This window comes from Hyperolius riggenbachi, chromosome 8 (genome assembly GCF_040937935.1).
Source record: "Hyperolius riggenbachi isolate aHypRig1 chromosome 8, aHypRig1.pri, whole genome shotgun sequence".
NCBI classification, from domain to species: domain Eukaryota; kingdom Metazoa; phylum Chordata; class Amphibia; order Anura; family Hyperoliidae; genus Hyperolius; species Hyperolius riggenbachi.
In genome coordinates this window covers 84,653,331-84,780,346 of record NC_090653.1, presented here as the reverse complement: position 1 = coordinate 84,780,346, position 127,016 = coordinate 84,653,331, and the positions used below count along the sequence as shown (strand labels likewise).

Genomic DNA, 127,016 nt, shown 5'->3' with positions numbered 1-127,016 from the left:
ATCTCTGATAGACAGAAGCGACGAATGGGGAAAACAGTCAGAGGCAACCCACAGACCAGCACCATACACCTACAACATCATCTTGCTGCAGATGGAGTCACTGTGCATCGTTCAACCATTCGGTGCACTTTACACAAGGAGATGCTGTATGTGAGAGTGATGCAGAGGAAGTCTTTTCTCCACCCACAGCACAAACAGAGCCGCTTGAGGCATGCTAAAGCACATTTAGACAAGCCAGCTTCATTTTGGAAACTAAAATAACACAGCATTTCAAGAAAAACACCTGCTACCTACAGTAGAATATGATGGTGGTTCAATCATGCGTAGGGGCTGTGTGGCCAGTGCAGGACTGGGAATCTTGTCAAAGTTGAGGGGCGCATGGATTCCACTCAGTATAAGTAGATTCTGGAGGCCAATGTCCAGGAATCAGCAATAAAGCTGAAGCTGCGCCGGAGCTGGATCTTTCAACAAGACAATGACCCTAAACACTGTTCAAAATTCACTAAGGCATTTATGCAGAGGAACAAGTACAACATTCTGGAATGCCCATCTTAGTCCCAAGACATGAATATAATTGAAAATCTGTGGTGTGAGACATGAATATAATTAAAAATCTGTGGTGTGAGTTAAAGAGAGCTGTCCATGCTCAGAAGCCGTCAAACCTGAATGAACTAGAGATGTTTTATAAAGAGTTACAGACCAAAATAACTTCAACCAGAATCCAGACTCTCATTGGAACCTACAGGAAGTGTTTAGATGCTGTAATTTCTGCAAAAGGAGGATCTACTAAACATTGATTTCATTTCTTTTTGTGGTGCCCAAATTTATGCACCTGCCTAATTTTGTTTAAATAATTATTGCACACTTTCCGTAAATCCAATAAACTTCATTTCACTTCTCAAATATCACTGTGTGTGTCTCCTATATGATATATTTAATTAACATTTTTCATTGTAACAATCAACAATTTATACAGAACAATCATGACAATTAACAAGACTGGCCAAACTTTCGCATCCCACTGTATACTGTATCTACATCCTCTGTGACTTCACCAAAGCCACCAAAGCCAATAAGTCCAATACCCCCCCGCCTGCCCATGCATAAACGAACACTGCAGTAGCCAACTGCAGTGATCGGTCATCTTTGACCCCCCGTGACCGGATCACTAATAAAATAATAAAAAGCAGCTGCAAGCAGTCTCTCTCACCTTGCCTTGTTACTGCGATCTTCCTGCAGCTGGAGTCTCCATTCACCGCTCTGCACTCAGCCACCTGATGCTGAACATCCTGGTCACGGAGGCAAGGTGACAGAGGCAAGATGACAGAGGCTGCTTGCAGCTGCTTTTTATTAGCGATCTGGCCATGGAGGGGGCTGCCTGGGTGAGGAGGGGCACATCTGGCTATCCATACTTGGGGTGCGAGGACTCCTGGAGGGGGTAGGGGGAAATGTGCAAGTGGTAGGGGGTTATATAAATATGGGAACACATCTGGTCATTTTGAGGGGGAACTTTGTACTGGTGGCACATCTGGCTATAATGGGGGGGAGGGGGGCGCGCTAATTTTGGGGGCATGCGCTAATCCTGGGCGCACATCTGGCTATAATGGGGGAACACATACCTGGGGACAAATTTGGCTATAATGAGGGGCACTAATCTTGGGGGTGCATCTATCTATCTATACTGGGGGACAACAAATACTTGTTGTACACATCTGGCTATACGGAGGGCCTGATATTTGGCACACATCTGGCTATACTGGGGTGGATGATACTGGGGAATGCAGTATCTATACTGGGGGATGCAGTGGCGTAGCTAAGGTGCTGTGGGTCCCAATGCAAGTTTTACACTGGGGCCCCCCATGCACCCTATACATAACAATTGATATGGCGCTCCTAATCCTGCCAATAGCAGCTACATTGTCAGAGGTGCAAGAAGGGGATGGAAAACAGTTTGTTAATGATTACTACTATTCAAAGTATCTATAGAAGTGATTATTATGAGCACAGGACCAATAGGGAGCTAATACTGCAGTTGACAGAGGGCCCTGCGGAGCCCCTCTGGCCCAAGGGCCCCAATGCAACCCCTATTGCTACACCCCTGGGGGGGCATAATACTGGTGGCATGGTTTTTATCTACTGTAGCACTTTGTATTTTTAAACTGTAATTGGTAAAAACTGAGAAATAATGCATGTTTTCATTTTTCCTCTCTTTTTCCCATTAAAATGTATAGAAAACATTTTTTCTTCTTGGGACAAAATACCCCTAATGAAAGTCTAGTATGTCTTGAAAAAAACGATATATGTATCATGTAGGTGTCATGAGTATGGATACAGTTATTGCTGATTTAACAGGGACATAGCTAAACCTTTAAAACTGCTCTGGTCCATAAGAGGAAAACAAGGTCTGGATGCAAAGTGGTTAAAAGAAAAAAATATATCAGACTCCATATCCCTCTTTCTTCAGGTGTCCATTAAAGAGAATCTATGAGAAAAAAAAGTGCCCAATTCGGGTACTTACCTTGGTAGGAGGAAGCTTCTGGATCCTCCAAATTCTTTCTCCGCCCCCATCCATCTCGCTGTCCCAGCACAAGCCCGTCAACAAGGGCTTATCAACATAGCTTGGACAAACTGTGCAGGTGCGGGATGACTTGCACTAGCAGGGAGCCTAATCAGCTCAGCTTTTTCCACTGAGCCCAATCAACAGCTCTGTGCTGCTGCGCAGGTGCAAGCCATCTTGCGCCTGTGCAGTGCGGCCATGCATGGAATCATACAGGAGATCAACAATGAGCTTCGTGGGTCATGGTTTTGGAACATTGAGGGATATGGGGATGGGGGAAGCTTCCTCTTATCGAGGTAAGTACCCAAACTGTGCACTTTTTTTTCTCACAGGTTTTCTTTAAAGATTTTCTTAGCCTGCATAGTAATATCACACATTCATTAAGTATTTGGCAGCTATAGCCACATTGCTGTAAGCCCCAGGCAAGCACCACACAATAAAGTTTCATATAAATTATTTCAATTAGAGATGGACACCATTAACCCTTTCTTCAGTCGTGCAGGTTGGATGGCTAGGTGGAAAGGTCAGCAGGTTTGTAACCCTTAATAGAGTTGTCCCGAATGGTTTCGGCCACAAACTTATTCACGCGAACATCGGTGCATCGAAACGCAAACTTTATTGTGAGTTCGACCCCCTCCTATACTACATCATTGGGCTAAACTTTGACCCTCTACATCACAGTCAGCAGACACATGAATGCCAATCAGGCTGCACTCCCTCCTGGAGCCCCCCCCCCTTATATAAGGCAGCTGCGTCAGCCATTATATCACTCGGTGTGGCTGCAGTAATTAGAGAAAGGAGAGGAACCTGCTGTAGACAAAAGGAAAGCTTAGTTAGGCTGTTGTTAGGCTTGTTAGCTTGCTCCTTGCTGATACTTATTGCTAAAAAGCACTTGAGACTTGCATATACAGCCCTGTCAGTCAGTCGCAGCTGGCCCTTGCTAGTTGCTAATTCCTTCTGTGCCACTGCCAGGCCCAGCACATTTAGTGCCTACCTTTTCACTGCACGTGTGTGACAGCTGTAAATTTGTAATACCAGTCCAAACGTGAATACCTGTTCACGGTACCTGTGTGTGACAGCTGCACATTGTATTGATACCAGTCACTGCATACCTGTTCAGTGCACCTACGTGACAGCACGCAATGTTATATTATATACCAGTCACTGCATACCTGTTCATGGTACCTGTGTGTGTGACATCTGCACATTGTATTGATACCAGTCACTGCAAACCTGTTCAGTGCACCTACGTGACAGCACGCAGTGTTATATTATATACCAGTCACTGCATACCTGTTCACGGTACCTGTATGTGTGACAGCTGCACATTGTATTGATACCAGTCACTGCAAACCTGTTCAGTGCACCTACGTGACAGCACGCAGTGTTATATTATATACCAGTCACTGCATACCTGTTCACGGTACCTGTATGTGTGACAGCTGCACATTGTATTGATACCAGTCACTGCATACCTGTTCAGTGCACCTACGTGACAGCACGCAGTGTTATATTATATACCAGTCACTGCATACCTGTTCACGGTACCTGTATGTGTGACAGCTGCACATTGTATTGATACCAGTCACTGCATACCTGTTCAGTGCATCTACGTGACAGCACGCAGTGTTATATTATATACCAGTCACTGCATACCTGTTCACGGTACCTGTATGTGTGACATCTGCACATTGTATTGATACCAGTCACTGCGAACCTTTTCAGTGCACCTGCATGACAGCACACAGGGTTATATTATATACCAGTCACTGCATACCTGTTCACGGTACCTGTATGTGTGACAGCTGCCCATTTGTAATACCAGTCACTGCATACCTGTTCACGATACCTGTATGTGTGACAGCTGCACATTGTATTGATACCAGTCACTGCATACCTGTTCAGTGCACCTACGTGACAGCACGCAGTGTTATATTATATACCAGTTACTGCATACCTGTCCACTGCACCTGTGTGTGTGACAGCTGCACATTTGTAATACCTGCTTACCTGTTCACTGCACCTGTGTAACCGCACATTGTTGTACCAGCAGTCACCTTTTCACTGCACCTGTGTAACCACACATTGTTGTACCAGCAGTCACTGCAACCTTTTCACTGCACCTGTGTAACCACACATTGTTGTACCAGCAGTCACTGCAACCTGTTCACTGCACCTATGTAACCACACAGTGTTGTACCAGCAGTCACTGCAACCTGTTCACTGCACCTATGTAACCACACATTGTTGTACCAGCAGTCACCTTTTCACTGCACCTGTGTAGCCGCACATTGTTTTAGTCAAGTCAGTGCATACCTTTCACTTCATCCCCCCCAATATGGACAAAACAACAGGCAGAGGCAGAGCCAGAGCCAGAGGCAGGCCACCCAGCAGGTCTGTTCAAGGTCGAGGTGGCGTGATTTCGTGCGGCCCTGGGCCAAAGTACAGTGTTCAGAAGGCACTTGCCATTAACTCCCAAGATTGCCAGGACGTAGTTGACTATTTAACACAGAACACCTCATCTTCCTCAGCTTCTGCACGGAACCGTGACATATCTTCCTCCACAGCCACCACTGCTACTACTAGCACCACATCTGGCCCATTTGACACTTTGCAGGAGTTATTTGGTGGGAAATTAACTGATTCACAGCCACCTCATATGTCTGAGTTAGGCGCCAGTATGGACGCAAGGTGTGAGGATGATGAAGTACCTGTTGTTGGTGTAGTTTTGGAGGTGTCTGATACAAGCGAAGCTTTGGAGGATGATTATGATGATGATACTGCCATGGATGCCACGTGGCATCCTAATAGACGAGATGACCAGGGAAACAGTTCAAAGGGGGAGTCATAGAGGAGTAGGAGGAGACGAGTTGCTGAAAGAAGCAGGGGGAGCTCATCATCATAAACAGCTGGTGGCAGTGTCCGGCAGCATGTATTGCCACCTATGGACAGCCGGCCAACATGCTCTTGAAGGTCAGCTGCTGACGCCACCACCAAAGTGCCATCATTCCAGGGCTCAGCGGTGTGGAGGTTTTTTTGTGTGCCTGCCTCAGATGAGAGCAATGCCTTCTGTGCTATCTGCGATCAAAGATTGAGTGGTGGAAAGACCAAGTCCCGCGTAGAGACAACTGCCTTACGAAGGCACATGAGAAGACCACCTAAAGAAAAGCAGCAAACAAAGGCAAAGCCACCCTCCACCTCCTCTTCCTCCTTCAGGTGCAGCATCTTCTTCAGCCGTTTTATCGCTTGCACCTTCACAGCCACCCTCCTCCACTCCGCTAGCAGCGGCCGCTATGATAATTTTTCTGGTGGGTGTACATGCCTGCCTAATTTTTCTGGCTGCATTGCGGCTGCAACAACAAAACAAAAGGCATGTCCATGTGTCGATTCCCCTTCGTGTTCGTTACCTTGCCGCAGTGAAGGGGATTTCTTATCACAATGAAGCAATGGCCGGCTAAATGAGTATGTTGGGGTTGGGGGGGCACACCTGACCCAAGAAGATAGATAATAAGGTTGTTGCTTCATTGTGGACAGACCAAATTCGATCAGCTGGACACTCAGTCACTGTTGTTCTGTCATTCAGCTACCTCAGCCCGACCATATGGGCTTGAAAACCACCATGGCCTGCACTCTCACCATGGTGCGCACAAGTCAGGGCCGGGACGAGGCAGAGGCAGGACAGGCTGCAGCCTCTGAGCGCTTCCCCTAGAGGGCGCATTCCTCTGCAGTCTTTCTGCCGCCCCATTACTTTGCCCTCTCCCCTCCTGCTCTGCAATATTCCCTGCCACTAATCTCCCTGGGTCCCCTGATATCCTTCTGTCTGGCACAGAGCGCTCCTTCCTGCCTGAGCTGTATGTAACAGCCGCGCTGTCATCAAAGAGATGACAGGCAGGACTGTGTGTATTGGGTTGCTAGGCAACAGCAGGAAGCCGACTTCTGCAGGAACGGAACTGGTGTTGGCTTCCTGCAGAGTTGCCCGTCACTGTGGACAAAACTTGTTCCTATGTGAGTGTGCCATGTATGTAGCTGGACTCTGTGGGGAGGGACAGGGACCCCCTGCTGCTTGCATTCAGACAGCAGTGAACGCCGGTCCCTTATTGATGACTGGGACAGGCAGACAGACTACACAGCTGTTATCACTTGGAGGCCTGGGAACTGAGAAGAAGCAGGTATGGTGGGGGGAAGGGGGCCTTTGCCTATGTGACTAGATGATGTGATGTGTTCTCAGTAGTCAGCAGTGCCCTCATGTGAAGTAGATGAAGCATTTCACTGCAGGTGTGTATGTACAGTGTGTGTGTGTATATATATGTACAGTGTGTGTATATGTACAGCATACCTCCCAACATTTTGAGATGAGAAAGAGGGACACTTAAGCCACGCCCCTGCCACACCCCTGATCACGCCCCCGCCACACCCCTAGTCATGCATACCATAAAGATTTCCTAAGAAAAATATGTGGTTTTATAATTCAAACCACACTGGTCCTTTCTATCCTGGTTCATTTTCCTTCATATTAACATTTTAAAATTAGTAATATATCAATTTAAAGTATCTCCCCAGTATATGCAGCCAGGTGTATAGGTCTCCCCAGTATATGCAGCCAGGTGTATAGGTCTCCCCAGTATAGGCAGGTGTATAGGTCTCCCCAGTATATGTAGCCAGGTGTATAGGTGTCCCCAGTATATGCAGCCAGGTGTATAGGTGTCCCCAGTATATGCAGCCAGATGTATAGGTGTCCTCAGTATATGTAGCCAGGTGTATAGGTGTCCCCAGTATATGCAGCCAGGTGTATAGGTGTCCCCAGTATATGTAGCCAGCTGTATAGGTGTCCCCAGTATATGTAGCCAGGTGTATATGTGCCCAGTATATGTAGCCAGAGGTATATGTCCCCAGTATATGTAGCCAGGTGTATATGTGCCCAGTATATGTAGCCAGGTGTATAGGTGTCCCCAGTATATGTAGCCAGCTGTATAGGTGTCCCCAGTATATGTAGCCAGGTGTATATGTGCCCAGTATATGTAGCCAGGTGTATATGTGCCCAGTATATGTAGCCAGGTGTATATGTGCCCAGTATATGTAGCCAGAGGTATATGTCCCCAGTATATGTAGCCAGGTGTATAGGTGCCCCCAGTATATGTAGCCAGGTGTTTAGGTGTCCCCAGTATATGTAGCCAGGTGTATAGGTGTCCCCAGTATATGTAGCCAGGTGTATAGGTGCCCCCAGGAAGGGAAGCAGCCAGTGAAAGGGAGCTGGTGGCAAAGCGGCGGAGAAGGGGGGGAAGTCTCCCCCCCCCCTTACCTCACCTTGGGGCTCCTTTTCCTGGCTCTCCCTTCCGGATTAATGTGTCTCCTCCTGGTGCAGCGGCTGACAGCGGGCGGGGAGGACTTACCGCTGTTACGCAGACGCCAGCAGAGGGAGCTGTGATCTGTGCGCCGCTAGTCTGGTCTTGAGTAGACCAGACTTGCGGCGCACAGATCACAGCTCTCTCCAGCGGCTGCGTAACAGCAGGAAGTCCACTCCGCCCGCTATCAGCCGTTGCGTCATCGGAGGAGACGCATAAATCCGGAAGGGAGAGCCAGGAAAGAGAGCCCTAAGGTGAGGGAAGGGGGGGAGACTTCCCCTCCTTCTCCGCCGCTTTGCCACCAGCTCCCTTTCACTGGCTGCCTCCCTTCCTGCCCCAATAGTGAGTCCGCTCCTGCATCTGACCCCCCAGCCAGCCGGGACACTGGGGGGTCATAGCGGGATAGCGGGAGAGCCCTCCCAAATTGGGTCAGTCCCGACGAAAACGGGACGGTTGGGGACTATGGTAGAGTGTGTGTGTATGTACAGTGTGTGTGTGTCTGTATGTATGTACAGTATATGTGTGTGTGTGTGTGTATTTACAGTGTGTGTGTATGTATGTACAGTGTGTGTGTGTGTACAGTGTGTGTGTATGTACAGTGTGTGTGTGTGTATATATACAGTGTGTGTATATGTACAGTGTGTGTGTGTGTGTGTGTGCGTGCGTGCGTGCGTGTGTGTGTGTGTACAGTGTGTGTATGTACAGTGTGTGTATGTACAGTGTGTGTGTCTGTATGTATGTACAGTGTGTGTGTGTGTATTTACAGTGTGTGTGTATGTATGATGTATGTACAGTGTGTGTGTATGTACAGTGTGTGTGTGTGTGTGTGTGTGCGTGCGTGCGTGCGTGCGTGCGTGTGTGTGTGTACAGTGTGTGTATGTACAGTGTGTGTATGTACAGTGTGTGTGTCTGTATGTATGTACAGTGTGTGTGTGTGTATTTACAGTGTGTGTGTATGTATGATGTATGTACAGTGTGTGTGTATGTACAGTGTGTGTGTGTACAGTGTGTGTATGTACAGTGTGTGTATGTACAGTGTGTGTGTGTGTGTGTGTGTGTGTGTGTGTGTGTGTGTGTGTGTGTGTGTGTGTGTGTGTATATGTACAGTGTGCGTGTGTGTGTATGTATGTACAGTGTGTGTGTGTATGTACAGTGTGTGTGTGTCTGTATGTATGTACAGTGTGTGTGTGTGTATTTACAGTGTGTGTGTATGTATGTACAGTGTGTGTGTGTGTATATATGTACAGTGTGTGTGTGTATGTACAGTGTGTGTATGTACAGCGTGTGTGTATGTACAGTGTGTGTGTGTATGTACAGTGTGTGTGTATGTACAGTGTGTGTGTATATACAGTGCGTATATACAGTGTGTGTGTGTGTGTGTGTGTGTGTGTGTGTGTGTGTGTGTGTGTGTGTGTGTGTGTGTGTGTGTGTGTGTGTGTAGAATGATTTTATTACGACTGTAGCTATTCTCGCTGCTTCAACTACCACAGCTAACAAAACTCCACCAAGGCTTTTCTATTGTCTCTCACGTACAGAGTTCCTCTGCAGCTATTATGTGTCCCTGGTGCCCAAATTACTGGCTACGGGCAGTAATTAAACAGAATTTAATAGAATGTAAAAAGGGCACCTATAGTTGCCCAAATTACCTGCTTTGGGGGGGGGGGGGGGGGCGCACTTTGAAATCTCTGCCTCTGGTGCTGGGAAGCCTTGTCCCGGCCCTGGCACCAGTCCAGCTCGGTCGTCACTACACAAAAACAGCTGTTTGCGGTGCGTTACACAGTGAGTTTAGTCTGTCAGTGTGAAGCAGTACACTAATTACACTACCTGATTGATGTATACACATGCAAGATGTTTTAAAGCACTTTAGGCCTCCAATTTAGCATGCAATGTGATTTCTGCCCTTAAAACGCTGCTGTGCGTAAAATCTGGATTTTTCCCTGGGACTTTTGGCATGTATCCCACTCCACCATGCCTACCTACAGGTGTTAAGACCCCGTGAAACATATTTTCCATCACTTTAGTGGCCACAATTAATGTTTGTAGTTTTGAAGGTTCGCCTGCCCATTGAAGTCTATGGCGGTTCGAAAGTTTGCATGTTTGCAAACCTTTTTCACATGTTCGAGTACGAGGTTCGCGAACTAAAATCCATGGTTTGCGACAACTCTAACCCTTAACCATGAACCACAGCCAGCCCACAAAGCTTTTAACCATTCCCCATCTTGCACCACATTCTAGGCCCAACAATGAGACCAAAAGGATTCTTCCCCAACTCTTGGTCTTCTAAAAGAGGTGTAGTGTAAGAGGTGTAGGTAGTAACAGACTGAAAGCTTATTGTTAGAGATGGCTTGAACCTCAGATTTTGGGTCCGCGGAACAAGGACGCGAACTTCTGCAAAAGTCCAATGACCGGCGAACTCAGCGAACCGCAATACACTTCAATGGGCAGGTGGACCCAGATGCAATGACCAGCTACAGACCTGTCTCTAACCTTCCCTTTCTGGCTAAGCTAATTGAAAAAGCTGTATACCTCTAGCTAGAAGCCCAAATTCTACAAAACAACAGTTGTGACCCATTCCAGCCTGGCTTCAGGAAACATCACAGCACTGAAACTGCCCTCATCCAAATATGCAACCACCTGCTCATGGCAAGAGACAGAGGAGAGTGCTCCATCCTGATACTGCTAGACCTTTCTGCAGCCTTTGATACAGTTGACCATGACATCTTGATAAGCATACAGGAATACTGTGGCATTGATGGCATAGTTCTTCAGTGGTTCCAATCCTTCTTGCGTGGCAGAACCCAAAAAGTGTCTATAGGGCCCTTCCTGTCCACTTCTGTACCACTTAAGTGTGGGGTGCCCCAGGGCTCAATCCGTTCTCCCCTGCTTTTCATGATTTACATGTTACCGCTTGGAAAACGAATCCAAAAACATGGCTTGACATACCACTGCTATGCTGATGACACCCAACTATATCTTTCCTATAAACGCCTGCTTAGGCGAACTACAGCAATGGATGATTGACAACTGGCTGAAACTAAATGCAGACAAAACTGAAGTCCTTCTGATCGGAGGGCAGCGCATGACAAAAAACACCTTAACTTGCAGTCTTCACCACTGAGAATAGGAGGCATGGATCTACACATGGATCATGTGCATAGCCTGGGAGTTATAATTGATGGGGATTTAAACTTCAGAACTCACATCTCTGCTGTGGTGAAATCATCCTATTTTCACCTGAAGAACATTGCAAAAATCAAGCACCTCATCCCCCCCAGAGGATCTACCAACCTTAGTTCATGCCTTCATTACATCCCACCTGGACTACTGCTATGCTCTCTACACTGGCCTTCCAAAAAAGGACTTGTACCGCCTACAGCTGATACAGAATACTGTGGCCAGACTGTTAACCAACCAACCCCGTCACTGCCACATAACGCCAGTCCTGCACTCCCTTCATTGGCTACCAATAAAATGGAGGGTCCTATTCAAGATCGGCCTACTGACATTTAAATCACTAAATAATCTGGGCCCTGGATACATGGCCAAACTTTCGCATCCCACTGTATACTATATCAACATCCTCTGTGACTTCACCAAAGCCACCAAAGCCAATAAGTCCCTACACCCCCCCCCCCCCTGTGGCAGGCGCAGCACTATGTAGTGCCTTGTGCGCTGTGGCATTAGAAGAATTATGCCATCTCTGTCTCTTTAGTCTAAGCAGACTGTCTATTACTCTGTAATTCCTCTAACACCGTTCTATGGAAGCAGTAGGTTTAAAGAGCACACCAAATACTTTAGAATAACTTCTTTAATAACTTCAACTTTTCTTCATATAACACTGCAACATGTGCAGCAGAAAGTCCATGTACAAAATGTGGTGGATACAAATCACAAAAGGTGGTTTAACAGTTGAATCTTGTCAGATAACATAAGATTGTCAGATAATATAAGATGGTGGATGGATTTGACTCTCTGTGCTTGAATCTGTACTCAGGATCTGATTGGATCTATACTCTGATGATGAATCTGCATTTGATCTTGTATTTGTGCTCTGAATTTGATATTCAACTTGTATTTGAATTTATACTCTGAAGATGAATTTGCATCTTATTCAATTTGGATTTGATTTGGTGGAACTGCAAGTAAACACATAACAACAGATTCACTATATAGGCCTACTCTCACACTACTAAACAATAAGGGAACATAGATATGGTAAGTGTATTAAATACCTATTTGGCCTTCTGTACTTCCATAAAACTTCTCTGGAACTCTGGTCTCTTCTCTCTCTGATGAGCAATGACTCTAGAATGATCTAGCTAGGGAGTTTCCCACACAGGCTCAGTGTGTAACTAGCTAGGATTGGTTGAGGCTCTGGTGCAGTGTGAGGCTGGCTGTGATTGGCTCATCTATGTGATGACTCTTAAAGGCATATTTCCCCCTGTTGCCTTTGATAACACAATGCAAATATATTCTGTTATATAACATTCAGAAACATACATTTCAGCAATAACTCTGCTGTTTGGCTTAACCTTATGAACATGTGAACTGTACTGAGGTTACTGGCAGGTTTTGGTGTATATTTATATAAACTATAATGGCAACCTAGGACAGGTCTTAGCTGGCCAGCTACACTCTCACCAAAATTACCTATAATTCTATGTTCTCAGTAGTAGGATTTGAACATGAATTTGTGGAATTTTCTATCAGGTTCTCAACTCTCAAGTGTCTCTTGTTACTCTCAAGCAGGACAACTAACTTTTGTATTGGACGTTCCAACTTGAGTGGAGTTGTGAGACGTCTTCCTTTTTTGTCAAGTTTTGAGTCTCCTATTTGTAACAAAGCTCTTCTTACTAGCCCGTCTTTGTCCTTTTGAACTTCTAGGACTTTGGCCAACTTCCATTGGCTTCTAGGTAAGTCGTCTTCTTTTACTAACACTATGTCATCAACTTGGACATTTCTTCTGGGTGTTTGCCATTTACTTCTTAGCATGAGATGAGCTAAGTACTCTTTGTTCCATCTTTTCCAAAACTGTTCTGATAGATATTGAACTCTTCGCCATCTTTTTCTGGCATATAGATCCTCTTTGGTGAATTTGCCAGGTGGTGGCTGTATGTAATCAGACTTGAGGTGAAGTAGATGATTGGGAGTTAAAGGTTCCAAACTTGTTTGGTCGTTGATGTTGTCGACTGTAAGTGGACGACTGTTAACAATGGACATTACTTTATAGAATAGTGTCCTAAGTGAAGCATCATCTATTCTTCCGGCGTTCCTTTTCAACACTGAACTTAGCACGTTTCTTACAGTTCTGATTTGCCTCTCCCAAACTCCTCCTGTATGGCTTGCATTTGGAGCATTCATGTGAAAATCGCACTGTTTCTCTAACAAGTACTCAGTTACCTTTTCTTTATCAATCTCTTTTAGAGCCTTGTTCAATTCGTTCTTTGCTCCAACAAAATTAGATCCTTGGTCAGATCTAAGCTCTCTGACAGTACCTCTAATGGCTATGAAACATCTTAAGGCGTTGATGAATGCGTCAGTTGACATATCTTCCAACATTTCCAGGTGAATTGCTCTGGAGCTTAGACATGTAAATATTAGTCCATATCTCTTGTACTCTTTGCGGTTCTGTTTGGTGATAAATGGACCAAAACAATCCATTCCAGTATAAAGAAATGGTGGTGATGGGTTTACACGATCAGCCGGTAGATCAGCCATTCTTCGTTCTTCTGTAGGTCTACGTGTCTTTCTACAGGTTACACATTTACTTATGTACTTCGCTATGACTTTGCTTCCTTTCACTATCCAGTAACCACCTTCTCTCAAACAACTTTGGGTAGAGCTTCTTCCTTGATGTAAGGACTTGTTGTGGTAATGATCAATAATCAATCTTGTGAAGGTAGAATTTTTAGGAAGAATTGCTGGATGCTTAACTCTGCTTGGCAACGATGCATTTTCCAATCTCCCTCCCACCTTCAGTATACCATCCTGCAAAACAAGATTAAGCTTGTACAATGGGTGGTTGTTTGGAAGCCTTTTTGGTTCTTGACTAAGTCTCTTCAGTTCTTCACTGTAGAATCTCTGTTGAATGAGTCTTATGACTGTTTCTTCAGCTTTCATTTTTTCCTCTACATTCAAGGATTCTTTCTTTCTGATTCCTTTTGCCAAGCGTTGAATTCGAGCTACTACGTTTATGACTGTATTCCACTTTGAACATCTGGCTAGTCTTTCAAGCATGTCACCTTGACACTTGGCAGCAGTGCTCAATGTTTGAACAACCTTTACTTCTGGATCACCAATACACAGTTCTGTATAACCTTCACTGGGTATGATTTCCTCTTCCCAAAGGAACTCTGGACCGGTGAACCAGTTTGAATTCTTCAATTCTGTTACATTCAGGCCTCTTGAAGCATGATCTGCTGGGTTATGCTTTGTGTCAACATAATGCCAATGTTTTGGATTTGTTGTTTCTCGAATTTTCTGAACTCTGTTGGCAACAAAGATGTGGAATCTTCGAGCTTCATTGTTTATGTATCCTAGGACAACTTGTGAGTCTGTCCAAAAATACTCTTCATCTATTTTCATTTCCAATTCTTCTTTCAGAAACTGGCTTACTGATGCTGAAACAACAGCTGCTGTCAGTTCAAGTCTTGGTATTGTCTGAATACTGTTAGGTGCGACTCTGGCTTTTCCCATAACCAGGGCACAATGTACCTTTTCTTCTCCTATCACTCTGATATAGGAGCACTGACCATAACCATGACTACTGGCATCAGAAAAGTGATGAAGTTCTATCTTCCTGTACTTTCCGAAATTGGGAGGTACAACACATCTGGGTATTCGAACTTCTTTCAAATTTTGCAAGTCTCTTATCCAACTCTCCCACCTTGGCCTCAAACTTTCCGGTATGAGTTCATCCCATCCCAACTTCTGTCGGCACAACTCTTGCAGTATTTCTTTTGCTCTGAGGATTACTGGTGCCAAGAATCCCAATGGATCATATATTGAAGCCACAGCAGAAAGAATGGTTCGTCTGGTTGGAACTTTCTCTTCTATAGATACTTCAAAGAAGAAATTGTCGTTTTCTACATTCCATCCCAATCCGAGTACATTCTGAACTGGAAGATGATCATAATTAAGATCTACATTCTTCATTGTTGATGCACGTTCAGAGTCGCTTATGGATTCCAGTACCTCTCTGTTGTTCGAGATGAATTTGTGAAGGCGTAGGTTTCCCCTTGCGCACAACTCTTGGCTTTCTTTCACCAATTGGATTGCAGATTCTGTGGACTCTAGACTTATAAGACCATCATCTACATAAAAGTTTTTCTTCAGAAAATTTGCTGCTGATGGACAATCCTTTTCATTCTGATTGGCCAGATACTTCATACCATAATTGGCGCAACCTGGAGATGATGCTGCTCCAAACAAGTGTACTTTCATCCTGTATTCCACTGGCTCTGTATCTGTATCTCCATTCTCCCACCACAGAAACCTCAAGAAGTCCCTATCTTCATTCTTCACATGAAACTGGTGGAACATCTTTTCAACGTCACACATGACTGCTACGGGATACTTTCTGAATCTACAGAGTACTCCAGGCAGGGTGTTTGTAAGATCTGGTCCTTTCAGTAAATGATCATTCAATGAAACATCATTGTACTTTGCCGAGCAATCGAAAACGACTCTGATCTTATCGGGTTTCTTTGGGTGATAGACACCATGATGTGGGATGTACCACACTTCTCCTTCTTTAGGCTGACTATCAACTTTCTCTGCATGTCCATCTTTGATGACGTCTTTCATGAATTTCACATAATCATCCTTGAATTTTGGATCTCTTCCCAACCTTTTCTTTAAGCCTTTCAATCTTGCTAGGGCAAGATCTCTGTTATTTGGCAGACAAGGTCGTTCTCTAAAGGGTAGGGACATTTCAAGATGACCTTGTTGATTTTGGTGAATATCATCTTCTAGAGTGTGTACAAACTTTATGTCCTCTTGGGATACACTCTTTTCACTGGAACTTACATCAGCAAAGTCGGATTCTAGAATCTTGATTACTTCCGCTGGACTTACAGTTGGTAACTCTTGGACAGATATTCGATGACACAATCCTGTCGCCTGTCTTGAGTTTGCAATCTGCTGTTTTCCTCCAACAACACCCCATCCTAGATCAGTTTGAACTGCGTAGGGTTCACCCTTTCCTCCTGTGATTACCTTTCGTGGCACCAAGGCTTCGGGACAGTCGTAACCTATCAACAGTCCTACACCAAACTCCTTCAGCGGGGACATTTCATGAGATATGACAGACAGGTGCTCCCATTTGTTGGCTGTTTCACAGGTAGGTATGCGATCTCGATCTAGAGGTATGTCATCTTTTGTATAAGCTGGAAGTAGATCTATTATGCAGTTTGAATGAAGTCCTCTAACTCTTAGTCCTTTGACCCTTTGACTGTTCACCAGTGTGTCTCTTCCCGTCATTGTGGTGAGTTTGAGTTTCACTGGTTCTGTAGCCACTTGTAATTTCTTGCAGATTTCTTGATCAATGAAGGTGACATCACTTTGGGCATCCAGTAGCGCATAGGCGTATACTTTCTTGTTCCTCTTTTTAGGATTTGAAATGCACACTGGTACAACCATTGACGTGCCATTGAGTTCTCCTTCCCTCACTCTGCAAGATAATACAGATACTTTCTTTTCTTCCTCAGTTTCTTTGAGCATTAAGGATTTCTCTTTCTTTGGACGCTCTTCATGCAGTGGTGTAGGATGGTGTCCTTTACAAATGCTGCATGTGGCCCTTTTCCTGCAATCCTTAGTAACATGGCCTTTTCTTAGACATCCAAAACACAGTTGGTTGTCAAGTACAAACTTCTTCTTTTCATCTGCAGACTTTTCCTTCAATCGTTGGCACTTATGTATGGAGTGGTTCTCTCCACAGAACATGCACTTGAAGGTGGTCTGAAGATTTGACGGCTCTGACTCTTTACTATTTCCAGTAGTGACTTTGTACTTGCTCTCATAGGTATCTTGACCTTTAGTAGCTGTATTGGTTGCAAAGCTAGTTGCTCTTGCGCATCTTGTCTCTCTTGCAGGCCTTGTCTCTCTTGCAGGCCTTTCTTCAAACGATTTTAAGACGTACGATGCTGTTACTGGATTACATGCTATCCTTGCTTCCTCATTGACAAAATCAGAGAACTCTTTGAAACTTGGGAACAGGGCACTCTGGGAGATTAATTGACGTTCCTGCTCATTACACAGAGGGGAAATACATCCCACATTGATTCACCTTGCCAGCAGTATAGATGTCAGCATTACTGATAGGTTTAAGAATGTAAATCAGTAACATTTTACAATGGACAAACCTTGACTAAATTGTTTATAAATAAATATTGTAAAAAAAATCCATGTTATTCATTAGGTTATATTCAGTAAATATCGGTGTGGTGGTGTTTCTTCATCTACAGTACATGTCACTGGCTGTCTAGTTCATTTAGGTACACAAATGTACAAGTCAGTCTCTGCCAAGCTGAGGTAAAGCCACAGCCAGTGTTCTTAGTTGAACTTTAGTGGCAGTTCTCCAGATAATTCTTGAGAAATAATCAGGGTGAAATAAAATTCAGGAAGTGGTTTCCATTGTTTTTATTTCCCAAACATAGGATCTGTCAACATGCCCGTTACTCTGTTTTGGTCTATTCAGTGAAACAAAATGATTTGGGCTCTTATGTGAACTGTCTTAATTAGCGTACAGGGTCAATTTACTCTTAAAGAGGAAGTGTAGTGAAAATAACATAATAAATACAATTGCCTATTTGATACAATATTAAGTTATAGATTATTTAGTCAGTGTTTGCCCATTATAAAAATGTTCCCCATTCTGATTTAAAATCTGAAATGTATCACTGGTGGTGACATCTTTAGTTCTGCCAGGTGATCTGTGTGGAATGTTCATTACTGAAAGTTTTATGCACAGAAGGAGATATTGCTTGCTTGGTAGTTGGAAAAGGCTGTTATTTCCCACAATCCAAAGTGGTTCAAAATATTACACTGTGGATGGGTTTCACCACAATATCAGCCATACAGACCCCCTGATGAGCTATTCAAGAAATGGTAAAGAATATGGGAAAAGGAGTATCTGATTGGGATGAAATTCAATCCTTGGTTAAAGTTCCTCTTTAACCCTTTCCGCACTGGCTGCCTAACAGCTGGTGGCAGTGTCCGGCGCCAGCCAACATGCCCTTCAATGTCAGCTGCTGATGCCACTATAGTGGCATCACCCCAGGGGAGTTCAGCGGTTTTGACAATTTTTAGTGTGTCTGCCATAGATCAGAGCAATGCCATCTGTTCTCTCTCCCTTCAAAAATTGAGCCGAGGAAAGGCCCACACCCACGTAGGGACAACTGCCTTACAAAGGCACATGCAGAAAAGGCACAAACTGCAATGGGAAGAGCACCTGAGCAAAAGCAGCACACAAAAGCAAAGCCACCCTCCTTCTCCTCTTCCTCCTTCAGGTGCAGCATCTTCAGCCGCTTTCTCCCTTGCACCTTCACAGCCACCCTCCTCCACTCCACCTCTGCCCTTGAGCGGTTCCTCCTCCGCTGCCCACAGCAGACAGGTGTCCGTGAAGGAAATCTTTGAGTGGAAGAAGCCAATTTCTGCCAGTCACCCCCTTGCCTGGCGTCTGACAGCTGGCTTGGCAGAACTGTTAGCTCGCCAGCCGTTACCATACCAGCTGGAGGACTCTGAGGCCTTCTGTAAATTTGTGGCCATTGGGACACCACAGTGGAAGATACCAAGCCGCAATTATTTCTCTAAAAAAGCGATACCCAAAATGTACCGTAAAGTTGAGAGGCAAGTGGTGTCATCTCTGGCACGCAGTGTTGGGTCAAGGGTTCACCTGACCACGGATGCCTGGTCTGCCAAGCACGGTCAGGGCAGGTACATTACTTACACAGCCCATTAGGTCAACCTGGTGACCACTGACAAGCAGGGAGTACGTGGCTGTGCAGCGGACCAACTTGTGACCTCCACGGCTTGCAGGCCGGCCTCTTGCCACCTCCTCTCCTTCTCCTCCTACTCCTCCTGCTACATCCTCTTCGCTATCTCGTCCTTGGCAGTGGCAGTTCATTTCTACTGGTGCTGCGATCTCCTCTCCAGCTACACAGCCCCATCTCCCCAGGGCCTATGCTGCATGCCAGGTATGACGGTGTCACGCCATCTTAGACATGTCTTGCCTCAAAGCGGAGAGTCATACTGGAGCAGCTATCCTGGCTGCTCTGAACAAACAGGCGGATCAGTGGCTGACCCCGCACCAGCTGGAGATCGGCAACGTGGTGTGTGACAACGGCAGCAATCTCATTTCTGCTTTGTATTTGGGAAAGCTGACACATGTACCCTGCATGGTACATGTGCTGAATCTAGTCATTCAAAGATTTGTGTCAAAGTATCCAGGCTTAGAGGACGTCCTGAAGCAGGCCAGGAAGTTGTGTGGGCATTTCAGGCGGTCTTACACGGCCATGGCACGCTTTGCGGACATTCAGCAGAGAAACAACTTGCCGGTGAGACGCTTGATATGTGATAGCCCGACTCGCTGGAATTCGACCCTGGTCATGTTTTCTCGCCTGCTAGAACAGGAGAAAGCCGTCACCCATTACCTGTACAATTACAGTAAAAGGACACAATCTGGGAAGATGGGGATGTTCTGGCCCAACAACTGGACACTGATGCGAAATGCATGCAGGCTCATGCGGCCGTTTGAGGAGGTGACCAACCTGGTGAGTCGCAGTGAAGGCACTATCAGCGACTTGATCCCGTACGCTTACTTCCTGGAGCGTGCTGTGCGTAGAGTGGTGGATCAAGCTGTGGAGGAGCGTGAACAGGAACAGTTATGGGAGGAACAGTTGTGGGAGCAATTTTCATCAGAAACAGATGTTTCCTCAACACCTGAGGGGTGAGGAGGAGGAAGAGTCATGTGGGGAAGAGGAGTCAGACTCGGATGATGAGGAATGTGTTTCTTTGGAGGAGGAGGAGGCGGCGGCAGAAGAACAACCGCAGCAGGCGTCGCAGGGGGCTTGTGCTGCTCGATGTTCCCGTGGTATTGTTCGTGGCTGGGGGAGGAGGAGTACTTACCTGACGTCACTGAGGAAGAGCAAGAGGAGATGGATAGTACGTCTGGATCCAACTTTGTGCAGATGGTGTCTTTTATGCTGTCCAGCCTGTTGAGGGACCCCCGTCTAAAAAAACTCAAGGGGAATGAGCTGTACTGGGTGGCCACGCTACTAGACCCTCGGTATAGGCACAAAGTGGCAGACATGTTACCAACTCACCTGAAGGCAGAAAGAATGCAGCACATGCAGAACAAGCTGGCAACTATGCTTTACAATGTGTTTAAGGGTGATGTCAAAGCACAACGCAATAAAGGTACCACTACCAGTAATCCTCCTCCCATGTCCATGCAGGCAAGGACAGGATGCTCCAGCGATCTTATGGTGGTGTCGGACATGCGGATACTCTTTAGCCCAACTGCTCGCCTTAGCCCTTTCTGATCCACCCTCCACCAATGCCTGGGCCAGCAGGTAGCCGACTACCTGGCCTTAAGTGTGGATGTAGACACTGTGAGCAGCGATGAACCCTTGGACTACCGGGTGCGCAGGCTTGACCTGTAGCCAGAGCTGTCCCAATTTGCCATCCAACTTCTCTCTTGCCCTGCCTCAAGCGTCCTGTCAGAAAGGACCTTCAGCGCAGCTGGAGGCATTGTCACTGAGAAGAGAAGTCGCCTAAGTCACAAAAAGTGTTCAGTACCTCACCTTTATCAAAATGAACGAGGAATGGATCCCAGAGGGCTACTGCCCGCCCGAAGACTAAGTCAGTCCCCACACACAGCATCTCTGCCTGCATGTCGTGTGACTGGCTGCCTGCCCCAAGACTAAGTCGCTCCCCACACAGCATCTCTGCCTGCAGGCCGCTTGACTGCCTTCTCCGCCACCACCTACAGGGTCCAGGACACCAGGCGGATTCCTGCTAGCAGCGGCCACTATAATAATTTTTCTGGTGCGTATACATGCCTGCCTAATTTTTCTGGTGCGTATACATGCCTGCCTAATTTTTCTGGCTGCACTGCTGCAGCTGCAACAACAAAACAAAAGGCATGTACATGTGCCCATTCCCCTTCGTAATCATTACCTTGCCACGGTGAAGGGGCTTACGTATCACAATGAAGCAATGACCGCCGGCTATATGAGTGTCTCGGGCACACCAAAGATAATAAGGTCCTTGGACAGACCAAATTTGATCAGCTGGCGAGTCACTGTTCTTTCATTCAGCTACCTCAGCCCGGCGACCATATGGGCTGGAAAGCCGCCATCACCTGCACTCTCATCATGGTGAGCACCAGTCCAGCACGGCCGTCACTACACAAACAGCTGTTTGCAGTCACTGCATAACTTTCACTGCATCTTTGACTGCACGTTGTATTATACCTGGCAGTCAGTGCATACCTTTCACTTGAATGGATGGTAGACTTGCCCTCCATAACAGATTCTCGTTACAGGTAGTAAAGTCGATCAGTGTCATATACAGCAGGGCCTCAAAAGTCCTCCTGTATTGTTATTTGTGGTCACTACCTCGGGACGTGCATGCCATGCCTGCTGCCTTCCTTGGATGTGATTCTTAGGCTCCCACTCCGGACCGGAATCGAACCCTGATTCCCTGGCCATTGACCGTGGTCACTCACAATGGCAGACTTGCCCTCCATAAAAGATTCTCGTTGCAGGTACTGAACAGCAAGCAGAACAAGTATTTAAAAAAATAGATGTAAGCCTTAAAGAGACACTGAAGCGAGTAAAAAACTCACTTCTTCTCTTATATTCAGCAGGGGCATGTGTGCCCCTGCTAAATCGCCGCTATCCCGCCGCACAACCCCCCAATTCCCCCCCTGCAAAATCAACGACCAAATTGGTCGTAGATTTTGCTGCTCCTAGAGGCAGGGCTAACGGCTGCAGCCCTGCCTCATAGCGCATCTATCAGCGGCGCATCGCCGCCTTTCCCCCGCCCCTCTCAGTGAAGGAAGACTGAGAGGGGCGGGGGAGAGGCGGAGATACTCGCTGACAGACGCGCGTGAGGCAGGGCTATAGCTATTAGCCCTGCCTCAATGCGGAAGAGATCCCTGGCGAGGATGGAGGGGATTTGGGGGGTAAGGGATCCCCGTTGTGCGGCGCGATAGCGGCGGTTTAGCAGGGGCACAAATGCCCCTGCTGAATATAAGAGAAGAAGCGAGTTTTATACTCGCTTCAGATTCTCTTTAACAATGGTAGAGAAAGAACTATCGAAAGTTGATAAGGCAGTCAGACATTACCTGACATCACTGAGTGAGGAAGAGCAATCTCGCCATGATGCGCACCATTTCAGCACGGCCGGCACTACACAAACAGCTGTTTAAGGTGCGTTACACAGTGAGTTTGGTGTGTCAGTGTGAAGCAGTACTTCAATTACACTCCCTGATTGATGTATACACATGCAAGATGTTTTAAAGCACTTTAGGCCTGCAATTTAGCATTCAATGTGATTTCGGCCCTTAAAACGCTGCTTTGCATCAAATCCAGATTTTTCCCCGGGACTTTTGGCGTGTATCCCACTCTGCCATGCCCCCCTCCAGGTGTTAGACTCCTTCCATCACTTTTGTGGCCAGCATAAATGTTTCTAGTTTTCAAAGTTCGCCTCCCCATTGAAGTCTATTGCGGTTCGCGAAAGTTTGCGCAAATCGAATGTTTGGCGAAGGTTCGCGAACCTAAAATCGGAGGTTCGGGCCATCTCTACGGAGGACAAAAAAGGACACTGCAGGAATAAGGACGGCATGGGGTCACCAGGAGGACACAGGAAAAGAGAGGTGGACATAGGGGGACAAGAGAGGGACACAAGGGGACACTAAAGGTACAAGGGGGACACAAGAGGTACTAGGGGGACACAATAATCGGAGAGAAAAGATGCCCCTGCCCCTGCACCATGGATGCTCCAGGTTTAGTATTTTTTTTTTTTTTTAAACTCAGAGGTATTAGGCCAATCAGAGAATGCAAAAGTCTATCGACTGATCGGAAATGCGGATTCTGCATTATAGCGTACATAAGGCCAATTCAGAGATTTACTATAGTTACCGATCGGAAATAATTGCGTACATATGCAAAAAAATTGCGGATTCTGAAAGAAAAGTATTTTTACAATTAACCAGTTCGCGTCCCTGGGGTTTTCCCCCTAAAAAACCAGAACAATTTTCTACATTTCACACTCTTCCCATTCATTAGCCAATAACTTTATCACTACTTATCACACATAAATGATCTATACCTTGTTTTTTTCGCCACCAATTAGGCTTTTTTTTGGGTGGTACATTTAGCTTAGAATTATTTAATTTTGTACAGATTTTAATGGTAATAAGGGGAAAAAAATGAAAAAAGGAATTATTTCTTAGTTTTCAGCAATTATAATTTGAAAATAGTAAGTGGTACTGTAGATTAAACCTACACATTTGATTTGCCTGTTTGTCCTGGTTATTACAGGGTTTAAAGTATGATCCTAGTACAATGTAAGGCGACAATATATTATTTGGAAATAAAGGTGCATTTTTTTCCATTTTGCGGCTTTGGATTTTTCTTTAATTGTTGTGGCACTTTTTAATCCTCCCCGCTCCCTAGTTATCAAGATGTGCTCCTTTATACCCCCCCTCCCCCATACTTGGCCAGATGTGCCCCGTTACCCTTCCCCAGCCCCTGATGTGCCTCTGTAAACCCCCCCCCCCCCCACTTCAGTGAACCAGACGTGCCTGTTTATCTCCCCCCCCCCCCATAGTTAGCCAGATGTGTTTTTTATTACCTCCCCTCCCCCCATTCATAGCCAGGTGTATGCCCTGTATGCCTCCCCCTCCCCCATTTGTGGCCGGCTGTGTGCCCCTTTTAATTTTTATCTCCCCCCCCCCCCCCCCCCATGGATAGCCAGGAGTTGGCCCTTTAAGATATTTTTTCTCCCCAAATGCCAGGTGTCCCCTCCACCCCCTCTGCAGAGCTAGGCGCAGGGAAGCAAGAATCTCTCACCTGACCTTGTTCCACCGGCGATCACGATCTCCTCCTTGCAGTACCGCTGGCAGCCTCAGTATGCTGACCGGATCGGGTCCCGGCTTGATGACGTCATCAAGCCGGGACCAGATTCACTCAGCATAGTGAGGCTGACAGCGGGACTACAGGGAGAGGATCGCGATCGGCGCTGGAACAAGGTAAGGTAAATATTGTTACATTGTAATCCTCCATGCTGCCCGATCGCAGCATGGAGGGGGAGGGGGGGTATTACAGAGGATCGGGCGGGGGGGTGGGGGAATCGGAGACACGGGAAGGGATGCCAGAGTAGTGTAGTTAGGGGGAGGGGGGTTAATGAGCCCAGGAGCGTGCTAGCACGCCCGCTGTGCTCATTAAAAGACAGCAACTTATAATCACGTCATGTGGCTTTCAGGAGCCACTTGCAATGACGTGATTATACTGTATGCGGGATGCAAACTGGTTAACTAACTTAGTTGACAAAATAGCACAAAAAAATTTACATTTTTCAGAAATCGGAAATAGATATGTGGAAATCATAAAGATACTTATCAGAAAGCGGAAATCTGTCTGAATCATAGATCGTCATTTCTGACCATTTGTAATCGTTTAGCTTTAGTGAGGTGTAATCATATCTTTTAGTGACATAATAGCAGCATTTTTTTGTTCCCTGTTTTTGATTTTCTTCTGTGTTTAATGCTTTAGAGCAAAAATGTGTTTTTGAGCTTCATACCACTTTAAAGTTCTGTAACTAACATTTCACGTGGATAAAATACTCGTATGGAGTATTTTCAACGCAGCCCTTCCCACCCCTGTAGAAAACAAACATTCTTTGCAGTGAGCTGCACACTCTAGTTTATTTCCACTCTAAGCTCACAGAGATGTTAGCTTTGCTGATCATACTTGTCTCCTTCTGCTGTTGCATCTTCTCAACATGGTACAGAATGTACAGGAATCGGAATCTCCCACCAGGTCCAACCCCACTTCCACTGATCGGAAACTTACTGAACATAGAAAGAGGAGCGCTGGTGAATTCTCTCATGAAGGTAAGATGTCCATGAAGTGTCTTAAAAATGTACTGTTGGAGTTGGATCTACTCTGCTTTATGATGAAGTGCAGTATATTTTACTGGTTTAAACATGTTATTGAACATCTAGATTTGCATATTAAGCTTTCAAGCTTCCATCCCAGCTCTTCATGTTTGTTGAACTCTTAAAAATGAGTAATGATGTTTTCTCCTTACTTCTTGCTTTTTGTCCTCCGTCCGATGTGATTATTAGTACATGAGGTAGATTATGATGTCCACACTTTTTTTAAGACCCCTGTAAGTTGGGCCCCCTGGCTGTGAGGGTCACCATGGGTAGGCAAGGGAAAGGGTGTGAATATTAGGTTGTGGGGCAATCAAAGTTTTGCGGGGGGGGGGGGGGGGGACACTATGATTTGTAGTTACACCCTGGTTATGAATTGCACAGCTGTGGTTTCTAGCAAACCTGTAATATTAAAAAAATGAGATATTTAACATTAAAGAGAGAGAAGTCTGGAAGCCTCAGAGGTTTCCCCGATGTCCACAACCCCTCCACTACCAGCTGGGACCTTCTTCCTCTTTGTGGCTGTGCACCCATCTATGTACAAGCGCGTCAGTACTGTGCAGATGCCGATTGGGTTCATGCCTGTGTAGTAGGGTATGAAAGGTGACTTTGTCCAGACTGATAAGAGGCGGTTACGGTTTTTATGTCGTTTGTCTCCATTGGAAGCAGCCAATAGCTGCGAGCGCGTAAGGCTGTCTCCCCGTCTCTCTCCCGGTGCTGATCTGTGGGTAAGCTCCTCTCACTGCTGCACTCCTGCACTTTATTGTATGCACCTTATTTCTACTTATTCTCAAACTGGGTCAGCACTTTGTTTCTATAGCTGAAGGTTTGTTTTGTTTTATGATTTTTGACCACTGCATGCCAATTGAGCAGAGGGAATAAATTGGGGAAAGACATGGAATGGGAAGGCCAGGAAGCAAAAGTAATCATCTAAAACAGGCAAACTTGGCCCTCCAGCTGTTGAGGAACTACAAGTCTCACAATGCATTGCAGGAGTCTGACAGCCACAGTCATGACTCATAAAGGCAAATGCATTGTGGGATTTGTAGTTCCATAACAGCTGGAGGGCCAAGTTTGTCCATGCCTGATCTAAAAGGTGGCCACACACCATACCATTTTTTTACATTTATTTTCAATTCAAGATTTGCCATCATTTTTTTCTGATTCACTAATATTTGAAAAATCTGACCAATGTACCACAAACGTGCGTTAAATTCGGATCTTTTTTATGTATTGTGTGGATTTTTTTTATGTATTGTGTGTGGCCAGCTTTACAGAGTCCTTCAAGAAACAATGCAAAAAATACGGTATATACAATATCTCCAGGTGGTACAGCGCAGCATACAGAATATATCACATACTTTAGGTATATGTGCCAGAAAAAATAGCATACACCTAAAAAGAATGTAGCATGTAAGCTGAGCTCAAGTTATCCTGCCAAGTTATCCACTGGCTCCAAGTCTTGAAGAAATTAGGCACTTTGTCTTTAATTTTAGCTAAGATGTGTTCAGAAAGCATAGTTTTATTAAGATTCTCGCAGACAGTCCGTGGAGAGGTGGGAGGTCCTCCACTTTGCTGCTAAGTGGTTTTTGGCAAGTGCCATCACATGCTGGATAATAGAGTGACCAGATTTTTGTAGGCTCAACCTGGGACAGGGTCGGGTGGGATGGGGGGGGGGGGGGAAACAGGGTGCCTGCCGTGCCGGTAAATGGGCGTGGCCATAACATTCTATGGGCGGAGCTAATGTAATGATGCAACAGCGAGGCATAAGAAAGCAGTGTTTATGCCGTGATGTGGTCAAACGAGGATTCGCATCATAGGTGTGCAGAAACTGTGTGATGCTATTTAATAGTATGCCATAACCCCAAAGCAGCAAACATAGCCAACTATGACCATTAAATAATAAATGCAGCAACAGTTAACCCAGACACCACGAAATAAACACAATGGGCAACATGTCAGCACAAAATAAACGCATTGCGGGCAACATTTCAGCACAAAATAAACGCATTGCGGGCAACATTTCAGCACAAAATAAGCGCATTGCGGGCCACATTTCAGCACAAAATAAACGCAATGGGGGCAAACATGTCAGTACAAAATAAACGCACTGGGGCAAACATGTCAGTACAACATAAACGCAATGGGGGCAAACATGTCAGTACAAAATAAACGCACTGCGGGCAAACATGTCAGCACAAAATAAACGCAATGCGGGCAACATGTCAGCACAAAATAAACGCTAGGAGGACACTGACTGTGTGGGTGAGGGTGACAATGACTGGGTGGGGGAGGGTGACACTCGGTGAGGAGGGTGACACTAGGTGAGGAGGGTGACAAGGACTGGGTGGGGGAGGGTGACACTGGGGGAGAAGGGTGACAAGGACTGGGTGGGGGAGGGTGACACTGGGGGAGAAGGGTGACAAGGACTGGGTGGGGGAGGGTGACACTAGGGGAGGAGGGTGACAAGGACTGGGTGGGGGAGGGTGACACTGGGGGAGAAGGGTGACAAGGACTGGGTGGGAGAGGGTGACACTGGGGGAGAAGGGTGACAAGGACTGGGTGGGGGAGGGTGACACTGGGGGAGAAGGGTGACAAGGACTGGGTGGGGGAGGGTGAAACTAGGAGAGGAGGGTGACAAGGACTGGGTGGGGGAGGGTGACACTGGGGGAGAAGGGTGACAAGGACTGGGTGGGGGAGGGTGACACTACGGGAGGAGGGGGACAAGGACTGGGTGGGGGAGGGTGACACTGGGGGAGAAGGGTGACAAGGACTGGGTGGGGGAGGGTGACACCAGGAGCGGAGAAGACACTGACAGGGCGCTCTCACCCATTTCTTCTCCTCTTCGTTTAGCTGCCTGGTCTCCACTCTCCATGTGGTTGCCGGAGGGTGTGCGCAGGTTGGGGGCGTGCCTGATGCGGCCAGGCGGCCGCTCCGATTAGAGGAGCTCTGGGGGCGGAGCTGACAGGCAGGAACAGCACGCTGAGGGACAGGGCTGATGCAGCCCGATATCAGCGCTGATTGGAGGGTAGGCAATGAGCAGGTTGGGGGCGAGGCAAATGTAGCTGGGTGGCCGCGCCTACCAGAGTCCTTCCGATGGTGGCCAGAGTCCTGCAGCTGGGACGTCCCGCGGGCAAAAGCGGGACGTTTCCCGGGACACAATGGTGCCGGGGACAGGGGACCCCAAAAGCGGGACGTGTGGTCACCGTATGGATAAGCCGATGCGTGGGAAAGTTCACTCCGGAGGGCTTGCTTCCCAAGAGAATGACAAGAGTCTATATTTAGATGAGAGCATAAGTTTTAGCTGGACTCCACTACGACTGCACTTTTGGACATGTCCACCATATATGCCAGTGATGGCTAACCTTGGCACTCCAGCTGTGGTGGAACTACAAGTCCCATGAGGCATTGCAATACTCTGACAGCTCTAAGCATAACACGGGGAGGCAGAGGCATGATGGGATTTGTAGTTTTGTCACAGCTGGAGTGCCAAGGTTAGCCATCACTGATATATGCCATAGATATCCAAACCAAACTTCTACAGGTACCCTTTAAGTCTTTATGGAGAGATACTTAAACTGCAAAAAGAAAATGTAAAAGCAAGTTCTAAGTAGGGATATATGTAGTATGTACTATGTACACAAATTTATTTAATCATGCTAAACATGTCACTTCAGGGTCACTTAAAAGTGGACCTGAACTCTTGCACTGGACAGAAGGAAAACATAGAGCAATGCACCCTGTATGTATTTAGAGTTTAGCCTGTCTAATCCCCCCTCATCTGTGTCTAATCACAATTTTATCTCTTATCTGCTTCAGCTCAGGAATCTGGGCTGCCTCGGTTGAGCAGCTAATTTGTAAACACAGAATGTTTACCCTAGGTCTGCTTCCATGAAAACAGGAAGTAGACACACTGAAGATTTATTACAGGATTTATATCAGCTGTAAAGGGGCCCATACACTTACACGATTTGTCGCTGATATACAGCAGATTCGATCACTGTGATCGAATCTGCTGTGAAATTGTTGCGCAAACGCTGACCCGAACGATTGATTTCCGTCCGAAATCGATCGTTCCTGTTGATCTGTCTGCGACGGAAGATTTTGCTCTATCGCCGGCGGGTCGGGAGTGCGTCGATAGCGGCGATTGAATGTCCGACGACCGACGCTAGCAGCAATACTTTACCTGTTCCGCCAGCGCGTGTCCCCGCTGTCCCTTTTCCGCGCTGGGCTCCGGCTGGCTTCACTTCTTCCTGTCTTGACAGGAAGTTTAAACAGTAGAGTGCCCTCTACTGGTTAAACTTCCCCCGACAGGAAGTAAAGTGAAGCTGGAGCCCTGAAGCCCAGAGCGGTGAAAAGACACCGGAGACCGGATTAGGTAGTTTATGCAGGGGAGGGGGGCGGCGGCAGCGGCAGCTCCACAGATTGTGAATCGGTTTCATAGTGAAATCGATTCAAAATCTGTTTACAGTGTAGGCAGCCAATAGATCCCTCTGATTAGATTCGAGCACAGAGGGATCTATCTGCTGGTCGATCTGGTGGCAATCGACCAGTGTATGTCAGCCTTAACAAAGAAATGTTTTTCTTTAACCACTTAACATCTCAGTCGTTTTCAGCTTATGCATCCGAGCAATGTTCACCTCCCATTCATTAGCCTATAACTTTATCACTACTTATCACTGATCTATATCTTGTTTTTTCCGCCACCAATTAGGCTTTCTTTGGGGGGTACATTTTGCTAAGAGCCAATTTACTGTAAATGCATTTTAACAGGAAGAATAAGAAAAAAAATGAAAAAATTCATTATTTGTCAGTTTTCGGCCATTATAGTTTTAAAATAATACATGCCTCCATAATTAAGGGCCTGTTTCCACTACACGCAGATTCTGCGTGCAGAAAACTGACTCCAATGAATGCCTATGAGCCTGTTTCCACTGAACGTGATTTTTCTGATGCAGATTTCCCATAGGCTGTCATTGGAGTCAGTTTTCTGCATGCAGAATCTGCGTGTAGTGGAAACAGGCCCTAAAACCCACGTATTGTTATTGCCCATTTGTCACGGTTATTTCACCATTTAAATTATGTCCCTATCACAATGTATGGCGACAATATTTTATTTGGAAATAAAAGAGCATTTTTTCCGTTTTGCATACATCACTATTTACAAGCTTATAAAAAAAAAAATAGAGAGAAATATTTCATCTTTACATAGATATTTAAAAAGTTTAGACCCTTAGGTAAATATTTATGGTTTTTTTTTATTTTTATAGTAATGTTTTTTTTGTTTTTTTTTATTAAACATCTTATGTGGGCATTTTTGGGAGGGTGGGATATAAAAGTGTTTTATTTGGGGAAATATTGGTGTAGTGTAATGTTTTTGGGTATTTACTTGTAGTTTTACTTTTTGGCCACAAGATGGCAATCTCGATTTTTTTTACATGACGTCACTCTAAGCGTACAATGTACGCTTAGAGGGACACAGCTTCAGAAAGAGCGAAGCTTCCGAGAGAAGCTGTCGCTTTTTCAGCGGGGGAGAGGAATCAATGATCGGGCTCCCCAGCCCGATACATTGATTCCGTGGCTACCAACTCCGCGGCCGGGAGTGCGCGTGCACGCGCGCGATCGGCCGCGGGAGCGCGCGGGAGCGCGCCTGTCCTCCTTGACGTTTTTATACGTCAAGGAGGACAAAGTGGTTAAAGGTTATTCTGCTGTTGCTTATCTTTTAGAGAAGAGAGGAAGTTCTAAGTCCAGGTCCGTTTTGAGGTGGCTTACATAAAAAAGACACAATCTAATGACCTGCAAAAGTTTTATTAGTAAATGGTTGGCAACACGTTTCCTGAGACTGACAGCTCACTTCTTCAGGCTGGTAACAATGCCTCTCATAATTCAGAGCCAAGCATTGAGCGCCTCAGTAATCGGCTCTGATTTACTTGACCCTTTTTGCATTGTATACCTTCTCACTAGGAGGCATAGAGCCTCAGACTGAGCACAAGGCTGCTACTCCCTATCTTTTCCAAGATCCTGTGGTTTATCCGGGACATCCGAATGTAGATGGATATATCTCCACATGCTGAAATTGGTTGGTTGTCTATACTAGCAACCAGGGCCGGATTCACCATAGGGCACTGTAGGCACGTGCCTACAGGTGCCTGATTATGGAAAGGTGGCTCACTCCCCTCCCCTAGTTGTCAAAAAAATCCAATATGGCGGATTATCCATTTAGCGATTAATTGAACTCGTTTAGATATAATTGAATAAAGATAAACATATTTTTTCCTTCCTTTAGGTACAAAAATCGAAGTTCATGAAATGTATGAATTAATATGTAGTTACATTGATTACAGCTAGAAATAATAGATATTTCATAACTGTTTGATGCAAGTATTAAGCTGGCCATACAATGGCCCGATATGCCGCCGTTTCGACAGCAGATTCGATCACTGGGATCGAATCTGCTGCCAATCGTTCGCGCTACACGCCGAATTTCGATCCATTTCGACCGATCCCGTCGATCGCTCCGTGCGGAAAATTACCGTCGATCGCCCGCGGGTAGGGAGCGCGTCGCTAGCGGCGTTCGAGTACCCGACGGCCGACGCAATAGAGCCGCATACATTACCTGCTCCGCCGGCGCGACTACCCCCGGTCACCGCTGCTCCGTGTCCGCGCTGGTCTCCGGCATGCTTCAGTTCCTCCTGCCCGGCAAGAAGTTTAAACAGTAGAGGGCGCTCTACTGTTTAAACTTCCTGCCGGGCAGAAAGAAGTAAAGCATGCTGGACCTGGAGACCAGAGCGGAGAAGATAGCGGAGACCTGGGGACTGAAGTCGCGCCGGCGGAGCAGGTAATGTATGCGGGCATGCGGGCGGGGGAAGGGCCGCGGCAGCACCACCACCACCACAGATTGTGAAGGCTGAAATCGGTTCACAATCTGTTTGCAGTAAAGGTAGCCATACGATCCCTCTCTGATCAGATTTGATCAGAGAGGGATCTATCTGTTGGTCGAATCTGATGGCAAATCGACCAGTGTATGGCTACCTTTTGTAATAAATCAACCTGAACAGGACTGATTTTAGCTGGCAGGGAGATAGAAAATCAGTCCTAAGTGTTTTTCTGCACAATCTGTTTAGAAAGGATTAGCACAACCTTGTGTATGTGAGACATGAGACACTGCCAGTGTTTACAAACCTTGAAGATTGGAGTGAATGTTATCTAAAGGTTTGCTAAATAGCTAACCAGTCCCTGAACTCATACCTCAGGTATAGGCGTGTAAAGGGACCCATACACTCAGCCGATTATCGGCCTATCGCAAATCGATTGCCCGATCGATTTGCAGCTAATTTCAATCGATCTGACATGATGGAAAATCTGGGTGGATCTGTTGAGATGACTTATCATTTTAGCACTGGACCTAATGGAAATCTGATGGCAAACAAATGCCATCAGATCAATTTTCAATAGATTTTATACTGAAATCTATTGGAAATCTGTTCCTAGTAAAAAATGTTCCTAAACACATCAGATAGATCAGAAATCTATCTGATGATCTATCTGCTGCTAATCTAACGAGTGTATGGCCGCCTTAAAGCCCAATCTACACGATACGATTCTTTGTGTGATTCGATTACGATTCTATTTACTATCTGATTAAATCCAACATGTCCGATCGGGATTCGATTCGATCGGACATGTCTGATTTAACCGGATCGTGTAGATGGGGCTTTAGAGAATAAAATTAATATAAAAAAATATACTGTCAGCCTATATACTGTAATTGTATATCATTAATGAATCAGAGATCTATCTGATGATCTATCTGCTGCTACTCTAATGAGTGTATGGCTACTTTAAGATTATATAACCTCGTAGGAGACACTAGGTAATCATCTCTAATCAGATAGCTGTGTACTGGGGAATTTTCTTGAGGGAGATCAAACTTTATTCTGCTAATAGCACATTCAAAATTGAGAGATGAAACGATAGCGCCACCTCAGTCCTGGGTTATGAGAGGTATTACAACGGTAAAAAAGGATGAGATCCATTATTGATCCTAGAGTGCCCCTGGTGGGGAAATCTAGTATTTCACTTGGGTTACAATTAGAATTAGATTACAACAGTTAATTAAAGGACAACAGTAGCAAGAGGGCAATGGAGGCTGCCATGTTTATTTTCTTTTAAGCAATACCAGTTGCCTGGCTGTCCTGCTGATCCTCTGCCTCTAATACTTTTAGCCATAGACCCTGAACAAGCATGCAGCAGATCAGATGTTTCTGACATTATTGTCAGATCTGACAAGATTAGCTGCATGCTTGTTTCTGGTGTTACGCAGACACTACTGCTGCCAAATAAATCAGCAGGGCTGCCATGCAACTTGTATTGTTTAAAAGGAATTAAACATGGCAGCCTCCATATCCCTCTCACTACAGTTGTCCTTTAAAGGAAAAACTCCCACTGGTCCCACTGATAGGCTGGGAGATTTGATCCTCTGGGCAGGATCATAGATAATGATGCGTATATAGACAGCGGGGCTGAGTCATCAGGGATCATCATCACCAGAGTCACCTGATAGATCCATCTACCCTAACGGCTCTCACATTTAACCCCCTTGGCGGTATGAAAAATACCGCCAGGGGGCAGCGCAGCAGTTTTTTTTTATTTATTTATTTTTAAATCATGTAGCGAGCCCAGGGCTCGCTACATGATAGCCGCTGCTCAGCGGCATCCCCCCAGCCCCGCCGATCGCCTCCGGCGATAGGCGATCAGGAAATCCCGTTCAAAGAACGGGATTTCCTGGAGGGCTTCCCCCGTCGACATGGCGACGGGGCGGGATGACGTCGGGACGTCATTGGGAGACCCGATCCACCCCTTGGCGCTGCCTGGCACTGATTGGCCAGGCAGCGCAGGGGTCTGGGGGGGGGGCCGCGCGCCGCACCGGATAGCGGCGATCGGGTGCGCGGCGGCGGCGATCGGGGTGCTGGCACAGCTAGCAAAGTGCTAGCTGCGTCCAGCAAAAAAAAATTATTTAAATCGGCCCAGCAGGGCCTGAGCGGCACCCTCCGGCGGCTTACCCCGTGTCACACACGGGGTTACCGCTAAGGAGGTTAAAAGGACACACCCATAAAGACTCCATATTGGTAATTATGAAAGTATTTTTATTTATTTGCATTATTATTCACAGCACGGCTATCTGAACATTTGATTTATCAATTGGTTTTCCTTATTTATAGTCATTAACCACTACTTAAAGAGACACTGAAGCGAAAAAAAATATATGATATAATGAATTGGTTGTGTACTATGAATAATTACTAGAAGATTAGCAGCAAAGAAAATATTCTCATATTTTTATTTTCAGGTATATAGTGTTTTTTCTAACATTGCATCACTCTATAATATGTCCAGATTACACAACACTCAGCATTTAAAATGAGTCTTTCAGAGCAGTCTGTGAAGTAATAAACTCTCCTCTGCTAGAGGAAAAGTAAACAGTTCAATTACAGTTGAGATAATAAAAGTCAGATAACAGCCCTCCCCACGACCAAGTTGGTCGGAGAGCTTAATAGCTTTTTTGCATAGAGATAACAACTGGAGTTTCTCAACTCTTCCTGCACTAGAAACAATTAGACTGATGTATCTGATCTTAATGTTTTTTTTCTTAGCTGTACTACACATACAAATCATAATATCATCATTTTTTTTCACTTCAGTGTCTCTTTAACGACCAGCTAACGCCGATAGGATTTCCATGGCAGGCGGGGGGCTCCATGAACAGCCTGCGAGTCTCCAATCACGGCTTGCAGGCTGAATGTAAACACCTGGGGAAGAAATCCCCGTTGTTTACAGCGTACGGCACTGCTGTCACAGCAGCGCCGTAAAGGAGATCGGCGATCCCCGGCCTCTGATTGGCCGGGGATCGCTGCCGTCTGATAGGCTGAAGCCTATCTGAGGCGGTACAGGATGGATCGCCGTCCTGTACTGCCCATAGTGAGGAGGAGAGGGAGGGAAGGAGAGGGAGGGGGAATAGCTCTGTGGAGGGGGGCTTTGAGGAGCCCCCGCAAGGTACAAGGCAGCGGCGGCAATCAGACCCCCCCAGCAGGACATCCCCCCAGTGGGAAAAAAGGGGGGAAGTCTGATGGACCGTCTGCCACCTGATCTGTGCTGGGGGCTGAAGAGCCCACGCAGCACAGATCAATCAAAAAGGGGCCGGTCCTTAAGTGGTTAATAGCCACCGCAAAGGGGAATTAATTCTTCCAGTGCACTGGAAGATTTCATTCTGTTTTGATATAACACCCATTCACAGTGGGTCTATTTTTTTTTTTATATATACAGTATAGATTAATATCATCAATAGTTCATTGATCGCCGGTTGTGATTTCATAACTTATTTTGAGTATAAAGCCAGATATCTCAAGCTTCCTCCCACAAGTATTTGTATCTTATTGTTCCACGATATGACCACACCTAGCTAAGTTTGCGATGATTCATGGTAATTTATTATAGTTAAGATAGCTCAAATTAGTCCCAATTTGTCTTTTACTGTACTATAAACTAAAGCAGGCCATACATTAGCCGACCAACCAACCAATCGACCATCCAATTCAATTATTATAATCAAACTGGATGAAAATTGGTGCTGCCAAGTGAAAGCCCGACCGACAAAGTGACCAATTTCGGGACAGAAATTGGCCGCACGGTCGATTGCGCATGCTGGAAGATGTCGGGCCGAAGTTGGTTGGTTGGTTGGGTTTGCAGCGGTACGGTGGCCGAATTGCGAACGAGCGACGAGACGACGAAACCCTGCCGCTGCCGCCGCAGTGTATAAATGTATGCAGTGTGTGTGCATTTATACATTACCAGTGGCGGCGCCACGCTGGGGCTTACCCAGGCTTCAGCCCCAGCTGGCAGCTCATTAGCCCCCCTTAAAGCCCCCCCCCCCCCCCGCCGGCCACCGCAAGTTCTGAGAACTTCCGACCTTACTGGCTGCACACAAGGAAGGGGCCGAGCCTGGGAGGAGGGCCTGGGCTGGCGCTAGCTGTGTCACTCACCCACCCACCAGAAATCAGTCACCGCCCCCCAGCCCGGGGGCTGGCTCAGCCACGCAGAGCGGCCCGCCCTGCAAGTGTACGTTGTGTGTTGCCATATAAATGTGTGTCACGTGACGACGTCCGGCGTCACGTGACATGTGCAGCGCACTCTCCTCGCCTGCCCTAACAGCTAGTTGCCGCCATCCGCCGACAGGAGACAGCCAGTCTCCACTCTCCAGCACTCAGTCACACCCAGTGACCCAGGCACCCGCGATGGCCAGCACTGCGCACAGCCAGGACTGGAGGCTGGAACCGAGCCACTGCCAGTAGCCAGCCCAGAGCTCAGCACAGCAGCCAGCAGGACTCGGAACTCTGACAAGGCAGCTCAAGGTGGGTCATGGGTGGGTGTCCTGTCCGGTCCACTCCAGCCAGCCAACTGCCAATTTTTTTTTTTGCACCAGGCAGCCACCCAGGCCTGAGCTGCCCTCCTGAGTCTAAGCTGAGCCCAGCATGGCACCACCCCCATCCACCACGCCTGACTCTGAGCACCCATTTGGGGGGCAAAAGCCAGACCTGAGGCCTTCCCACCACCAGCCAGCCCTGAGCTGCCCTGGGGCCCCCAGCCCACCACCACCACCTGCCAGGCCTGAGCTGCCCTGAGGTGCCCCAGCCACCACCACCAGCCAGCCCTGAGCTGCCCTGGGGCCCCCAGCCCACCACCACCACCTGCCAGGCCTGAGGTGCCCCAGCCCACCACCACCAGCCAGGCCTGAGCTGCCCTGGGGCCCCCAGCGCACCAGCCAGGTCTGAGCTGCCCAGAGGTGCCCCAGCCCACCACCACCTGCCAGGCCTGAGCTGCCCTGAGGTGCCCCAGCCCACCACCACCTGTCAGGCCTGAGGTGCCCCAGCCCACCACCACCAGCCAGGCCTGAGGCCTTCCCACCACCAGCCAGGCCTGAGCTGCCCTGGGGCCCCCAGCCCACCATCACAACCTGCCAGGCCTAAGGTGCCCCAGCCCACCACCACCAGCCAGTCCTGAGCTGCCCTGGGGCCCCCAGCCCACCAGTCATGTCTGAGCTGCCCAGAGGTGCCCCAGCCCACCACCACCTGCCAGGCCTGAGCTGCCCTGAGCTGCCCCAGCCCACCACCACCTGTCAGGCCTTAGGTGCCCCAGCCCACCACCACCAGCCAGGCTTGAGGCCTTTCCCCCACCAGCCAGGCCTGAGCTACCCTGGGGCCCCCAGCCCACCACCATCACCAGCCAGGCCTGAACTACCCTGGGGCCCCCAGCCCACCACCATCACCAGCCAGGCCTGAGCTGCCCTGAGGTGCCCCAGCCCACCACCACCAGCCAGGCCTGAGCCTGAGGTCTCCAGCCCACCACCAGCCAGGCTTGAGCGGCCCTTGGGCCCCCAGCCCACCACCACCAGCCTGACTACATACTGGGGACATCTATACACCTGGCTACCTATACTGGGGACACTGGCTGTCTGTCATTATGTGCATTAACTGGTGAAACGCTGTCTCTCATTACATGCATTTACTGGGGGAACGCTGTCTGTCATTATGTGCATTTACTGGTGAAAGGCTGTCTGTCATTACAAGCATTTTACTGGTGAAAAGCTGTCTCTTATGTGCATTTACTGGTGAAAGACTGTCTCTTATGTGCATTTACGGGTGAAATGCTGTTTGTCAATATGTGCATTTACTGGTGAAAGGCTGTCTCTCATTACATGCATTTTACTGGTGAAAAGCTGTCTCTTATGTGCATTTACTGGTGAAAGGCTCTCTGTCATTACCTGCATTTACTGGTGAAAAGCTGTCTGTCATTACCTGCATTTACTGTTGAAAAGCTGTCTCTTATGTGCATTTGCTGGTGAAAAGCTGTCTGTCATTATGTGCGTTTACTGGTGAAAGGCTGTCTCTCATTATGTGCATTTACTGGTGAAGGGCTGTCTCTCATTACATGCAATTACTGGGGAAACGCTGTCTGTCATTATGTGGTCTGTCATTATGTGCATTTACTTCATTTTTTTTTTTATGTAACATTACATTAGCTGGTACAACTACATTAGTTAGCCCCGCCCACACAATGTTATGACCACGCCCATTTTTTGCTGCACGCGCCGCCAATTCCCCTCCATGAGCCCCGCCTGCCAACCCTTGTGCCCCCTTTGAGCCCCCCCAAAAATCTGAAGCTGCAGCCGCCACTGTACATTACCTGTCCGGTGTCAGCCTCCAAGCGGTTTTCGTCCATCTTGCCGGGTTCTGCATACATGCTGACGGCGCATAGCGTTTGACGTCAGACACTATGCGCCGCTAGCGTGTATGTGGCTGTTACCCAGCGAGATGGGCGGACATCATGCGGAAGCTGCTACAGGACAGGTAATGTATAAATGCACACACACTAAATACATTTATACATTTTGGGGGCAGCGGCCGGGTGGACGCGGCGGGCTCAGCCGATTCCCTGATAATTTCATGCTGAAATCGGACAGGAATCGGCCTGTAGTGTATGGGCAGATTCGACCAAGAGACAAATTTATCTCTAATCAGATTCGATTAGAGATAAATTTGTCTCTTGGTCGAATCTGCCCATAATCTTCTAATGTATGGCCACCTTAAGACACGTTAAATTGCAGGCAGAGATAAAATTCCAGTTGTTTAATTGGTTGCATATAGATTATATGGGGACAACGCCAGTTTGTCATATTTGCTGATTCATAGCTATGCCCCATAGTCAAATGAAAATTACTTTTTATAGGCTCAGCCTTGTGTTTTTGAGTTAAATCATATAAAACTGCCTTGCTTGTTTGCCAATTGATCCATTGAAGTCGTGTTTATCCAGCTCATTGTAAGAATAACCTTGCAAGTTTATGTGAATCAAAAGTACAATTTTATATTGTTTTGATACATTGTTATATTTATTTGATATTAAATTAATATTTTTCCAAATTGGTCAGCTTGCATTTGATATTAAATTAATATTTTTCCAAATTGGTCTACGTTTCATGTTTCAACCAGTATTGTAAGCAACCTACGATAAACAAACTCAAAAGTTGGGCGTATATCATAGTTTAAAGCTCCTCCCACTATTCAAGGAACTTTAAATTATTGATTTTAAATTTCCGGTAACGGTTTAAATAATTGTTTGACAAAACGCCTGACATAGTGCATCCCTCCCCTCCTTCCCTATGCAGAGTCCCAAGTAAAGCATAAATGAGAGGCTACTCACCCAGGTTCCAACATTCCACTGACCAGACCTCCCTTCACCTCTAGCTACCTAGTACTTGTGGGCATCTCTGGCTACCTAATACCAAGGGGCAGCTGTTGTTACCTATGTCAGGCATGGAAAGTAGGTGAGAGGTGACAGCTGGGACAGCCAGCACACCTGCGGTGCAGTTCAGTGGGTGTTTGTAGGTTCATGGAGGGTGAAGTCTAGTGTGCCAGAACATTTGTGCCTATTGGCTCCTGTGATGTGTGAGATTGTGAGAATCTTGCCTAAATTAAGTTCTGAAGTGACAGTTTGCATTTTGGCCACTAGATGCCGCCTGTATCAGAAAGTTATAACCTTATCCTGCTGAGGGATGAACATGCATGAGAGGTGGGGCCTGGCAGCTCTAGAGAGACCAATAGAGATGGGAAGTTCGGATCTTTTCAATGATCCGGATGATTCGAATCGGATCATTGAAAAGATCCGGATCTTTGATCCGAATCTCGGATAATTTTACTACCAAGCATTCGGGGGTGAAATGAATAGCAGGACAGGTCTTTCCCTGCTGTGGACAGGAGAAGGGGAGGGGGGTGGACACACAGAGAAGGGGAGAAGATGGACAGAGGGCAGGGAGTGGATAGAGAAGGGAGGAGGGACGAGCAGAGAGCAGAAATGTTTGCTTGCACACAATACCCACATGCTGCAATCATATGCTTTACATGTATTTCACCTATATGCTCATCTGTGTACTTTGCATGCAAACGTCTCACAGTGAAAGAAAGCATTCCCCAAAGTAAAGTGCAGCTGTTTAGGAGGATCATATTGCACAGCAATCACAGTGCCTGCAAAGTTACTGAGCTGTGCTGAGCTGAGCCAAAAGCTTCCATTGTGTTCACTGTGCACAACTACGGAACAGCCAGCCTATAACAAGCAGCACATTATAGCCAGTATGTGTGCTCTACACATATCTGGCAGTGGCACCCATGTCCCCTCTTTCTGCTACCTGTCTCCCTGCAAGGCTGCCTCCCATTCAACAGAGCGATCCATCTCAGCTCTGCTTCCAGGACCCCCGCTGCCCGCTGAGAGGGGGCGTGTCACTCCTGACCCCGCCCTTTTTGCGATCCGAATCACTCATTTTGATGATTCGGATGATTCGACTCACAAAATAGATTCGGATCAAAGATCCGAATCGTTCATGATCCGGACAACACTAGAGACCAGGAAGAGAAGACAGAGACAGACATGGTTGTTTTTGTGGAGAGCTGTCTGTGAAAAGGACAATCTGGATCCATCCAAGCTGCAGAGAGGCTGATCGTTGTTTTCTCCTTGAATCCTGCTTGCTGGAGTGGAGATTGTTCCCAGTTAGCTGCCCTGGGCTTAGGATTCTACGCCAGCTACCCATCAAGGCTGCAAGTGTGGTTGCAGGCCTGAGGCTGTCCTAAAGAGAGGCATCTGCTGATACCAAGTAGGAAAAGGTCAGTGAACCCAGGTTCTTGTGTTTTCATTAAACTGTTTTTTTGTGGTACGGTACCTGAAGAAACTGAGACTTAGGCCTGCTTTAGGTAGATAGTTAGGAACTGTTTTTAGCAGGTGACACTGGATTGATACTGCAGTGCAGCAAGACTTAAGGCTCTGCTTTAAACTGCCGACTTCTAGGGTTGATCCTGCAGTTCAGCATGACTTGTTCACTCTGCTGTGTCTGCTAATGGCTAAGAGTGATTCTGCAGTTCAGTATGACTTGCAGGCTCTACTGTAAACTGCCATCAGGTAGAGGTGTTCTGTTGGACAGAAGTGGGGACTCTGGGGTATAGGGTACCCTGTGTATTGCAAATCTTGTTGTGTTTGTAACTGTTCCTGTTAATACTTTCCAGTAAAGAAAGTTTTGGTTGCACTAAGCTGGTGTCTGTGTCACCTTCCTTGTTTCGTGACTTCGCTGTATCCTGGGGTACCCCTCGGTACACGGTCTTACAACTTGGCGTAGTTCGGCAGGATACAGCGACCGATATGGACGGGAACGTGGTGGGAGACCATCCCCCGGCGCTAGGGGCCCAGCTTCGGGTGCACAGGTGCAAGGCCAGCTTGTCCCCAACAACATGCCCACCCAAGTAGGATATATCCCTGTAGGGGCACTGCTGCGTCATCTGCCAAAATATGATGGTAAAAACATGACATTGCAGTACTGGATGGAAAGGGTGCGAAGCGCAGTTAAAATGTGTAACTTGACTCCCGAGCTGCAGGCAGAGGTTGCGCTGGGAGCTCTAGAGGGTGACGTCAGACGGACAGTAATGGTAAGGCCCGACTCCGAGAGAGATGCCCTGGAGAAGATATTCTCCTTGCTAGAGAGGGCCCAAGGGGGTCGTGCCAAAGTGGTACAGTTACGAAGTCATTTCTTTAACCGGCCCCAGCGAGAGGGTGAGACACTGATGCAATACTCCAATGCTCTACAGGAGACGCTGAATGAGATACAACGACGAGACCCCGATGCCATGGGAGCTTTCCGGGAAGTGGATCAGCTACTATGAGATCAGTTCATAGTGGGCCTCTCCGATAAGTTCTTACAAGATAAGTTACATGAGATGACTCGAACAACGGCCGATATGACATTCTATAGCACCTACCTAGCTGCGGTAGAGAGAGAAGAAGAACCCCTACCTGCGGCTGCGAGGGTAGTGAATAACACGCATGCTACAAGGGATCAACCGGGTTCTGAAGAATCGGAGACTCTAAAGGATGTAGTCCAGGCTCTGCAGGCAGAAATGAAAGAGCTTCGGCTGGAAGTGTCACAGATGAAGGCAAAGCCGCCCCAGCCTCTGGCAACAATCTCCACACTTCGTTCTACTCCACCCAGTGTGACTCAGGGGAGGGGGCCCGTCAGAAGAGGGCCGCTCTGTTGGGCTTGTCGTGAATACGGCCATATCGCCAGAGAGTGCCTCGGACAGGCAGCACCTGAGCCGCCGTTAAACTCCCAACCGCTGCAGTAGCTGGGCATCCTGCAGCGGTACACCAGAAGTTAAGCCCTATGCGTGAAGACCTTGACTTGTATGCCAGCAGCCCCATTATTAAAGCTGAGTTGGAAGGGCTGAAGGTCTGCTGCCTAGTTGATATAGGGTCAGAGTGCACCCTTATGCCTTTAGAGTTCTTTGAAAGGCACTTCCAGCATATGATTGAACCCGAAGATGGGAGCGTTATCCGGCTGACGGCTGCCAATAACAGGGAGATGGATGTCTGAGGAATAGTCTGGATGCAGGTCAGACTGTTTGGACAAGACATCGGCAAGAAGGGGGTCGTGCTGGTTGACCATTTGGCACGGAAAGGAATGGATGTGACCCTGGGTATGAATGTATTAAGAGACTTAGACCACCAGCTCTATGCCAAGGAAGTTCCAAAGTACTGGCAACGGGCCACCACGCACCAGCCTACTCAGAAGCTTTTACAACAGATGGTGAGAAGCTGTAGCCTGCAAAAGAATAACCTATCTGGTCAGCCCAGTGTGCCACAGAGTTCCCCGGTGAAGATCCCACCTCGACAAGAACGAGTGCTAATGCTGCCGGTGGGGGCTGGACGAAGGTTGAATGGGCTGGAGGTCCTGATCGAGCCCGCTTATCAGGGGGAACCATCGACTCATCCGCTGGTAGCCCGGGCCCTGGCCATTGTGAAGGATGGATGTGTACCCGTACGCTGCAGCAATGTGGTGGACTGCGAGTTGACCGTCCCCGGAAACACCTTGCTGGCCGCAGTCTATGTGTTTGATGGTGGTATTGTTCGACGGAGGGGTTTCACACTACAGCCTGATAGGAGATCAGCCTGGACCTACGCTGTGGAGACTCATCAAAAGGAAACCCCAACAGCAGAATGGAACGGTCGAATGATTATGGCCCGGATGGGAGTGGATTACCGGACGCTTACTCCGGGGGAACAAAAGCTGCTGGAAGAAACCCTTTGGGAGTTTCAAGAAGTCTTCTCAAGACACGATGAAGACTTTGGGTGTGCTGTTGCCATCGAACATGAAATCCCAACTGGCGATGCTGCACCGATCAGGGAACGTTACCGGCAAATCCCACCTAAGATGTACCAGGAGGTGAAAAATATGGTGGCCAGCATGTTGGAAAACCGGGTAATACAAGAGAGTCAGAGCCCTTGGGCTGCTCCAGTAGTTTTAGTGCGGAAGAAAGATGGGAGTCTCCGGTTCTGTGTGGATTACCGGAAGCTGAATGCTCAGACCGTCCGGGATGCCTACCCCCTTCCGCGGATTGAGGAGTCATTGTCAGCCCTAAGTCAAGCAAAATTCTTCTCGACTCTTGACCTGGCTAGTGGGTATTGGCAGGTGCCGGTGGCCAAGAAAGATAAAGCAAAGACAGCCTTCATTCTACCTATGGGGCTCTATGAGTTTAATCGGGTGCCATTCGTCCTCTCCAATGCTCCGGGAACATTCCAGTGATTGATGGAGCACTGTCTGGGAGATCTCAATTTTGAGTCAGTATTGATATACCTGGATGACATAGTAGTGTTTGGGGCCTCCTTTGAAGATCACCTCCAGAAGCTATGACAAGTCCTAGGACGACTACGAGAGCATGGGCTCAAGATCAAGCCCAAGAAATGCCAACTGTTCCAACAGCAGATAGAGTACTTAGGACATGTAGTCACCTCAGAGGGAGTGAAGCCGGCCCCCAACAAGGTGGAGGCTGTCCAGAAGTGGCCCAGTACACTGCGAGAGGTGCGGGTGTTTGTGGGACTGGCTGGCTACTATCGGAGGTTTATACCCAAGTTTGCCCATCTGGTGGGCCCACTAAATGAGTTACTAAGGGGCACGTCTGGGGGCCCAAAGAAGCGTCCCATTGACTGGGGACCTCGGCAACAAGAGGCTTTTGAAGCGGTGAAGGAGTCACTGACCAGTGCCCCGATCTTGGCTTATGCACGGTTCGACACCCCATTCCTGCTATACACTGATGGAAGCCTTCATGGTCTGGGGCTGTTTTATCCCAAGTCCAGGATGGACGGGAAAGAGTCATCGCCTATGGGAGCCGGTCCCTGAGAGACTCAGAGCGCAGCCCTGATAACTACAGCTCCTTTAAACTGGAACTACTGGCGCTGGTGTGGGCCATGACCGAAAGGTTTGCTGAGTACCTGACAGGTGCAGAAGTAACTGTGATGACGGATAATAACCCGTTGGCACATCTGGAGAATGCCAAGCTCGGTGCGCTCGAGCAGAGATGGATGGCCCGCCTTTCCAAGTACAATTATCGCATCAAGTTCCGGTCCGGTAGGGAGAATGGCAACGCCGATGCACTCTCCCGGGTCCCTGTAGGACAGTCAGTTCAGAGAATCGATGAGGAGTTAGAAGACACTGAAACTCCTGACCTTGGTCGCCTACCTATGTTCCAGGATGTGGCACATACAGGTGGGGTGGCGTCTGGGATGACTCTAGTGTTGGGAAAAACGCTGGCTGATTGGGAGAGAGTCCAGAATGCCTGCCCGGATTTGTGGAAAGTAAAAGAGTGGGTTCAGAACAAGATATGGCCTCGGCCAGAAGAGCGGGCTGGCCTGACCCCAGAGGGTCAAAAGTTGTTGAGGCAATGGGACAAGCTGACAGTTACTCAGGGCCTCTTGTGCCGGACCATATACTTACAGTCAGAACTGCAGCACCGACAACAGATTGTCATCCCCATGTCATTGGGGCCAGAGGCCACCAGGGAAGCTCATGAAAAAGGAGCTCATTTCGGGAGTGAAAAGACATTCAAGTGGCTTCAACGTCTGGTATACTGTCCAGATCTGGGTGATATGGTGGCCACTGCATGTCTTAGGTGTCGACTCTGTGGGCTGAGTAAGAGCACTGAACAGCGGGCTCCTGTACAGGCCATCTGCACCTCAGCACCACTAGAGCTTCTTATGATTGACTATGTGCAAATTGGGTACTCTACCTCAGGACACTCATACTGTCTAGTCATGACAGACCATTTCACAAAGTATGCAGTAGCTGTACCCACCAGGGACCAGACAGCAGAGTCGGCTGCTGAAGCGGTCTGCAAACACTTTATACAGGTGTTTGGGTGTCCACAGAGAATACATTCGGACCAGGGGGCATGTTTCCAGGATACTCTCATGAATAAGTTGTACCAGCTGTATGGGATCGAACGCTCCCGCACCACACCGTACCACCCCCAAGGAAACGGGGCTTGCGAACGTTTCAACCGCACTTTGCTCCAGATGTTGCGGACTCTAGAGCTTAGTCAAAAGGCTTGGTGGCCCGAGTACCTGCCTGAGTTGATGTGGGCCTATAACAATAGAGTACATAGTACTACCGGGTACTCCCCACACATGCTCATGTTTGGGAGAGCCAAACGGGAGATTGAAGACCTCCACATGCCCAATCCAATGGAACCACAACCGAGAAGTACCACTGCATGGGTGCAGGAGCACCGCCGCCGCCTGAGAACAGTGCACAAGGTTGTGGGGGAGCGCCTGGGACGAGTGATACACCCTAATCCAAAACCAGTACTAAGGGATGGGTTTGCCCCAGGTGATAGAGTCATGGTCAAAGCCAAACGTCCGTCAGGAAAGTTGGATGGGCGGTGGGAGGCCATTCCGTACACAGTGAAAAGAAGGTAGAGCCGGTAGGGACCGGGAGACCCTCACGAAACTTGCACCGTAATATGTTGAGACATTGTCATTTTGAGGAGCCAGTGTGTGAGGAGGAGGCACCCCTGCATGTTGAGAGTATGGGGGAAAACGCCTCAGATGAGGAGGAAGAGGAATGGTGGGTTGTTCCTTGCCCAGATGTATGCAGGGGCTCCGGCTGTGGCGGGGTTACCTCCTAGGTGTAATGCTGAGCAGTCAACCGCTCCTCCCTTACCACATATGCCTGACATACCTGATGTTGCTGAGTCTCCCACGCTGCGAAGATCGGCGAGGCCTAATGTTGGTGTGCCTCCACAGCGCTACGCACAAAATGAGTTTGTTTGGGGAGGGTTGCCGAGGACGACAACCTCTAGTGGAGTGGCATCAGTGGCGTAGCTACAAACCTCTGGGCCCCGATGCGGAATCTGGATGTGAGCCCCCCCACGGCAACATCAGCCCCCCTCCCCCGGCAACACCCGACGCACACACATATCCGAATCCCTATAGCCAGCTATAGGTCCCCCCAGTATAGGTAGCCAGGCATAGGTAAGCCAGTATAGTTGCCCCCGGTATAGGTTAGCCAGGTAGGTGTCTCCAGCATAGGTAGCCAGTATAGTTGCCCCCAGTATAGGTTAGATAGGCAGGTGACCGCGGTATAAGTTAGATGTTAGACAGGTGCCCCCAGTACAGATTAGCTAGGTGGGTGCCTCTAATATAGGTAGCCAGAATAGTTGCCCCCAGCATAGGTTAGATAGGTAGGTGCCCCCAGTATAGGTTAGTTAGGTAGGTGCCTCCAATATAGGTAGCCAGTATAGTTGCCACCTGTATAGGCTAGCTAGGTGCCCCGAATACAGGTTAGACAAGTAAGTGCCCCCAGGTTAGATAGGTAGGTGCCCCCCAGTATAGGTTAGATTAGGTAGCTGCCCCCCAGTATAGGTTAGATGAGGTAGATGCCCCCCAGTATAGGTTAGGTTAGGTAGCTGCCCCCCAGGATAGATTAGGTAGCTTTCCCCCAGGATAGGTTAGATTAGGTAGCTGCCCCCCAGGATAGGTTAGAGTAGGTAGCTGCCCCCCAGGATAGGTTAGAGTAGGTAGCTGCCCCCCAGGATAGGTTAGAGTAGGTAGCTGCCCCCCAGGATAGGTTAGAGTAGGTAGCTGCCCCCCAGGATAGGTTAGAGTAGGTAGCTGCCCCTCAGAATAGGTTAGGTAGCTGCCCCCCAGGATAGGTTAGATTAGGTAGCTTCCCCCCAGGATAGGTTAGAGTAGGTAGCTGCCCCCCCCCCCCAGGATAGGTTAGGTGGGTAGCTGCCCCCCCCCAGGATAGGTTAGGTGGGTAGCTGCCCCCCCCCCCAGGATAGATTAGGTAGGTAGCTGCCCCCCAGGATAAGTTAGGTAGGTAGCTTCCCCCCCCCCAGGAGAGATTAGGTAGGTAGCTGCCCCCCAGGATAGGTTAGGTAGGTAGCTGCCCCCCCAGGATAGGTTAGGTAGGTAGCTGCCCCCCCAGGATAGGTTAGGTAGGTAGCTGCCCCCCCAGGATAGGTTAGATTAGGTAGCTGCCCCACAGCATAGGGTGGGTAGGTAGGTGGGTAGGTGCCCCCCCCATAATGAAGGGGGGAGCCGCAGCTGCGGGGAGGGCAGCCCGACCTCTCCCTCCCTTCCTCTCCCTGCCCCCCCTTCAGATGCAGAGTGCGCGGCGCACGGAAGCGCTGTAGGCAGAACTCACTTCCGTCCCTGCGCCGCTGATCTCTCCTCCCGCTGTATAGATGTTGTTACACACTGCTTCCTGTTTAGCCGGAAGCAGTGTGTAACAGCATCTATACAGCGGGAGGAGATCAGCGGCGCTTGGAACGCAGGGACGGAGGTGAGTTCTGCCTACAGCGCTTCCGTGCGCCGCGCACTCTGCATCTGAAGGGGGGGGCCCCGGGGAGAGGAAGGGAGGGAGAGGTCGGGCTGCCCTCCCCGCGGCTCCGGCTCCCCCCTCGAAATAGCGCGTACGGTCGGCACTACATGGGCCCCCCCGGCTGGATGGTGTAATGGTTAAGGGCTCTGCCTCTGACACGGGAGACCAGGGTTCGAATCTCGGCTCTGCCTGTTCAGTAAGCCAGCACCTATTCAGTAGAAGACCTTAGGCAAGTCTCCCTAACACTGCTACTGCCTATAGAGCGCGCCCTAGTGGCTGCTGCTCTGGCGCTTTGAGTCCGCCAGGAGAAAAGCGCGATATAAATGTTATTTGTCTTGTCTTGTCTTGTTTCCCCCGCCTCTTCAGGTGCCGGGCCCGGTCGCCACGGCGACCGTTGCGACCACAGGCCCTACGCCCCTGAGTGGCATGTGAGATTGTCAAGAATCTTGCCTGAATTAAGTTCTGAAGTGACAGTTTGCATTTTGGCCACTAGATGCCGCCTGTATCAGAAAGTTATAACCTTATCCTGCTGAGGGATGAACATGCATGAGAGGTGGGGCCTGGCAGCTCTAGAGAGACCAGTAGAGATGGGAAGTTCGGATCTTTTCAATGATCCGGATGATTCGAATCGGATCATTGAAAAGATCCGGATCTTTGATCCGAATCTCGGATAATTTTACTACCAAGCATTCGGGGGTGAAATGAATAGCAGGACAGGTCTTTCCCTGCTGTGGACAGGAGAAGGGGAGGGGGGTGGACACACAGAGAAGGGGAGAAGATGGACAGAGGGCAGGGAGTGGATAGAGAAGGGAGGAGGGACGAGCAGAGAGCAGAAATGGTGGGGCCTGGCAGTTCTAGAGAGACCAGGAAGAGAAGACAGAGACAGACATGGTTGTTTTTGTGGAGAGCTGTCTGTGAAAAGGACAGTCTGGATCCATCCAAAGCTGCAGAGAGGCTGATCGCTGTTTTCTCCTTGAATCCCGCTTGCTGGAGTGGAGATTGATCCCAGTTAGCTGCCCTGGGCTTAGGATTCTACGCCAGCTACCCATCAAGCCTGCAAGTGTGGTTGCAGGCCTGAGGCTGTCCTAAAGAGAGGCATCTGCTGATACCAAGTAGGAAAAGGTCAGTGAACCCGGGTTCTTGTGTTTTCATTAAACTGGTTTTTGGGGTACGGTACCTGAAGAAACTGAGACATAGGCCTGCTTTAGGTAGATAGTTAGGAACTGTTTTTAGCAGGTGACACTGGATTGATACTGCAGTGCAGCAAGACTTGAGGCTCTGCTGTAAACTGCCGACGTCTAGGGTTGATCCTGCAGTTCAGCATGACTTGTTCGCTCTGCTGTGTCTGCTAATGGCTAAGAGTGATTCTGCAGTTCAGTATGACTTGGAGGCTCTACTGTAAACTGCCATCAGGTAGAGGTGTCCTGTTGGACAGAAGTGGGGACTCTGGGGTATAGGGTACCCTGTGCATTGCAAATCTTGTTGTGTTTGTAACTGTTCCTGTTAATACTTTCCAGTAAAGAAAGTTTTGGTTGCACTAAGCTGGTGTCTGTGTCACCTTCCTTGTTCCGTGACTTCGCTGTTTCCTGGGGTACCCCTCGGTACACGGTCTTACAGATGTAAATCGGGCCTGCTAGCCATCTTATTTTGTGAGTATTGTTATTCACAATCAAGACTTTTTCATTTACCTACAATATTATACTATTTGGGCTTCTTCAAAGGAGGTCCACATCTTATCTCTCAAGCGATGGAGAGGGAAGGCTCTAGATCCTATTTGACAAACTGGATAAATACACTCTCAGGGACCCTCGGGAAGCTTCAGGAGCAATCATGTCCCTGAGTGCTGCCAGTCATGCCATATACTGCACATGAGTGAGAGAGCACTTGCAGGTAATCGCGCATGCACAGTACCAGTAGCCAAGGTTTTTGTGGCCCCAAGCAGAACATCATTTGTGGCCCCTACCTCCCAAGAGAGCAGAGGCCAATAATGACCGCTTCAGATGATAATCCGACGTGTGTACAGCAGCCTCCAATCGTGGCTCGGCCAGCGATCTGCATGGTTGATCAACTTGGTTGAACAACAGCTCACACTTTTGTTCACGCCACTTGCCATGCCCACAGCATGACATCATGTCTGCACCACTCCACCTCCAAGTATTACAACAGAATGCACCGTCAGCTGTCTCCGCATCTGTACAGCCTCATCCCAGTGATGTCACCCAAGGTACCAGGTCCTAATCTCTGTCTGGCGACATGAATCCTGTATGTATGGGCCTTAATTAGGCCCTGTCCGCCCATGATGCCAAGTGAGGCGACTTCCTCAGGTGGCAGAAGTCGGGGGACAGTACCAGGCAGAAACAGGAAGTGAAGAGAGTGCCTGGTCATCCTAACGGGGGCAACTGTACCTGGCTAACCTATACTGGAGGCAACTGTACCTAGCTACCAATACTGGGGGCACCTATACCTGGCTACCTACCTATACTGAGGGTGTTTTTTGGGGGGCTCACTTCAGCTATAACGTGCGGTGCAAATTATTGGGCGCTGTGTGAACATTCCAATTTGGGAGGGGGGGGGGGGGAGGGCACATCCTCACAAGTTTGCCTCAGGCAGCAAAAAGTCTAGAACCGGTCCTGGCCGTAATGTCTACAGTAGAAACCTGTAACAATGTGATTCATCAGATACCATGGGCTTGATTCACAAAGCGGTGCAAAGTGTTTGCACGCCTGTGAAAAGCCCTTTATCACGCCTAAACTCAGTTTAGGAGTGATAAGAAGAAACTCGCGCGATCTCCCGCGCGCAAAGTTTTGCGCGCGTAGCGCACTGCGCTGCGCGCGCAGTGTGCCGTGCTTCGCGCGCAGCGTCCATTGAGCCCTATGGGACTTTGCGCGCGCAGCGCGGTGCGCTACGCGCGCAAAACTTTGCGCGCGGGAGCTTCGCGCGAAGAGCAGCACAAATCGGTGATAACTCAGCTTTGCACCGCTTATCACGCCTAAAGTCTTTTAGGCGTGATAACTGAGTTATCACCGCTTTGTGAATCAAGCCCCATATCTCAGTACACGGTCAATTTAAATTAATGAATATTGTACCTGGTCAGAATATGGAGATCATTAATGCTTTCAATGTATTTTACAGTTGTGGAAACAATTCGGGCCAGTGTACACTCTCTATTTTGGCTCAAAGCCTGTCATTGTAATATGTGGATATGAAGCTTTCAAAGAAGCCCTGGTTGATCAGAATGATGTTTTTGGTGCTCGAGGAGAGACACCAGCACTGGACTCATTTACCAAAGGTCGTGGTAAGTCCATGTGAACCAGCCCTAAGAAAATGTATTTAGCCATACAAGGCCAGTGTCACCAAACCCTGCATGTATAGATGTTCCAAATCAGGGCCACATACCAATTAGACTGCCACAGGAGATTGTTATAGTACATCAGAAAGACCTGGAGACTAAAAGAACAAATTGATGTCCCATCTATAGTTTAGACCCATAGGTTCTATTGTCCCCATATTAAAAATCCACTGCACCTCCCGCTGCAACAGTCTCCTCTGGAAGTCGCCTCCTCTGGAGATAAGGAGGACTCTTTCCAAACCTTGATACGTAATGTCTGTCACATCTCCATTATGTACAGCGGGAGACATGGCAGCGCTTTCAAACAGAGGCTGTACCCGAATGATTTATCTGCATGGATGTGCAGAGCTCCAGAAACTGGACAACATTACACAACTAGCACTCAAACTAGTATAACAAAGGAGGGTGTTAGCTTCAGTAAATAATTTGTGCACAGATTATTCCCTATTGGACTTCTCCACGGCGATGATGAACCCTCACGGGGAAGAGCTAACACTAGTCTAACATTAAAAACATAATTTTTCCTTGTGCTGCTGATCATAAATGGTGTACACATTTTATCAAGCAGGCAGACAAATGACAGCGTGCAAGGCTGTACCTGAAATGAAAACCAACAGAGGCATGCAGAGCCCCTCTGGGGCTAAATACATTGTTTTGCCTGGAATGCAAAACAGATGCAGTTATGTACTAATTCTAATCTAAAAGATTTTGAATACAGATTGAAGCAATGAATGCAGCTAGCCACAGATATACTACACTCATTTATGATCAGCAGCACAAGGAAAAATGATGTTTTTAATGTTAGACTAGTGTTAGGTCTTCCCCGTGAGGGTCCGTCATCGCTGTGAGGAAGTCCAATATGGAATAATCTGTGCACAAATTATTTACTGAAGCTAACACCCTCCTTTGTTATACCAGTTTGCGTGCTAGTTGTGTAATGTTGTCCAGTTTCTGGAGCTCTGCACATCCATGCAGATACATCATTTGGGTACAGCCTCTGTATAAAAGCGATGCCATGTCTCCCGCTGTACAAATTGAACGTAAGTATACCTGTGCTAGCTGCATTAATTGCTTCAATCTGTATTCAAAATCTTTTAGATTAGAATTAGTACATAATTGCATCTGTTTTGCATTCAAGGCATGTATTTAGCCCCAGAGGGACTCTGCATGCCTCTGATGGTTTTCATTTCAGTTGCAGCCTTGAGCGCTGTCATTTGTCTGCCTACATCTCCATTATGGCATGAACAAAAGTGTTTAGCCACATCGGACAAGTTTGTGCATAAAGGGTTAGTCGTAAGGGGCTAGTAGTGCAGCCCACATACTGCTTGCAACACAAACCACAATTCATTAAATAAACAACACCCTTCGTGCCACAATTATATATTGTTTGAACTGAAAAGACTTGCCATTGCTATAAGACTGCGCCTGCGCAGAACGCTAATAGGGGCCAATATTATTAAAATAATGTTTAAATACTGTATTGGTATGTTAAAATATTTTGAACGAATTAAAACATTTTTATGTAGTATATTTCTTTTTTCACATGAATGTAATTTCCCAAACAGTATTGGAATTTTTAGGCAGTTCATGCTCCCATAATTGCCTGCAAAGTGAAATGGAAAGGTATTTTTAATATTTTAAAACTGCAGATATTACTGTATGGTAATAATCTATTTTTGTTAGCATTTTCTATTTAAACAAAAGTGCAATTTCATTATAGGTCACACAGTACTGTGGCGTAGGGGATAGCTCTTTTGCTAAGCAATGGTAATAGGTTGAAATTTGGGGAAAGACATCTGCATGCAGTTTATGTTTTCTCCAATGCGTCTCCTTCAGGATATCCATTCTTCTCAAATATCCCAAAACCATATCAATAAGTTAATTGGATTCCCTAAAAACCGGCCTTAGACTATTACGGACATAGTGTATGGCTATGGTAGGGATTAGAGTGTAGACTTCTCTGAGGAACGGTTTGTGGGATGACAATAGTGTCTATAAAGCACAAGTAAAATGTAAGAGCAGTATAAATACAAAAAAAGAAAAAAAAATCTATAGTTAATCAAACAGTCATGAAACAGCATTTCTTCTTTAGGAATTGTTTTTTCTAATGGTGAGAGGTGGAAGCTGATGCGTACTTTCACATTCAAGACATTAAAGGATTATGGATTTGGGAAAAAAGGCTTTGAAGGAAAAATGCAAGAGGAGGCCAGGTGTGTGGTGGAGGAACTCAGAAGATCTCAAGGTTGGTTAATAATACAGAGAAATTTCCACAAGGACACACTAATATGTGCGCCGAACCCAGCACACTGTGAACTCCAGAATGACCCTGAAAGTTACACCGTATGAATACAACCGCCACTCAAATGTTCTGTATGCAAAAATTATTTTATTGGTAGAAAAAAGACGTGACCCCCATCCCACTATAAAACATGAACCCCCTTAAAACAAGATGGCATCACACTGACGAAGCCCATGTGACAGTGGGCGTAACGTATGTGGGCGAGGCTTGGAGATGATGGGCTGGAGGTACAGCCTGGAGTAGAGGCAAAACGCATGCCCAACAAACACGTGGTGAGCCGGGAGGCATTGAGCGAGCCGGATCAAACAGCAGGTACCGACGACTGTCACAAGAATCTGGTGATGCCAAGAAAACCGATCCCCAGGCAGTAAAGTATGCGGAGCAATACAAGAGATTATATGTATCATATAATATGTATGTATTATATGTATTATATGTATAGGGCAGCTCGGTGGCGTAGTGGTTAGCTCTCTCGCCTTGCAGCGCTGTTCCCTGGTTCAAATCCCAGCTAGGGCACTATCTGCAAAAGAGTTTGTATGTTCTCTCCGTGTCTGTGTGGGTTTCCTCCGGGCACTCTGGTTTCCTCCCACATTCCAAAAACATACAGATAAGTTAATTGGCTCCCCCTAAAATTGGCCCTAGACTACAGTACTTACACTACATAATATAGACATATGGCAATGGTAGGGATTAGATTGTGAGCTCCTTTGAGGGACAGTTAGAGACAATATATATATATATATATATATACACTGTACAGCGCTGCGTAATATGTCGGCGCTATATAAATACTAAATAATAATAATAATATGTATATTTATGCTGCCGAGAAGTTTGACATACGAGTCACGCTCTGTAGCCGCTGGCTATAGCAAAGTGCCATTGCGTCAACAACATTGGGACTATTGATTTAGCAGTCACTGAAGTTCCCCTCTGGAAAGTCTGGAAACATTAAGACTGTGTTAGTCCCGAGGTGACCAGGGATTCTGCAATATAGTGCTCTGACAGCAATTAGTCACACACATACAGTATATAGGTGGGCCGACCAATCTGAGTGTGGATGTGATAAGAATGTTGGCATGCGTTTTTCCAGGAGTATCCTAGGTGTGATGCCCACATCTTGTTTTTAGTGGATTCGTGTTTTATAGTGGGATGGGGGTCACGTCTTTTTTCTACCAATAAAATAATTTTTGCATACAGATCATTTGAGTGGCGATTGTATTCATACGGTGTGAAGTTTTGAGGTTTTCAACCTGCCTTCCATCAGGATTATTCCATATGTGATCTCTGATATTTAAAGGGCCTGTGCACCAGTTTTTGTTGAATTTGTGTCCCTCAAAGTTAAACTGTTACCCATCAATTCTTTTAAAGTGACCATGAGATGGGGCCACAGGAATAAAATATACATACCTTCCTCCAGCCCCCTCCAGGGTGATCGTTACCACGCTGTCCTCTTCTGACTGCCCGTTCCTCCGCAATTTGCCCCATCTCAGGTATAATGTGAGTTGCAGCCCTATTAAAAGAACAGGCAGGCCAAGGCCTATTCTTTTCCAAGTTTATTGCAAAGTTCCTAATTCTGCTATTGTTACCACACAGGGCCGGATTTACCATAAGGCACTCTAGGGACGTGCCTACAGACGCCTGATTGGCCAAGGGGCGGGTTTAAAGTATGTCCCTTTAAGATGGGAAGTAGAAAAAAGTAACACTAAAGCCAGCGCCGCCCACCTCCTTTTTGTATCCCGATCCGGCGGCCGCGTGGTCGGCTGCAACTACAGTGAGGGGCGGGCGGCTAGTGACACACACTCAGTTACATGTCGCTCTCCCTGCCCACCGGCCGCCGCCGTATTCATGCCTGCACGCAACGCTGCAACTTGACAGCAGCTGCTGCGTGCATAGGCGGCGGGGGCGGCGCGCTTGTCTCTGCAGCCCGCTGGAGATCTGAGGCTCTGACTTACCACGTGGGCGGCCGCGTGGCGGGTGCACCTATCCGGCGAAATTAACCTGCCTGCGCCGGTGTGATCAGGGGTATAGTGAGGACAACTCGCAGGTGCAGCACAGCCAGGTTGGAAGGAGCTCCGCCCCGCCGACCCCTGGCTGTCCATTAAGATAGCCGATGTGTTTTGAATTGACAGGCGGGGAGGGGGGCGGAGGCAATAGAAGGACACGGGAGATAGCCGTGGCCGGCTGCACTGTCTGTATAGTTACAGCCCCACCCCGCTCCTGTGTGTGTGTTTAGTATTGGGGTCTTGAAGCTGTCTGCACACGTGTGTGGCATAGTGTGACAGACAGAGACAGCGCCGGTGTGTATGTGTCACAGTTCCCTGGCCCCTGGTGGTCCCCTAAGGAGAGGGAGGCTCTGGGTCCCATAGAGCGTCCCCTCTCCTCTCCCGGTCCCCGTCGTGGCGCTGGCTCCCCCGTAGTGGTATTCGACCATTTCGGTCAAATACCGCTGTTTCCCAGCCGAAGGGAGGCTTTGGAAATGCTTCAGGAGCCTGAGTGCTCACGAAGTCGGTCCACTCAACACTGCGCATGCGCGAGCGCCCTCTATAACGCACTTGCGTGTGCGCAGTATGGAGCCGCCTGTCTTCGGGAGGACTTGGCTCCTGAAGACTTCCGAAGTTCCCGCAGAGGTGGATGCGAACAGGGGAGCCAGCGCAGCACCGAGGGCACCCGGAGAGGAGAGGGAAGGCTCATTAGGACCGAGCCTTCCCTCTCCTTAGGTGAGTATCTGACTTTAAAAAAAAAATCGGTTCACATTAGCTTTAAGCGTGGAAACTTTGCTGCAGTTGTGGGTGTGGCCTGGGATGAGGGGCGGAGCTTAGGGCGCCAGAACCCCTGTGCCTACAAGCTCCTGAGTTGTAAATCCGGCCCTGTTACCACATCTGTTACGAAAGGAACATGTCGGAACACGTCACAATTGTGGAAATTGTGGAACTCTGTTCAGAGCACAAAGAAAAAAAAATGTGTGGGGACATCTAGTGGTTAAAATAAATGCATTAAAATACACATTTTACTCAACATTTTACTGTATACTTCATAAAGTAAATAAAAATAAATTAACACCCCCACCATAGTTACAAAAAAAATTTTTTTTTAAAAAGTGACAGAATTAAAAAAAATGCATAGTTACCATATGGACTCTTTTTGTACTGAGTATGTCATCGGGTATATTACTGTTATTTTTGCAAATAAGGGCTTGTAATTATTGATCGGATAAAAAAAAGAAAAAATTACAGAAAAAATACACCCTTATTTCTAAATAATATATTGCCGCCATGCATTGTATGAGGGACATAAATTAAATGTTGTAATAACCGGGTCAAATGGGAAAATAAAATGTGTGGGTTTTATTCACAGAAGCATTGTTTATTTTAAAACTATAGGGGATGGAATTGGAGAAATAGTGTATTTTTTCATTTTTGTTCCTTGTTTTTCCCTTTAAAATGCATAGAAAGTAAAGTTATTACTAAAAACAAATATCACCCCCAAAAAGTTTAATTTGTGATGAAAAAAAACAAGATATACTGTAGATCATTTAGGTGTGATGAATAGTGATAAAGTTATTGGTGAATGAAAGGAAGGAACGCTGAAATGTGAAAACTGTTCTGGTCCATAAAGGTAAAACCCCCCTTAGTGGTGAAATTAATAGTAATGCTGGTAACTCCACTATATACCAATTCCCATAGGTGGCAGATACCTGAGATTGTACTGTACATGGTACCTGAATGTAACTCTTATTACAACTAACACTGTTACTTCTATTTCAGGACAACCCATGAACCCCACAAAATGTTTCACTAATGCTTTTGTTAATCTTGTCTGTTCGGTGGTCTTTGGAGAAAGATTTGATTATTCAGATAAGCGATTTACAAAACTGATTAGTATTGTGGATGAAATTTTCCGTACCATGAGCTCTACCTGGGGTCAGGTAAACTAAATTTTTCTTAAGATAACTTATTAAAATTGACACATCATTATTTATTGCTGATTTTTGGTGCTTAAAGGTAACCAGAGATGAAGCACCCTCATGTATTTTATCATATATATCAGTGGGAACATTAGAGAAAACACCTACCATGCCTTCTGTTTCATTCTGCACTGCACAGCCTGCTTCTAATCAGCCCTCAAAATAAATCCCCAACTGAGCATTCAGTCTGGCTTTGCTATAATGACTCAGCTATAATGATTCCTGAGCAGAGCCAGCAGTGGGCAGGCTTGGACTTAAAAAGACATGAGAGAACACAGACTGAGCTATAAATATTCCTGAGCAAAGCCAGACTGAATGCTCAGTCGGGGATTTTATCAGGGCTGATTAGAAGCAAGCTGTGCAGTGCAGAGTGAAACAGAATTCAAGGTAGGTGTTTTCTCTAATGTTCCCATTGATATATATAGTAAAATACATGAGGGTGCTTCGTCTCTGGTTCCCTTTAAACAAAACCTCTATCGAAAAAAGGGCCCCTGGGGGTTACTTACCTCGGGAGGGGGAAGGCTCTGAATCTTAATGAGGCTTCCCCTGTCCTCCTCCGTCCCTCCGTTGCAGTGCCGGGAACCCGGGAATAGCAGCAAGGTAAATATTTACCTACCACGATTCTGCGCAGGCGTTTGTTCATATCTAAGGCAGAAATAGCAGAGCCGATCGATTCTCTCTACTGCGCAGGCGCAAGTCCTTTGTGCCTGCGCAGTAGCGTGGATCCGATCGGGTTCAGCTATTTCCGCCTTAACCAGAATGAAGAGCCGCAAGTGCGCTTGCGCAGGATCGCGGTAGGTAAATTTTGCCCACACCTGTGCCCTCTTGTCAAGCCTTGTCGAGGGCCTTTTGAGGGAACCAGCATTGGATACCTAGCTCGAACAGGGGAGGGGTAAGGTAAGTATCCCCCAGAGGGGTATTTTTATTACAGAGCTTCTTTAAAATAACATAAAACATGATTCTGATAATGTGATAATGTAATATACTTTTAAACCCCCTAGCAGTCTGATTCTTTCTGGATTTGAGGTTCTAAAAGCAGTGCAATTTTTTTGCAGGCTTTTAGACCCTAAAACTTGGAAAAAAATCACACTGCAGAGCAGCCCCAGCACTTAGTCACCTCCCTGGGATCCAGCGCTGTAGTTCTCCCTCCATCCTCCGGGGCGGCGCTGTAACCCTGTAGTGAGATCACCATCTGTCGTCATGACCACAGACGTCGATCTCACCCGAGGGATGCAGAGATTCAGAGGGCAGGAAGGAGAATGGCTGTGGTTGTGTTGATCTCCCGGGAGGTGAGTGAAAATGCCGATATGCTCTGCACAGTCCTGTCGGCGGCTACCACGTGTCATGCTCGGAGTTTCCGCTCCTAGCTTGTTTTTCCCACCCTTAGCCTGACTCATGATGATAACCGCCAAGGAGGTCAATACTGATTTTGCTTCTAATCCTGCATATACAAAAGTTCTCCATATGCGGTGTTTACATATTACATTTGAACTTGAATTGACCAATAATTATTATTGTACAGAGGTCGTGGAGGAAGTTTGAGACTGATGTGAGAAGAATATGGAGGCTGCCATAATTGTTTCCTTTTAAACAATACCAGTTGCCTGGTAGCCCAGCTGTAGGGATGCTCATTCGGACCCCGCAGAATTTCAATTTCCGCATTTCTGAACGGAAATTGCCATTTCCAATCAGAATTCATAAAACAGAAACGGAACTCTGTTTTTCCGATTTTCCAATTTCCAGTTTTTGTCATGTTTTGCAATCTCTTTTGTTTTTCTTTCAGTAGCAGTAGATATCCTAGTAGAGGCTTTATGTTACACTGAGCACCTTCATTCCGATAACACTATTAATGAGCTCAGACTTCCACAAGCAGTAATAGCTTTACAGTTAGTCAAAACTATAAAGATCCCAAGGAGAGTGACCAACCAGTTTCCCCTTTTGGCCTAGAGAACCGAGCGGGGATTGTTATTTTCCTGCAGGCTAAAAGAGACTCTGGGGGATACTTACCTCGGGAAGGGGAAACCTCAATGAGGATTGAGAAACCTCCCAATGAGGCTTCCCCGACCTCTGAACAGGGCCGGATTTGTAATCTTTACCGCCCAAGGCCACTGTCACCAGCCGCCCCGTTAAGTATAGGTAGCGAGAATACCACTACCCCTTCCCTCCAGTATAGGTAGCTGGCTGTCCCCTCCCTCCTTTCCTGTAGTATAGGTAGCCAGATTACTCCTCCCCCTTTCCCTCCAGTATAAGTAGCCAGGTGACTCCATTAATCTCTCCCTTTTCCACCCCCCTTTCAGTATAGGTAGTCAGCTCGCCTTCCCACCACAGCAACCATCAGCTCATCTTCAGTGTAGAAGCTTCCTCTTTCTTTCCATTTCCAATACTGCCAAAGTCCATAGCCGCTGGCCACAATGCAAGCTAGCGGCTAGCAGCAGAGTACGCAGCAGAGCTTGCCTGATCTCCCTGCATTGCAGCATTTGCAAGCTTGTAAATGCTGCGCCAGTTTAGCCTGCTGCTTTGGTGCCCTTGTTCCTGTGGTGCCCTAGGCCATGGCCTAGGGGGCCTTGGCCTAAGTCCGGCCCTGCCTCTAAAGCTTGTCGGAATCCAGCGCTGGCTCCCCCGAAACCGCCCCCGACAAGCTTGACAAGTGGTGATTTATTTACCTCTTCACAATCCTGGGCATGTGCAATAGCGGCTTTTCGTTCGGGCTAGCGCCTGCGGACTTGCCCCTGCAAAGTAGAGCAAATACGATTAGGTTCGGCTATTTTCGCCTAACCCAAATGAAGAGCCTGTAGTGCGCCTGCGCAGGAACGCGGCAGGTAAATATTTACCTCGTCACACTTCGGGGGTCCCGGCACTCTAACGGAAGAACGGAAGAGAACTTGGGAAGCCTTGTTAAGATCCAGAGGCTTTTTTTAATATACAGATTTTCTTTAAAGGTATACTTAAAGTGGTCTGAAAGTCAGAAATTTCTACTTTGCTCTAAAAGATTCCTCACAGCTTGAAAGCTACTATTCCAGAATTTTTTTTTTTAGCAGAACATCACTGAAATGGTTAAACAAAGCACTTTGTCCTGCTATTCAGCTTTAAAACTGCATCCAAACTGGAGATAACAGTATCTTTGTTTGCATTCCAATGTTGATACATGTGTGTAAACACAGTGTAACAAGTGAAAAGGAGCTCTCTTTGAAGCTCTCTGTGCTTCAAGCACACAAAAAGCTCAGAACAGCTAATTAGAAGATGTTAAAGAGACTCTGAAGCGAGAATAAATATCGCTTCAGAGCTCATAAATAGCAGGGGCACGTGTGCCCCTGCTAAACCGCCGCTATAGCGCGGCTTAACGGGGGTCCCTTCACCCCCAAAGCGACCACTGCAACACTTGGTCGCAGATTTGGTCGTGATTTATTGCTTCCTGGAGGCAGGGCTAACGGCTGCAGCCCTGCCTCCAGTCGCGTCTGTCAGCGGCGCATCGCCGTCTCTCCCCCGCCCCTCTCAGTGAAGGAAGACTGAGAGGGGCGGGGGAGAGGTGGAGATACGCGCTGACAGACGCGCGTGGGGCAGGGCTGCGGCGGTTAGCCCTGCCCCAACCAGGAAGCGCTCCCCGGGTGTATCGAGGGGGATTTGGGGGTGAAGGGACCCCCGTTAAGCCGCGCTATAGCGGCGTTTTACGTGCCCCTGCTATTTATGAGGTCTGAAGCGAGATTTATTCTCGCTTCAGACTCTCTTTAATATATAATAAAAAGCAGTTTGAATAAAATGCAATGGCAGGTTTCAGGAAAAGATACAATACACATTGGAAAATTGTAATTTGTAAACAGACAATATTACTTATGCACAAAAGCAAATATGATCACTGTGTGGGTAAAACACATTTTTATTGAATGTTATTAAGTTTTAGACCACTTTAAGTCCACTGCAGCCGTCCCGTGCCCTCGCAGTCACTCACGGATCCTCCGGTCCCCCGCCTCCAGCTAGTTTCCTTTTTGCCGACAGGCCTGGCCACTAGTGTTGGGCGAACAGTGTTCGCCACTGTTCGGGTTCTGCAGAACATCACCCTGTTCGGGTGATGTTCGAGTTCGGCCGAACACCTGACGGTGCTCGGCCAAACCGTTCGGCCACATGGCCGAACTAAGAGCGCATGGCCGAACGTTCCCCGAACGTTCGGCTAGCGCTGTGATTGGCCGAACGGGTCACGTGGTTCGGACCCGAACGCGCTCTGATTGGCCGAACGGTCACGTGGTTCGGGTAAATAAATACCCGAACCACGTCATATCTCCGCCATTTCTCTGTGGGTTTAGCTTTGGGTAGGCAGGCAGGGTAGTTCGCTCTCCAGCCACGCTAGCCAGGGTCCCCCCCAGTCATTGTGTGTCGCTGCTGGGAACAGTAGTACACCGCTCGCTCAGCCACACTATATAGCATTCTGTTTACTGCCACTCTGTGTACCTCGCTCAGCCACACTATATAGCATTCTGTTTACTGTTCTGTGTCTGCTGGGAATAGTAGTACACCGCTCGCTCAGCCACACTATATAGCATTCTGTTCACTGTTCTGTGTCTGCTAGGAATAGTGGTACACCGCTCGCTCAGCCACACTATATAGCATTCTGTTTACTGTTCTGTGTCTGCTGGGAATAGTGGTACACCGCTCGCTCAGCCACACTATATAGCATTCTGTTTACTGTTCTGTGTCTGCTGGGAATAGTGGTACACCGCTCGCTCAGCCACACTATATAGCATTCTGTTTACTGTTCTGTGTCTGCTGGGAATAGTGGTACACCGCTCGCTCAGCCACACTATATAGCATTCTGTTTACTGCTCTGTGTCTGCTGGGAATAGTGGTACACCGCTCGCTCACCCACACTATATAGCATTCTGTTTACTGTTCTGTGTCTGCTGGGAATAGTGGTACACCGCTCGCTCAGCCACACTATATAGCATTCTGTTTACTGTTCTGTGTCTGCTGGGAATAGTAGTACACCGCTCGCTCAGCCACACTATATAGCATTGTGTGTACTGCCACTCTGTGTACACGGCTCAGCCAGACTATATAGCATTGTGTGTACTGCCACTCTGTGTACACCGCTCAGCCAGACTATATAGCATTGTGTGTACTGCCACTCTGTGTACACCGCTCAGCCAGACTATATAGCATTGCGTACTCTGCCAGTCAGTGTGTATATTGCTGGGATCAGTAATACTCCACTCACCGCCAACCACTATATGAGCTCACCATGAGTTCCTCAGAGACCTCCACTGTGAGCAGCACTCCCAACAACAGCAACAGCCAACGCCCCACGCAAGCTATAACATCCACCCCAGCAGCCAGTGGTCAGCAGCAGCCCTCCCCGGAGGAGAACGTTGTGTCCATCGGTCCGTCGCCAGAGCGATTAATGAGGGCTGCCATTGAGGAGATGATGGGGCCTGATGTGGAGGAGGAGGTCTGGCTCAGGCCAGCATCCCAAGTTAATGTTGAGGACGATGAGGGGTCTGTGTCTGGGGATGTTGGGGTGGCAGAGGTGGTGGGTGGGTCAGACTCAGGAGAAGAGTTGTATGATGAGGATGATGATCGGGACCATCTGTATGTGCCTCAGAGTCCGACCCCGGAAAACATGTTGTATCGTGTGTTTAGGTACTAAAATCTGCGTTCCCACTTCCCAGTACTGCCCGCAGTGCCCGGGTTCACGGATCCATATAATTTTTTGGGCAGCACTATCAAACTGTGGTACTATGAGTGAGTTGCCATGGTCCTTCTGTGCTGCCTGTCACACTCACCGTCTGTCTGCAGATGGATTGTTCAACACAGCTACGCCATCTGACATGTAGTCCTGGACCTTGACCATCTTCTCCAGGCGATTGGTGTTGGAGGACGTGGAACTGCCCGATTGCTGTTCTGTGGGCTGCTGCATGGGTGTCAGAAAATGTTCCCACTCCAAGGACACTGCCAATACCATTCCCTTTTCGGCACTAGCAGCAGCTTGTGTTCTTTGCTGCCCTCCTGGTCCTCCTGGGTTTGCTGAAGTCAGTCTGTCGGCGTACAACTGGCTAGAGAAGGAGGAGGATGTCAATCTCCTCTCTAAAGTCTCCATCCTCAAGGGCCTGCTGGAATTGTTCCATTTTTGACCTGTCTGACACTTTCTTCAATCAGTTTTTTAACATTGTGTTTGTATAAACTGGGTATAAACCCAGTAATTGGTGTTGTCCAGATTCCAGAATAATGAATAATAATGAATAGTGAATAATGCGCGGGCCGCGTTCAATGCAGTCTAGCATGAATTGAGCCATGTGTGCCAGAGAGTCCTGCCAGACTCCTCTGTCTTCATGTTCTTGTGAGCGTTGTGATTGTTGTGATGCACCATATTCGTCACCAGCATCACTTTCTTCATCTTCTGCTGTCCATTCCCGCTAAATTGTGGAAGTCCAACGTCCAACGTGCACCGCTCTGTCCCTCGGCAGTGGGGGCATCCAATTCCTGCTCCAACTCCAGCTGTTCCTCGTCCTGTTCTTTGTCATAGCTGGGACCAGCGTTTCCTGAGGCAGGTTGCCTGATGTTGGTATCATCACGCTGATCGTTTTCATCTTCAGAATCCCCCACTTGCATCATGCCAGCGGTTTCCATCTTCAACATTGATTTCTTCAGTAAACACAGCAGTAGTATTGTAATGCTGACTGTAGAGTTGTCACTGCTCAGTCACAAGCAACGTGGATTGCTCAAAATTTTGGAGGACTTGGCAGAGATCCAACATGGTGGCCCAATCAGATCCACAGAAGCTTGGTAGCTAGCTAGCTGCTGGAATGCGCCTCGGCACTGCGCAAAAGCGTGCTAGCATGTGCAGCGTAGAATTCCAGCGCGTAGGGAGGGACATCACCCAGCGAGCGATGGTGCGCTAGCATCTCTTGGTGAGTCCTTCAGAAGCGGTACTGGACTTTTAACAATGTTTTTTTTTTTTTCCTTCAACAGATCTGCCACGTTGGAGTGAGGAGGACGCCGCCGACCCCGACACCAAGCTGAACCCCGGCGAACTCCAAGCAGAGGATCTTCAGGAACCCTCAAGGCTTTGAGCAAGCTGAGGAGGATCAGCAGTCCCGACGAGACCTCTCCTCATATGCGACTGAGTGCAGTGGATCTCCCCAGAACAACCTCTCAGTTGTCACTTTGTCACTGGTCACTTTGTCACTTTGTCACTTTGTCACTTTGTCACTTTGTCACTTTGTCATTTTGTCACTTGTCACTTGTCACTTTGTCATTTTGTCACTTTGTCACTTTGTCACTGGTCACTTTGTCACTTTTCACTTTGTCACTTATCACTTGGTCACTTGTCACTTGGTCACTTGGTCACTTGTCCAGATGATCTCGGTACACCTCCTGCGATTCAAATTCCTGCACACATTGCTCTGGGATTTGGGTGTGATGAATGATGCATCTAACTGGCCACCGGAGGCAATTAAGGCCTTCAAAACATTGAAAGCAGCTTTCTGTTCCGCCCCCATTTTGCGTCATGTTGAGTTGTTGATGTCATGTTCATCCTCGGCCTCGCCTTGCATTTCAGTGCGAGGTGCATTTTCCACAGAAAAAGGTTGTGAATCCGGGCACAACATTTGTGGCTGTTCCATTGACCTTTCACAGGTAGAAGATTGTGGGGGTGGGAATAGCTCCTCCGAATAGCCCATTGTGTCCTGAAAACTACTCATTGCATTGCTTTGCGCACACATTTTTTTGTCCTCATGCAAGGCCTGAGTTGCACCTGAAAGCGTGGCCTTCTCCTCCTGCGCCTCCTCCTGTTCCATCACGTGTGCTGCTGCTGCTGCTGGGTTAGCGTTACCGGTCCCTGTTTATTGAACCTCTTATCTTTATTACATTTATGACTGCATGGCGGTAAAAAGCATGCTATCCGCACGCTTCTTGTCCTCATGCAAGGCCTGGGTTGTTGTGTCTCAAAAAGCGTGGCCTTCTCCTCCTGCGCCTCCTCCTGTTCCACCACGTGTGCTGCTGCTGCTGCTGGGTTAGCGTTACCGGTCCCTGTTTATTGAACCTCTTCTCTTTATTACATTTATGACTGCCTGGCGGTAAAAACCATGTTACCTGTGCAAAGAAACATGACATTTTCAGCATTTAAAAGACAATTTTTCCTTTGAAACTTTACAATCAATTTTCTCAAAAACTATAAGCTCTTTTTGCTAAAATTTTTTTTCCTCTTGTACCCACTCCCAAGGTGCACATACCCTGTAAATTTGGGGTATGTAGCATGTAAGGAGGCTTTACAAAGCACAAAAGTTCGGGTCCCCATTGACTTCCATTATGTTCGGAGTTCGGGTCGAACACCCGAACATCGCGGCCATGTTCGGCCTGTTCGGCCCGAACCCGAACATCTAGATGTTCGCCCAACACTACTGGCCACACATAGTCTTCTTTGCGTTCCTGTCCGTAATAGCGTCCTGCACCTGCACGAAGAAGGAGATGCATAGCCAGACCTGCGCAGGCGCAGTGAGCCTGTTGGCGAAAACAAAACTAGCTGGCGGTGGGGGACCAGAGAATCCGTAAGTGGCTCCGAGGGCACGGAATGGATGCAGGGGGCTGGTAGGTAAGTACCAATGATTTTTTAATCAAGGCTTAAGTGTCCCCTTAAACTCCCTGGCGGTGCATTTCTGTCTGGAGCAATACATTTTTTTCAAGAGTTTTAGGTCTACATTTCTTAAAGTGAACCTAAAGCCGGAGGAAAAAAATGAGATTAACTCACCTGGGGCTTCCCTCAGCCCCCTGCAGCCGATCGGTGCCCTCGCAGCCCCGCTCTGACGCTCCAGGACCCGCCGGCGAGCACTTCCGGTTTGGCCGTCACCGGCCGACAGGCATGGGAACGCGAGTGATTGTTTGAGTTCCCAGCCTGTATATCGCCCCCTATGCTGCTATTGCGGCCCTTTTCCCCCGGCTTTAGGTTCACTTTAAGTCATAACTCAAAATATGCCAGAAAAAAAGCCTGGTAGACATTCTGCATATAAATAAAATACTAGAACACAAATTTGTTGATTTAATTACATTTATGAGTAAACGTAAAAAATTGTGAAACCATACAAATAAGGCAGACAGAGAGCAGTCAAAATCCAGGCAGACGTCGGTGCAGGCGGCAGGCAGAGAATAGTCAAAATCCAGGAAGGGGTCGGTAACGGCAATTGGCTATATTGTCATCCTGTGCTTTCAAATGAGCTTATCTGCCATCTCTGCCATGACAGTCAGGTAACACAGGAAAGAGATGGAATTACAACTTGTGATTAGAGACAAATGACGAGGAGTTAGAAATGCTAATATATATACATGTGTGTATATATATATATATATATATATATATATATATATATATCTCCTGTACTTGATTTGTGGGTTGCTTTTGCCTTGCTGGTCTATAGGTGGCACTGTTTGAGCAATATATATACAAACAGGGCAAGGGCTCTTCAGGTCCACTTTAAAATTTTGTCCCGCCTCATGACATCACACCGCACCGCTGCTCCGCCGCACTGATTGGCTGCCGGGTCCCCGGAAGAAGAGCAGGGATATGGGAATCCCGGCGGCCCGAAATAGCGCTATGCACCCGGGGAGAGAGGCTGGAGTCCCGCAGTGCAGTGCCGATTGCATGCGGGACTCCAAAACTGCATTAAAAGCAGTGAATGAGCTACCCCAACCTGAGCTCAGGCTTACCACTCGCAGCTCATTTTTCCTACCCCAAGCTCAGGTCAGGGTTACCGCCAGGGAGGTTAAACAGTGGTTGCAGTGACCTGCAGCCCACCTTTGTGAGTATAAATCACATTGATTATACTCACCCTATTACCTAATGGTACTGCACCATTGGGCTCCCGGTCTCTCTGCTTCTATTCAGGTGACCCTGGGTATCTACCACAGAAATCACTGACACCTATACTCACATGTTACATGGACATAGCCTCCGTTGTGTAAACCTACTGCGGCCCTACTATTTACTGATATTCAGCTTGAATAAGATTGAGTAATATATACATTCTTGATTGGTTCTTTTGTGTTTTATGATTTTAGATCTATAGCATTTTTCCACCAATGAGGTACATACCTGGACCGCATCATAAAGCAGCAGCGGTCTCAGAAGAACTTCTTGTACTTATGGCTGAGATAGTGAAGTCTTGCCAAGAAACGTTAGACCCAGAGAAACCAAGACATTTTGTTGATTGCTTCCTGATCAGAATTGAGAAGGTATGATTTAACCACCCTGGCGTTCTGATTAAATCGCCAGGGTGGCTGCGGGAGGGTTTTTTTTTAATAAAAAAAAAACTATTTCATGCAGCCAACTGAAAGTTGGCTGCATGAAAGCCCACTAGAGGGCGCTCCGGAGGCGTTCTTCCGATCGCCTCCGGCGCCCAGAATAAACAAGGAAGGCCGCAATGAGCGGCCTTCCTTGTTTTGCTTAGATCGTCGCCATAGCGACGAGCGGAGTGACGTCATCGACGTCAGCCGACGTCCTGACGTCAGCCGCCTCCGATCCAGCCCTTAGCGCTGGCCGGAACTTTTTGTTCCGGCTACGCTGGGCTCAGGCGGCTGGGGGGACCCTCTTTCGCCGCTGCTCGCGGCGGATCGCCGCAGAGCGGCGGCGATCGGGCAGCACACGCGGCTGGCAAAGTGCCGGCTGCGTGTGCTGCTCTTTATTTGAAGCAAATCGGCCCAGCAGGGCCTGAGCGGCAGCCTCCGGCGGTGATGGACGAGCTGAGCTCGTCCATACCGCCAGGCTGGTTAAAGAGTAACTATCAGGCTGCAAAAGCTAATTTAAACCTCTATTCTCCTGTGTTAAACAGTTTAGAAGGAAGCCAAAAAGGCAATACTGAAGTTAAAAATCTCTCTTACTTTTGATGTGTGCTGAACAGCAAGGCTGTTATTCCCAAGCTCTTAAAAGGACGAGAGGCCGCATAACATACTGCAATGCATTCTGGGGCTACTTCTCCCCACCTTGGGTCCTCCCCTCGGCTGCTAGTGAGAAGTTACAGGCTCATATTACATCAGCTTGTAATGCAGCCCAGCTCACAGCACTGAAAAATCACAGGGCAGAGTATACTGCATGAGTCCGCTATTGTTCCTAGCCACATGGCTAATTAATATTCACTGCACAGTAGTGTTGTCCATTACAATCTTTTTTTGTGAGTGGAATCATCAGGAAGCAGGGAGGACATGACGACACAATTGGCTTCATAGGAGACAGACAAACATGGAACCTGCCATGAGCTGTCAGGAGCATCATTCTCTGCAAATACTATATAAAAATTCTGTGAAATCCAAACGTGGACAGTGAAATGCATATGTAATGTAAGTACAGCCAATATTTAGCTCCTGGTATATGTGTTTTTTTTCTCTGAGACCTTATACCTAACAGCTCCTCTTTAAGAAATTGGGTTAGCATGCAAAACGGCTATAATTCCACTGCAAACAAAATCTTATATTTGCTTTTGGGTTCATTAATTTATAAAATGCATGTCAGGTGAGACAAGGGACATCAATGTTGTTGTTGTTGTGGTCAGCAACTCTGACATTGGGCCCACACCTGGGGCGTTGCTAGGATCCTCATAAATCCTGGGCAGGTTTGAGCACTTCAGCTGGAAAATGGGTGTGGCCATGGACCAGAATGTGGGTGTGGTCATAAGTGGAGCCAAATTTACATGAACTTAACAGCAGTCTAAGTAGGTCTGCCCAGCAAAATGTTGGATGAAGCCCTCCTCTATTAATAAAAAAATAAATAAATAAAAATGCAGCATATCATAGGCAGTGTCACGCAAACATAACTAGCATAGTTACCTGGCTTGTGTGCTTGCAGTACTGGCTTTCTAGCATTCCCTGACCTTTTAGTGGAAGGTGAGCATTCCACCATAGAAGAACCAAAGCTCCCTGCATGCCCCCATAAAGGCATCACAGTGCCCAGCATGACACCACAGCACCTAGTATGCCCACATAGAGGCACCACAGCACCCAGCATAACCCCGATTGATGCACCACAACTCCCAGCATGCCCCTGTCATTAAGGCACCACATCTGGGGCACCCCAGAAGTGACCTGGGGCACGTGTCACTCATTTATCCTCACTATAAAATTATACCAAAGTTATACATACTGCTGGAAAATTATTATTGTCATATCAACTAAAATATTTAACATTTAGAAGAATTTAAACAAAAATATAAGAAAATAACTGAAATACAGGTAGATTATGAAAAAAAACTTGTTTACCCAATATTTCAGGAACATTTTCTAAGCTGTGCCTGGTAATTTGCATTCCTTGGTTCTTTAAAATTGTTCGTTAGCACTGTCATTACAATTGTTAACCATTAAAGCTAATGTAACCCGGTTTAAAAAAAAAAAAGGCAGATACTCACCTAAGGAGAGGGAAGGCTCGGTCCTAATGAGCCTTCCCTCTCCTCTCCCGATGCCCCCGGTGCTGCGCTGGCTCCTCCGTTTGTATTCCCCGCCGAGGGGACTTCGGAAGTCTTCGGGAGCCGAGTCCACCCGAAGACAAGTGGCGCACACGCGAGTGCGTCATAGAGGGCACGCGCACGTGCACAGTGTAGAGCGGCCCGTCTTCCGAAGCACTCGGGCTCCCGAAGCATTTCCGAAGCCTTACTTCGGCCGGGAGACAGCAGTATTTGACCGAAACGGTCGAATACCGCTATGGGGGAGCCAGGACAGCAGAGGGCACCGGGAGAGGAGAGGGAGTGCTCTATGGGACCCAGAGCCTCTCTCTCCTTAGGTGAGTATCTGACTTTTTAAAAAAAAACCTGGTTCCCATTAGCTTTAAGTCCCTGTGGTAGTATGTTATGCATAAACACAAGAAGGAACAGTTTTGGCCACCTCAGCACTAACATAGAGGCAAAGAGGGCAATTGAACCCAGGGCCCCAGACTGTAGGGGCCCCACAAGGTGTCCCTCCAACTTACCTGTCCCCGGGGACCCTGCTATGGAGCAATGAAGGACTGACATAGGAGCTCGTCTGCCAGGAAAGGCAAGACGTTACTCTGCTGAAGACATTTCATGGCCCCAAGGACACAGTTAAGTTGGGGCGTGATCTGGGGGAAGCTAGATCACAGGCCCTGAGGGAAATCTGGCTGCAACAAATGCCGCTTTTTGGTCAAGGAGGTCTCTTGGTAGGCCGCCAGGTTAATCTTGCTTGGGGCCGCCATTGTTAATAGAACCTGGCCCTGGGCCACCCATTACACTTCCAGGTGGGGCCATTCTCAGCCTCTCCTCTACACTCTTTTGACAGATATTTTCATTGGTGATTGATAAAGGATCCATAATTCCAAAACAAACCAGTCTTGTCAGATTACTTACAATGTAGAGACTTCACAGTTACTTCAAGTTCACATTATTCTGAAACAGTCCTCACCAAAGTTACAAATGACCTCTTCATTACAAAATCCAAAGGCAATTTTTCTGTACTAATACTCCTCGACCTTTCCTCTGCCATGTGTATGCTAGGCGTATTTTACCCCACAAGTGGGGCGTGCACTCTCTTGCAGGTAGGCACTTACCACTGAAAGGAAAAGAACTAGATTCCCCTATTTAATAGTAATGGCTAATATATGGCTAGAGACACCTGAATCAGTGAAAAAATCTTTATTCAAAACCAGCTCATAAAAATAAAAACAATTAAAAACAGGCAGCCAGACCTGGTACACAGGCCCCTGAATAACAAAAATACATATTTGAGTCAAGTGTGCAATATATCATGAGAAAGGTCAATAGTTCTCCTGGGTACCTTGTGATAAATATGGTAACAGTGTCCAGAAATTATGTATAAGAAGTATAAACTAAAGACATCTGTTTCACAAATCCATATCCCAGGAGAAACATATGATGATATGTACAAACATATAAATTCCCTATACAAATTCCCTGCTCAACACAAAGTGCAAGTGCTAATCTTCTAGTGCTATACTGGATGATAAGATATCATGGAAGGTCCACAATACTATGGTGAAAGACATATAAATATGTAGATACAATATATCAATATCAATACAAAATCAAATTAGGTTGTCAAAAAGACATAGTGAGGAGGGGAAGTGTAAAAGAACCAAGCAGGACACCAATGGTAATACCTAGTGAAAGGAATACAAACTGCTGAAATATGGGTGCAAAAAATTCAGAAAAGTAAAGACCCAGCAAGTACCAAGATGAAATGAGTAAGGGAGCAAGTGAAAGAAGATGGTAGCAATCCGCATGCCAAAAGGATTCAAGAGTGTGACAAAGATGGCAGAGAACAAGCACAAGACTCACCCAATGAATAAGTAAATGGACACAGGAATGGCTGCACAGCGCTACCCACGCTGCCCAAGGCACTTACCGATATCTGTCTTTAAGTAGCGCTGCTCATTACCTTGCCATGTTTCCTCTGCCTTTGACACTGTCGATCACTCTCTGCTTCTCCAGACACACTCTCTTCACTGGGTATCAAGGGCCTAGCACATTCTTGGATTATCTTGGGGTTTACTGTAACTTCAGATAGCTGGCTGACATCCAGGATGAAATGGTCGAGAGGCAGGAGGATACCTTTTCCATGGTGTTGGAGAGGTCCTTGGTATGGAGGAAGATCTGTGTGTCATCTGCGTATATGTGGACGTTGAAGCTCAGGGAGTTTGTCGATGGAGGTGGTGTAAAGGGAGAACAGCAAAAGGCGAAGAACAGAGTCTTGGGGGGCCCAAACCTAGAGAGGGGTGGTGGTTATGGAGGAGCCATTGAAGGAGGTCTTATAAGAACAATTTGAGAGGAAGGAGGAGAACCAAGGTTAGGGCATATACATTGGTTTCCACCACAGATGGACAAAGATGTTATTTTATACAAATTTATGGAGCTTGGTCCAATGTCACGCTGTATACATTTTTCATAAAAGTTCCATCAGCTTAAAATTATCATCATCTCACTGGCCATTATTATTATAAACTTATTTTATAAACTACTTGTAACGATTGTGGAACTTTCTCCGTGATCAGCGCACAACGAGTGCGCTGATACGGCGGAAATCCTCCACAAGCGTATAATTGCAGGAACCCAGCAAAAGGTGCTACGCACCCGTAGAGGGAAATTCCTGTCGGCAGATGCTGCTGAGGAGTGCAGAGGAACCAATCCTCTGTACTTCCACAAATGCCAGACAGGAATTGTACGAAGCGCAGAACGCAATCGCAAGAGAAGCGATTGCGAATGAGAACGAGCAAAGGGACAGGTTGTATGTGTGTGCGCCAACCTAGTCGCCACCCCGCGACAGCGCACACACAACAGCAGATACGAAACAGAAATGCAACCGCAAGAAAGGCGATTGCCAGAAGCGACACAAGGCAGATCAGAACAGAATACGAGGATAGCAAAGGCACAGCAACTCATACAACGAGAAGATAAAGAAAACAACAAACGCTAACTGAACGCGAACACCGCACTCATTCGCAACAGTGCACGCGTTCGTGCGCGGTCCCCGCGTGATAAGCACAACAGGGACAAGCACGCCTAACTAACCAACACAAGACAGACACCACACAAACACGCTTGCTACACGGTTGCCTTACCGCAGGCACCAGCAAGCGCACGCAAACAGACAGACAACGAGAATCGATCAAACAGGAACCACTGCTCTTACCGTCAGAGCCAGTGCGAACCAGGTATCAGAAAGATCCACTGCTCTTGCTGTCAGAGCAGTGTGATCCAAGCACACGACAAACAGAAGGCGTAACCAGCAGCGACCGCAGCCGAGGTTAGCTCCAAGATCCAGACCAGAGGAATCCACTGCCACTAACGCTAGGGCAAGTGCGATTCAGACAGACAGAACAGAAGGATCCACAGCACTAGCGAAAGTGGCTAGCGCGATCCAGGAAGACAGAACAGAAGGATCCACAGCACTAGCGCAGGATGCCAGTTCGATCCAGGTACAGAGTAGCAGAACAGAAGGATCCACAGCACTAGCGCAGGATGCTAGTACGATCCAGGGAGGTAGAACAGAAGGATCCACAGCACTAGCCAAAAGAGGCTAGTATGATCCAGGGAAACAGATCAGAAGGGGCTACCAGTAACAACCGCTGTTCTGGTTAGCACCCAGACACACAGAACGATTTCCTGTCGACCACCGCTGGGACAGGACAATCGCAACAGACAAACAAAACAGATATGCAATCCTAACTGCACTAGGGAAACCTGCCCAGTGCAAGTTCCAGGAATAATTCTAAGCTGATCTTCAAACAAAGAGCATGGCTGACACTCCTCCAGGAGTGTTTCACAGGAAGGAATCCTTATGATCAGCCCAGCATTGTGGGAAACACATAGTACTTATAGAGCAAGCCCACAATGGATGTGGCTAGGCAATTTGCATGATAAACATATGCAAATTCCTCAGCAGCAAGCTGCAGAACTGACAAAAGGTCTCTCTTAAAGAGACCTGCAGAATGCAGACCTGAACAGTGGTCAAAAAGCTGCTAGGCAGCTGAGCAGATTCTCACACTACTACCAAATTATGCAGTGCTGTACAATAGATAGGGTAGACATTACAATATTAAACAATGTTACACAGGGGCATTACAGCATTAACCAATGATAAACAAAGTAGTGATGCAATCATAAACAATGGTGCGCCAATGAAGGGATAAATATAGCAGGCGAGTCACTGAGTCCATATGGTGGCGGAGAAGAGCACATGGGAAGAAGTGCCCTGCCAAATTGGCTTACAATCTAAGACCATCTCTAGTGAACGTTAAGGTACTGCTTGGTACTTTACTGTTGCAACAAAGTAATTTATCAATATATTTTTTACAATGATGGGATTACAATGTAGTGGCCCCAATGGAACCAACTTTTATTTGTCCCTCCATTTATTATAATTTCCCACTGGCCCTCAGACTGCATTGATTGGCTCCAGTTATTGTGACCACTCTTGGGTTCAACTCTCACTTATGCCTCCACAGGAGAAGAATGATCCCAGAACACAGTTTACTATGGAAAGTCTCCTCTATGCGTTGCACAGCGTGTTTATGGGAGCATCTGATACTGTGAGCACCACCCTGCGCCATGCATTACTGATCTTCTTAAAGTATCCTGAGGTAGAAAGTAAGTAAGATAAACATATGTAAGCTTTAGGTATGTTTTTGTAGTTGCTTTAAAAAAGTGTGATATAGGTAAAAGTAAAAAAAAAAAAGAGAGAGCGGTAGAGACATCATTTTCATGATCGTTTTAACTGAAATTAAAGTGAACCTAAACCTAGGCCTTCCTCTCTGCCCTAAAAGATAAGCAACAGCATAATAAACTTTACAGGAAAACAATTCTTTGTTACTGCTTACAGAGCTCCTCAGAGATACACCAGTGTAGTTACTTCCTGGATTTATGGAGGCACATACAGGGTTAACCTTCTGTGTTTACTCATAGCCTGTTTGCTGCAGCACAGGTCAGACAGAGCTGGCAGATCAAATTACAGTGACTCATTACTTCCAGATAACAGCCTCATCTCTCTAAATACAGGCAGGGTGGTTTTTTTCTGTGTTTTACCTCTCTTCTGTGGAAGAGGTTAGGTCCTCTTTAACAACTTAAGCCGATCTGGACGAATAAATCCGTCCAGATAGGCTGTGTTGCTGCTAATGCGTGGTTGCGACCCAAGATCAATGAATGGGAATGTCATTCCCATCCATGGATCTAAGTCCCCCACAGAAAAACCAGAGGCTGCGGTCTTTGTGCAGAAAAAAAAAAGTTTCCCGTCCTCCTAATGCTTCCTGGAAGCGAGATCGTTTGCTTCCAGAACTTTTTCACTGTGGCCAAATAGTAAAACTACACCCACATAATTTTTTATTAAATAAGTACATTCAATTACATTTAAAATTAGCTGTTTACCTCCCACACCAATAATTACCCAAATAAAATTCTTAATTAAAAGAAATACAAAAAAAAAAAAAATAACAAAAAAAAAAAGTATAAATAGTCACCTAAGGGTCTGAACTTTTTGAATATGCATGTCAAGAGAGTATATTAATGTAATGTTTTAAATTATAAGCTTGTAAATAGTGATGGATGCAAATTGAAAAAATGCACCTTTATTTCCAAATAAAATATCGGCATCATAAATGGTGATAGGGACATAATTTAAACGGTGTAATAACTGGAACAAATGGGAAAATAACATACATAGGTTTTAATTATGGTAGCATGTATTAATTTCAAACTATAATGGCCAAAAACTGAGAAATGATTTTTTCCCCCTTTCTTTCTTAATCTTCCTGTTAAAATGGATTTAGAATAAAATAATTCTTAGCAAAATGTACCACCCAAAGAAAGCCTAATTAGTGGCGGAAAAAACAAGATGTAGATCATTTCATTGTGATAAGTAGTGATAAAGTTATTGGCAAATGAATGGGAGGTGAAAGTTAAGTTGCTTGGATGCATAAGGTAAAGAACACTGTAGACCAGAGGTCCCCAAACTTTTTTGGTCAAGGGCTGGGTCAACATACTTCAGACTGTTGGGGGCCCGGGAACATACATAAAATGATGTTGAAAAACATTACATTGAATCTAGGTATTGATTTCCCTTCCAGTCATGCCCGGAGGAGAACTCCCAGCAGCAGCCATTCAGTCATGTGGCGCCCCGAAGAACGTCTTTGTGCACCAGACAGTGAAGCATACCCAGGTGACATCCTGCCATCCAGTTGGACATCAGTGTCACCTGATGCAGAATTGGAAGCCAGAGAATAACTGCTCACTGGCTTCTACAGTATGTGGATGGGTGGTGCCAGCACTGGAATTCTATATGTGGGGCGCCAATATTTACAGGTCCAGTGGGCCACATCTATAAGTTAAACCTTTTGTCTTTGGGGGGCCAGTGAAAAAGCCTTGGGGGGCCGCATCCGGCTCGCAGGTCTTAGTTTGAGGACCACTGCTGTAGGCTGAAGTGGTTAAAGAGTATGAATTCTTTATTTTTATCTGGTAAACAAGTAATAAGGATGCTAACCAGGCAGTCCAAAAGTTAAAAATTACTCTTATTTTTCTTCTCCATAAAACATCATTCCCCAGGTTCCCTGACTCTTATTTGGTACATTTTGCTCACAGAGGAAATTGCAGGGCATGTTGTGTTTTCTTTTCTTCTTCTTTACTTTCCCCTCAGACTTAAAGAGACTCTTAAGTCTAATTTTTATTGGCTTTTGTTATATAATCCTCTTCAGCATGATTGCCCAAGTAAAATCGCTGCATCCCCGCGGCAGATGACAGATTTATTACAGAGAACACGACCTGCAAAGTTCCACGACTTTGCAAGTCACAAATTAAGCTGCCCTGGAGAGGCAAAGCTTTAGGCTGTAGCTCTGCCTCTCCGCAATCAATCTCAGCGGATCTACTCCTCCTCCCCGCCCCTCTCAGTGAAAGAAGACTGAGAGGGGTGGGGAGAGGCGGCGATCAGCAGAGATTGACTGCGGAGGAGGCAGAGCTACAGCCTAATGCTCTGCCTCTTCTAGGAAGTAAAGCCCTACGAGCCCGGGAGCTCTGCAGGGCTATTTCTGTTGTAATAAATCTATCATCTGCCGCGGGGATGCGCCAATTCTGCTTGGGCAATCATGCTGAAGAGGATTATATAACAAAAACAGGTAAAAAATCGGACTTCAGAGTCTCTTTAACTGATGCAGCCTGAGTGGCTGAAGCCTCTTTCCCTCCTGTTTTCCCTGCCCACACCTCTGTTCCTCTCTGATTGTCCAATATTTCTCAATGCACCTTCTACTGCAGACCCGGGTGGGAGTGTCTGAAGTCTGGGAGGGGGCGGGCAATGATACACAGACGGAGTAAGGGAGGAAATTATGTCAGGATTGACTTTAAGATAGACACAGACAAAATGGAGAATCCTAGGAAGGATTATCTTTTTTTTACTATAGAAAAATCACTAAAATCAAAATGTGGACAGTGCAATACATATATGTTATGTAAGTATTTATCTACTTATATATACACATATTTCTTTTGTTTTTTTCTGAGATAGTACGGCTGACAACTCCACTTCAAATATACAGTATATAGATACACACTATTTTAAGTACATGTGCATTCTGAATGGTTGCTTAGCTGCCTCTCTCCTGAGAACCCCTTGTGCAACAGCTAAAAGCCCAGCAGCTTCACATATCCTGAAGGGGCCAGTTAGAGGGTCACAAAGACAATGGGCTTGATTCACAAAGCCGTGCAAAAGTCCGCGAACGGCACTTCATGTGGTAACTGTTTAGCACACCCGTGCTAAACAGTTTGCATGGCTTTGTGAATCAAGCCCATTGAGTAGCACTGTGTATGTAAATTAAGGTACAGATTAACCAATGATTTGGCACCTTTGACTTGCAACTTCAAAGGTATAAATAGGTGTCAGGTATTTCAGTCAGTTTTACCCAGGGGCTCCCAGGACATAGGGCTGCTGTAGTCTTTTCACCTATTGAAGCAATCTTATCACCTGCATAATATAGTGTAATATCTCATTGACCTATTAGTCATATACTTAAATGCATAGGATTTTTTTTTTTTTTTTTGGTTGAATATTTCTTACTTTAAACATCTCTTAGCTGTGTTTTAGGTGATGCTGGACCCGTAACTGCCACAGAGGGTGCCACTGTCTGCATCCATAGAAAAGGGGTTACACAAAAGTCACAAAGGCCTCTATTCATAAAACTAAGGTGGAGAAAAAACTCGTGGAGGTAAAATACCGCAGCTGTATTTTAGACTTCTGGGTGGTCATTCATAAAAATCTTGCCAGCTGCAATGCAAGTGCGGAGATCTCCCGCTGAAGAGTGGCGGTAAGCTGTCGGAAGACATGCGGAAACACTTCAGCCGGGAGAGTCCCTCCGTGTGCTGCTCTCTCTGGGAGGTCTGTCCAATTCACTTTCATGTAATCCAAACTCTTCTCGCTACATCAGAGGTAATGTTGGGCGAACACCTAGATGTTCGGGTTCGGGCCGAACAGGCCGAACATGGCCGCGATGTTCGGGTGTTCGAGCCGAACTCCGAACATAATGGAAGTCAATGTGGACCCGAACTTTTGTGCTTTGTAAAGCCTCCTTACATGCTACATACCCCAAATTTACAGGGTATGTGCACCTTGGGAGTGGGTACAAGAGGAAAAAAATTTAGCAAAAAGAGCTTATAGTTTTTGAGAAAATCGATTTTAAAGTTTCAAAGGGAAAACTGTCTTTTAAATGCGGGAAATGTCTGTTTTCTTTGCACAGGTAACATGCTTTTTGTCGGCATGCAGTCATAAATGTAATACATATAAGAGGTTCCAGGAAAAGGGACCGGTAACGCTAACCCAGCAGCAGCACACGTGATGGAACAGGAGGAGGGTGGCGCAGGAGGAGAAGGCCACGCTTTGAGACACAACAACCCAGGCCTTGCATGAGGACAAGAAGCGTGCAGATAGCAATTTGCGTTTTGTCGCCATGCAGTCATAAATGTAATACAGATGAGAGGTTCAATAAACAGGGACCGGAAACGCTAACCCATCACAGATGTTCATTGTTCATGTTACTTGTTTGGGGTCCGGGAGTGTTGCGTAGTCGTTTCCAATCCAGGATTGATTCATTTTAATTTGAGTCAGACGGTCTGCATTTTCTGTGGAGAAGCGGATACGCCGATCTGTGACGATGCCTCCGGCAGCACAAAAACAGCGTTCCGACATAACGCTGGCTGCCGGGCAAGCCAGCACCTCTATTGCGTACATTGCCAGTTTGTGCCAGGTGTCTAGCTTCGATACCCAATAGTTGAAGGGTGCAGATGGATTGTTCAACACAGCTATGCCATCTGACATGTAGTCCTTGACCATCTTCTCCAGGCGATCGGTGTTGGAGGTGGATCTGCACGCTTGCTGTTCTGTGTGCTGCTGCATGGGTGTCAGAAAATTTTCCCACTCCAAGGACACTGCCGATACCATTACCTTTTGGGCACTAGCTGCGGCTTGTGTTGTTTGCTGCCCTCCTGGTCGTCCTGGGTTTGCGGAAGTCAGTCTGTCGGCATACAACTGGCTAGAGGAGGGGGAGGATGTCAATCTCCTCTTTAAAGTCTCCACAAGGGCCTGCTGGTATTCTTCCATTTTGACCTGTCGGACTCTTTCTTCAAGCAGTTTTGGAACATTGTGTTTGTACCGTGGATCCAGAAGGGTATAAACCCAGTAATTGGTGTTGTCCAGAATGCGCACAATGCCTGGGTCGCGTTCAATGCAGTCCTAGGCCGAAGAGGTCATAGCCTAGGGTCACAAAAACCTGTTTATTTGGGCTATTTCAATGGTAGTGATGGTGACGTACATAAATCTCAGCCATGGCCGTTAGCAACGTCTGAATTTCACGAAATGTCTCATGCAGGTAGAAGACATATTGTTAGACTTGGATTCCAAAGATGGGGTCCCTACATCTCTGCAAACCAGAGTTACAGGGGTCCAAAATTGGTAAAATCCCCCATAGACTTTCATTGCCTCCCTATTTCACTTTCCAAAATCTCACATCTTTTCAAAGGGCAATGGCTCAGCAGTACCAAATTTTCTAGCATTGTAGGGACCCTTAGGGGGAACATGACTGGTGAGTTTCGGGCCCCTAGGCCAAAGAGGTCATAGCCTAGGGTCACAAAAACCTGTTTATTTGGGCTATTTCAATGGTAGTGATGGTGACGTACATAAATCTCAGCTATGGCCGTTAGCAACGTCTGAATTTCACGAAATGTCTCATGCAGGTAGAAGACATATTGTTAGACTTGGATTCCAAAGATGGGGTCCCTACATCTCTGCAAACCAGAGTTACAGGGGTCCAAAATTGGTAAAATCCCCCCTAGGCTTTCATTGGGCCTACTATTTACCGTTCCAAAATCTCACACCATTTCAAAGGGCAATGGCTCAGCAGTGGCAAAACTCACCAGTCATGATCCCCCTAAGGGTCCCTACAATGCTAGAAAATTTGGTACTGCTGAGCCATTGCCCTTTGAAAAGATGTGAGATTTTGGAAAGTGAAATAGGGAGGCAATGAAAGTCTATGGGGGATTTTACCAATTTTGGACCCCTGTAACTCTGGTTTGCAGAGATGTAGGGACCCCATCTTTGGAATCCAAGTCTAACAATATGTCTTCTACCTGCATGAGACATTTCGTGAAATTCAGACGTTGCTAACGGCCATAGCTGAGATTTATGTACGTCACCATCACTACCATTGAAATAGCCCAAATAAACAGGTTTTTGTGACCCTAGGCTATGACCTCTTTGGCCTAGGGGCCCGAAACTCACCAGTCATGTTCCCCCTAAGGGTCCCTACAATGCTAGAAAATTTGGTACTGCTGAGCCATTGCCCTTTGAAAAGATGTGAGATTTTGGAAAGTGAAATAGGGAGGCAATGAAAGTCTATGGGGGATTTTACCAATTTTGGACCCCTGTAACTCTGGTTTGCAGAGATGTAGGGACCCCATCTTTGGAATCCAAGACTAACAATATGTCTTCTACCTGCATGAGACATTTCGTGAAATTCAGACGTTGCTAACGGCCATAGCTGAGATTTATGTACGTCACCATCACTACCATTGAAATAGCCCAAATAAACAGGTTTTTGTGACCCTAGGCTATGACCTCTTTGGCCTAGGGGCCCGAAACTCACCAGTCATGTTCCCCCTAAGGGTCCCTACAATGCTAGAAAATTTGGTACTGCTGAGCCATTGCCCTTTGAAAAGATGTGAGATTTTGGAAAGTGAAATAGGGAGGCAATGAAAGTCTATGGGGGATTTTACCAATTTTGGACCCCTGTAACTCTGGTTTGCAGAGATGTAGGGACCCCATCTTTGGAATCCAAGTCTAACAATATGTCTTCTACCTGCATGAGACATTTCGTGAAATTCAGACGTTGCTAACGGCCATAGCTGAGATTTATGTACGTCACCATCACTACCATTGAAATAGCCCAAATAAACAGGTTTTTGTGACCCTAGGCTATGACCTCTTTGGCCTAGGGGCCCGAAACTCACCAGTCATGTTCCCCCTAAGGGTCCCTACAATGCTAGAAAATTTGGTACTGCTGAGCCATTGCCCTTTGAAAAGATGTGAGATTTTGGAAAGTGAAATAGGGAGGCAATGAAAGTCTATGGGGGATTTTACCAATTTTGGACCCCTGTAACTCTGGTTTGCAGAGATGTAGGGACCCCATCTTTGGAATCCAAGTCTAACAATATGTCTTCTACCTGCATGAGACATTTCGTGAAATTCAGACGTTGCTAACGGCCATGGCTGAGATTTATGTACGTCACCATCACTACCATTGAAATAGCCCAAATAAACAGGTTTTTGTGACCCTAGGCTATGACCTCTTCGGCCTAGAACTGCATTGAACGCGACCCATGCATTGTGCGCATTCTGGACAACACCAATTACTGGGTTTATACCCTTCTGGATCCACGGTACAAACACAATGTTCCAAAACTGCTTGAAGAAAGAGTCCGACAGGTCAAAATGGAAGAATACCAGCAGGCCCTTGTGGAGACTTTAGAGAGGAGATTGACATCCTCCCCCTCCTCTAGCCAGTTGTTCGCCGACAGACTGACTTCCGCAAACCCAGGACGACCAGGAGGGCAGCAAACAACACAAGCCGCAGCTAGTGCCCAAAAGGTAATGGTATCGGCAGTGTCCTTGGAGTGGGAACATTTTCTGACACCCATGCAGCAGCACACAGAACAGCAAGCGTGCAGATCCACCTCCAACACCGATCGCCTGGAGAAGATGGTCAAGGACTACATGTCAGATGGCATAGCTGTGTTGAACAATCCATCTGCACCCTTCAACTATTGGGTATCGAAGCTAGACACCTGGCACAAACTGGCAATGTACGCAATAGAGGTGCTGGCTTGCCCGGCAGCCAGCGTTATGTCGGAATGCTGTTTCAGTGCTGCCGGAGGCATTGTCACAGATCGGCGTATCCGCCTCTCCACAGAAAATGCAGACCGTCTGACTCAAATTAAAATGAATCAATCCTGGATTGGAAACGACTACGCAACACTCCCGGACCCCAAACAAGTAACATGAACAATGAACATCTGTGATGGGTTAGCGTTTCCGGTCCCTGTTTATTGAACCTCTCATCTGTATTACATTTATGACTGCATGGCGACAAAACGCAAATTGCTATCCGCACGCTTCTTGTCCTCATGCAAGGCCTGGGTTGTTGTGTCTCAAAGCATGGCCTTCTCCTCCTGCGCCACCCTCCTCCTGTTCCATCACGTGTGCTGCTGCTGGGTTAGCGTTACCGGTCCCTTTTCCTGGAACCTCTTATATGTATTACATTTATGACTGCATGCCGACAAAAAGCATGTTACCTGTGCAAAGAAAACAGACATTTCCCGCATTTAAAAGACAGTTTTCCCTTTGAAACTTTAAAATCGATTTTCTCAAAAACTATAAGCTCTTTTTGCTAATTTTTTTTCCCTCTTGTACCCACTCCCAAGGTGCATATACCCTGTAAATTTGGGGTATGTAGCATATAAGGAGGCTTTACAAAGCACAAAAGTTTGGGTCCCCATTGACTTCCATTATGTTCGGAGTTCGGCTCGAACACCCGAACATCGCAGCCATGTTCGGCCCGAACCCGACATCTAGATGTTCGCCCAACACTACACATGACCCGTTCGGCCAATCACAGCGCTAGCCGAACGTTCGGGTAACGTTCGGCCATGCGCTCTTAGTTCGGCCATATGGCCGAACAGTTTGGCCGAACACCATCAGGTGTTCGGGCCGAACCTGAACATCACCCGAACAGGGTGATGTTCTGCAGAACCCGAACAGTGGGGAACACTGTTCGCCCAACACTAATCAGAGGAAGCGGTATTTCCCATCCGCATACCGCTTCCTCTAATATTTATGAATTGACATTTTGCAACTTTTTCTAGATAAATCTAGAAAAACACGCACAAGGCGGAAATTTACCGCTCTGCTGGGGAATTGTAACTTTTCTTTTAAGAATGCACACTGTGCTAAATGGTCGGGAAAGACAGCTGTTTTGAGCGGAAAACTTGCGGAATAGTTTTATGAATAGAGGCCAATGTGGGCCCTTATCACACTGCTTGGTACTGTTAAAAAAAAGTTAATTTAGTCAAATCTGAAGTATTATTTTTTTTAAACACAATTGTGCATTTTTGCCCATCATTAGCAAAGATCACAGCCATTTAGACTGCAAGTCCTGTGAAAAAAAGCAAATTCAGTTCACAGCAGACCTACACTTCAGATGTCCTAAAAGGTTTGCAATGAAAATTATTTTCTCGTCTGCTGTTTGCACTTCTTTGTAATATCTGTGATCATCATCAGAGACATACTGTATTATTCCAGAGTGCAGACAGGAGATTTTGTGTGAATTAAAAGGCCTGGTTACAGTGGCATAGCTAGAGATTATGGGGCCTCAAAGCAAAACTTTCATGGAGCCCTCAGATGTAGACCCTCTTAAAGGCATCATCACCCAAAAAGAAAGCATCCCCTCAATCTACTTACCTGGGCTTTCTCCAGCTCCTTGCCGGCAACATGTCCCGCACCACAGCTCTGCTCCCAGCCGCTGGCCTGGGGTCCCCGCCGGTGCAGTGACCAACCTCGAGGTCATCCTCTACTGCGCGCGCGCAGCTGTCAATCAAGTCCACATTGTCCAGAGTGTACTGCGCAGGAGGAAGCCCCGGGAAAGTAGATCTTTGGGAGGCTTTGTTTGGCTGATGATTCCTTTAAGCAATGTCACCTGCCCCTACCCTATGGATATAAGTTGATTTGACAAATTACATTCTCATGCAATCAACACTGCATGTACATCATGGGCACTGAGATACAGTAAAAGGGTGGAGAAACACAAGAAAGTTAATAGCGAATACATTAAAGAGACACTGAAGCGAAAAAAAATATATGATATAATGAATTGGTTGTGTACTATGAATAATTACTAGAAGATTAGCAGCAAAGAAAATATTCTCATATTTTTATTTTCAGGTATATAGTGTTTTTTTCTAACATTGCATCATTCTATAATATGTGCAGATTACACAACACTCAGCATTCAAAATGAGTCTTTCAGAGCAGTCTGTGAAGTAATTAACTCTCCTCTAGCAGAGGAAAAGTAAACAGTTCAATTACAGTTGAGATAATAAAAGTCAGATAACAGCCCTCTCCACGACCAAGTTAGTCGGAGAGCTTAATAGCTTTTTTGCATAGAGATAACAACTGGAGTTTCTCAACTCTTCCTGTACTGGAAACAATTAGACTGATGTATCTGATCTTAATGTTTTTTTTCTTAGCTGTACTACACATACAAATCATAATATCATCATTTTTTTTTCGCTTCAGTGTCTCTTTAAGTACCATCTGGGCCTCCTCTGCAGCAGGGCCCCATAGCAGCTGCTATGGCTTTTGCTACGCCCCTGCATGGTTATCTATTCAATACCTCGACTTGTATGGCAGGTTTGGTTAACATTAAAGATGCTTTTTAATGATAATAGTGTCTAACTCTTGTGTATTTTTTAAATTAGATAAAATCCGTGAAGAGATTGATCGTGTGATTGGACGAGACAGATTGCCAGAAATGGACGACAGACTGAATATGCCTTATACGCAGGCTGTAATGCATGAGGTGCAGAGATTTAGTGACATTGCTCCCCTCGATCTGCCTCATTTGGTGACCAAAGATGTACAATTTAGAGGATATTTTATCCCCAAGGTAGGAACTCGTTAAGCAATATACAATATAAAGGTTCTGAAGCCACACCTCTTCTGTTTCAGGTTGACATTACCATTGCCCAAGCAAAATGTGGGAAGGACCATGGATGTGCTACTGTTAGGGTGTTGCTCGCAAATTTTCGCCAAAGTAATTTTTGGCATTAAAAGTGGCATTTTGGATTTTGAGTAACATTTTGCGAAAATACATAATATTTTTGCAATATGGCAAAAATTCTGGAAAATGCAAAAGAAAAAAAAAATATTACTGCAAACCTGTGAAAAATCATTTACCATATTTTAGCGCAAAATCTCATGAAAAAATGTGAAAAATCACAAACTTCCTACAAAATGATTTTGGATAGCATTTTCACTTGAAAGTCGTATTTAACATTATTTTTGCAAAAATAAATGCGAAAAGAATATCAACATTTTTGTTTATCACTGTTAGGAACGGTTCGACCGCGAACTTATTCACGTGAACTTCGGTGGTTCGCGTTCGCCGTTAACCGCGAACTATATACGAGTTCGACCCGCCCCCTATACTACATCATTAGGGTCAACTTTGACCCTTTACATCACAGTCAGCAGGCACAGAGTAGCCAATCAGGCTACACTTCCTCCTTAACCCCCCCCCCCCCCCCGCCCTTATAAAAAGCAGGCAGCGACAGCCATTTCACTCACTCGTGTGGCTGCAGTAATTCGAGAAGGGAGAGGTACTGCAGAGACATTAGGGAAAGCTTAGTTAGGCTACATTTAGGCTTGTTAGGTTGCTCTTTCTTGCTGATACTTATTGCTAAAAAGCACTCCTCATCCTCAACAGCTCTTTTGAGTGCTAATGTTGTTCTTGTGATCTGCACATTTGTAATGCCCATCACTGCATATACCTACCTGTTGTTCAGTGCACCCATCTACCTACGTGAGCGCACGCAGTGTCACTGCACCTGTTCATGGTACCTGTGTGTGTGACAGCTGAAAATTTGTAATACCGGTCATTGCATAATTGTTCACAGTACCTGTGTGATCGCACGCTGTGTAATATACCACTCCGTGCATACCTGTTAACTGCACCTGTGTGACAGTTGCACATTGTATTGTAATACCAGTCACTGCATACCTTTCACTGCACCTGTGTGACTGCACATTGTATTAGTCAAGTCAGTGCATACCTTTCACTTCATCCCCCCAATATAGACAAAACAGGTAGAGGCAGAGGCAGAGGCAGGGGCAGACCCAGAGGCAAGCCACCTGGCAGGTCTGTTCGAGGTCGTGCTGACGTGAATTCGTGCGGCCCTGGCCCAAAGTACAGTGCTCAGAAGAAGGCACGTCCCATCAACTCCCAAGATTGTCAGGACGTGGTTGTCTATTTAACATAGAACACCTCATCTTCCACAGCCACCAGCACTACTACAAGCACCACATCCACTACATTTGACACTTCGCAGGAGTTATTTGATGGGGAATTATCTGATTCACATATTACAACAAGATGAAGGCGCTAAGCAAGTTACAGCACCTCATACGTCTGAGTTAGGCGACACTATGGACGTAACGTATGAGAAGGAGGATGATGAAGTACCTGCTGTTGGTGCAGTTTATGAGGTGTCTGAGGCAAGCAAAGCTGGGGAGGATGATTATGGTGATACGGATGCCACGTGGGTTCCTAAGAGACAAGATGACCAGGGGGACATTTCAGAGGGGGAGTCAGAGAGGAGTAGGAGGAGACAAGTTGCTTAAAGAAGCAGGGGGAGCTCGTCTTCAGAAACAGCTGGTGGCAGTGTCTGGTGCCATGTATCGCTACCTATGGATTATCGCTACCTATGGACAGCCAGCCAACATCAGCTGCTGAGGCCACCATAGTGCCCACACCCCAGGGTGGCTCAGCTGTATGGAATTTTTTTTGTGTGTCTGCCTTAGATCAGAGCAATGCCATCTGTTCTCTCTGCCGCCAAAAATTGAGCCGTGCAAGGCCAACAGCCGCGTAGGGACAACTGCCTTACGAAGGCACATGGAGAAAAGGCACAAACTGCAATGGGAAGAGAACCAGAGGAAAAGCAGCACACAAAAGAAAAGCCACCCTCCTTCTCCTCTTCCTCCTTTAGGTGCATCATCTTCAGCCGCTTTCTCCCTTGCACCTTCACAATCACAGCCACTTTCCTCCACTCCGCCTCTCACCTTGAGCAGTTCCTGCTCCTCTGCCCACAACAGCAGCCAGGTGTCCGTGAGGAAAATCTTTGAGCAGAAGAAGCCAATGTCTGCCAGTCACCCCCCATCTGACAGCTGGCTTGGCAGAACTGTTAGATCGCCAGCTGTTACCATACCAGCTGGTGGACTCTGAGGCCTTCTGAAAATTTGTGGCCATTGGGACACCACAGTGGAAGATACCAGGCCGCAATTATTTCTCCAAAAATGCGATACCTGAAACTGTACCGTGAAGTTGAGAGGCAAGTGGTGTCATCTCTGGCGAACAGCATTGGGTCAAGGGTCCATCTGACCACAGATGCTTGATCTGCCAAGCACAGTCAGGGCAGGTACATTACTTACACAGCCAAATGGGGTTAACCTGGTGACCGCTGGCAAGCAGGGAGTACATGGCTGTGCAGCGGACCTAGTTGTGACACCTCCAAGGCTTGCAGGCCGGCCTCCTGCCACCTCCTCTCCTCCTGCTACATCCTCTTCGCTGTTGTCATCCTCCTCCTCCTTGGCTGAGTGGCAGTTCAATTCTACTGGTGCTGCAATCTCCTCTCCAGCTACACAGCCCCAGCTCCCCAGGGCCTATGCTGCATGCCAGGTACAACGGTGTCATGCCATCTTAGACATGTTTTGCCTCAAAGCAGAGAGTCACACTGGACCAGCTCTCCTGGCTGCTCTGAACAAACAGGTGGATCAGTGGCTGACCCCGCACCAACTGGAGATCGGCAACGTGGTGTGTGACAATTTAATTTCCGCTTTGAATTTGGGAACGTTGACATATGTACCCTGCATAGCACATGTGCTGAATCTCATTCAGAGATTTGTGTCTAAGCACCCAAGCTTACAGGACATCCTAAAGCAGGCCAGGAAGGTGTGTGGGCATTTCAGGCGGTCTTACACGGCCATGGCACGCTTTGCCGTGGATTTGAGATAGATGGTGGATTTGTTACACCTCTACTTTATATGCTACAATAAATATCTGAAAGCTTTGCTTTCTGCCATGGTGCTGTTGGTCAAGCTAGGTTACAATGTAGAGCTCTGGAGGGACATAGAACTTTGCTGAATCCTTGGATTCTCCCTGCAGTGGGTACTGTTCCAATTAATGAGTACCTCATATTACAGAGAAATGGTAATATTGGACAAAAAAAGATTGCATCTTTAGTGGACACATTAAGTTGGATTTCTTTTATTTCTTTCAGGGCACAGATATTTACCCTCTGCTCTGCACCGTCCACCGTGACCCCACACAATTCGCAACTCCATACAAGTTCAATCCCAATCATTTCTTGGATGAAAATGGCCAGTTCAAAAAGAATGATGCCTGGATGCCTTTCTCTGCAGGTAAGCATATGACTAACCACATTGTTTAGCTGCAGCTTCATGGTAATGTGCATGCTACAAGGGGCATGACTACTTGGGAGCAGCCCCTGCAACTGCAGGGGGACCTAGAGCTGTAAGGGGGGCCCAATACACTACTTTACTCTCGCTGATATAGGAATCCATCCTTCAGATGAGGTGCTTCAGGGCTACACTTGTTATGGGTGTGAAGATTAAGATGTCCACCCTTGTTTTATAACCCTTGCAAGATGAGCCCCCAGGTTGAGGGGGTTACTAGGGGTAGGCAAGGGAAAAGTTGCGAACATTGGGAGGCCCTATCAAAATTTTGCTGTATATTGTCCACGTAGTGGATAGCACTCTCGCCTTGCAGCACTGGGTTTCCAATTCAAATTGCATCCGGGACACTATCAGCACAGAGTTTGTATGTTCTCCCCGTGGGTTTTCTCCAACATCCCAAAACCGATAAGTTAATTGGCTTCTCTCTAATTCAGCCCTAGGCTGCAATGGACATTTGACTATGATTAGATTATCTTTTCACTAATTGTCCTCTGAGGGACAATTAGTGACAAGACTGCATATGCTCTGTAAAGCGATGTGGAAGATGTCGGTGCAATATAAATGCTAAGTAATAATTCTCACCTAACAAAGCCATGTGGTGAACTTGACTGCCGGGATTGGGGCCGATTTTCTGCAGGACTGAACTAAAAAATGTGCTCACTCATCCCTTCTCTAAGTCTTTACATATGATTTTGTAATCTTTGCCATTCATAAAAAGAATTAGTAAAAAAAAAAAAGTTGTCCTTTGACAATTAAATTGGCAACAACATTTAAACATAGCTGGGGGCATTGCCTGGAATTGTATCACTACTCCATGTGTACCCTATTGCGAGACCCATAACAGATCAATAGAACATTACCAGGCACATTGTTAACTGCATTAGAGGGAGAATAATTAAAAAATAATCTGTTTTACAGCACAGTCCCCATCTCTCAACTTATCTCTCCAGCAAACCTTTGTGCATATCAGCCTTCTGTGCACAATCCCAGCACAGAAAACCCTACAGATGTTTCCAAGAATCAAGCCCCAAAATTGAAAAGTAACGGTGACCTTTTAATACTGATCTTCTTTCATCATCATCAAATCCACTTGGATATGAGAAAACTACAATGAAAAATATAGTGGCGTAATAGTCATATTTGCTGATACCACTTATACTCTTTGAACGTAACTTCTTCTTCCAAAAAGGAGATCACTCATGCCTCCTAAACGTAGGAGCCAAGTCCCAAAGAAACAGTAGATAGGTGTGGCATCATGCCAAAGAGCTGTGATGAGCTACTGGTACAGTAATTGATTTATGCATATGTGATGAGAAGGGTGTTACCCATTATGCTTAGAGGTGTTTCTATGTTTGTATACTTGGTATTTAAGAATGCACTTTGTACCTTTAGATTGTACAATCCTTTAGGCTCTCTCCCCCTTTTGTGTCTTGGAAATCATTATACATTTTATTCATCATGTTACTTTTATCACTGTCATTACTACTTCTGTATTTTGTATTCTGTATGCTGTATCATTTTTTGTATTTTGTCACTAATTATGTATCTTGTATATTAGTGTACACCATTGTCTGTATTATGTACACCATGTTTGTTTCTTACTTTGTACAACGCCACGGAATATGTTGGCGCTTTATAAATCAATAATAATAATACCTGTATCACTGTTACTGCCTTACTGTGCTTTGATGAAGGTATTGAATTTGACACAGGTATTGATATTGACAGTATTGACGAAGTCTGATGTGCTAACCTACTTTGGACGTGGTAGTGTGGCTCTCTACTGTGGTTATGTACCCAGCAAACAAGAAGTAACAGTGTCTGACTTTGTACCCATGACCTGCACACTTTTTCTGAGGTCCTGATGCTTCTGGGGCTATGCAGACGAAGAATAGCACTGTAACAATGAATGTAAAAAAATGGAGAAGGATCCACAGACTTTAGATGAGTTTGTAAAAAGTTGGATAACTTGATTGCAAAAATCCACAAAAAGACATAGACATCCACAGGATCAATCTGCCGTGTATTGGGCTCAGTATGTGCCCTTAGTCATAGTAAAAAAAAAAAAATAATGGCCTGCAAAAGGGCTATAGGTGCACCATGAGAATATTGGATTGTTGGGCATCGAGTTTGCTATCACATGACATGATGTATATGTGACCTCATTTTAATCATAATGAATTGTAGAATACATTTTGATGTGTCTTATAGCATGGGCCCCGTCACATAAAAAAATAGGTAGGGACAAACTCAATTCCTCATGGAAAAAAATGTCATTTTTATAGCTATGATCGAACTTGGTCAGTATAATACAAAACAACCACTTGTGTACCCCCCTGGTTGTTAGCTTTCCATAATGGTGACATGTGTGGCCTTTTTCTGCGGTCCACACTCTTCTGGAGCTATCTAAATAAAGTATGGTGTTAAAATATTTAGTGGAAAAATTGGCCTGTACAAAGCCACATGCACACTTCATAGTTAATGACCTGCTGGATGCCCAACTAGCTATCAACTGAGAGATTTGTGGTATTATTTTAATCGTAATAATTTGTAGAATAGATTTTAGTGTGTTTTAGGGTTAGGATCTATGTCTTGAGAATTATTTTTAGTGACAAATGAAATCAAAAGCAATAAAACATTTATTTTCACATATTCTGTACTAAAATAAAAAGTGTGTAAAACAAAAGTGACAAACAAACAAAATTGTTACCTTAGGGACTTAGCTTTTTAACCACTTGAGGACCTAGGGCTTTCTACCCCTTAAGGACCGGCCACTTTTTTTCCATTCAGACCACTGCAGCTTTCACGGTTTATTGCTCGCTCATACAACCTACCACCTAAATGAATTTTGGCTCCTTTTCTTGTCACTAATAAAGCTTTCTTTTGGTGCTATTTGATTGCTCCTGCGATTTTTACTTTTTATTATATTCATCAAAAAAGACATGAATTTTGGCAAAAAAATGATTTTTTTAACTTTCTGTGCTGACATTTTTCAAATAAAGTAAAATTTCTGTATACATGCAGCGCGAAAAATGTGGACAAACATGTTTTTGATTAAAAAAAAACCCATTCAGTGTATATTTATTGGTTTGGGTAAAAGTTATAGCGTTTACAAACTATGGTGCAAAAAGTGAATTTTCTCATTTTCAAGCACCTATGACTTTTCTGACCCCCTGTCATGTTTCATGAGGGGCTAGAATTCCAGGATAGTATAAATACCCCCCAAATTACCCCATTTTGGAAAGAAGACATCCCAAAGTATTCACTGAGAGGCATAGTGAGTTCATAGAAGATATTATTTTTTGTCACAAGTAAGCGGAAAATGACACTTTGTGAAAAAACACAATTAAAATCAATTTCCGCTAACTTGTGACAAAAAATAAAATCTTCTATGAACTCGCCATACTACTAACGAAATACCTTGGGGTGTCTTCTTTCTAAAATGGGGTCATTTGTGGGGTTCCTATACTGCCCTGGCATTTTAGGGGCCCTAAACCGTGAGGAGTAGTCTTGAAACGAAATTTCTCAAAATGACCTGTGAAATCCTAAAGGTACTCATTGGACTTTGGGCCCTTTAGCGCAGTTAGGGTGCAAAAAAGTGCCACACATGTGGTATCGCCATACTCGGGAGAAGTAGTACAATGTGTTTTGGGGTGTATTTTTACACATACCCATGCTGGGGGGGAGAAATACCTCTGTAAATGGACAATTGTGTGTAAAAAAATCAAAAGATTGTCATTTACAGAAGTATTTCTCCCACCCAGCATGGGTATGTGTAAAAATACACCCCAAAACACATTATACTACTTCTCCCGAGTACGGCGATACCACATGTGTGGCACTTTTTTGCACCCTAACTGCACTAAGGGGCCCAAAGTCCAATGAGTACCTTTAGGATTTCACAGGTCATTTTTGTTTCAAGACTACTCCTCACGGTTTAGGGCCCTAAAATGCCAGGGCAGTATAGGAATCCCACAAATGACCCCATTTTAGAAAGAAGACACCCCAAGGTATTCCGTTAGGAGTATGGTGAGTTCATAGAAGTTTTTATTTTTTTGTCACAAGTTAGCGGAAATTGATTTTAATTGTTTTTTTTCACAAAGTGTCATTTTCCGCTAACTTGTGACAAAAAATAAAATCTTCTATGAACTCACCATACTCCGTACGGAATACCTTTGGGTGTCTTCTTTCTAGAATGGGGTCATTTGTGGGGTTCCTATACTGCCCTGGCATTTTAGGGGCCCTAAACCGTGAGGAGTAGTCTTGAAACGAAATTTCTCAAAATGACCTGTGAAATCCTAAAGGTACTCATTGGACTTTGGGCCCCTTAGCGTACTTAGGGTGTAAAAAAAAGTGCCACACATGTGGTACCGCCGTACTCAGGAGAAGTAGTATAATGCGTTTTGGGGTGTATTTTTACACATACCCATGCTAAGTGGGAGAAATATCTCTGTAAATGACAATTGTTTGATTTTTTTTACACACAATTGTCCATTTACATAGAAATTTCTCCCACCCAGCATGGGTATGTGTAAAAATACACCCCAAAACACATTATACTACTTTTCCTGAGTACGGCGGTACCACATGTGTGACACTTTTTTGCAGCCTAGGTGCGCTAAGGGGCCCAACGTCCTATTCACAGGTCATTTTGAGGCATTTGTTTTCTAGACTACTCCTCGCGGTTTAGGGCCCCTAAAATGCAAGGGCAGTATAGGAACCCCACAAGTGACCCCATTTTAGAAAGAAGACACCCCAAGGTATTCCGTTAGGTGTATGGCGAGTTCATAGAAGATTTTATTTTTTGTCACAAGTTAGTGAAAAATGACACTTTGTGAAACAAAAAACAATAAAAATCAATTTCCGCTAACTTTTGACAAAAAATAAAATCTTCTATGAACTCGTCATACACCTAACAGAATACCTTGGGGTGTCTTTTTTTCTAAAATGGGGTCACTTGTGGGGTTCCTATACCGCCCTGGCATTTTACAGGCCCAAAACCGTGAGTAGTCTGGAAACCAAATGTCTCAAAATGACTGTTCAGGGGTATAAGCATCTGCAAATTTTGATGACAGGTGGTCTATGAGGGGGCGAATTTTGTGGAACCGGTCATAAGCAGGGTGGCCTTTTAGATGACAGGTTGTATTGGGCCTGATCTGATGGATAGGAGTGCTAGGGGGGTGACAGGAGGTGATTGATGGGTGTCTCAGGGGGTGGTTAGAGGGGAAAATAGATGCAATCAATGCACTGGGGAGGTGATCGGAAGGGGGTCTGAGGGGGATCTGAGGGTTTGGCCGAGTGATCAGGAGCCCACACGGGGCAAATTGGGGCCTGATCTGATGGGTAGGTGTGCTAGGGGGTGACAGGAGGTGATTGATGGGTGTCTCAAGGTGTGATTAGAGGGGGGAATAGATGCAAGCAATGCACTGGCGAGGTGATCAGGGCTGGGGTCTGAGGGCATTCTGAGGGTGTGGGCGGGTGATTGAGTGCCCTAGGGGCAGATAGGGGTCTAATCTGATAGGTAGCAGTGACAGGGGGTGATTGATGGGTAATTAGTGGGTGTTTAGGGTAGAGAACAGATGTAAACACTGCACTTGGGAGGTGATCGGACGTCGGATCTGCGGACGATCTATTGGTGTGGGTGGGTGATCAGATTGCCCGCAAGGGGCAGGTTAGGGGCTTATTGATGGGTGGCAGTGACAGCGGGTGATTGATGGGCGGCAGTGACAGGGGGTGATTGATGGGTGGCAGTGACAGGGGGTGATTGATGGGTGATTGATAGGTGATTGACAGGTAATCAGTGGGTTATTACAGGGGAGAACAGATGTAAATATTGCACTGGCGAATTGATAAGGGGGGGGTCTGAGGGCAATCTGAGCGTGTAGGCGGGCGATTGGGTGCCCGCAAGGGGCAGATTAGGGTCTGATCTGATGGGTAACAGTGACAGGTGGTGATAGGGGGTGATTGATGGGTGATTGATGGGTAATTAGTGGGTGTTTAGAGGAGAGAATAGATGGAAACACTGCGCTTGGGTGGTGATCTGATGTCGGATCTGCGGGCGATCTATTGGTGTGGGTGGGTGATCAGTTTGCCCGCAAGGGGCAGGTTAGGGGCTGATTGTTGGGTGGCAGTGACAGGGGGTGATTGATGGGTGATAGGTGATTGGCAGGTGATTGACAGGTGATCAGTGGGTTATTACAGGGAAGGCCAGATGTAATTAATGCACTGGCGAATTTATAAGGGGGGGGGGGGTCTGAGGGCAATCTGAGCGTGTGGGCGGGTGATTGGGTGCCCGCAAGGGGCAGATTAGGGTCTGATCTGATAGGTAACAGTGACGGTTGGTGATAGGGGGTGATTGATGGGTAATTAGTGGGTGTTTAGAGAAGATAACAGATGTAAACAATACATTTGGGAGGTAATCTGACGGCGGGTTTGCGGGCGATCTAATGGTGTGGGTGGGTGATCAGATTGCCCGCAAGGGGCAGGTTAGGGGCTGATTGATGGGTGGCAGTGACAGGGGGTGACAGGTGGTGATTGATGGGTGATAGGTGATTGGCAGGTGATCAGTGGGTTATTACAGGGAAGAACAGATGTAATTAATGCACTGGTGAATTGATAAGGGGGGGTCAGAGGGCAATCTGAGCGTGTGGGCGGGTGATTGGGTGCCCGCAAGGGGCAGATTAGGGTCTGATCTGATAGGTAAAAGTGACAGGTGGTGATAGGGGGTGATTGATGGGTGATTGATGGGTAATTAGTGGGTGTTTAGAGGAGAGAATAGATGTAAACAATGGATTTGGGAGGTGATCTGATGTCGGATCTGCGGGCGATCTATTGGTGTGGGGGGGTGATCAGATTGCCCGCAAGGGGCAGGTTAGGGGCTGATTGATGGGTGGCAGTGACAGGGGGTGATTGACGGGTGATTGACGGGTGATTGACAGGTGATGGACAGGTGATTGACAGGTGATTGACAGGTGATCAGGGGGGATAGATGCATACAGTACATGGGGGGGGGGGGGGGTCTGGGGGGGGGTCTGGGGAGAGTCTGAGGGGTGGGGGGTGATCAGGAGGGAGCGGGGGGCAGGGGGGGGATACAAAAAAAAAATAGCGTTGACAGATAGTGACAGGGAGTGATTGATGGGTGATTAGGGGGGTGATAGGGTGCAAACAGGGGTCTGGGGGGTGGGCAGGGGGGGGGGGGGTCTGATGGGTGCTGTGGGCGATCTGGGGCAGGGGGGGGGGGAAATCAGTGTGCTTGGTGCAGACTAGGGTGGCTGCAGCCTGCCCTGGTGGTCCCTCGGACATTGGGACCACCAGGGCAGGAGGCAGCTTGTATAATACACTTTGTAAACATTACAAAGTGTATTATACACTTTGTATGCGGCGATCGTCGGGTTAACATCCCGCCGGCGCTTCCGTATGGCCGGCGGGATGTTGCGGCGGGTGAGCGGTACCAGGCGGAGGCGGAGGATCGCGTCACTGATGACGCGATCGCTCCGCCCATGCCCCTACAAGGACCGCCGCCAATTGTCAATACGGCGGTCCTTGCGGGGTGCACTTCCCGGCCGCCAATTGTACATACGGCGGTCGGGAAGTGGTTAAATTTGTATGTCATGAGGGTACATTTCTTTTATTACTGCAAATAAGGGATTGCAGTTTTTGCTATGGTACAATGAGAAAACAGAAGCAATATAGAAAAAATACACCTTTATTTCCAAATAAAATATTATCCCCATATATTGCACTAGGGACATAATTTAACCCCTTCCCGACTGCCTTACGCCGATAGGTTACATTGTACAGCGCTGCATTCTACTGCAGGGCTGTACTGGGGGCAGCCGTGTCACTTGGCTGTCCCCAGGAGAGGCTCCAATCGCGATCCCCTCTCATAGGCTAATTCCTGTGAGAGAGGATCGCTGGCGGGGAGAGAAAGGGAGGGGAAAATGTTTTTGTTATAAAAGAATACAAATAAACAAATAAAAAAATATACAAACATTGCAGCAGTGATCAGTGCCCACCAACAGAAAGCTCTATTGGTGCTATTGGTGGAGAGAAAAGGGGGGTTAATTTGTGTGCTAAGTAGTATGGCTCTGCAGCGAGCTATTTATAAAAATAGCCTGGTCACTAGGGAGGTGTAAGCCTATGGTCCCGAACTAGTTAAATGTTGGGATAACCAGGACAAAAGGGCAAATAAAATGTCTGTGGTAGCATTGTTTGTTTGAAAACTATAGTGGATGGAAATGTTCTCTTTTTTCCCTTTAAAATGCTTAGAGAATACAATATTTACTAAACAAAAAAGATATCCCTTCCACAAAGTCTAATTTGTAACAAAAAAAAACAAGTTATAGATTATTTAGGTGTGAAAATGTAGTGATAAATGTGAAAATTTGTCAGATGCATAAGGTTAAAAAAAACAAAACACTAAGGCCCCGTTCACACTGCACGCGTTTTGGAAACAAGACAAGACAAGACAAGACAAGACAAATAACATTTATATTGCGCTTTTCTCCTTACGGACTCAAAGCGCCAGAGCAGAGCAGCCACTAGGGCGCGCTCTATTGGCAGTAGCAGTGTAAGGGAGACTTGCCAAAGGTCTCCTACTGAATTAGTGCTGGCTTACTGAACAGGCAGAGCCGAGATTCGAACCCTGGTCTCCTGTGTCAGAGGCAGAGCCCTTAACCATTACACCATCAGCAAAACGTGTGCAGGAAGCCGACACGCACGACATCAGACAGTGCATAGAGTGCGCTGTCTGATGTTTACACTGCATGCGTTCCGGACCTGTGCGGTCCGGGAACGCATGCTGCACGCATTTTTTGCAAAAACGCGCGGCTGTCCCATTCACTTTTCAGTGATGGGATCAGCCACGCAATGCATACAAACGCAGATGGCGTACGTTCGCATGCGTTGCGTTCCGCATGCATGGCCGTCCGCGTTTGTAATGTGAACGGGGCCTGAAGGCTAAAGTGATTAAGTATGGTGGTCTGCTGTCTGTTGGATCTGACCAGTACAAAGGATGACATCTCCCTTACTATTGCCATGAGAAGTTCACTTTAAGAGCTATTGTTGTGTAAACAGACATGTGCCTTTAGTTTAATTTAGTTGGGCATCATTTAGTTCATGTCCCTTAGGAAAAATATCAAGGGTTCATTTACGCTAGAAGATAACCTGCAACTGACTTGGAGTTAACCATTTCAGCCCGCTGGGATTTTTCACCTTATGCATCAGAGCAATTTTTCATCTCCCATTCATTCGCTAATAACTTTATCACTACTTAACACAATATATTGATCTATATCTTGTTTTTTCCACCACTAATTAGGCTTTCTTTGGGTGGTACATTTTGCTAAGAATTATTTTTTTATAAATGTATTTTAACAGGATTAATAAGAAAAAAATAGAAAAAATGCATTTTTTCTCAGTTTTCGTCCATTATAGCTTTATAATAATTCAAATCTATGTATTTTATTTGCCCATTTGTCTCGGTTATGACACCATTTAAATTTTTGTCCCTATCACAATGTATGGCGCCAATATTTTATTTGGAAATAAAGGTGCATTTTTTCCATTTTGCATCCATCACTATTTACAAGCTTATAATTTAAAAAATGTTCGTAGCTCGTACCCCCTTCAAATGCATATTTAAAAAGTTCAGACCCTTAGGTAACTATTTTTTTTTATTGTCATTTTTTTTTCCATTAAAAATTTTATTTGGGTAATATTTTGGTGTGGGAAATAAACAGTTAATTTTTAATGTTATTATATGTGTAAATTGTAATGTAAAAAAATATGTAGATGTAGTTTTACTATTTTACTACTTGAGTTTATTTTTTTCTCCTTGTGCTTCTCGATCACTGAAAGCACAAGGAGGACAGGGAAACTTTTTTTTGCAGAAAGACTGAAGCCTCTAGTAAGAGCAATTCGGTTTTTATGCTGGGGACACGGATCGGTGATCGGGAACCATGTTCCCATTCACTGATCCCAGGGCTACTGGAGGACAGCACGGGGGCGCGCTTGGGAGCGCGCCGAAGTGCGGCACCACAGCAGAGCAGCCGCCTGGACGTGAAGATCAGGAATGGTTAAACACCATTTGACTTGCACTCAAACTCATAGCAAACTAATGCCAAAATGTAAAGCTGTGTCCAAAGTTCCATGTAAACCAGCCCTGAAATCGGACTAATTTCCTGAAAATGTTCCCATTATATTGATCAACTAACTCCAATGTCTGGCAAGAAGCCATTCTAATTTGAGTAATTCTGGATAAAAACATTACGAATGTAGTGGCCTTCTCTAGGTTAGAACAAACTCTGCATAGATACTGATACAAACACAAATTATCTCTTTGCAGGAAAACGTATTTGCCCTGGAGAATATATGGCCAGGATGGAATTTTTCATCACTCTCACCACCATCCTCCAGAACTTCACACTATCTTCTGAGAAGGAATTCACTGAAGATGAAGTTGCTCCTAAGCTGACTGGGTTTTTAAACTCCCCCATACAATATGAGTTGTGCTTCATTCCTCGCTAACTCTACTTCACTCCCTTACTTGATGCAATATATGAGTCGCTCTCCATGTAAAATCAAGTTTGCAGTGAAAGTGCCTTTTCCATTTTACTGCTTTTTCATTGACACCTGCCTTTCTACATCTACCCACAAAGGACAAAAAGAATTGAAACTTTTTTTTAAGATATAATAAATATATTTTGATACCTTACTTATTTCACAGAAAGGCGTTAAAAGGAAGAAAAACAAACACACACACACACACACACACACACACACACACACACACACACACACACACACACACAGTAAAAATAATAATAATATATATATTCATTTAATAAAAACCACATTGGGATCCATGACTATTTTCTAGATTATTGCCTACCTGTGTGTGTGGGATGGGGGGGGGTTAAGGTTAGGCACCCACCAGGAGAGGGTTCTGTGTGAGAGTAGGGAGAAGTTAGGTCATAGTAATCACCACAGCAGGTGGGATCTTAGGGTTAGGCATGGGGGTTAGAGTTAGGCACCACCAAGGGAGGGCTCTGTGTGAGAGTAGGGAGAAGTTAGGTCATCGTAAACGTATTGGTAAATACAGTGTTAACAATATTACACTATATAAATTAAGTAGTAGATTATCGGTAAATGTATCGATGTTCTACTACTGCTATGCTGTGCCCCTTTAATGATTACCACTAACATGTACGCAACTGAAGAGCCACTGGCATGCTGTTAAAGAAGAACCTTACCAAGATGTAGTAGTAGGGGAAAAAATGAATCAATACATTCCAAATTGTGAAGTTAAAAAAATAGAAAAATAGAAGGTCTTGTTCACATCATAAATCACAATCACTGACACTGACACCAGCATTTTGCGATTTTATGGGTGATTCTTTATTTAACGCCTTATCTGCGTTTTTTTATAAGGTGCTTTTCTAAGCACTTTTGCAGAGCGATTCTGTTTTTTCACTTCCTGATCTCAGTCAGGAAGTGAACGCTTTCAACCAGAAATTAATAAATGCAATGTATTTATTCATGAAAGCGCTGGGGAAATCGCTATAGAAAGCGCTTTTTCAAGCGCTTTGCGATTTCCCTATGCCTTCCATTGAGGCAAAACGTCCCGAAAATGGTACAAGCAGCACTTTGCTGAGCGGATCGGAATCGAACCGCTCATATGTGAACACTCTCATAGGGAATCATTGCGCAAGCGCTTTCAGGGCGATTTTGAAAATCGCTGGCGCTTAAAAAAAAGCACCCTTAGTGTGAACAAGCCCGAAAAGAGATTGTGAAATGATTGATATTTGCCATATATTTCATGCATGTTGTCTTATTCTACAATGAGCCAGCACGTCATCATCTTTACTACTGGCAGACTAAAAGAAAACTAGACAGCACCAACAGCCATTATTTATAGCCACGCCCGGTAACAAAATATATATATATATATATATATATATATATATATATAGAGAGAGAGAGAGAGAGAGAGAGAGAGTTTAAAATAGGATCTAGGTCTCTGTGACACCGCCGCCACCGCAGCATGTTAGTATGCATGTGCACGCACCCATCCGCCATGCGCACGCACCCATCCGCCATGCGCACGCACACCCATCTGCCGCACACATGCCCACCCGGCTCCCTGGCCCTGTCCTCCTGTCCCAATGGCTGTCCGTGCAGCACATGCGCGGTAGCGCACATGCGCATGCACACAAGGACAGGAGTGTACGCAGGGACAGTTAGGTTTTATTATATAGGATACATATGCACAGAGGGAGATACTGGTTGCTTGGCAGTTGGAAAGTTCTCACAATGCAGCAAGGTTCACAGAGGGAAACCATGGCCATGACATCACACCCTGGAAGGAGTTCCACCACAATATCAGCAACACAGACACCCCTGATGCTATTCGAGAAAAGGTAAAGATTTCTGGGTTAAAATTCCTCTTTAATTAGCCCCCCGGCTCTTTTTAATTTATTTTGTGGTGTAAAAATGTATTTCAGGTCCAGTTTAAAAACTACTTGGAAGTGTACAAAACTGATAAGTACATGGGCTGCAAGCCAGATATCAAGCTGTGTCTAGTATTACATTGTCTAGTATTACCAGTAGCGTAGCTAAGGATCTGTGTGCCCCGATGCAAGTTTTACTTTGGGGCCCCCAAGCACTCTATACATAACAATTGATATGGCGATCCAAAACCTGTCAATTACAGTGTCAGAGGTGCAAGAAAGGAATGGGGAGCAGTTTGTTAGTGATTACCACTATTCTATAAGTCTCTATAGAAGTGATTATTATGAGCAAAGGACCAATAGAGAGCTAATACAGAAGTTGAGGAAGGGCCCCGATGCAGATGCAAAACTTTGCACCAGGGCCAGTCCGCCCATGAGGCGGGGTGAAACAAATGCCTCAGGCGGCACTTCTGGGGGGGCGGCACGTCACTTAGCTGTCCCCAGTAGAGGCTTACTGTATTGGACGGCATTGCAGGAAGTGACGTCAATGGAACGCACACTGGAACGCGGAAGAGGTGAGTCATCCCTGCCCGCTCGCTCTTATTCATGCGCTGCTACGTAACTTTAAAAGCTGGAGGGGGAGCGCAGGTCTGAGGCCCCAGGTGAGGGAGGGGGATCCGACCCCCCTCCCCACGAATGTGCCCAATACCCCCTTTCTGCCCGCTACCCCCCCCCCAGCTCGGCGGCCCCCCACCCACGGCTTGGGGGGGGGGGCATCGATATCCCCAAAGTTTGCCTCAGGCGGCAAAAAGTCTAGGGCTGGCCCTGCTCTGCACCCCCTATTGCTACGCCCCTGAGTATTACATTACATATGTATAGAGATCTATACTAGCCCCCATCACTGCCTGTACATTTGTCTAATCATGAGTCAATCCAGTAAATGATAATTTCCCAAAACCTAGAGGAAAACCTTCTCAGGATTAAAGCAGCAAATACAGGAACTCCATTGTTTATGGTTTTAAATTACACAGGACCCATAATGTTACATAGCAAAACATAAAAAAAATGATTCAGGATTGTGAGAGAACGCGGAAAAGCCGCCGCATGTGCTGCTGAGGAGGCGGCGGATTCCGCGTCCAATGCGGCGGTTTGCAGGCGGAAGCATGCGTCTGGTAACAGGGCAGAACGCGGAAAAGCCGCCGCATGTAACAATAGTAAGGCGGCTGCTTCCGCGTCCAGCGCGGCCGTTTGCACTCGGCAGCATGTGTCTGGTGTGGCTGAGTCTGTTAGTGCACACAGGCTTAGGAATACGCGCGCGCACGCTGAGAGGCAGAACTCTTATACTGGACAAGGAGAGATCAGCTGATCACGCCGATCAGCTGACTCCAGAGCAGGTTACTATTGGTTGATCAATCAGGGGTGGTGCCGGAGAGCACTACTCCATATATAGTCACTGCTGGCCAGTCTCAAGTTGTCTGCCGTTGCGATCACTACGTGGAAGCACTCAGACCTTAGTCAGATCCAACAGTGTGTTTGAACCAGGTGGACCTGGGAATTCACACTGAGCCAGATTACTTGTACTGTTATTCTGTTTATGCTTAGGCTAGTTCCAGGGTGTAGAGACCACGGACCTCACACCCAGACTAGGGAACTTGTGTTATCTATCTGTTATACTTCAGACTAGTTCCAGGGTGTAGAGACTACGGACCTCACACCCAGACTAGGGAACTTGTGTTATCTATCTGTTATACTTCAGACTAGTTCCAGGGTGTAGAGACCAAGGACCTCACACCCAGACTAGGCATTGTTGATATCTGTTATGACTTACTGCTTTCCTGACTATCCCTCTGATCTCTGATTCGGTACCTCGCATATCTGATATTCCGTTGCCAGACCCAGCTTGCCTTGGATACCGAATCAGCCTTCTGTCTTTGTACTTTATCTGTCCGTGTGTTGCCGACCTGGCGTGCCCGACCTCGAGAGCTATCTCTCCTCTTAAGAGATAGTCTCCAGATCAGATAGTGACATCCACCTTCAGGTGTCACTCACTCTCTGGTCCTTCCCATCATCAGCCTGACTCCACCCCTTGGAGAGTCTCAGGCTGCTGGGAGGTTCCTGTGCCCTCAAGAACAGTATTCCGTTACTGCCTATGATCACCTGCTCAGCAGGTGCATTACTCAAAGTACTACTGTTACACCAAACACTCACATACCTATAGGTGTCCAGAGGTTAGCAATATATCTGTATTATCGGTGATTCTGCAGATCATCAATAATCAGGTATATATCTGCATTCTTGGTGATACTGCAGATCACCAATCATCAGATTCTCTCTGCGTGCTGACACTAATCGTTACAAGTATATCTATTTTTACTTTAATCATCCTACTTCAGCACCAGAAACCCTTTTGATATCTATATATTGTTGTATATTGGTCTGTAATCCCACCCTCCCCATGATAATTTAGCCGAGGCTATGATGTCACGCCGCCTTCTGCACCAGGGCACTCTGGGAGATTCATGTTTGTTTCTGCCCACTATACAGAGGGGAAAAACATGTCACAGTGATTCAACTTGCCACCAGTAAAGATGCCGGCATCTTTCTCCTGAATGATTGCAAAAGATTGAGCTGATTTTTTACACGTGGTATGGCAATGCTAATTTATTCATCAATACTGGTTACAAATACATGCAGAGTTGGTACTGCTGAGAAATATCAATATATAGTGATTATCATAACCTGCTAATTACAATTACCGTATATACTCGCATATAAGCCGACCCGCATATAAGCCGAGGTACCCACTTTTCCGTTGAAAAACTGGAAAAAGTGATTGACTAAGCCCCACTCCCCCAGTATAGCCCTCTCCACGGTATAAATAGAAAGGAAGTTCTGAGTTCAGTACCACTTCAAGCCTTCATATGATTAATAAATGAGGGTCTGGCTAGCAGGATAGGGATAAGGACAACACATCTGGACTGGCAGGCTGGCATGACAGGGACATGGAACACAAGCTCAGACTGGAATGGTAGGTTGGAAGGTTGAGGACAACACATGGACTAGCAGACGGGACTGGTAGGCTGGTATGGCAGGGACAAATATAACAAGAGTGGACTGGAGTGTGCGGCTAGCAGGATAAGGAACAATACATGTCGACTTGACTGACTGACAGGCTGGCATGACATGTGTAACCACCAGGACAAGGGGACTGACTTGTGTAAGGGATCATGCAATGACCCCACACTCTTGTGCTGCTCCCCATCTCCCTTATGTCCCTGCACCCCCACAGCAACATAGAGAGTGTAATCCAGCATTACAACTGACCTGTGTCCCCTGGGTTGTAGCAGAGAGAGTGACTTCCTCACTGCTCCACTGATGCACAGTTTTAACAGAGTTGCCACTTCCTCCAGGGCTCCCCGCTGTGTCCATTTCCATGGTGAGTCAGAAGCAGTGCGTGTATCAGAGTCACGTGCAGCTCTGGGGATTCCCTTGCCTCTCTGTCCCATTTGCTGTGTCTCATATGACGCCATCTAGTGGCACCTTGAGAAACAGAGCGGGACAGAGAGATAAGGGAATCCCCAGAGCTGCACGTGACTCTGATACATGCACTGCTTCTGACTCACCACGGAAATGGACACAGCGGGGAGCCCTGGAGGATGTGGCAAATCTGTTTAAACTGTGCATCCGTGGAGTAGTGACAAAGTCTCTCCCTCTGCTACAACCCAGGGGACACATGTCAGTTGTAATGCTGGATTACACTGTATGTTGCCGCGGACGTGTAGGGACGTTCAAGGCAGCCGGGGATGCAGCACATGAGTGTGGGGTCATTGCACGATCCATTACACTCCATAGTAACTACTCGGGAGGGCACCTGGGGGATATTGACTCACATGTAAGCCGAAGGGGGGACTTTTGAGTACATTTTCTGTGCTCAAAAATTCGGCATATATGCGAGTATATACAGTATGCAAAATTTGGCATCATTTTTCACAATTACACCATGCTTAATTACAATTTGGAAATTCAATTCATTTTTTGTAATCCATTCGTAATTTTGTGTAATTTTCATGTGATTTCGTGCCAACTTTAGTTAGGTTAATAGCAAAGCTCCCATACATGCTGTGGTCACCAAAATTGCTACAAATATAAAGGGGAATAGCGGCAGCAAGTCAAAAATGGATTTTTCAAAAAGACCTTGTAGTTTTTGAGAAAATAGATTATAAAAAAACTGCCTTTTCTCAGAAACTACAAGGTCTTTTTGACAAAATATTGTTTGACTTATTCCCACTATTCTCCTTAACATCCCAGTTTGGTGATGATAGCAGGTGTGGAGCTTTGCTATTAACTGATGAAGTTGCCACTTAATTACGCAAACATTTCAGGAAAATGCAAAACTACGGTTGCTGATTACATTTACATAGGAATTTTTTCCCAAATTTTTGCATTATGATTTCAGATTGTAATTGCACATTACGATGCGAAAGTATGAATATGCAACATTTGTGCTCATCACTACTTTCAGGGACTTATACTTGACAGATGGTAGTGTTGTGGTGGAATTAATCCACACCTCCTCTGAAGAAAGACCAGGGCCCATATGCAATTCACTTTTTCACCCGAGTTTTATCCTAGGAGATAATTGTTCAACATCTTTTTAAAATAGATTTTCAGCATTTTTTAATCAAAAAGGACCAAAAAGTGGGTGGAAAAGTACTATCAAAATTATTTTGAATATATTCTTGCTTGATGGTGGTTTAACATGTATTTTATTGACAAGTTTAAAAATATCATCTAGGAGAAAACTCAGGAGAAAAAGTGAATTGCATATGGCCATAAATAATTAACATTGAAAAAGTGTCTACTCCAAACAAAAATACCATCAAACATTATGAGTCAGTTAAAGGAGCACTATCTCGAAAAATTGTAAAATTTAAAATACATGTGAAGTAAGAAGTATGTTTCTTTCAGAGTAAAATGAGCCCAAAATTACATTTCTAACATGTTGCTGTCACTTACATCAGTTAGTAGAAATCTGACAGAACCGACAGGTTTTGGACTAGTCCATCTCTTCATGGAGGGTTCTCAACATGGCATTTATTCTTTATAAAGACACTTGCTGAAAAGGATTGATACAAAGATGCTGGCCAGCGTCCCTGCTCGCTTTACTTTTTTCTTCTTTTCTTTTTTTTGCAGTTGGACAGAGCAACTGTCACTTACTAAGTGCTTTTGAAAATAAAAAAAAGCTTGAGAATCCCCCATTGAGGAGATAGGCTACTCCATAATCTGTCAGTTCTGTCAGATTTCTATTACCTACTGTAAATGACATAAACATACTATGGCTTATTTTACTCGGGAAGAAACCTTTTTTATGTGTGTACATGTATTTTACATTTTATAATATTGGCAATAGTGGTCCTTTAATGAAGCAAATGTTGGATTATGATAGTAGTGTGACTGTCATGTTGGCCTGTCATTGTCTTGTGGCAGTTGAAAGCGCTTGTTACTGTTCTGTATCTTTATGTAAACGTTAATAAAAAAATATTCTTTAACCTCCTTGGTGGTAACCCCGTGTGTGACATGGGGTAAGCCGCCGGAGGGTGCCGCTCAGGCCATGCTGGGCCGATTTACATAATTTTTTTTTCAAACACGCACTTTGCCAACTGCGTGTTTGGTCTGATCGCCGCTGCCTGCCACCGATGCGCCGCTACCCGCCGCGATACAGGCCCCCCCCCCTTCCGCATACTCATTGCGCAGCCTGGCCAATCGCCACCAGGCTGCGCTATGGGGTGGATCGGGATTCCCTGTGACGTCACGACTTCAATGACGTCACTTCGTTCGTCGCCATGGCGACGGGGGAAGCCCTCAAGGTAATCCCGTTCAGAACGGGATTTCCTTATGGGCAAGCGGCGCCGGCGGCGATCGGTGGGTACGGGGGGGGGGGGGGACGCCGCAGGGAGGGGAGAAGCATGTAGCTAGCGCTAGGCTAGCTGCATGCTCAAAAAAATAATAATTTGCAAAAAACCCTCCCGCGGCCGCGCAGCTGCACTTATCATACCGCCAGGGAGGTTAAAAAAAAAAAAATGATTCTGGCATCCCTGATAAACGTAAGACTGTAAATCGGAGTGAGGTAAGATTTTACAATCGCAAACATTGATTATATCATTTATAAATTAAAAATATTCAGCCAGCACATTTGGGTGTGGTGCTTCTTCATCTACAGTACACATCACTCGCTGTCTAGTTCATTTATTATTGCACAAGTCAGTCTCTCTGCCAAGCTGAGGTAAAGCCACAGCCAGTGTTCTCAGTTGCTCTTCAGTGGCACTTCTCCAAATAAAGCTTGAGTAATAATCAGGCCTCAATAAAGTTCAGGAATCAGTTTACATTGTTTTTATTTCCCAAAGATAGGATCTATTGACATGTTCCTTCTTCTGTTTCCATCCAAAACTACCAGGCGGAAGAACACCTTCTTCCCCCAAGCTGTTTCGGCTACTGAACTCCAACCTCCCAATGTCTGGCCCACACACCAGCGCGCTACATCCGGGTCGTTTAGCCGGTACCCGCCGCTGCCTGCCTTGACCGATACCCAAATGGACTCGGGCCCTTTAACTGCACCTTACTACTAATTACTGGACTGTACTTGCACAGCAGTGAAGCAGCCAATACGAACTGACTACTGCATTTCCATTGTTCTATTGTATGTGTAGTGCATCCGTCTCACACTCTGTCTATGCTCTTGCTGTACTTGGCGAAATAAAGTGATTCTGATTCTGACTTACTACAGCCCCATTCAGGCTCATCAGGCCGTCCTCCCAGGCCACCTGGATCCTTTGCTACACAAAAAGAGTGGACACAGGGACCCATATGCAATTAACTATTTCTCCTGAATTTTCTCCTAGGTGATATTTTTAAACTTGTCAAGAAAATACCTTTTAAGCCACCGGAAAGCAAGAACATACTCAAAATAATTTTGATAGTAATTTTTCACCTACTTTTCAGTACTTTTTTCAGTTAAAAAGTGCTGGAAAGTTATTTTAAACAGAAGATGAAAAAGTATCTCCTAGGAGAAAACTCGTGAGAAAAGGGGAATTGCATATGGGCCAGAGAGCCCAATATAGTGTAGTAAGTACTGGTAAATAATGGATAAATGAAAGGTAAGTATGCTTACCGGTATACTCACAAACCAGAGTTACCTCACTGGCCACCACTGTAGATGCAGGTGAGGAGGTTAAACTTTTCCTCACTCAGAATTAAGAAGTCGCTCTCCGTAGGTCAGAAAAAGGGGATTAGCGCCCCTCCACCAACGGTGGACTCAGATAATGTAGAAGGTAAACAGAGACACCAAAATAATAAAATTCACTAAAACTTTAAAAATATCGGAGGTAGGGGTGGACTTACCTCCTCCAAGCAGACACAAGATACTGGTGATTTCAATAAAGCAAACAAATTTTTTGTACATACTCCAAAAGTATTACTTCTGCAGTATGTAAATACAATTTGTTTGCTTTATCGAAATCAACAGTCTCGTGTCTGCTTGGAGGAGGTAAGTCCACCACTACCTCCTCTATTTTTAAAGTTTTAGTGAATTTTATTCTTTTGGTGCCTCTGTTCACCTTCTACATGGATCCATTGGTAGGTGGCCTGGTAATTCAGTCAGTCGGGGGGAATGGCAATGGGAGCGCGATGGGGTAGCGCACCCAGCCGGACTGTGCCTGCGCCGACTGGCCCTGACTGGCTGAATTACTGGGCCACCTAGTGAAGGATCCAGGCAGCCCGGGAGGACAGCGAGGGACTGATGAGCCTGAACGGGACTGGAGGAAGCCCCAGGTATATATATATTTTTTTCCTTTTTTATACATCTCAGGTACAGTGTATAGAGTACCAGTTTTACACTTAAAGGACTTCCGAGGCCAAATCGAAAAAAAAGTTAAATACCTGCATCGCACATGAAGGCACGGAGGACGCCATCGGCGCCGTTCCCCCGGGTCCCTGCCGCTCAATAGCCCCCCGGGCCGGCTCCTGACCCCACGGCCTGGGTCAGGCTCTCCTGCCTCCACAAACATGGCCGCATGAGCTGGCTGCGGTTGCGCAGTCTGCATAGCCGCGAGTGCGCAGCGAAGCTCTAGGGCCAACCCCCCGATCCTCGTAGGCTGTTTCCTGTAGCATGGATCAGGGGGTTGGCCCTAGAGCTGCGCTGCCGCACTCGCGGCTATGCGGACTGCGCAGCCGTGGCCAGCTCATGCGGCCATGTTTGTGGAGGCAGGAGAGCCCGACCCGGGCCGTGGGGTCGGGAGTCGGCCCGGGGAGCTATTGAGCGGCGGGGACCCGGTGGAACGGGATGGAGGGTGCAGACGGCATCCTCCGTGCCTTCATATGCAATGCAGGTATTTAACTTTTTTCCGTTTTGGCCTCGGAAGTCCTTTAAAGAGGACCTACAGAGTGAAAATGAAAGTCCGGCAGCCTGCAAGTAAAGGAAAGTTATATTTACCCGAGAAGTCTTGTCCCGCGATGCTGTCCCGAAGTCCTTGCATCACCCGCCTTCTGGCGCCTCGCCCCGCCTCCTCTGTCTCCCCGGAGATAAACAGCAAGCTATTTATTGTCGATTTCTCTGTGGAGAGAGAGGAGGCGGGGCCAGGGGCCGGAAGTCGGGTTATGCAGGGCCTTTGGGACGGCATCGCGGGACAAGACTTCTCGGTTAAATATAACTTTCCTTTACTTGCAGGCTGCCAGATTTTAACTCTGGATGTCCTCTTTAGGCAATATGTGGAGTTAATGAGATATTCCTGACTTTTACTGCCTTATTTCAGGCAAAGTTAGATTGAGGCCATGGGAAGATAATATGTTTGGATTTACTCATTTTAACCTTCCTGGTGGTATGATTCTTTCCTGATTTTAAAGTCTAAAAACAGTACAATTTTTTCACGTGCTTTTAGACCCTAAAAGCAGGGGGGGGGGGGGGGGGGAATCATACCGCAGAGAGTCTGCAGCAGCCCCTGCACAGACTCACTTCCCATCCAGTGCTGAAACGTCCCCTCCTGTCCACTAGGTGGCGCTCTACCCTTATGGTGAGATTGCCGCCTGAAATCATGTGACAAGTGGCAATCTAACCAAAGAGCCTCCGAAGTCTGGAAGAAGAGAGGCTCCCAGTGTCTGGACCCTGCGGGAGGTGAGTTCTAACTGCTGCCGGCCTGTGCTACATACCCATACCTCCCTGCAGCTTTTTAATAAAAAAACAGGAAGTAGCGTCAGACACTTCCTCCCCACCGAGTGTGGCCATGGCTTTCCCCTCATGCTGCGACCCCTCCAGCAAGGGGCGTCTCTAGCCATTTTGTCACTCAAGGTGAGAAAACCGGTGCCCCCCTCCCCCGTGTGGCGCCCCTCCCATGTGTAGTGCCCCCTGATGAAAATAAACGTAATGCAGCAATTTTTCACCGTAAAATAATCGTAACGCAGCAATGTTTCACCATAAGATAAAAGTAATGCGGCAATCTTTCACCAGAAAATAACCATAACGCAGAAATTATTCACCATAAAATAATCATAATGCAGCAATGATTCACCATAAAATAATTATAACGCAGCAATGATTTACCATAAAATAATCGTAATGTGGGCAGCGTTTACCAGAAGATAATCGTAATGTGGCAATCTTTCACCATAAAATAATCATAATGTGGCCAGCATTCACCAGTAAATAATTGTAAAATGTGGCCAGCGTTCACCAGAAAAGAATCGTAATGTGGCCAGCGTTAACCAGAAAATAATCGTAATGTGGCCAGGGTTCACCAGAAAATAATCATAATGTGGCCAGCGTTCATTAGAAAATAATCAAAATGTGGCCAGCGTTCACCAGGAAATAATCGTAATGTGGCCAGCATTCACCAGAAAATAATCGTAATGTGGCCAGCGTTCACCAGAAAATAATCGTAATGTGGCCAGCGTTCACCAGAAAATAATCGTAATGTGGCCAGCGTTCACCAGAAAATAATGAAAATGTGGCCAGCGTTCACCAGGAAATAATCGTAATGTGGCCAGTGTTCACCAGAAAATATTTGTAATGTGGCCAGCGTTCACCAGAAAATAATCGTAATGTGGCCAGCGTTCACCAGAAAATTATCCTAATGCGGGCAGAGTTTCACTAAAAATGTATAATTACCTGTAAAAAGAAAAGCATTTACTCACCTGCAGAAGACTCCTCTCCCTGGGCACAGCTCCCCCGACGATCTTCCTGCAGCAGCGCAGCCAGCCTCCGAAAGTCCCGTGCTGACAGGCAGAGCAGGGCTACAGGAAGATGGCGCCCAAAGCCCTGTACTGGAGATACAAATAGATTCCAGTACAGGGCTTCAGACGCCATCTTCCCGTAGCCCTGCTCTGCTTGCCGGAAGATTATGCCGGCTGGAGCAGTGAGCTGTGGGCTGCGGGGATAAACTGGCGCCGCGTCTATTAGGCGCCGCGGCCAGTTCACCACAGGGGTCGCACCGTCTGGCGGGGGAATGTGGGCACTTCCCACCCGCGGCGGCGCCCCTCCCTCACCTGGCACTCCAGGCCACAGCTTGTCCTTGCCTGGTGGCTGGGATGCCTCTGACGCCTCTGCCTCCAGCCCCCAAAAACGGCCCTGAGCGGGCCCCAGGGGGGGCACTTAGAATTTCTGCAGGGAGGCTCGGTGGGTCTTAGTTATGCCCCTGGCTTCATTCAAAGGTAACCAAGATGGAAACTGTCTAGAATAGGATTCTCTGTTTTTCCTTTATAAAATTCACAGGAACCATACTGTGGACAGTGCAATACATCTGTTATGTAAGTGGAACTAGTATTTATCTACTTATATATGTGTTTTTTATTTCTAGGTTAGCATGGGTGTCACTTGTTCTTTAATAATCACTGTAAATCATTTAGTAAATAAGTCATGCTATTATGTTATGGAGATGTTCCAAGTTTTCTCCACCCATCTACAGGGAACAGTAGATGCCCCATTGTATTTTTCAATGTGAACATAAAGAGATGTTTGCTGAACGGCATATACTTTTTGCTGCCTCTGTTCCATTTTCTTAACATGATACATAGTGCACAAGACACAGGACCAATCAACAAGAGTCTGAATCTGTCACCCCTGCTTAGAAAGTTGGATTCCGTCATTAAAGTTGCATTTGCTTTGTATTTAAGAGCTTTCACACGTTAATCCATATTTGAAAGTGCAGGGCAGGTAAATGATCAGCTTTGTAAATACTCTTCATTGCTTAATAAGCTTTGTTAAAACGATGCAAACACCTAATGGTGAAATATTTGTAGTGGAGAAAGTTGAACAATCAAAAACAGAGCTGCTCTCATTTCCATAGGGACATTAAAGTAGTATGAAACTCAGCATTTCTTCTTTGTTCTAAAAGATTATTTACAGCATAAAAGCTATGCCCACAAAAAATGTAGCAGAACAGCATTCAAACAGTCAAAAAACACTTTGTTCTTCAGTGGAAAGTTCCTTGTTTCTGGCCACATCTCAAGAGGTTATAATAATATCTTTTGTTTGCTACTTTCCTCGCTGTGCTGAAAATGAGCTCTCTCTGCTGTTGAAGCAGATAGCTGAAAAGTGGATAGATTATGATATATAAATACAGCAGCTATGCATGAAAATGCAATGGCAGCTTTCAGAGCAGATACATTGTACTTTGAGAGCTTGTACCAGTAATTTGTAATCAGACAATATTATTTGCGTGCAAAAGCAAATATTGTAACTGTATGGGTAATAAAAAGTAAGAAAACACTTTTTTTTTGAACGTCATGTCAGAGTTTTGGTCCACTTTAAAACCACTGTTAAATTGACGTGGACGTGCTAAACAAGGATAAACACAAGTATTCAAAAGTGTGCTGCATTCCCCAAACGTAAATTAAAAATATTGTAATGCTGAATAAATACATAAATAAATTCATACTGCAAATATATAAAAAGAAATACAGTGGCTTGCAAAAGTATTTGGCCCCCTTGAAGTTTTTCCACATTTTGTCACATTACTGCCACAAACATAAATCAACGTTATTGGAATGCCACGTGAAAGACCAATACAAAGTGGTGTACACGTGAGAAGTGGAACGAAAATCATACATGATTCCAAACATTTTTTACAAATCAATAACTGCAAAGTGGGGTGTGTGTAATTATTCAGCCCCCCTGAGTCAATACTTTGTAGAACCACCTTTTGCTGCAATTACAGCTGCCAGTCTTTCAGGGTATGTCTCTAGCAGCTTTGCACATCTAGAGACTGAAATCCTTGTCCATTCTTCTTTGAAAAACAGCTCCAGCTCAGTCAGATTAGATGGACAGCGTTTGTGAACAGCAGTTTTCAGATCTTGCCATAGATTCTTGATTGGGTTTAGATCTGGACTTTGACTGGGCCATTCTAACACATGAATATGTTTTTTTTTTAAACCATTCCATTGTTGCCCTGGATTTATGTTTAGGGTCGTTGTCTTGCTGGAAGGTGAACCTCCACCCCAGTCTCAAGTATTTTGCAGACTCCAAGAGGTTTTCTTCCAAGATTGCCCTGTATATGGCTCCATCCATCTTCCTATCAACTCTGGACAGCTTCCCTGTCCCTGCTGAAGAGAAGCAACCCCAGAGCATGATGCTGCCACCACCATATTTGACAGTGGGGATGGTGTGTTTAGAGAGATGTGCAGTGTTCATTTTCATTTTGGCCACAACGTTCCATTTTGGTCTTATCTGACCAGAGCACCTTCTTCCACATGGTTGCTGTGTCCCCCACATGGCTTGTGGCAAACTGCAAATGGGACTTCTTATGCTTTTCTGTTAACAAAGGCTTTCTTCTTGCAGCTCTTCCATAAAGGCCAACTTTGTACAGTGCATGACTAATGGTTGTCCTATGGACAGATCCCCCCACCTGAGCTGTAGATCTCTGTAGCTCGTCCTGAGTCACCATGGGCCTCCTGACTGCATTTCTGATCAACGCTCTCCTTGTTCGGCCTGTAAGTTTAGGTGGACGGCCTTGTCTTAGTAGGTTTACAGTTGTGCCATACCCCTTCCATTTCTGAATGATCGCTTAACAGTGCTCCGTGGGATGTTCAAAGCTTTGGAAACCTTTTTGTAGCCTAAGCCTGCTTTAAATTTCTCAATAACTTTATCCCTGACCTGTCTGGTGTGTTCTTTGAACTTCACGGTGTTGTTGCTCCCAATATTCTCTTAGACAACCTCTGAGGCCGTCACAGAGCAGCTGTATTTGTACTGACATTAGATTACACACAGGTGCCCTCTATTTAGTCATTAGCACTCATCAGGCAATGTCTATGGGCAACTGACTACACTCAGACCAAAAGGGGCCGAATAATTACGCACACACCACTTTGCAGTTATTGATTTGTAAAAAATGTTTGGAATCAGGTATGATTTTCGTTCCATTTCTCACGTGTACACCACTTTGTATTGGTCTTTCACGTAGAATTCCAATAAAATTGATTCATGTTTGTGGCAGTAATGTGACAAAATGTGGAAAATTTCAAGGGGACTGAATACTTTTGCAAGCCACTGTATGTGTTGAACACTGCACTACGAGACATAGGGCTGGATTCACAAAGCGGTGCTAACTGTTAGCACGGCAGTGAAAACCCCCTTAGCACGTCGAAACGAGCTTTTCGAGCGTAAAACTTTATGCGCGTAAAACTTTACGCGCGCACTGCACAGAGCGCAGGGCGCTCCGCGCGAAGTGCCCATTAAAGCCTATGGGACTTAGCGCGCATAGAACTTTGCGCGCGTAAAGTTTTGCGCGCGCAAAATTAGCGCGCGATCTGATTGAGAAATCCGGTGCTAACCTACTTAGCACCCTGGTTAGCACGTCTAAAGACTTTAGACGTGCTAAGTAGGTTAGCACCGCTTTGTGAATCAAGCCCTTAGTGTCTTATGCACAAATCACACACACACACACAAACAAACTAGGATACAAAGATTGCCTAGATGTAAAAGCTTCATACTTTAATTTTCCATAAACAAAAGTACAAAAAAGGTAATTTCAGAGAACAACTACAACAGACTGCACTCTGTGAGAAAGACTGTAGTGAAAATAATGTAATGAATAACATTGCTTAATGTTTTACTATATTACTTTATAAAATATTTACTCAGTGTTTCACATTGTAAAATCTTTCCTCTCCCTGGTTTACATACTGAAATCTATCACAGGTGGCGACATCTTTAGTCCTGCCAGGTGATCTCTGCGGAATGTTACCACTATAAACCCCCGCAGCAGCAGCCAGATAACTAAGAACCTCAGACATTAGCTACAGTGTAGCCAAACTCTGGCACACTACGGTCTTAGCAAGGGGCTCTATACAGTAGCTTCTCGCAATCTTACGCTTGCCACTGTCCACTGCAACTATTTGTAGCTGGCGAAGATCGGGCGCTGCCATAGGCGCCCATGTAAATATGGGATTAGCGGCTACAACAGTAAACTTGGGTACTGGAAGTGGCTGATACAATTTCCAGTTGTAGTTGCAATTTGCACCCATTAACATGGGCACCTATGGTGGTGCCCAAGCTTCCCCCACACATTCAGCGCCCAAATGTCCTGCTTCCTCACCACTTCCTACATCTAATAATAATAATAATAATTTCAGTATTTGTAAAGCACTTTTCTCCTGTCAGACTGAAAGCACTTGCGAGGCAGCCACTACAGAGCACTCAGTAGGCAGGAGCAGTGTTAGGGAGTCTTGCCCAAGAACCCCTTACTGAATAGGTGCTAGCTTACTGAAATAGGTAGAACCGAGACTTGAACCAGGTCGGAGACAGAGCCCTTACCCATTACACCATCCAGGTTTAGCTATTTAAATTAGTTTTACCATTTATGTCAAAGGGACGCTGTAGTAAGGGGGATATGGAGGCTGCCATATTTATTTTCTAGCCTAGCTGAGAACTGGTGATTAAAGGGAAGGTTCAAGCAAAATAAAAAAATGAGTTTCACTTACCTGGGGCTTCTACCAGCCCCATGCAGCCATCCTGTGCCCTCGTAGTCACTCACTGCTGCTCCAGTCCCCCGCTGGCTGCTTTCTGACCTCGGAGGTCGGCGGGACGCATTGCATACATTTTTACGCATTCCCGCTAGTGCAGGAACATTAACACATACATTTTTACGCATTACTGGTTTAATGCGTAAAAATTTACGCATTAAACCAGTAATGCGTAAAAATGTATGTGTTAATGTTCCTGCACTAGCGGGAATGCGTAAAAATGTACGCAATGCGTCCCACCGACCTCCGAGGTCAGAAAGCTGCCAGCGGGGGACTGGAGCAGCAGTGAGTGACTATGAGGGCACAGGATGGCTGCATGGGGCTGGTAGAAGACCCAGGTAAGTGAAACTCATTTTTTTATTTTGCTTGGACATTCCCTTTAAAGAATTACCAAGGTGAGAAATTAAATCTAGTTTTATTTACCTGGGGCTTTTTCCAGCCCCTAGAAGTCATCTGGGTACGTTGCCGAAGCTCCGGTCTTCTCCGGGGTCCCACTGGCAGCCTTTAAGGATTGCTGACCCCCAGGAATGCGCCCACATAACCGGGAGCACTCCGATCACGCACCCGTGCAAGCGCAGAAGATGCGAACCCATCGGAGGACAGGGTCAGCGATCCTTAGAGGCTGCTAGAGGGACCCTGGAGAAGCCCGGAGCTGCGGCGGGGGACTTAAACTACTTCTAGGGGCTGGAAGAAGACCCAGGTAAGTAAAACTTTTAATTTCTCACCTCAGAAGTCCTTTAACACTAAACTTAAAGAGGAACCACAACTGCATGTAAAGGAATGTGCTAAATTATTTCGGATATCCAATTTTACGTGAATTATCTTGGTTTCAGCACGATAAACACTTCCTATATCTATAAATTGCTGTATATTGGGATGTAACCAAGCCCTATCAGTGATATCTAGCTTTGGTTTTGATTTCATGAAGCCTTCTCTGCGCAGTGCACTCTGGGAAACCAGGTGTTGTTTCTGCTCACAAAAAGTCCAGGGGGTAGCGCTATCGTTCCACTCATTTTCCATGTAGGTTAAGCAGGTAATCCCAGATCATCAGGATAGCTACCAGATTATTCTTGGTACGCTTTATCACAAAGGTGTCTCCCTGGTAACCTAGGATGGTGGTGGCCTTTTCTGTCTGTGCCCAGGTAATTATGCAATTTTCTTATGATATTTTATATTGGACCAGGAGACTTTCATTTTGTAATTAATTATTGACTTTACTCCTCTGGGGGTGCAAGCAACAAACTTTCTAAACAACAGTATGCATCTCTGACAGCTCTCCAAGACTCACAGGCCTTGTTAGAATCGTAGGGGGAACATAACGGGGGCTCTTGTGGCTATGGTTATTTCTCTTCGCACCACAGAACTTGTTCCCGTACAGTTGTTTCCTTTACCAAATCTGCCAATGTCATCAACCTTCCCAATGCAAGCCACATTCTGTGTTTGAAGTCAGACCGCAGCATGGTAATGGCAGTTAATAACTCAGAGGCCCCTTGCAGCGTACTTGGTAGGTGAATGAAAGTTTGTTATCCAATCCTGCCAATCTTGCAGAGCTGCCTCCATCCCTGTTAGAATTCTTTTCAATCAACAAAACACATAGGGTCACTAGGGAGACATTGTGTTTTTTTTCACAAGGCTACCATTGGGGCAAACTCATACAGATGTCCTCATGCCACAGGATGGAACAGACTTAGGATACATCCCTCCATCTGTGGCCACCCTGGACTCCTTTTTTAGCTGATCTTCCTGAAAAGCTTGAAAGGCTTGATGGCTTTACAGTTTTGTATTATAAAAAACATGCCCACATGCTGGCCCCACACCTTTTCTCATTTTATAATTCCATCCTTCGTGGTATGCCAGTTCCACCAGAATTCCTGGCCTCAGGGCCGGGCCGAGGCATAGGCTGGAGAGGCTCCAGCCTCAGGGCGCAGTGTAGGAGGGGGCGCACAATTCATTCAGCTGTTTTTCCTAATTGTGTTTGAAGCAGAAAGAAATAAGAAAAGGAGATACATAGAAGTGACTACAAGCCATATAACTAGAGATTAAGGTGTTGGGGTCCCTGGGGAGCCTCTTAGTCTAATAGCAATCAGTGTGTGACAGCTGGGGTGGAGGGATGGAGGGGCGCACTTTGGTGTCTCAGCCTTGGGTGTTGGAGGCCCTTGTTCCGCCTCTGCCTGGCCTCGACTATAACTGTCATACTTAAACCTGATAGAAACCTGCTTCTCCCCTATAATTACCACCCCATATCACTTTTAAATAGCGACTACAAAATATTTACCTCTATCCTGGTTGCAAGCCTTAATAAATATCTAAGCCCCTTAGTCCACAAAAACCAGATGGGCTACTGACAATGTCAGGAAGCTTCTAAACATTATTGACCACACACCTTACTCCTTCTAGATATTTTATTTATTTATTTATTTATTTATTTGTTGTATTTATAAAGCGCCAACATATTATGCAGCGCTGGACATTAATTTAGGTTACAGACAATATTTAGGGGTGACAAACAGCAATATGACAATACAGGAATACAAGAAAACCAGATCACACAGCACAGTATGAGTACAAGGTAATGCTTAGTCAGTCACTGGATGAAGCATGGAGATTAGGCAAGTTAGGTTCACTCAAATGCATAGCATGGGTGCACAGTAATAGAGGTGCATGATCAGGTAGGACACAAAAGGAGTGAGGACCCTGCCCAAATGCTTACAATCTAGAGGGAGAGGTAGGGCCACGAGAGCTAGGGGAACAGAGTTCGGCTGTGGGTTTAGAGCAATTGTGAGGGGTGGTAGGCAAGAGTGAAAAGGTGAGTTTTGAGGGCCTTCTTGAAGGTGTTGAAGGAGGGGGCTGCCCTAATGGGTGGAGGTAGGGAGTTCCATAGTGTCGGAGCGGCTCTTGAGAAGTCTTGGAGGCGTGCATGGGACTGGGTGATGCGGGGGACGGTCAGGCGAAGTTCATTGGAGGAGCGGAGTGAGCGGCTTGGTGTGTATCTCTGAGTAAGATCAGAAATGTAGGTTGGACAGGTTTTGTGGATGGATTTGTAGGTCAGACACAATATCTTGAATCTGATTCTGGACTGGATAGGAAGCCAGTGGAGGGATTCACGGAGGGGAGCCGCCCTGGTGGAGCGATGGGAGGAGTGGATAATTCTGGCAGCTGCATTCATGATGGACTGCAGTGAGGCTATTCGGGTCTTAGGGAGTCCAGACAGAATAGATATTGAGAAGGCCTTTGACACGTTAAGCCATATATGATGAAAACTTTTGGTGTCTGGTCCATTCCTTAAAGCCGTTGGGGCCTTATTCTTCTTGTCTGTAGCTACTCTCAAATTGCCAAAACTGTCCACCATAACATTTACTGTCTGAGATCTTACCTTGTAACATGCCTGCCTTTGCTGTCTCTGCAATAGTATCCCGTTTTGGGTTTAAAGTCCAACGACATTATGTCAAATACCTAGGAGCTCACTAAATCCCTGGATGCTGTTTGCCACTAATTATTCCCCCATTATCTCTACTCTTTATAAATTGCTTGCAGCTTGGACTAAACTCCCTCTATCTTTAAGTGGTCTTATCCATGCTTTTCGCATGACCCTCCAACCTAAAATATTATATTATTTCAGGGTTTTTCCGGTCCTGTTCCACAAGTCAAGCCTGGAGCCTCTTCAGTGGGAAATCACACACTTTATTTGGACCCATAACCACCCTAAGATCTCCCTTAAAGAGTACTGTAGGGGGGTCAGGGGAAAATGAGCTGAACTTACCTGGGGGTTCTAATGGTCCCCACAGACGTACTGTGTACGCACAGTCACTCACTGATGCTCCAATCCCCGTCTCTGGTTCACTTCTGGAATTTCCGACTTAAAAGTCAGGAAACCACTGCGCCTGTGCGGCCGCGCCCTCGCTCCCACTGACGTCACCAGGAGTGTATTGCACAGGCCCAGTACGGTCTGCGCCTGCGCAATATGCTCCTGGTGACGGCAGTGGGAGCAAGGACACAGCTGCGCAGGCGCAGTGGTTTTCCGACTTTACAGTCGTCGATTCCAAAAGTGATCCAGAGGCCGGGATTGGAGCATCGACGAGTGGCTGTGCGTGCACAGTACGTCTGCGGGGGACCATTAGAAGCCCCAGGTAAGTTCAGCTCATTTTCCCCCGACCCCTACAGAACTCCTTTAACCTCCTTGCCGGTTATCCCGAGCTCAGCTCAGGGTAACCTGCGCAGGAGGATATCTCAGGCCCCGCTGGGCCGATTTGCATAATTTTTTTTGGTTACAAGCAGCTAGCACTTTGCTAGCTGCTTGTAACTTCCGATCGCCGCCGCTCGCCGCCGATCCGCCGCAATCCGCCGCGCCGAGTCGCTCCCCCCCGCCCCAGAGCCCTGCGCTGCCTGGCCAATCAGTGCCAGGCAGCGTTGAGGGGCGGATCGGGATTCCCTATGACGTCCCGACGTCCATGACGTCGGTGACGTCATCCCGCCCCGTCGCCATGGCGACCGGGGAAGCCCTGCAGGAAATCCCGTTCTCAACGGGATTCCCTGCATACTCTGATCGCCGAAGGCGATCGGAGTGGGTGGGGGGATGCCGCCGCTTAGCGGCTATCATGTAGCGAGCCCTTGGCTCGCTACATGATTTAAAAAAAAAAAAATTAAAAAAATGTGCGGCGCTGCCTCCTTGCCGGATTTTTTAGACCGGCAAGGAGGTTAAAGAGACTCCGTAACAAAAATTGCATCCTGTTTTTTATCATCCTACAAGTTCCAAAAGCTATTCTAATGTGTTCTGGCTTACTGCAGCACGTTCTACTATCACCATCTCTGTAATAAATCAACTTATCTCTCTCTTGTCAGACTTGTTGGCCTGTCTCTGGAAGGCTGCCAAGTTCTTCAGTGTTGTGGTTCTGTGATGCATCTCCCCCCTCCAGGCCCCTCTCTGCACACTGCCTGTGTGTTATTTAGATTAGGGCAGCTTCTCTTTTCTCTCTTATCTTTTACAAGCTGGATAAATCCTCCTCTGAGCTGGCTGGGCTTTCACATACTGAGGAATTACATACGGGCAGAGCTGTCTGCACTCTGCAGGAAGAAACAGCCTGACACTTCAGTGGAAGATAGCTGCAGGGGGAAAGAAACACACAAATGATCTCTTGAGATTAAAAAGGAAGGCTGTATACAGCCTGCTTGTGTATGAATGTATTTTCTATGTGTGGACATACTGTACATCAACCTACTTCCTGTTTTGGTGGCCATTTTGTTTGTTTATAAACAAACTTTTTAAAACTGTTTTTAACCACTTTTAATGCGGCGAGGAGCGGCGAAATTGTGACAGAGGGTAATAGGAGATGTCCCCTAACGCACTGGTATGTTTACTTTTGTGCGATTTTAACAATACAGATTCTCTTTAAAAGATTGCAGCTGCCTAAGCACCTTGGAGGTCCTGCAGTCTCTATCCTCCTGTTTAACTATTCCGTTTAACTAATTTCCTGAAGCCTCCTATGGGAAACAGTTATATAACAGAAAGTGCTCACTTTGGGCGATTTTATATAACAATCGATTTACTAAATTGTAACTGGGTGGCCCTATTTAGGAGATATATAGTATATGAAACGTTAAATAGAGGAATTTTAAGAACAATATACGGTTAAATATGGGTATTAATGTCTGTTAAAGGGATGCAGATTCTATCATAAGTTATTTTATGTTATTATTTGGGGATAAATAAAATTTGGTGGAATATTAGTATTGGTAATTACAGAGGATAATTGTATTATCATAGAATATGGGGTAAAACATGTCTGAGCTGTCTTTATCTTCTGGTGCCATCTAGTGAAAAAAATAAAAATAACAATAATGAACCAGACCCACAATATATTACAGTTGAGTATACTAACCATAATTAGAACGTACTAGAACATATTAAAACGTATTTCAACATATTAAAACGAGTCATATAAGTATTAAGGACCACAGGGTACTGGAGTAGTGTAGAGGATACAGTATATGAAGTATAATAAGTTGTATTTCTAAGCATGGCTGCATATATAAAATCAAGATGTATAGATATTGGTGTATATATTATTATGTGGTCCCAATTCACTATCATCATTGCAGATTGTGCTCTGTACACTCATTGAGACCATCTGGAAGTTTGGTTCTCAGAATAAAAAAAACAACAGAGCAAAACAAAAAGCCAGAAAATACACACAAGAAGAACGAATCATCCAACAACAAAAAGACAATAAAGACTCCACCAGAACTCTTAACACGTTTTATTACTAGATTTTCTATGGACCATAATACTATTAAGACGATTTTAACTAAACATTTAGAAGCAGACCACTTATGAAAATTGGTACGAAACCAAGATGTATTTTTAGAAGAGTTAAAGTGTACCTGAGATGAAACGTAAAAAAAAAAAAAATCATACATACCTGGGCCTTCCTCCAGCCCCCTTCGGCCTGATCGCTCCGTCAGTGCCGTACTCTGCCTCCTGAATCTTCCACAAAGGCTCCCATTACTTTTAGCCAGCGCATGCGCAGAGCGGCTGTGTGTGCTCCCTCATCTCGCTCCCACAGTCAGGAGAGTCCTGCGCTTGCACAACAGTACTCCTCAGGCGCACTAAGCTCCTAGTGATGGGCCGTGCATGCGCAGTAAGCCCCGGCTGGCTGAGCCCTTACAGAAGATTCAGAAAGCGAAGGACGGCGCCAAGGGAGTGATCAGGCCAAAAAGGGCTGGAGGAAGCCCCAGGTATGTATGAATTATTTTTTCGTTTCATCTCAGGTTCCCTTTAAAAGAACACACAAAACATTGATACGTATATAAAATAAGACACTGCGCCTGAATTGTCTCGGTCAGCAGCTATGTGGACTAGGCAATCCTCCAATACCGGAAAAAGACTAGTAAATAAATGTCCACAGCTCTAAAATTAAAAGTAATACCACTTTTATTGCTTGCAATCTATAGCAGAAATCACAGACCTTAAACTAATAATGATATTAGCACCGGTCCCCTTCAAAACCAAAAATTACTTCCATGCATACATACACATGCAACCACACATATTGGGCCTGATTCACAAAGCAATGCAAACTTTTTTGCGGACTTTTGCTCACGCAATTTGCCGCGATTCGCGCGATCGCGGACTTTTCCGCGCGCAATTGTGCGCGGAAAAGTCCATGATCGCGCGAATCGCTGCAAATTGCACGCGCAAAAGTCCACGCAAAAGTCCGCGAAAAAGTTTGCACCGCTTTGTGAATCAGGCCCATAGTCTCACTGCCATGAGTTGATAGGGCAGAAAATGGTTAAAATGTATGGGATCCCAGAAAAAGATCAAGTAAAATTCACTGTGAAAAATATTGCTGAGCAAAAAATGAATCTACTGAAGATTAGAAGGAATCATGTGTCTATGAGATATATGCAAATCTGTAACTTGCAAATGCAATGCACAATGGATGTATTCTAATGTCCAATTCCTTGAAAATAAATGTGATGCCAATATTTGGATGCACTGGAGCATAGATATTGGTACACTGGTATAATCACAGAGGCGTTTACATTACCCTCCGCTTCACAGCGGAGGGTAATGTAAACGTTACATTATTTGTTTTTGCTACACACTTTCGTTCCAATGGACACAGTTTGAATGATCTTCGTGTCGCTGCCCTGAAGGGTGGCTTCAAATTGTCAAAAGATAGATTAATAGCATAGATGAAATTTATAAATCGGTTCAAAGCTGTGGACAATGGCTTGAATAAAGACAAAAAACTTTTTATATTGGTATGAGGCTGATGATATTTAATGCCATAACTCTTTCTCAGCCTATATTGCATCCACTCTGCTTGTAGCTAAACTTGTGAACTCGGAATTTACAATGCCTCTGTTACAGTCTGATGCTGGGCATACACGGCTCGATTTTGCCACTCGATTCTCCCGCTTAAGCGATTCTCTTATCTCCCGCTCGTTTTTCTTATCTTTTTGCATTGTCTTCAATGCGGAATTGAGCTGCGAAACAATCGGGCCTGAGTCCCAATGCTGTGAGTATTGTGTAAACCAAGAGTCTTATCTAAGCTAACAACCTTTCACCACATTTAGATATCAAATCAAATATAGCTTTATTGGCATGACCAAGATTCATACAGGCATTGCCAAAGCAGGGCGAAATAGGGTACATGTAACAGGGTGGGGTACTTGCAGGGGGGTATTCCGTACACCCGGAATACCCCCTTCCGTGCGCCAGTGGGTAGGGGTACGGTGGTCTAGCAGTTCATGGACATTTTTAGGTTTATAGTTTATGTATGCTACTCTCACTCTGTGGCATGCTGGGCCTGTGACATAGTGTGTAGCGATTGTCACTGTTGATTCTTCTTCTCCTAGTAGGCTGTAGAGTTTTCGCTCATCCTCTAATGTGTGAAAGTCTGGAAATAGTTCCATCAATTTCTTGAAGATGGTTTCCCTGGTTGCCGTATATTTGGGGCAGAGCAGCAAGAAGTGATTCTCGTCCTCGAGGGACTTCTGCTCACAGTGTTGGCATAGTCTCTCCTCCCTGGGTTTGTATGTCTGTCTGTGTCTCCCAGACATTTGGCAGTTGTGGGAACTCAGTCTGTAGATGCTCAGGATTTTCTCCTCTTGGGAGTTTTGGAGATTTTCCACGTATGGGGTCATTTTATATTCTCTCTGTAGGGACTGGTATATGGTTAGCAGGCGCAGACTGGCCTGGGGGGACGGGGGAGATTGCCCCCCTGGCTGCCCTCTTTGGGGCCGCTGGGCTGGTCAGGTGCGGGACAGGTGCAGACCGCACCGCAGTGACAGTCTACGAGATGTGCGCAGCATCACGCCTCCTGATTAGTTAATATGTACTGCGGCCTGGCCGCTCACTTTCAAGCCGCCCCCCCCTGCCCGCCCCCTGTCACAGACTTACTGTGTGTTAGCTTCTGCCGGCTCAGGAGGAAGATAAATGAAGATGCACGTGGGCCGGGCCCGGCCTCCTTCCTTACAATCCATTCACGCGGGCCCTGGCTGTCAGGGATGAAGCACCAGACAGCACCAGACAGGCATGTGGAGCCAATGACAAGTAGCCCTTTGATCGGTTCAGCCAGGCAGAAAGGGAGCATGAGGATCTGCCGGGACAATTCAGACAGAAGAGACCACATAATAAGCCTGAGGGCATAGTAAATGTCCCGCGGTCACAGGAAGCCCTGCCCCTTTTCGCCAACAACCCTGCCCCCTCCTGGGAAACATTGAAGGTAAGTGTATCTTACCTGATAAGCCCGGCCCCTGTCTGAAGGAAGCTCTGCCTCTGCTGGTAAAACTGCTGTGGAAGAGGATAGCCAGGAAGGGGCAGCTGTCACTGGGATCCTGAAGCATGCCTGGCTGCAGAAAGCCTTGTCTCTGCCTGGAAAACACACAGCCAGTTACCTCTCCTCTTCTAGACACCTCCCAGTGACCTCTGCCCCCTAGTCACTGCCCATTGACCTCTCCCTCCCTAGCCACCCCCCAGTAACCTCTCTCCCCCTATTCAACCCCATGACCTCTCCACCCCAGCCACCTATTCCCACCTAGCCACCATCCAGTGACCTCTCCAACCCCAACCATTCCCTAGTGACCCCACTCAGCAAACTCTCTGTGATCTCTCTCACCCCTAGATACCTCCAAGTGAGCTCTAGCCCCAGCGACCTCTTGCTCCCCTCATCCTCCTCTCCCCCAAAGCAAGCCCCTGTGACCTTTCCCCACTCCAGCCAGCATCCAGAGACCGCTTCTCTCCCAGCCAATGACCCCTCTCTCCATGGCCACCTGCTACAACCTCTCATACCCTAGCCAACCCCCCGTGACCTCTCAGCCACCCCAGTGACCTCTCCATCTCAGCCACCTGTTTCCCGCTAGCCATTGTCCAGTGACCTTTTCCCCCAAGCCACCTCTAGTGACCTCTCCACTGCCAGCCATCCCCTAGTGACCCCCCCCCACCACCACCACCACCCCAGTGACCTCCTTCCATTCAGCCAACCCCCAGTGAGCCTATCTCCCCATATCTACCTCCTAGTGACTTCTCCCGCCCCAACCACTTCCCAGTGACCTCCCCCCCCCAGCAATGCCCCAGTGACCTCTCTTACCCTTTGCAACCTCCCAGTGAGACCCCCCCCCCCCCCCCCCCGGCTCAGAAAGCAGTCAACAGCACAGCCAGGCAGCATCAAGTAAGACCCAGCCACTTAGCCTGACTAAGGGCCAGGAGGTTTAGCGACCCAGATGGCCAATCCACAGCCATAGTAGCCATTGGGTATATAGCATTGGCTATATTGTGGATGAGGATAACCACTAGGCTACCAGGAAAGCAATATGGGGATGGATTGATTACTAGACAACCAAGGACTCTATATATGGATGAGGGGGCCACTAGACCACTAGGGAGCCATATGAGTAAGTGGGGACACTAGACCAGGGAAGCTATATGTCAAAAAGGGGCCACCAGGGAAGCCATATTGGGTTGGGGGGACCATTATACCACCAGGGAAGCGAAATGAGACGGGGGACCACTAGACCACCAGGGTAGCTATTTTAGGGTGGAGGGGGAACCATTAGACCACTAGGGAAGCTATATGGGTATGGGGGACCACTAAACTGCTAAGGCCTACTGTAAAGGGGATGAGGGAACCACTAGATCACCAGGGCATAATGTGAAGAGGACCTAGACCATTAGGAAATACTAGAAGGGGGGATGGACAGCTTGAGCACCAGAGAAAACTGTAAGGAACACAGTATAGAAGCTGCTGTTAGGCTGGGCTGCAGATCAAAGGGCATTTTGTTAGGGGATTTAAGGCGATATGCCTTATTATGTTTTGTGTTCTTTAGGAGACAACTCTGCCTATCAATGTTTGGTGGTTTAGGTTGGGGGGAG

At 46.4% G+C, this 127,016-nt stretch overlaps 1 protein-coding gene across 5 annotated transcripts; it reads left to right on the top strand.

Moving 5' to 3' along the window:
- Positions 1 to 6,544: 6,544 nt before the first annotated feature.
- LOC137528229 (cytochrome P450 2F2-like) lies at positions 6,545 to 99,556 on the top strand. Of its 5 annotated transcripts, XM_068249513.1 has the most exons (10): positions 6,547 to 6,726; positions 24,919 to 25,021; positions 50,943 to 51,105; positions 53,252 to 53,401; positions 57,226 to 57,386; positions 67,464 to 67,637; positions 74,365 to 74,506; positions 84,917 to 85,104; positions 88,493 to 88,634; positions 99,034 to 99,556. In XM_068249513.1, exons 2-10 carry the CDS (start codon positions 24,920 to 24,922, stop codon positions 99,213 to 99,215), a joined length of 1,404 nt encoding a protein of 467 aa, XP_068105614.1. In that variant the 5' UTR covers positions 6,547 to 6,726; position 24,919; the 3' UTR covers positions 99,216 to 99,556. The 5 variants fall into 5 exon arrangements, with proteins under 5 accessions (XP_068105615.1, XP_068105617.1, XP_068105614.1 ...); XM_068249514.1 differs by lacking the exon at positions 50,943 to 51,105 and having other exon boundaries at positions 6,545 to 6,726; XM_068249512.1 differs by lacking the exon at positions 6,547 to 6,726 and having other exon boundaries at positions 24,825 to 25,021.
- The last annotated feature ends 27,460 nt before the right edge of the window (positions 99,557 to 127,016 follow it).

Coding starts and splice junctions, on each gene's coding strand:
- LOC137528229 (XM_068249512.1), top strand. CDS start 24,857: ATGTTAGCTTTGCTGATCATACTTGTCTCCTTCTGCTGTTGCATCTTC. Junction 53,402..57,225: donor GGAACTCAGAAGATCTCAAG/GTTGGTTAATAA, acceptor CTTCTATTTCAG/GACAACCCATGAACCCCACA. Junction 74,507..84,916: donor AAAGTATCCTGAGGTAGAAA/GTAAGTAAGATA, acceptor TTTTTAAATTAG/ATAAAATCCGTGAAGAGATT.